A 114,344-nucleotide genomic window follows, 5' to 3' on the forward strand; every position below is an offset into this window, starting at 1 on the left:
TTTGAAAAAGAAAAATGCATCAACAAATTTCTTCTGCAATTTTCAAATTTCAGTCTTTAATCTTCACACCTTTGATTAACAAAAAAGTTTACCTTTTCGAAAAATATTTAAAAATTTGCTCAACTTAGGTTTTTTAAGTGTGTTTCTCGAAATTTGCTTTATGGGCAGATAATACTTTGTTTTTCATATGTAGAAAAACAGAAATCTTAGCCCTTTTTGCATATTTTAAGGCAATACTAGCAGAATTTCATTTTGATCTTCCAAAATTATCCATTCAGACAATACTTAAATCTGTACGTACAATAAGGATTGCGCACGCCACCCTTTCAAATAATCAAATTAAATAAAGAAATCAGAGACACTTATCTCTTTTCAAAAACGCTTAAATCCATCCACATCGGCTAACCAAGCACAAATAACAACACTAGCATTAGCGCCACATTAAATGATTATGTCTATTATTACAAGTGTTTTTAAAATACAAATGACAATTTTAAACACTAAACAGCTAAAGTAAGCAGTTTAATGGCATTTTCATATTATTGAATACCGATATACCATAACATAAACCATAAAAATGATCATGAACAAAGACGCTCTACGCTTTTGAACGAAAATTGAGGTCCTGGAAATGGTTTCTGAAAGATTTCTAAAAAAGCGTGATAAAATCGAAACCATAACCGTGATAAAATCGAACGTAAATTTGGCGAGTATTGATTAAATCGAAAAGTGATAAAATCGAAAAACTACTGTAAATAGATTTTTATATTTTACGATTTTTTTTTCTAAATTTCACACTCATTTCTGCAATGTTAATTGATTATTTTTCATAAAAGTACAGAGCACAGAATCTCGTGATGTATCTCAAATGAGTTTCTCAGACATTACTCACCTATAACATTTCAGTTTTCTGTTATTCAAAGTTTAAGAAAAAAAAATCCGAAAAACATGCATCGAAAAAAGACTGTACACAGAAAAAAATAATGACTATTACGTGTCATTGAAAACGACTTCCTTTAAAATAAAACAATCTGTAATGAAAGAACCACGTAATTTTAAGTTGATTCGTCCGAAAGTAATTGAAAAACTATTTATATTTACGGCACAATAATTTTCAATTGCACATATTTAGGTGCTCCTGGCATCCCAGTCAGGCACCAAAAATGAAACGTCAAAAGGTGCGCGCACGGACGGTTTATGAGGAAAAGAAGAAGTTTTTTTTTGGTTTTGTTTTGTGCCGGCTGCCGAGCCGGAGCAACTCCGGTGGTTGCTGCAATAGAATAAATTACCGTGATCGATGGTCGGGAAGTTTGTTTGTTATCTTGTTGTATTCATTCTTGCGACCAGCTGTAGAATAGTGCTGTGCATGAAAAAACAGTTTGAACATCATCTTTGCAAACTGATCGCAACTTGCTAAAGTAGCTGAAGAACAGACCCAAAATTGACCCAAACTTTTCATGACGAAACCTTGCAAGGCCAAAGAATCAAAGCAGTAATCTTTCCGGACAGCGGAATATTATCAACGATCCAGAAATGTTAAAGTATCTAGAGGTAAGTGATTTATCCCGGCAGAAATCAAGCCAGGACTATTTTTCAACAGAATTTATTTATTGTAGATAACCGGAAAATGTTTCAAATATGGCTTGTTTCAAATGAAAGGAATAATGTGGAAAATCGGAGACGGAATTTGGAAGAAAAGGTACACAAAAGATCATGAAACAGTCCACCAAGCTACGTCATTTTGCTTCCAATGGAAGAAGGAAACAGTTTTTGGTACTCGCATAGAAAAATAAACCATGAGCCTCAATTGGAACGCATCGGGAAAGGTAAATTCAATCATTTGCATTGCATTGTATAGTTTTTCTTTAAGATGAGTAACCTAATTTAGAATGATAATTTCAGAACACAGTGAACATGATTCTGACACCGGTACAGATCAACTCGTCTGCAAACGAAATGGCCGGGAAAAGGAAACACATCAGTGAATCGCGCAGCAAGCAACTCTTGCCATTGATCTCCCGATTGTTGTGTCATGCTTCAAAATTTATGAAAACCTTCAGGCCTAAGTTGTACCGGCAAGGTAGTAATTATTAATCATCACTTTAAGCCTATTTGCAACTAACACTTCTAATCCGAGGAACTCGAACAGCTCAAGAAGAAAATCGTTCAGTACTTACGATAATTTTTTTTTCGGAACTGGAGATAATGTCCCACTTGGTGGTAGTTTTTGCAGACACTCAACTTTCGGTTGCTTCAGTCATCGTTGAGCTGAACATGATTTCTTCATATGGTCTTTGAACATTTGATTCATAAATACCTATTCTAATTAGTTCTGCTCTTAAGTTGCGCATTATGTTTCCCAAAAGTCGGCAAAAATTCTTACAACATATACTTAGGTGTCGAGCTAAGGTTATGCGCTAGTTTTGCAGCTTGTCGATAATATGATCGCCCTGTTAGTTTGTAAGATTATTGATGTTAATTAAGGCTAGGAAAACGACATGATTGCTCAGGAGAGGGATGTTTGATGCTTTGATCATTTAAATTCAGTAAGTATAGTATTATATTTACTTTGGAAAAACTTTAGAAAAGACATACATATTTTAGAATGGTTGTCGGTTTGAAATAAGTTAGCAAAAATGAGAACGGAAATAACCGAAATTACAAAAGACATCGGTTAATATTCGTATTTTGGCTTGTCTTTTAAAAACTTACTAATTTATTGCTTGGATCTTTTCGAATCAAAATGTCGCCATAAAGTTCCATTTTCTTAAAGAATGTTTGTTGTAACATTACAGTAAATAATTTTTGCTGTGAATGGTAATAACTTTTTTTACCTTTATTATAGGTAGGTTCATCTATAATAATAAATAAATTATGTATAAATAAATAAATTATGTATGTGCGAATAAAATTTTGTTTTATTCAACAATGAAATTCCACTGTATTGTAGTACATCAAAACAATTAAATTACGTGCATATTGTTTTACAGGTAGCTTGGAAATCCAGGTCACTTGCAATTACAGGTCGCTTGCGATTACAGGCCATTTCAATTTATAGGTCTGTAATTTTTTATGGTCACTGAAAAATAAATGTCCTCGACCTGTAAAATAACGGTAGATGTCCTGCTCCTTTTTGTTACAGGACATTTACTGTAATTTTACAGAAAATAATTTTTGCTGTGTAGATCAGCTACGGAATGCTAATAAAAATTTACTTAGCGTACAAGATGCTGTAGTTAGAAGCTATACGTTGCACTAAAGAATATATTTTTTTGAAATGTTTAAAGATCATGACCACAAAAAATGCAAAAAAGTGGAGTAAAAACCGTACTTTTCAATCAATAAGCGTCAAATTTGTTTTGGTCACACCATATAAAATTTGAAAAGAAGATTGGAAAGTTAACATTATTTGCACATTTTTGGAACATTGGATTTTCAAATTACGTAACACAGAATTTTTGACGATTTTTTAAAGGTAGCAGTCGATTATTTATTCATGTTACCTACCAGCTATTGTTTCGAAAAATTTCTCTTAGTCAAAAAATTGTTTCATTTTTTTATAAGTTCTTTTAACAGGGAGCACATGGCCAGTTCAAAATAGATTAATCAAATTCAACGTCGAAAGCAAAGACAGGAAAACACTACTCCCAAATTTTCCGTTAATCATCGGGGGTGACACATGTTGAATGAAGGTGTACCAACTAGCAACATGTCGAACATGTCAGTTTCTACGAGTTCAAAAGTCGCGTAGTATTAATTTCGCCGAACCATTCCGATGCAGCTATCAGAAAGATATGGAAACGGGGAAAAGGGGGTGGCGCTCGGATGCATTTATTCAAATTACCCACCAGCAGCTGCGAATCGAATTTTTCCGAACGGTTAGCCCAGACCAATTGTCGAATTGAAATCGTTGGAAAGAGGAAGCAGGAACGAAAAGAAACGAAAAATTAATCTCTGTATTTGCAGCTCGCCGAGGTGGCTTAACAAGTGTCGATATTCAAGTTCACTACTTTTGACGAATTATGGAATTGTATCGGACATTTGCCTTTCTCTTTATAAGATTTTCTTAAAGTAGTTTTAAGATAGATAATCTAAAATCTACTAACAGGTGTTTGAGTCATAATAATTTGTTCCTGAACTTTAAACCGACCTTCACTAACCTTCAAGCTAGTTCTTGTTGCGCTGTCAATGACATCCGGTGCACCGAAAAATTGCAAATAAAATTTGAATATTATTTATTTGCAGGGGAAGTCGCGCGATAAATGATTTATCGAATTTATTTTGCATGTAAAATTAATTAATTATTGTCACTTTTAGCGCTAAGAGGGAGAATTGGAGTCATTTTTGAGGTAGACTATTTGTATCAATTTAACGCCTTTTATTATTTAAATTCTATTGTCCTTTCGCAAAAAATACTTCAAATTTTATCGACTGATCGCTTATTAAGTGATTGTTTGTATGTTTGCAATACAAAACATTAGGCTGAAAGTCTCTATAATAAAGAAAAAAAATACAAAACATATCGATCGAAAACCATAACTCTATTTTGACAGAAGCTCGTCATATAGAAAAAAATGTCTCAATATTTCATGCAGCTTTTCTGAGATCGTTTCGTGCAAGAAAAATTTAGTGAACATTTGTTTCCCATCGATATCGATAAAATTTCCGAAGGCACTGCACTTGTGCTTTGTCAATCAAACGGGGGCCCTATTTACAATGGCCGAAAGTCTCGACGCTCGATTGTGTAACAGCTGGAGAATCTCAAATTTGTCACGCTCCTACACTTGAGAGGACAGACTCAGTATCTGTCGAGGGCCGAGGGTTGGGAAAAGATAACAAAACAGTTCATCAGTCCGCCATCACCGCAGCATATCGAGATCAACATCAAGGACCCCCTCCTAATCCTCGCAGAAGAAGCAGCAGCCGCAGCAGTGTTTTCGATTCGGACTAAGAAGAAGAAACCTGCACTGGGCTGGGACAAATCAGATGACACAATAACAGTCGGGGAGGAGACAAAACGTTTTCTTTTACAGCACACCGCAGGCGATTTTCCGATAACGGCAGATGAATGAGAAGATTGTTTCTGCTCAGGGCAGATTCTTGAAGGTTGGAAGGACGGCACGTTGTTTCCATTGTTTGTTAGTGACCTGAATGGCTACAAGCTACAGCTACAATGGGAGGTGAAAAATGGAGATACATTTTGCATCATGTAGGGAACAGTTTTTTTTGTGTATGCAAATACAGATTATGTGATTTTGAAATTTTGCTTACTTGATGTTTTATTTCAACATCAGTCGCTGATTTTTATGTTCAATGACTCGAAGATAAATTCTAAAACGTTATTTTTAACCTTGTAATTAATCATTACAGAAGTATCACTTTTGACGCTTCTGATTCAAAATGTGGTTGATGAATCTTGGATTTTGTCTAACTAAAGTAAAGGGTGATAAGGTCAAAATTTCTTCAAGGGTAAACGCGTGTAAATCGGTGATATCGTTTATTTAAAAAATCAAATTAAATTTCTTTTTCAAGTTTAATTAGTATAAAATTCAGGAAAAATATTCAGTTAGGCTTCCGCTTTTCTAAATCCGAATTGCCGGGCCTTACGCTTAACCCCTGCCATCAGATTTTGTACAGCCACCTTGTCCACCTTCTTCGCCGCAGAACGCCAGTTTGCCTTGAACTGCTGCTCGTCCTATTAGCAGTTTTTTGGTCTTCTTTAGTTCCGCTTGACAATAGCCCAGTATTTGTCAATTGGGTGGAGCTCCGGCGTGTTGGGAGGGTTCTTGTCCTTGGGAACCACCTGCACGTTGTTGGTGGCGTACCACTCCATGGCCTGTTTACCATAATGGCAAGATGCCAAATCCGGCCAAAACAGTACGGAACAACCGTGTTTCTTCAGGAAAGGCAGCAGACGTTTATTCAAACACTCTTTCACGTAAATTTCTTGGTTGACAGTCCCGGAAGCTATGAAAATGCTGCTTTTCAAGCCACAGGTAGAGATGGCTGGCCAAACCAGATATTCCTTCGCGAACTTTGACAGTTTCATGTGCTTGAAAATATGTCAACAGTTTTTCTTAAACTTCTTCGGTTTTTGAATAATAAAGTAAAAAAAAATATTATGGACATTAAAATTTGGTACATTTTTACGACTGAAAAACACGTGTTTTTTCGATTTCTTACATTTTTATTTTCCGACTTAGATTCGGTTAGATTTTTTTGTAAATAAAAAACTACCATGTTCCAAAGCTACATAACTCTGTTTTTAGCGCATCATTTTTATTTACATAGTATTCCATCTCATGACATAACTTGACGAACATAATTCCTAAAATTCACTCGGTCCATGGCAATCGATCTCCAATTTCCAGGACACCCCACGTTCGCCAGATCACGCTCCACTTGGTCTAACCACCTCGCTCGTTGCGCCCCCGCTCGTCTTGTTCCTACCGGATTCGTAGCGAACACCTGTTTTGCAGGACAGTCGTCCGGCATTCTCGCAACATGTCCCGCCCAGCGTATCCGGCCAGCTTTCACCACCTTCTGGATACTGCCCAACAAACATTTTTTGCTGAACAACCGCTGAAACATTGTTTAGTTCTAATTTTAAATCAGCTATCTTGCTGAAAGAAGGCAACCCAAATTCAGAGAGAAGCTGCTGTTCAGCCCTTAAACATCGAGATCTGGAGAAATTAATCAGCGAAGATGACATGAAACCACATGAAACGTCAATTGACGGAGCAACAAAAAAAAACAAAAAAAATGTTGTTTGTCCGATGTTTGCCAGCTAATTTTCCCCTCCCTTGTTATTTTTTCTTCATTTGAACTTGTCTCGAACTTTGAACCTACCACTTGTTGGTCTCATGCCGCAGAAGGCAGAACCAACCATGCATTCTGCGAAGGAACAGAAAAGTGTCGCTCTTAAGCGACCAAAATATTTCTCAACCAAGGTCAATTTCATATGAAGAAATTGAAATTGCTACGAGAATAAAATGTTAATTTCCCGGCAAGGCCATTTTATCATGCAAAATGAGAAATTTCGAATCATTAGACGATTCAAAAGATAATTATTTTGATCCGTCATTAATAACAAAAAGTTTGGTATTGCTGAAAGACGCTTTCGAAACTACCCTTGCACAGCTGACGGCTGTCAAATTTGAAGGTGTCAAAAATGGTTGGACAAAGGCTGAACGAGTTATTCTTCAGCCAATTTTCCTCTACTTTCTATTGTTTATTTATTGTACATCAACAGATCACATATTGATCCTAATGATAAAATTAAAAATTAAAATTAAAGACACTACAAATACAATGGTCTACACAAAACTTAGAGCTTTAAGGATTTTTCTTCGGAATGCATCCCTCGAAACGTCAAAATCGAAATGTTCGGAGTAGCGGTTGAATGTCTTGATTACACCTATAAGTGCTGTGTTAGCCCCATAATTATTCAAACGAAGAGGGACGTAGAGCTGGAAATCACGATTTCTCAAACCACGTGGTCGTATGTTGAGTTGAAGACCTTCCAACAGTGCGGGACAATCAGTTCTGGATGTAAGCAAATCAGCCACGACAGAGGCTCGTGCGGCGGTTCTGCGGGCTTGCAGCGTGTCAATGTCGATTAAACGACAGCGGCTCTCGTAGCTGGGAAGTCGGAACGGGTCTTGCCAGCTCAGGTGACGAAGGGCGAATCTCATAAAGCGCCGTTAGATAGCCTCAATACGCTCAGAGCCGTTTTGGTAATAAGGGCACCAGATAGCAGAGGCGTATTCGAGGATCGAACGAACCAAACTGCAATAAAGACTCTTCAAGCAGTAAATATCTTTGAAGTCTTTCGCCATGCGAAACAATAGACCTAGGCTTCTAGAAGCTTTATCGACGATGTAATTGGTGTGAATCTTGAAATCCATCCGTCTGTCAAGAATGACACCAAGATCTTTCACGTGCTCAACTCGAGCAATAGCCTCGCCGCCGAGAAAATACGCTGCATTTGATGGAAGCCGCTTACGGGAAAAAGAAATTGCTGCGCATTTACTACGATTCAAAGGCAGACAATTGACATCGCACCAGGAGGCGAAGAGGTTGAACTGGTCCTGCAGGAACTTGGCATCGTCAGGGCCGGAGATGGGATGAAACAACTTCAGGTCGTCTGCGTAAGCTAATTTTGGTCCATCGAGGAGTAACAGCACGTCGTTGAAATAAACCAAGAACAGTATTGGTCCTAAATGGCTCCCTTGAGGCACTCCAGAGGTGGCGAAAAACTGGTTGGAGAAGGATTCTCCCGTTCGGACAGTAAGTTTCCGACCTACCAGGTAGCTGCGAAACCATTTCAGTAGAGACCCACAAAAACCAATGCGATCGAGTTTGGCGATAGCAATTTCATGGTTCACTTTGTCGAAAGCGGCTGACAGGTCGGTGTAGATGACGTCTGTTTGGAATCCTGAAGCAAAACTGTCTTGCACCTTAGACGTAAACGCCAGCAAGTTTGTGGTCGTAGAGCGCTTAGGCATAAAGCCATGTTGATCATTAGAAAAATATGGTTTGCAGTACGAGAAGATAGGGTCTAAAACAACCAGCTCAAATAACTTGGCAATAGCGCATAAGGCAGAAATACCGCGGTAGTTGTTGACATTCCTCCTGTCGCCTTTCTTGTAGACCGGAAACATGTAGGCTTCTTTCCATATAGAGGGGAACGTAGACGTGTTGAGCGATGCTTGGAAGATTCGTTGGAAGATTGGCTGAAATAAAACTTCCTTATACACTGAGGTTTTTTTTACGCGTTTTTTTTTACACGGTTTTTTTACGTGGGTTTTTTTACGCGGATTTTCGAATTAACGCGATTTTTTTTGCGCGGATTTTCGAATTAACGCGGTTTTTTTTTACGCGGATTTTTGAATTAACGCGGTTTTTCAGAGAAAATATTCTAAACCTTTTTCAAAGGAAAACACTTAGAATCTTTTTGCAGTTGGGAAAATCTTAGCTCTGAGACTAAGAACGTGATACTTGAGATCTGTGACCTGAGACCTGAGACTTGAGACCTGAGACATGAGACCTGAGATTTGAGACCTGAAATATGAGACTCGAGATCTGAGACACGAGACATGAGACATGAGACCTGAGACTTGAGACCTGAGACATGAGACATGAGACATGAGACATGAGACATGAGACATGAGACATGAGACATGAGACATGAGACATGAGACATGAGACATGAGACCTGAAACCTGAGACATGGGACATCAGACTTGAGACATGATACCTAAAACATGAGTCCTGAGACATGAGACATGAGACCTAAGACCTGAGACATGGAACATGAGACCTGAGACATGAGGCGATCTGAATTCCACACTGTCAAATAAGCCTCACTATATTCTACTATTCTATTAATCTAATTGATTTTGTTTTTTATCTTAAAAATAAACTATCATTGTACGCAAATTTTCAAATAATTATGGTTCTCACGCGTTTTTTAGTAACGTGCTATTTTTTGCGCAAATTTGTTAATTAAAATGGATTTTTTACGTGGATTTTCGAATTTCGGGGTTTTTTTACGTGGATTTTCGAATTAACGAGGTTTTTTTTACGCGGATTTTCGAATTAACGCGGATTTTTTTACGCGGATTTTCGAATTAACGCGGTTTTTTTTACGCGGATTTTCGAATTAACGCGGTTTTTTTTACGCGGTTTTTTTTTACGTGGGACGAAATACCGCGTAAAAAAAAACCTCAGTGTACGCTGAAACAGCGCTGAAATATTTCTTTCTTCAGCCAGAAAACTGAAACAGCAATCAGCACCTCAAAACAGCATCCGATCAGTGAATTGGCGTTTTTAATCAGCAAAAATGTTTGTTGGGTGGGTTCGCCGTAGAGTCGCGCGAGCTCGTGGTTCATCCTTCGCCTCCACACTCCGTTCTCTTGTACGCCGCCAAAGATGGTTTTTAACACTTGTCGCTCGAATACTCCAAGTGTGCTCAGGTCCTCATCGAGCAATATACACGTCTCGTGCTCGTAGCGGACAATCGGTCTAATGAGCGTTGTGTACAGGTTACACTTTGTGCGAGGGCTAAGTCTTCTCGACTGCTGTTGCTTGTGCAGTCCATAGTAGTCCATTTCGCTGATCATTCGCCGCCGGATTGCACGGCTGGTGTCATTGTCTGCGGTCACCAGTGAGCCGAGATAAGTCTTCGACTATCTCCAGCACGTCGCCGTCGATTATGACCTTTTTATTACTGGACAAACGGGTTCGGTCGGTCTCGGATCCGCAACCCATCATGTACTTCGTCTTGGACGTATTAATCATCAACCCAATCCTTCCTGCTTCGCGTTTCAGTTTGCGGTAGGTCTCCTCCACCGCCCCAGATGATCTACTGACTATATCAATGTCATCGGCAGCAGATAAGTTGACTGGATCTGTTGAAAATCATGCCCCGCATTTGAACATCATGCAGGATGCCTTGTCGAAGCCCCCTGCGCGATTTGAATGAACTCGACAATTCACCTGAAATCCGCACACAGCACTGCGCTCTATCCATCGTCTTCTTGATCAGGCTGGTCAGCTTCTCGAAAAAGCCGTTCTCGTCCATGATTTGCCATAGTTCGTCGATCGTTTCTTATGCGGCCTTGAAGTCGATGAATAGATGGTGCGTAAAGACTTGCTGTGTACGGCATTTTTGGAGGATTTGCCGTAATGTGATGATCTGATCCGTCGTTGATCATCCCTTCATGAAGCCGGCCTAGTGACTTCCCACGAATCTGTTTGCTTGTGGCGTCAGGCGGCGAAGTAGGATTAGGAACAGCACTTTGTAGGCGGCATTGAGGTCAGTTATCGCTCGGTAGTTCTCACAGTCCAATTTGTCGCTCTTCTTGTAGATGGGGCATATTACCCCCTCCGTCCACTTCTCCGGAGCTGTTCTGTGTCCCAAATCCGGACCATCAACCAGTGTAGGAAATCGGCCAACTTGTCCGGGCCCATTTTGATAAGTTCAGCTGCGATGCCATCCTTCAATATTAATCAAAGATATGAAGTCCAGAACCATCTTTGGCGGCGTACAGGAGAACGGAGTGTGGAGGCGAAGGATGAACCACGAGCTCGCGCGCCTCTACGGCGAACCCAGTATCCAAAAGGTGGTGAAGGCTGGCCGGATACGCTGGGCGGGACATGTTGCGAGAATGCCGGACGACTGTCCTGCAAAACAGGTGTTCGCTACGAATCCGGTAGGAACAAGACGAGCGGGGGCGCAACGAGCGAGGTGGTTAGACCAAGTGGAGCGTGATCTGGCGAACGTGGGGTGCCCGAGAAATTGGAGAACGGTTGCTATGAACCGAGTGAATTTTAGGAATTATGTTCGTCAAGTTATGTCGTGAGACGGAATACTATGTAAATAAAATAATGAAGTCCAAAAAAGTACCAAGAATCGATTGCATTCCTGCTGAGATGCTCAAATAAGCAGACTCTGCCGATTGAATGCAGGGTATTCTTGTGAAAATCCTTAGGATAGGAAACCTGAGAGAATGTGATAACTGGCATGGCATAACGTTGATCTCTAAAACCCTCAGAGTACTCTGCAAAGTTATCCTAAACAGGATGCATGAGAAAGTTAACGCTTCTCTCCGACGGCAACCAACTAGAATTTCAGTGAATTCCATGACTCTCTTTTGCTGGTGTTCGTTGATTTCGAAAAATCATTCGACCGACTGAACTATGAAAACATCTGGGCTACTCTTAGATGACGAGGAGTCCCAGAAAAACAAAGCCATCTCATCGAAGCACAGTATGAGTTATTTTCGTGAAAGATCTTGTGCGACGGTATGCCTTGTCCAATCCAATCCCGATTAATGCTGGAGTAAAGCAGAGATGTATCTTATAACCACTACTTTTTTCATCGAAATGGATGAGATCTCAACGGGATCGATGGACTGTGCAACGAACCGGGGATTGCTGTGGAGTCCTTCGACAATGACGACGATTTTGACCTAGCTGACGATTTTGTAGTCAAAATCAATAAGACATGCAAAGCTAACTCGACGAACTCGCCGAATTCTTCAAGGCAGCAGGACTCAAGGTATATGATGGAAAGGTCAATTCGATAGAGGTCAACTCAGGATCCCCTTCTAGTTTCATTATAGGCACTAGGCCGAATACTCGTTAGGCCAAATAGTCATGAGGCCTACCGGACGGCATGCTGAATGGATACGATAGGGCTTCTAGACCTTATAAGTAGGTTTTCACGCCGAATAGGACACTTGGCTGAACACGTTCGCAGGCCGAAGGTTATCCAGCCGAAGACTATCTTCCATTCGACCTAATGACCACTGGCCCTTACATAATTTTGGTTTTTATATAAAATTGTCCGGATTTGTACGGCTCGGATACGTGCTGAAAAAATTCTGGAAACCTTACTTATACCCATTTTACCTGATAATCGTCCATTCGGTCAAATGACCATTAGACCTAACGACCAGTCGACCTAACATCCATTCGGCCGAATACTCTTCGGTTGAGTAACCCTTGGACAAACGACCCATTTGACCTTCTGCAAAATGTTCTTCTGCGTAATGATTCTCGGCTGAATAACCCAGCCTCTTTTTATGACAAAAAACAATTATAATGAAAACTATTGTGCTGTAAAGCTACTACTGTACGGTTGCCCAATATTAGAAGTACATAATAGAAATTGTGTCGAAACTTTTAAATTATTGATTGCAGATCCAAATAAAACTAAGTATAGGTTGTGTAAGGCTTCACATATGATTGCTTTCATCAATATTACTGAAATAAGAAGGACAGTCAATATAGGATTTTTAAATATCCTTACGCCTACGCCGAAACATCTGAGGGATTCAGTGAAAACTATTCGAAAATTAGAAAAACGACTTTAAATTGCATCTCTAGAATATGTTCACCAGACCACAAATATTCAAAGTGAAAAAAAAGTTGCAAATAGCAACTATGTTAGTTCTTTGGTGTAACCCGAATAAAGATTTCAATAAGTTTCTAATCCGAGCTTATCAACCTGACTCTGAAACCAAATATATTTTTTTGTTTATTTTTGTTTTAATTAAGTATGAGGACTCAAAATTATTTTCTGTAATTCATACTCTATTGTCTGTCATTCTTAATTTAGAGTCATTCGATCCAACCGCAGAAAATCAAACACAACGTTGCTCGAGTCTGATCAGCATCAATAAAAAAAAAGTTACTAGTTTATCAGTTTTACCACAACAATCAAATAATTTTAAAAAGCAAATTAAGAAACTTCAAGAAAAGAAATTGGCTCAAAATATATAGGTTTGAGAACATGGGGAAGACAGTTTTCTATCAAATTGAAATCAAATACTTGCTCGTAGCATCATCCGGGCAAGAAAATAAATGGAAATCCGACAAGCTTACAGCCACTGAAATTTATGTGCCAACACTGTGAAATAATTAAATTGGTTAACCAAGAAGAAATAAACATGATTCAAATTTCCTCTTTCTCAACCGAAATTATTATGCTCGAAACTAAGTATTTGTTCTCCGATCCCTCGAATGCCGGAACTTCTGCACCGGGTTAGGAAAGGCAAGGAAATTTAAACTAATTTTTGGTCAGCGCGTTTTCTAACCTCGAGGTCTACCAATGCAAAGAGCGAACGTTTGGCCAGGAATCTCGTATGGAAATAATTCGTCAGCGGTCTTACCGCACGCCTCCACTCCCTTCAAGTTTTTCGGATGCAGTAGCAGGTTGTGTCAAAAACTTATCGAAATTTTTTCTGTAATAAATATTGCAAAATATTATTTTTCTATCTAAATTATAATGAGATTACAGAAAACTGGAACACTGGAATCTAAAAAAGTTAATCAGCAAGCGTAGGAAAATCATCCACGACACATTCTAACGTCTAAAAACTTTCCTATTTCTGCAATCAAACGAACACACTCCAAGTACCTACCTATCGAGAGACCGAAAAACGAGAGATACAGAAATTGGAGAAGGAAAAAGCTAATTTCGTGTTGCCTCACCAGGCTAACGAATGTTTGTCCGCACTGATATAACCGTTGATTATCTTTACCATCCTCCCTTTCCAGCTTTCTGGAGCCACCAATTTCTACCACCACCTACGGAAGCTTTGCCTTGCGATGAACCGGAAATCGCATCTCGCAGCTGATGAATTAAAGTGATTCCCATCTTAGAATATTGCATCAAATTATAATCACCGGTGGTAGAGTCTATACGGATTTGCTTAGCTAAAAGATTGTCGATGACTTGTTTACCTTTGAAATTTTGGAATCAAACACAACCAAATAAACACAACAAGCTTCAAAGTTTTGGATTAAAACAAAAAGGCGGTTTCAGACAAAAACAACATATTTGTTACAACCACCCGAGCCTCATAGGCTCGCAAACTAAGACTAGAAAAACCAGATTGCCCGGTTTTACCCGGACTTTTCCGAATGTTTGACAAAAAATTTGGTAAAAATCCGGCCCAGCCCGGTTACCAGAATTTTGTTGAAAAAGACCGATTATTCCAGCTTCCTTCACTTTATTTGCAAAATCTAGCAAAATATTCAAATTGAGTTATTATAATTTAAAGTTTATTTTTTCGTTTTTGAATAATTCCGTACTTTTTAATAAATTTACCTGAATGTAGCTGGATTTAAGGTTAAAAATTTTCAAAACAAATGCCCGAATTTTGCCAGGTTTTGAATAAAATTGCCTAGATTTGCCCGGTTTAGATACGTACGAGAGAAATTGATAGATTCAATTGTAATGGTATAATTGATTAAACTGTAAATATGATAGATTTAACTCCATTTGTATGATTGATTTTAGGCATTCTACTATTATAGATACAGTAGATTCAACTATAAATTCCTTGTTGACCTCTCCATCATTTAACTAGAAAATATGATATATTCAACTGTAATTGTATAATTCTAGAGTTTGTTTTGATTACGTCGTATGAACCAATATAAACAAAATTGTGTTATTGGCTGCAAACGATTGATAAACCTGTATTCTATTTTAGGTAAAAACTTGGTTTTATTACATTCTACAAAATGATTTGAATTTAGGGATGATGACTTTCTTATTTTTGAGTGCAATTTGGTTTTTGCGACGTTTTGCCCTGCTCTAAATTGCTTGCAAAACAAAGGTCGCAAAATAACTGTTCGGCGTGTTTGGTTTTTGCGACCTAATGCATTTTCTTAGAAAATGCTTCGGTAAAAGCTATAAAACTCTAGAAGTTCGAAAGAAATCGTCAACAAAAGATGTTCTAGCTATCTCAATACAATAGATGGCTTCAATATTTCGCTAGGTAAGTTCGAAAACGTTACTTTAGACTTTGAAAAATATTATGTTCATTTCTTTTCCTCTACAGAGACAGTCAAAACACCTGAAAGTTTGAATAAGTTTCTTCATTTGTCGAACGGTCAACGGAGTAACTACAAGTAACCAGCAATGTCCAGTCTACTCAAAGCATTACTATGATATATTCCGTCGCAGCACCGATTCCAAACATCATTGAATGGGTTCCTCTACATATCACCCCTGCTTCCGATTGCGTTATACAAGCAATTTCAAAGGGAGTAACGGAGTTTCAGGTAAATACAATCTTATTTAATGATAAAATTTATGCGGTAGCAAAACGACGTTAGTGCCAAGTGGAAGATGCAAAAGGTCTTAAGAACATTTTCAGTCGAAATAACTAAACTGATGACTTTGTCGAATACACTAGTATATTTTAAATACATTTCTGCTTCGACTTTAAAAATTTCAAACAACCTTTGATGAAAAAACTAGAATTAAAAATGTCCCGAATACAAAAATATTGTAACACAACAGTTCCTGTTGTAGTTATAAAACGATTAGAAACAGCGTAAAAAAACGTTTAGAAAATGATATCTGAAACCATAAAAAACATTGCACTTATCTTGAATTCCAAAACGACGGTCTGTTGAATATGGCGTTAAGTTATGTTACTGTTTAAAACTGTTAAAACAATTGTATGGGGAGACTTTTCTAGAAACAGTTTAGATAAAATCTAAGAATCGCTTATGGAAGCGTATTTTTTGCATCGAACTGTTTTTGTTACAGTTGTTCTTAAAATTCCCTTGTAACTGAACTTTAACAGTTATAGTCGCAAAACGATTCGATTTGACGTTCTTCCAATGTATGCGTATACTGTATTCTGAATCGTAGGGGAATGTAGCACGCACACATACAAATGAATATTTTCTTTATGTCAAAAACAAACTCATTTCTAAATTTTATGAATATTAACTTTATTTACTCCACTTGTACCACTTACGGTTATATGATTTCATTATAAGCTCCTTCACCAGGAGGAGGCCTTATTTTACGGGAATACATGGGCGGTACGTTTATTTATTTATTGGTCTTCGAAATAAATATTGTTTCGCACAGACTTATTATTCTAAGAGATGCCTTAACCTATTTTTAAATAACTGCTTAGACATACCAAAATCAAAAATTCTAGCGCACTCATTAAAATAACGGTTACATGTGTCTATTGGATTGTAGTAGCCATACGTGGTTCGATGAGATGGAATCCAAAGAAGCGTTTGATTCCGCAGCGGGCGTGTAGGAGCATACAAATTTATGCAATCCAGGAGATCGTTGTTTTCAATATTGCCGCTCAGTAAGTCGAATGTGAATAAACACTGCAGAAACTTCCTTCTACGGGATAGCGTTTCAAGATGGATCAGGTTACATCGATGTTCATAGGGAGTCCTGACTTCGGGATTCCAGTTAAGTTTCCGAAGAGCAAAGCGAACAAACGCTCGCTGGACTCCTTCGAGAGATTGACTCAAAGTCAGTTGGAACGGGGCCCAAACTGGTGCTGCGTATTCAAGTATACTTCTGACTATCGAACAATAAAGTGTTTTAAGTGCATACACGTCGTTGAAATGGATTGTGTTGCGACGGAGGAAACTTAGCATGGCATAAGCCTTGGCGGTTATTGTAGTGATATGCGTATGAAATCTCATCCGTCTATCGAAGGTAACACCGAGGTCCTTAATTGTGTCAACAGTTTCAAGAGCGGTATCACCCATTGTGTAGTTATACTGATGCACGTTACGGGTTCTTGATAAACTCATTGTTTTGCACTTTTCAACGTTCACCAACATTCCATTCAAACTGCACCATCTCATAACAACGTCGAGATCATTCTGCAACATGACGCTGTCCAGCGGTGATATAATTTGTCGGAAAAGCTTTAGGTCGTCTGCATAAAATAGTTTATGCGACGTCAGCATGTCACACAAATCGTTAACGAACAGTATGAATATTGACGGCCCAAGATGACTGCCTTGGGGAACACCGGATGGTATCAAAAACTTCGAAGAGCAGAAAGAGTTGACTCTAACATAGGCCAAGCGGGACGTCAAATACGAGGCGAGCCACTTTGTTATCCACTCAGGAAGTCCAAGGTGTCTAAGTTTGTCTATTACCAGTATGTGAGGAACGCGGTCAAAAGCTTTAGAGAAATCGATGTATACAGTTTGCACTTGCTGACGTTTTTCGAGTTTTGGTATCACAAAATTTGTAAATGCCATAAGGTTTGAGGTTGTTGAGCGTTTTTTCATGAATCCATGTTGAGCGCCATCAATTAACTGAGCTATGGACGGATATATAGCATCGTACACTAGAGATTCAAGTACTTTCGCAAAACAGTTAAGGATTGAAATCGGACGGTAGTTTTCGACGGAATGTGCGCTGCCGCTTTTATGCACAGGTGTGATCGATGCTATTTTCCACGCCTGCGGGAAAATTCCAGATGACAGGGACATATTAAAAATCCTTGTTAGAGGTATCGCTATTGCGGAGGCACAGTTTTTTACGAACACCGGTGGCAAATTGTCAGGTCAGGTCCGTTAGCGTAGCTGCTGGTCGCTGCTTGTCACTGCTGGACATTGGTCCTCCCAGCGTGTCGCCATTGCTCCTCCAGCTCCCGTCGCTGAAATTTAAGAAAAAAACCTATTTCATATATTGAATCGACACAAAATGCTAATTAAACTTACCAGTTGCGAACATCGCAGGTGTCCTTCTTCCGGTGGGTCTTAAAAATCTCAATTCGACGAACGGAGAGGACTTTTGTTGCTGGTTTGTTTCCGTTGGTATGGAAGAACTTATGAGATGGGGAATGCGAAAAATAAAGAGTTGTTGTTTTTTTTTGTGTTCTTCTCTTCCGTTGTCGGCAGTGGTGCCGACTAGACCGATTTTTCGAAATTGTACCGGTATGAAACTAAGATGTGAAAACAAAAAATATATTTAACTTTGATGTTTCTATGTCGTCTTTTTGCATACATGCTAGTCTACACGCCAAATTTGTAATTGCTGGTTGTTTCTTAACATGAATTTTTTAAATGACAAATAAACCAAAATTGTAATTATGTATGTTATGTATGTAAATCGCTTAAACCTGACATACTCAACGGTTCGAAGCAGATGTCAATTTTCCGTTGCCGTCAATAGCCGTTCGAGTTCGCATAGGCCGCGTTCGCAAATTCGCATCGCATCGCTCTCACTATGTCATCGGCCTGAGAGCGAATTAGTGAACGCGACCAATGCAAACTAGAGCAGCGGAACAAATTGGCATCAGCTTCGCCGCATTTAGTATGTCAGGTTTTTAGGCGATTCACATACATTTCCATCAAATGTGGTTCACCGCATTCATTCCCATTCGCCGGTTTGCATCGCATCGCGTGCACTATGTCAGCCTAAATCAATATCTGATCAGGTGCAAACTTTGTTTAGTATATTGATAGTTAAAAAATAAAACAATTTTCATAAATGGGCACCAATTTTTATACAAAACCATCTGGCATCTCTGACCGTGCGTTTCGTACATTTTGACGCGAGTATATGTCATATATGACAGATTGGATGAACGGTATGTGTAACGGTTCGAGTTCAGTTTTACGATTAATTAAAATTGAAAGAAATCGTTTTATCACCTTTCCGGATAACATCACGTTTTCACATGAACGTTCATATTTCGTTCTTATTGTTGGTGAGGTACAGTTTAGAAGAACAGCTACGTTTACCGATACAATCACTATTCCTGAAGCCGTAGATGTATCGTATAGACTGTTTGAGATATGGTATTTTAGCATGCGGGGTGCTTCAAAACTTCATCATCGAATTTCTCGAAACACATCGGTGGCTCATTCGACCAAATCAAAACAAACTCTAGAATTGATTAAACTGTAAATATGATAGAATCAACTACAAATGTATGTATGATTGATTTTAGACATTGAACTATACTTATAGTAACTTCAATTATATTTTTATGATTGATTGTGTGATACTTGAATAATTACAACACATCCAAACACTACATGTACATATGATTAGCTAGTGTGCCCTCAACAGCAGGCAGCTTTTGTTTACCAATGGCTAAACAGGAGATTATTAGCTAAGGAGGTATGATGGATAGCACTTTTGGTTTTTAAATAAAATTGTGACAAAATTATCCTCCCTTCAGATTAACTCTAGCCAGATGTCAGGTGCGAGCAACTAAATTTTAAGAGAAGGAAAATATGCCACTATAGGAATCGATATTGACATCCCGGTTGCGTGGCACTGATTAAGCAGAAATGGCTCGACAATTCCAAAGTAAGAGCACCTGTATCCGTGGTTCAAACAGCCGGTTTAGACCCAAATTCCGACCCGAGCAACCGCACTGGTGATCTATTATACCAGTTTCAACCCAACTTTTTTTAGAGCTGGTATAAGGATTGATCCAAAACTGATAAGATTTGGATCCAATTTGACACAGTTCTAAACCGTTTGACAGTTAATGGAACACGAGTGCAGTTGCCAGTATTTTCATTGGATCGGATCTTATTTCTTTGGTTCAATTCTTGTATAAATTAGACCCAATAATAGATCACGAATACAGATGCCCTAATGGAGGTGCTGGCTGTTAATCCGAACGAAGCATTATCATATAATTCTAAGCATAATCTTGTTTGTGCTTTCAAATAAACATAAAATGTATAAAACCAAAATGAAAATTAAAGTGAATGAAAAAAATAATAAAAACAACTATGAAATATACGTTTCAAATAAAGGATTAATAAAAAAAACTATAAAATATTTAGTTGAACGCTTTAAATCAATAATAGAGGTATAATTGATTCAATCATATTTATAGTTAAATCAACCATTGCTGTATAGTTGAATCTACAACTTATTTGGTTGACTGCCCAACATCAATCAGTATATATAGTTGAATTAAGATATTCATGGTTGAATCAATCATAAAATTGTAGTTGAAGCTATCATACTCATAGCTGAATTCATAAAACCAATAATACAAATATAGTTGAATACTTAAAAAATATAGTTGGTCGAGAGTCAATCATCAATATGATTGAATATAGGCGAAATATTGTTGATAAAACTATACTTTCCACTCCGCGGACGCTTACTTCACTTGGCAGTAAACAACTGTACGCAGCCAAAATTTGGTTGAACACTACTCGATTTTCGAAATGACAGGTATTTTAGAGTGTATTTATAATTTTCGAAGCGGAGTCTTTAATACAACGTTTAAATAGTGGTTAAACAGCCCGATGTCCTTTCTTTTCGGCGATCATAAGTTTAAGCACCACTTTTCTGACGGCACCAAAACAGATGAGATAATGCTGCTCGCTAGATCGCACAGATGAGCTTTTTCACCGACTGTGGGTTCTGAGTATTCCGACCGAAGGAAGTAGATACCGGTAAGCAAATATCAATCTGCTGGAGAACTGCAAGCCCTGCGAAGCGAACATGCCGAGGTGCAGAAGCACTCAGACGATGGCACACCACACAAGACCAAAAACCGAGAAATCCAATAAAATAATAAAATAAAATCTCCTCTGTTCAAATGTTGATTCAAAATTTCAATATTTTGAATTTCAATCGCGCTGTTCTCGCCTTTGGCAAGTCGTCGAAAATCACTCAAAAATCCTGGTACCAGGTACATACCCATAAAACAACTTTCAGAGACAACTGACACAGTTTTGCTAGACTGACATTTAGGAATTGCAAAATTCTTCACTTGGAGCTGTAATCTTTCTATGGTTTTTATTATTCAGTTATCTTTTAAACTTGATAACTCTGAATGATAAAGAAATTTTGAAGTTCAGTTATCAGATTTATTTAACTGTTACGAGTTTTGATTAGGTATTATGAACCTAAGTTTTTTTAATTTGTAATCGAGTTGAATATAAGAGTTGATGAACTCTCGTACTGTCACATTTTGAATTTTGTAAACAACTTTTCCAAACCAGAATGATTAAATCGAACTCTCAGTTCTAAGTTCAGGATTCAGGAGCATCAGGATTCAAATTAGTTTCATCTATATTCAAAACTTCCCATTCAACTGAATGAGTACGCCAAATGAAAAAACTTGAACGGATTAAGCTCAGCTCACAATTGATAGAAAATACTCTCAAAGTAGATCAACTGAAAAGATTTGCAAACAGGTAGGTAATTGGACGGATACCAAAAACTCTTTCATAGCAGCATTAACTTATCAATCTCTTTCATCTCGTTAATGTGATTACTTTCTTCTTGTAGAAAAAAAAACACGTTGTTATCACTCTATCATCGGGCAAATATTCAGTTGGGAAAGAAGCCACCCCCTCAAAGAGGACCAAATCCCGGCATTAGGCAAGTAAGCTGTAAAGTTCAACACGTGCTTCCAGAAGGGCTTTTTGTCCCACTTCAAAAGGAAAAGATTTTTTACTCGGTGGGAAAACCGAGCTATCCGACATAAATATTTTATTCATGATGACGTCTTTTTTTGTTGGTGCTTCCCAAACACTCTCAAATTCCTGCGGAAAAGTCGCGTGGAAATGGAAAGAAAGCGTGATATGATAAATAGACAACCTGCTGCTGGGGAAGTCTATCTGCGTTTTTTTTGGCCTTGATTTTCCTTTCAATTCTCGGGCGTGAATTTATTCAAAATACCTCCGAACGTCAGATAGGTTTATCATCATTTGTAAGCTAGCGTCAATAGAAATGCGTTTGCTCCCTTTTGGTTCGAGTCCTTTTGCGAGCTGTTGGGTTGAAAATGTTAACATTCATTGCTTAAATTATCCAACTCTGTTAGGTCAAACATATTCAAAACGGTTCCCACGGGCCATTCGAATGATTTGCAATCAAATGCTTGGTTTCTAACTTTTCCCGAATAACGTTATAATAATCAAAGTTGTGCTTCAATGCGCGACCATTAGGTCTCGCGCTGTATCAGTTTTACAAAACATAGTTTTTTATCTTCCATAGAAGTGAAAAATATCGAAAAATTGTTTTTAAATAGAAGATTGAAGCTACGAAACTGCTTTTTAAACAATAATTACGCAAAAATTATTGATTTTTGGATTTTAGTGTAAATAAAACTTTGAAATTATGGAAAAACATCATATTTTTTATTGATTTGCTGTTCTAGCATCATCAGGTTTTTAATTTATTTTGTGTTAAAGAATAATTTTATAGCATTTTTTGAAAACTTTAAAAAGTCACTTTTCAGAAAAACTCAGTTTGACAGTTTATTAGAAAACCAACAGTGAGATATGGGAATGAACACGTTTTGAATCTCCATTTTAAATTAAGATTTTAAATCCATTTTAAATTAAGACATTTAAATTTTCTTAAATACAAGTAGAAAAACATTTTTGAATATTTTAGATCAGATTTTTTTAAGAAATAAATAGAACTGTTTTTTATGCAACAGTTTGCAAAAAGTGTGATTTCTAGCACGAGTCGTTAATTTACCCTATGGGCCTTGTCAAGTTGGATTATTACGACGGGTTTTTCGGGGTTCGTAAAAAATGCCAAGGTTTTTTAACATAATGACATTATTAGATGCTTGAAACATTTTTACATAATTTATTTTTAAATTCAATCGATTTTTTGACACTTTTTTGACACTTACAGTTTTTCATTTAAATGGATTGCCATTGAAAAAAATTATCGAACTCAAAATTTCAATAAGGTAAACTGACTATAGATTCTTGTGAAATTTAATTCTATCTTTTTGAAATACGAATCAAAATGTCCCATCTACATGGGTCTTGACACATGTTGAAGATAAACTATTCCACATATTTATGCAAATTATCATTTGTTTATAGCCAAGCATATGCTCCGCACCAACAGAAAAACCACATCACAGCTCAACATATTTGGGCATCCAAAAACCATCCCCAATAGAGAAAGACCACACATTAAGTTTCCGGAGGCTGATTCCAAGACAAATAAAAACTTTCTCGTTCTTGAGCCAAATCTTGTTCCTAACGACGACGAAGGAACCCTAAGAAGAAGCGAACTATTCAGTTCCCTCTCAGCTGCTTCTCTGAGGCAAAATCCTAAACATTTAAACATTACCCCCAAATGTCTTTTCTCACCAAACAACAGAGCCTAAGCAAACAGGATTTGCTTCCATCTACTTGAGAAGAGGAGCTGCATAGGGTGGATTGATGGGTGGTTTGACTTTTCGACCATTTTGCTATTAAAATCTCAAATTGGTTCGACGAAATTTATGATTATCAAAAACTGTTGAATTGCAACGCTAACGCATTGTTTCAGGGTGGTTTTCGATAGTAATTCCGCCATTAGATTAAAGCCACCCTAGTAGAAACTTTGAGAAGGATTATGGGGGCACTAACCAACTTCTTATGTTGGTCATATGTAGTTTGAATCTTGAGCCCGATGAAACCTTTTCTCGTAAACCACAACTAAGGACTAAGACGAGTGTCAGAATCTGTTAAATTCAATTTGATTTAAAAAAAAAAGGAATTCAGGAATCACTTGTCTTTCAAATAATTTTCGTCTTAAAATTTTTGTTAAAGTAGGTTTTTTTTATTAAATTTATTCAAAATACACGAAATTTGAAACGCACGAACCTTAGCAACACACACAAGGCAAATAGGATGTGATAGCTACTTTCAGGTTTATTTCACTAACCGCAAAGCTTAAGAAAATCAGGACACGAAAGGTGTTGTTATCACATGTCAGCTCGTGAACTCTTTCGCCGGGGAGCAGCGATATTATGTTTAAATTTAATTAAGAACATCAAACGAGCTTTAACTGGTTTAGCGGAGGAGCTTCCTGTCATACACGCACTGCTCCTAAATACATACTAACAGCTGGCTAATAGACATCATCAGAAGTGTTGTTAATGAAATTTGAAACGGAATGAACACGTGCTCGGTCGGAAAGTTGCGTTCCATAGTTTGCATATTTATAGGGGTATTTATTTAACGATTTCGGGATAGGTACCGTAAAACGTGGTGAATTACGACAGCTATCGGAAACTTTTCGTAATATTTCTGTCTCAGCTCTGTCAACCAGCGGAGTCATATCCACAGATTTTTGGTACTATCTATCTATATATATATATATAAAAATGAATTTCTGTCTGTCTGTCTGTCTGTCTGTCTGTCTGTCTGTCTGTCTGTCTGTCTGTCTGTCTGTCTGTCTGTCTTTCTGTCTGTTCCCTATAGACTCAGAAACTACTGAACCGATTTACTTGAAACTTGGCAGGTGGGGGTATTGAAGGCCGGCGAAGGTTCCTATTATAGTTTGGGACCCCTCCCTCTAACAGGAAGGGAAGGAGGGGCCTCCCAAACAAAAGACAATTTTTTGCATAACTCGAGAACCAATCAAGCAAATGGTATCAAATTTGGCATGGGGTGGTATTTGGGAACGGAGAATATTTCAATGAATATAAGGTACCCCTCCCTCCTCTCAATGGGGTGATAGAAAGGGTGGAGGGGGGCTACCTTACAATAGAACTAAAACAGCAAATGGAACCAAATTTGGCATGTAACGATATTTGGGTACGAGAAATGCTTCTATGAATATTTGGTATCCCTTACTCTTTCGAAGAGGTGGATGAAAAGGGGGAGGCGAGGTCTCCCTTACAACTTTCAGTATAACTGGAGAGCTGATCAAGCAAATTGAGCCATATTTGACATGTGAGTGTATTTGGATACGAGAAATGTTTCTATTATAAATTGAAGCCGTACCTTTTAAGCGGTAAGATATAAAGGAAGAAGGGGGGGTTTCCCTTTTTTTCCATAACTCGAGAATTAATCGAGCAAATGAAACCAAATTTGGCATCAAAAAGTATTTGAGTACGAAAAATACTTTTATGAATATTAAGTTATCACCCCTCTATTGAAAGAAGAGAACGGAAAGGGGGATGGTACTCCCTTTCAAGTTTATACAAAACTCAAAAATTTACTACGTAAATAAAACCAAATTTGGCATGGCATGGAATATAGGAAGGGAAGAGGGAAGCTTACATTTAACTTTTATTTTACAAAATCCGAGAAATGGACAATACTTAACATGGAAAATAATTTTGGTATGACTTTATGATTATTTGACACATCATCCTCCTTTCAGTGAGAAGGTACATGGGAGGAGGGAGGTGAGTCCAATACAATTTTGTTAGCATATGTTCTCAATTTATGCTTACGAAGCCAACCAATGGAAACAAATATGGCATGGAAAGGTACTTGGTTACGAGATATGTTTCTACGATTGTTATAGACTCTTATGCTTTACAGTGTAGAGAGGGAAAGAAAGAAAGGGGCGCCATACAATTTTTGTTGTAAAGCTTAAATACTTATCAACCAATGGAACTATATTTGATATAAGAGGATTTTTGGGAACGAAAAAAATATTTATTAAAGATTACAATTCAGCAGGGGGTGAAGGGAAGGACAGGGGGGGCTTTAATCAGTTTTTTAGCATAAATCCAGAACATATCAAACAAAAACAACCATACTTTATAAGTTAGATTATTTACGAACGATTAATTTGGGACCCTTCTTTTTTAGGGCGAAACTTAAGGAAACAGATGAAAATTATCAGATCTTTCAAACAAATTTATAAATCAAGATTCAGAATATAAGTTATGGTTTGTGTTGCAATTTAAAACTCCAGCTGAAGCTCTCATTTTATAGTGGTTGCTTATTAATTTCGTCATAATTTGATTTAAAATAATACCAAAAACAATAAAAATTTGAATGATTTCTGAAAATATCATTTGATTCTGAAAGGTGTAGCAAAGCACACCGGGTCAGCTAGTACCTTCATAAATGTTTGCCCAGCCAACAATTTGGTAGGTATATCAAAAGATATACGTCCTACGTCTATGTCGACATTAATCATCGTATATGACGTTAGAAAAAAGCATATACCTACCAAAAGTGGAGGCAATATACGTACATCTTTTCGTTATTTTCTGGCTTACGACATCGACAACATCATTTGTGATGTCATTCACGATCTTAGAAATACTTTGGTACTTTTATGTCGCATTGGCGTCATTTTATACGTTACATTAAAGGATTCGATTCATGCGCATTTACGATGATGGGACGATTGACAGTTTCAACCACACTTTATGCGAAGTGTATTTTATCCTTTTACGACTTGAAGCGATATGATGATAAATTGGCGATTTAAGTCATCCTTAATGCGAGGTGTGTTGAACTCTTGTATGACTTGAAGCAATCTATCGATGGATTGGCGTTTTAAGTCACCCTTTATGCGAGATATTTTGTACTCTTGTATGACTCGAAGAAATCTGACGATGCAGTTTCGGAAAGAGCGGTTCGATAAGTGGCGGTTGCGTCTTGAGAGAGTAAGCTTTTACGAAAATTCTAGAGTACTTCCATCTCTATTTGAGTATCGAGATTAGGTTAGCTACAATAAAAGTTCAGTCACATTTTTAGACTTAGATGAACAAGACGTGTTATGTATGTGTCATCCGAAAATCCTCTTCTTGGCTAACCATCCAAATGTGCTAAGCGTTATAGAACAAATTCCGGTTGTGACATATTGGCGACGAGCATAAAGTGGCAGTTTATAAAGTGCGAATAAATATAAATGCTTAATGTTCGATTGCGAAGAAAAAAAAAACCTAGTTGCTCTGTTGTAAAAATGGCAATGGCAACCGAAAGAAGAATAAAAGGCAAATTCCCAGTTTACGTTGCTGGACTTAACGTGAACTCATATCTTCAAACAGTGGATATCTACTTTCATTTGAACAAAACTCCACAAGGAGAAAAAGCATTTGAATTTATAACCAGCGTTGGTCAAGAAACTGCCAATCGCATTATTGGAAGTTTCAAACCAGACCGAATTGTTGGAAAAACTTATGAAGAAATCATACAAAAGTTCAAAAATTTACACGAAGTTAATAAAAATGTATTTGGTGAAAGACATTCCTTGATAACGCGCCGTCAAGGTGAAATGGAGTCGTTGGACGATTTTGCGATAGAACTCCAGAATATTGTTGAGCATTGTTTCGTTAGTACCGAAACAGAAGCTACATTAGTGCAATCCGTGTTTGTGGCAGGACTTAGAAACGCCAAAACGCGGGAAACAATGATACGAGACGCTGATCACACCATGAATTTGGCGCAATTGTTGGAAAAAGCCAAGAATATAGAGGTAGCCGCAGCAGAAGCAAAGAAGATGACATCTAAGATCACGACCGATAGCATGAACTACGTCGGTACTCAGCGTCACTACTCAGGCAGACCCGAAAGCTTCCTGAGACCTACTAAGCTTTTTGGGTCTCGGCGGGAGGATACTACTCAACACAGGGGCCACGGAAGAGTAGATAGGGAGACAGTGTGCTATAACTGCTATGGTAGAGGTCATCTTTCGTATACGTGCACACAGCCGAAAGCAACGTAGGGAATACCAGTACCTACCAAAGTTGGAACGGGAGCGAGTCAACCATAGATGTCACCTTCGGTAGCCCGGGGTTGGTAAGCGATTGGATGGTGAGCGGGGCCTACACGAATAGCGATCACTTCGCAATTCGCTATCGGCTAGGCTCAAGTACGCGGACAGGTAGACGCGAGTCTCGTACAGGAGAACGCCTCTGGAAGACAACGCAGTTCGACCAGAACGTCTTTGTCGAAGCGTTGCACTGGGAGAGGAACCTGGACAACCTGTCCGCGGAAGAACTGACGAGGGTTCTAGCTCGCGCTTGCGATGCTGCGATGCCGATAAGGGCCAAGCATAAAAGCACTAGGCCACCCGTCTATTGGTGGAAGGAGGAAATTGCGGGTCTGCGTGCCGACTGCCATAGGGCAAGGCGCAGGATGCAGAACGCAAGGACCCAAGAAGAGCGAACGGAGCGTAGGCCACTCTTCACAAGCGCGAGATCGGCCCTCCGCAGGGCCATCAACGCAAGCAAGAGGGCACGTTTCAAACAGTTATGCCGTGACGCCAACGACTGTCCATGGGGTGATGCCTATCGGATAGTCATGGGCAGAACTAAAAGTGGGGGTGCACCACCTGAAACGTGCCCCGATAAACTGAGAGTCATCATCAATGAGCTGTTCCCACAGCACGATGTTACCCGCTGGCCAACAGTCCCGTATGACTGGGACACCAGCGCCGAAGAGAGGATAACGGTGGAAGAACTTCGCGAGATCGCCAAGTCTCTCCAACCGAGGAAGGCCCCCGGACCGGACGGCATTCCGAACGTCGCGGTGAAGGCCGCGATCAGGGAATTCCCCGATATGTTCCGAACATCGTTGCAACGATACGTGACGGAACGGGTGTTTCCTGACACGTGGAAACGGCAGAAACTTGTTCTTCTGCCAAAGCCGGGTAAGCGTCCAGGAGACCCATCGGCATATCGGCCGATCTGTCTACTGGATACAGCGGGTAAGGTCCTGGAGAAGGTGATTCAGAACCGACTTCAGAGATACACGGAAAGTGAGGGCGGACTCTCGGGGAAACAGTTTGGTTTCCGTCGAGGTCGCAGCACCGTAGATGCCATCCGCTCGGTCATCGAGGTAGCGGACAGAGCCAGGCTGACCAAGAGGAGAGGGCTCCGCTTTTGCGCGGTTGTCACTCTGGATGTGAAGAACGCCTTCAACAGTGTCAGTTGGACAGCGATTGCGTCGTCGCTCATCCAAATGAGGATCCCGGCATATCTGTATAGGCTTGTGGAAAGTTACTTCCACAATCGCCAACTGCAGTATATGACCGGCGAGGGTTTGCGAACACAAGAGGTTTCGGCGGGTGTTCCACAGGGGTCAATACTCGGCCCGGTTCTGTGGAACATCACTTACGACGAACTCCTACGAACGAGCCTCCCATCGGGAGCCGAACTCGTAGGATTTGCAGATGATGTAGTCCTCTTGGCGAGGGGCTCCTCAACAGCGGAGGTTGAGCTACTGGCCACGGTAGCTATCCAGGAAGTGGAACGCTGGATGCACTCCAAGTGCCTGCGTCTAGCCCACCACAAAACCGAGATGGTGCTTATCACCAACCTGAAATCACCCCAAACAGGTACCATTGCCGTTGGACCGTGCAACATCGTGTCCAAACGCGCAATCAAGTACCTAGGGGTGATGATCGACGACAGGCTCAGCTTCACGAACCATGTCGAACACGTGTGCAAGAGAGCGGCAATGGTCACGGCCGCACTCACACGAATGATGCCAAACTCCTCGGCTATCCTAAGCAGCAAAAGGCGGATCATTGCAAGTGTGACCACTTCGATCTTGCGGTACGGAGCAGCGGCCTGGAGGCAGGCCCTGGGAGGAAGCTGTAACCTGCAGCGACTTAGCAGCGTTCAGCGGCTGATGAACCTGCGGGTTATCAGCGGATACCGGACCATGTCGTCCGAAGCCGCCTGTGTAGTAGCGGGTGTTATGCCCATCTCGGTTTTGCTAGAGGAGGATGTCTATTGCTACGACAACAGAGACACGCCCAACGTTCGAGATCTCGCCAATGAGGACTCGATGTCCAACTGGCAGCAGCTGTGGGACAGCTCAACGAGAGGAAGGTGGACCCATCGTCTGATCCCGCACATCGGGAGCTGGATCGGAAGAAGGCACGGTGAAGTGGACTTCTATATGACGCAATTCCTGACTGGTCATGGATGCTTCATGAAGTACCACTACTGGTTTGGACATGTGGCTTCGCCATATTGCCCAGATTGTGGTGACGTAGAGGAAACACCCGAACATGTGGTGTTTGTCTGTCCGAGGTTTGCGGCGGTACGTACTTCCATATTTGCCGCCTGTGGGCCTGACACGACAGCAGATAACGTTGTACAGAGGATGTGTGCGGATTCCAACACTTGGCATGCGGTCAGCGATGGGTTCACCCGGATCATGACTGCCCTGCAGAGGAGCTGGAACCAACGGCAGTCCGCGAACGGTGTAGGATGACTCCATCGGCGGGGAGCATCTGAGTAGTGTGCGTCCGATCCCTTGATCGAAGCTACAAAGATAAGGCAACATCTTCTGCGTAGCGGAGGTCAGGGGTGCGCCGCGAACGTGTGTAGGATACCCCAATGTCGGGGGGTATCCGAGTAGTTCCGCTTCCTAAGAGGGAAACTGCGGGGATAAGACTTTACCTTCCTCGTAGCGGATCTCGAGGGAAGAGGGTTAACCACTGTCGGGGGATACCCACGGGTAGAGAGGCTCTCGACGCCGGGTGAGCCTCTCGAGTCGGTGTAGGATGTCGTCACCGTCGGGAAACATCCGAGTCGTAGCGTTCCAAGTCCCGAATGTGTGCCGTGACAGGCGCGAGTCTAGGATAAGCTGCTCTCGATTTGGCACACAACGGGCAGGAAAATCCGCGGGCCAAAAATCCTAGGGTTGCCAACCAAGGGGGATAAAGAAGACCGGACAACGGTCGGAGTAGACTGACCCCATCGACGGGGGGCTGTCGAGTAGAGTGCGTCCGACCCCACGGTTTGAAGTTACAAAGATAAGACAATACCTTCTGCGTAGTGGATGCCGTGGGTGCGCCGCGTTCGTGTGTAGGATGCTCCACCTTCGGGGAGTATCCGAGTAGAGCGGTTCTCAACGACAGATGCTGCGGGGATAAGACTAGACCTTCTTCGCAGTGGAAATCGTTGGGGAAAGGGTTATTCCACGTTCGGGGAATACCCACGGGTAGAGTGGCTCTCGACGCCGGGCGAGCCATTCGAGTCGGTGTAGGATGACGTCTTCGTCGGGAATCATCCGAGTCGTTGCGTTAAGTCCCGCGCGTGTGCCGTGACAGGCGCGAGTCCAGGATAAGCTGCTCTCGATCTGGCACACGACGGGCAAGGTGGCAAACTTCGAACCCTGAAGATAAGAGGTCGGGCTTCGAGTCGTTAGAGGAGAGGTCTGGCCTCAAACCTTCAGGCGAAGAGGTTTGTGTGGTCAACCCCGAGTCTTTATGATAGGAGGTCGGGTCCCGAGTCGTAAGAGGAGGGATCAGGCCCCTTACCAACAAGAGGAGGGGTACAAGTGGTCACCTCGAGTCATTACGAGGAGAGGTCAGATTTCAAGTCGTTAGAGGAGAGATCGGGCCTTGAATCGTGCAGAGGAGAGGTAAACCTCGAGTCGATGCGAGGAGGGGTCGGATCTCAAGTCGTTAGAGGAGAGATCAGGCCTCAAGTCGCGAAGAGGAGAGGTTTGTGTGGGAATCTCGAGTCATTGCGAGGAGATGTCGGTTCTCAAGTCGCTAGAGGAGAGTTCAGGCATCGAGTCGTAAGGATGAGAGGTTTTGCTGAAAGTGGTCTCGTTAATGAGTATTGCCTTTGAGCGCATTAGCGCGGATAGACCTCCCACTATTGAAGCATAGTGTACTAAACAGTTCGAGGTGGGAACCAGGTCTGCGGCCCCAGGTGGAGTTTAGGGAGTAGGGGGTATACACGGAGTATATCATGAGTCTGCCCATTGTACCCATGGACCCAGAGTAGCAAACTGGGGGGACGCGGTGGCTCGCCGTGCCTTGGAATACAATCCGTAAACCGGGATTTACCACCTGTGGTTACCAACTAAAAAAAAAAAACACAGCCGAAAGCAAAAAAGCTGCGACCGAACTCTTTGCCGAGTTCGAGCGCGATGAGAAGAAAAAGAGTGTTCGCGGATAAAATTAACCAGTTAACAGCAGCTATGTCGGAGCTAAAAACCAGTTTAGGGGATGAAGGGGTAGAGTCGGAGGAGGAATATTATGAAGCTGATCAGGAAAATGAAATGTCGGAAAATTGGGTAAATAATGTTATCATTGGTAAGTCGAATGATACTACTCCGGCTTTTGTGGAGTTGAAAATAGACGGTAAGAGCATAGTGATGGAATGTGATACGGGTGCTTGTGTTACAATTTGTCCTGATCAATTATACAGAGAGAAATTTTCACATCACAGGCTCACCCCTGTTAATCAGAATTTCTCGGTAATATCGGGGGATAAAATTTGTGTCTTAGGTCAAATAGAAGTCGAAGTTCTAGTGAGAAAACAAAAATTACGCATGTTCATGATAGTCGTCAAATCTCCGAAAAGCTTTGCTCCTCTCATCGGCCGGAATTGGTTAAACCGATTGTGGCCAAACTGGAGAGAGATTTTTAAAATAAATTCAATTCAGAACAATTACCTTCATGCACTTCAGGATCAGTGGGTTCAGAAATCCGTTAAACACCTTTTAGAAAAGTTTGCCAAAGTATTTGATGATGATTTAAGCGAACCAGTTAAAGAAGTCGTGGTAGACATAAAGATGTGTGAAAATTCTAAGCCATTTGTGCACAAACCATACACCGTTGCACTCAAGTATCGCGAGAAGGTCTCTGAGCATATTGACTTATTAGAATCTAAAGGAATTTTGGAAAAGGTAACTCATGCAGAGTGGGCTTCACCAATTGTAGTCGTAGTGAAACCAAACAAGCGAGATATTCGGGTTTGCATGGATGGGTCGAAGACAGTAAACCCCTTTATTGTTACGCACCATTACCCCTTACCTTTGATAGACGAACTCATCACAAGTAAGAGCGAGGCTAAAGTGTTTGCAGTAATAGATCTCAGAGGTGCATATCAACAGCTAGTTGTCTCGGAAAATACTAAACAAATATTAGTAATCAATACACACAAGGGGCTGTATGCATACAAACGCCTCCCGTTTGGTGTAAAACCAGCAGCCCAAATATTCCAATCCGTAAGAGCAAGTTCACTGGTTGAGATGGAGTTGGAAATTTCGAAGGTTTACATCACATCACAACACATTTGCCGTCCACCGGTGTTGGGAAAATCTGATATTCGAACAGTTTCGCGCTGCAAAATTTGTATCGTATAACACTTTTTGGCGGAGGGTGATAGAAAAACACGATATTTTGCAACACCGAACCAAGTGATAGAGTCGGCGTTGCAATACAGTATTCGTGCATGAAACGCTTCGGTGCTGCCATCTAACTTATGCTCAAAACCTCAGTTGAGGGGAAAATAAAGGAAATTGAGCAATTTCAGGATGTAAACATAAAGTGATATTTTCTTTTTTTATTTAATCTTTTATCACTTAAATTGATACGAATTGCAATGAAGTTAATCAACTCTTTCAAACTCACAGCCAATTTTTTTCATGCCCTTGCCAATCGAATACATTTTGAGGCGCAGAGATGCCAGATAGCTGGGTGAATAAATAAATTCTGTTTGTTTGTTTTGTTTGAGCGGTTTTTGGGAGTAGGAAATTGTTTCGTTTTTTATACGCTTCTCCCTCCGCAATCTACCATGGAACGATCCTGTCAATCTTCCTGCATACGAAAACAGATGCAATCTTATTGGTCTACAAACACTGTCTTCCCGTCGAGCTTTGTCTGATGCATCTTTTATATCTGACATAATACTGGGTCATATCGACTGTTCCCAAATTTTAGAACTTGTGAATTTTAACAGTAGGCCCAGAAACCTTCGCTCTCAATCTTTCCTAGTTGTTCCGCATGCTTCTACTAATTATGGTCAAAATGCACCTCTCATAAGAACAATCCGAACATTCAACCGCGTTTCATCAGAATTTGATTTTCATATCTCCCGAAACACACTCAAATGTAAATTCCGTAGAGCTCTTTCATAATTATAGTTTTAAGAGATAATTGTATTGTGTGATAAATTTAAGTACTCGGTGTATCATTTAGATTTAAATTGTAATCTGTTGATGCAAAAGATGAGGGTTTTTACGCGCATATGAGACGGATTCAATCTTTTTCATATGGGCTTTTTACCCTCCAATACAGATAAAGATAAAGATATTCCGTCGGAATGTCCGATAACAAGTTCGGAACGCCGCCTTTAATGGATCCATCATCTTTAGAAAACGGAACCCTCGCTGTTAATTCGACAAGTGTCAATCAGATCAAACGTAGGCGTCGAATCGGGAGTAAAATTCAGCTTGTGTTCTGAATTACCTATACTTTTTATACGTCACTTGCTTAATTATCACTTTGAAAGTGATTTAGGAAGAGTTCAAAAACTTTATCAACTCGTGTAATCAAATGCACTCCAATACAAAACTCCTAATTCTGCAGAATACAGTTTAATATTGGAATGCATTATAACTTAAACAATACTTGTTCATACATATAAATAATAAAATTTTCATATTGACACTAGGTACTATTTCAAGATAATGATCAAGTAAAATGAATTTGATTTCAATTTTCGAACGGTGAATTCAAAATAAAAAAGTCAGTAAAATTACTGAAAAGCAAATTCACTTGGCATCGCTGGTTGCTTTCGATTTTATACCTTCGTATTCTATCACACCGGTGGACGGCCAACATTTTTGGTCTATATTTCACGATAGAAAAATTCCCATCTGTGCTACAGCTGTCAAAATTCCTACCACTTTTTCCCAACACCATTGGACTTGCTCTAATTGATCGTATATTGCAAGGTTTGTCTAATGCACAAGCCTATGTCGATGATATTCTCATTTGGGCTAGAACTAACGAAGAGCTTTTAGTAAACATTGAAATGGTGCTAACACGATTGTTGGAATATAATGTGAAGGTGAACACCGAGAAATGCCAATGGTTTGTACCCCAAGTGAAATATTTGGGCCACATTCTGTCGGAGGCGGGAGTTTCGCCAAACCCGGAGAAAGTGGAAGCGATTAAGGCCGTGCTAGAACCCAAATCAACCACACAACTAAAGGCATTTCTCGGTATGATAAATTTTTATTCCAAGTTCGTTCCTAAATTAAGTATCCTGCTAGCACCACTTCACGATTTACTTTCTAAAAACAAAGGCTGGAACTGGACTCCCCAGTGCCAAAATTCATTCGAAAAAAGCAAGCAAGCCATTTGCAGTTCACTGGTTCTAGCACATTACGATCCTTCGAAACCCATCACAGTAACTTGTGATGCTAGTGATGAGGGAATTTCTGGTGTTCTCAGCCACACGTTAGGGAATGAAGACAGACCCGTGTTTTTCGCCTCGCGCCGCTTAACTAAAACTGAAAAGAACTATCCTATTCTTCATCGCGAGGCTCTCGCAATCGTGTTTGCTTTAGAAAAATTCTACAAATACATTTTAGGGCAACATATCAATGTAATAACCGACCATAAACCACTTATTGGTGTATTTAAAGGGAAAAGAGGGGGCCCCGCTGTTGTCGCAAATCGCATGCAACGATATTTCGTTCGACTCTCAATTTTTGATTTCACTATCACTTATAAACCTGGTAAAGATAACTTTGTCGCGGATTGTTTATCTAGACTTCCTTTAGATCAAAAGCCAAGTGTGTTAGACCTAGAGGAAAGTGAGCGAAGTTCGTTAACAAGTATAAATTTTTTAGTTGACAATGAAACTATCAATTTAAATTCAAAAATCATTAGTGATCGGTCAAAATTGGATAACGTAATCGCCAAAGTAATGAATTATGTTTCAAATGGATGGCCACAGAAAATAACAGAGAAAACTTTAAAGCCCTTATACGCTAAACGATTTAAGTTGAACGTAGAACAAAATTGTTTAATGTTTGGAGAACGAGTAATCATTCCGACTTCTTTAAAAATTCCCGCTTTGCAGTTGTTGCATTTAAATCACAGAGGCATTCAAAAAATGAAACAAGTAGCTCGTAGATACTTTTTCTGGGAAGGGTTAAATACTGACATAGAAAATTATGCGAAATCATTCAAAAAATGTCAGCTTTTGGGTGTGAATCGTGCTCCTAAAATTTATGGGAATTGGCCTAAAACATCAAAACCCTTCGAAAGAGTGCATATTGACTTCTTTCAAAAATTTGGAAAATCTTTTTTTATTCTAGTTGACGCTTATTCACGCTGGATAGAAGTGCACAGGATGAGCAAAACTTCAGCTCAAGATGTTGCACAAACTTTGGATAACATTTTTTCTACATTTGGATTTGCTGGAACTATTATCAGTGATAACGGGCCGCCGTTTACCAGCAAAGAATTTGAACATTATTGTAACACAAGAAACATAACACACATCACATCACCTCCTTACCACCCCGCTAGCAACGGTCTAGCCGAGCGAGCGGTGCAAACCGTCAAAACAGTTTTAAATAAATTCATTACCGAAAACGAAAATACTTCATCTCTTTTACAGATCGACAATAATATAAAAAAGTTTTTACATCATCACCATCAAACACCGACTACCGATGATGGCATTATTCCTAATAATAAAGTTTTTTCATTTGCACCGCGAACTCAATTATCCATTATGAAACCAATCAAAAACGTAGCTTCCAACGAAAAAGAACGAAACCTACCCCGACAAATATTCCATAAGAATGAAAAAGTGATTCATACACAAAAAGTCAATGGCAGAGCCTATAACAACGAAGCAGCGATAGTGAAAAAGATATCTGAAATGGTTTATCTTATTCAAATAGATGGAGTGTTACGAAAAGCTCACGTTAATCAGCTAAAAAAAATTTCACAACAGAATTTTGTATTAAAAAATAATATTGTATACTCTAATAATGATAGAAACCATATAGATGATAAGGATTCGAACTATGAAATATCAGAAAAGCACAGTGAATATTTGAAAAATTATGAAATCCCTTTAGCATTAAGACGCCCTCAAAGAAACAAGGGCAAACATACAAGTCTAAACGTCGAATCATTATCTAAGCCAAACTAATGTTTTAAGCTGCAACGAATTTGATTATTACTTAGATTTAAGACGGATTTCAAAATTTATTGGGGGAGATGAGAGAGTAAGCTTTTACGAAAATTCTAGAGTACTTCCATCTCTATTTGAGTATCGAGATTAGGTTAGCTACAATAAAAGTTCAGTCACATTTTTAGACTTAGATGAACAAGACGTGTTATGTATGTGTCATCCGAAAATCCTCTTCTTGGCTAACCATCCAAATGTGCTAAGCGTTATAGAACAAATTCCGGTTGTGACACGTCTGAGCGTGTTCGATTAAAATGCTTGGTCGGTTTCGACACGGCTTTTTCTGAGTGTCGCAGTTATCGAATGATCAGGACTTTGGAGAAGTCGAGCGAACACGACAGAAATATCACTTTTTCATTCAAAAACTTTTAAAATACTTAGGTGTGTTTTCAATCGCAAGAAAAACACCAGTTTTTGAAACTCAATTTATCGCTTAGTAGCTATCAATATTTTTTCAAAAAATATTTAAAACACTAGAAGAAGACCTAAAAGTTGATTCTACTTACTTTTTAAGAGATCTCTGAAGTAAAAATCCGTAGTACAATGAGTTTTAAATTCATCGAAAATTTACACCCTTTTGTTTACCTTTTTTCCTAACTACAAAACGTCAAACATTTACCTGGCATCGCGGATTGGATTGACGATTTTATCTCAACACGCATCCGCGATTACAAAGGTGGCTCGCGTTTCCCCACTCTCCCCTATACATATTTAGTATGATTTCGTACTGAATTTCACAGGAGTTATTTTGAAAATATGATCTGACCGTCTCCATGAGACCTTTAAAATCCTTCCAAAATTGAACTAGTGACTCGCGCTCACCTAGAAGCTCTTAACCTCAACGCTCCAGAAAGGGTGAGATCATTTTCAAAAAGTGTTTCTCAGGATATTTTTCTTCAATGCAGTTGATACAGATTTGAAGCTAGGTACCTGTACCTACACAATTCTCAATAGTAGGCTTCGCAGGACTCGGTTTGGCCACACTTGGTTTAGAGGATAGAGCGCTCACAAAATGTATCTTTAGTGCAATAGTGGCGAATAGAATAGAAAACTCAGGTAAAGGGTGTGCCTTTACTATACAATCTTAAACGCCTGCAGTTAGGCAATAAATATGGAAACGCCTATACACTTGCGGTAACGACGCGAAAACTGCAAGTATTTGTAAACCGCTGCCTGCGGAATATCATCCGCGCTTGGTGGCCTGGTAACTGGATCTCAAATGAGGAACTACATCGCCGGTGTCATCAAAAGGCGCTAGAAATCGAGATTCGGGAACGTAAGTGGAGATGGATTGGGCACACGCTGCGAAGAGATGAAAACGAGATTTGCAGAGAGGCGCTAGGTTGGAATCCAGAAGGTCATCGAAGTAGAGGCAGACCCAGAAATTCGTGGCGGCGAAGCCTAGCCGCTGAAATCCGAACTGTCGACGAGAATCTTGACTGGGACCAGGTGAAGACGCTGGCTCCGGATCGTCAACAATGGAGGTCTTTTACCACGGCCCTATGCACCGGAGGATCGGCGCGGGATCATTAAATAAGTAAGTAAGTAAGTATACACTTGATTTATCAAGACAATGTTCTGTAAACTTTTTAAAGTAACGTTGTAATGTGTCTTAAGGTGATACCCAAATAGAACGAGACAATAGGAACATGGTAAAATACAAGAAATTTTACAATGGCAAATATACTATATTATATTGGAAACTGTGCCCACGATACAAACTAAGATTAAAAATACTGGATAGATTCAAGCCTTAACCGTTGATAAAAAGATCTTGTAACACGGAAATGGATAATCAAACACAAAAATGTAGAAAAAAAAACAGGTTGTTCAGTGTGCTTCGTTCGATGGCCGATTGGTCCTCCGTTCTCTAGTCAATCCTAGGGGAATGACCCTAGGGGCAGGATTGACGTCCGCGGATGTGGACCTTTCAAAGAAATCGACCGCTTTGGATAGTCCGAAATACCCAGCCAAGAAAACCAGAGCCACGAATCCTAGCAGGGCAAAAATGCATGCCAGCACTCCAACCAGCAGCATCGAAGCGACCGTTATAAGCGTTCCCTCGATAAGGACAAACCCGGTGAAAGTCATCACGGCCGTTGCCAGCGTGAAGAAAATGAATATCACGAATGGCAACATCAGAATGAACAAAATTCCAGCGATCGACAATGCCAGCAGTGGGTGCTTTTTGAGTCCATCGAAAACGACCATGACCTTGTCCTTTACCCTGTATCGGGTGACGATGTGATTGAGGAGGACCATGAATTGGTTGACTGAAAAATATTTGCATAAATTAAGATTTTTAAGCTCGAAAACAAAAATATGCACATTTACAATAGAGTGTACCACGTTCCATCAAGTAGTTGACAAAGTCCGAAAATTCTTCGCTTGTTCGCTGCCGATTTCGGTGACCGGAACCGGACGGTCCAGCATCATCGGATGACATAGCGCCTTCCTAAAGAAAAATGTACTTATTTTAAATAAATAGGAAAACATTATTACATTTTAGATTACTTACGTTGTCGCTACTTTCACGCATAACCATTATTAAGAATTAAACTGCGCTGGTGTTTATTTTTTTTTTTTTTGACGTAGAATTACGTCTTACGGCAACACTATAGGGGGGCAAATTGAAATTCGCGAACGGATCTCGCGTCACGAAAAACTCCTCTTTGACAGACATCTTTTCCGTACATCATTTTGGGTCGGCTATGTGTTGGTACACCAATACTAATAAAGCGCATATACAAATTGGTGCGCAAAACACCCGAGCGAAAAAAAACCACGAGAGTCGACCCAAACTGCACTAGATCCGAAGTTATAAAAGAGCTATGGATGCGCCGTCCCGGTTTCATTAAGTTATTTGCCATTCTCCCCGGTGGTCGGATGGAGCGACCAAAAATTATGTGTGCGCTGCTGTTTGCTTCCCTAGAGTAGTTGGTGTACCTACACTGTCTGCCAAAAGTTTGGAAACAATTTTTGGTGGCCATATTTCACCAAATTTATGACACATTGCATATCTTTTCTTCGTATGTAATTGGCAATATACATATAGATATTACGCCTAGCAGATTCGCAAGAACTCGTAAGATGACGGCGCTTAAGGCGAAAAAAAATCCAGATTTTTTAAAATCTTGTTAAAAATGATCGGGAAATAATCAATCTTTACTTGAAATTTTCATGAAGCAGATGGACATTAGACTGGCCCAAATTTGTATGGGATGATTTTTTCAACATTCTTTTCAACGCGGCACCCCCTAGGTTGGTGCATTTAGGTGAAAAAATGACTTTCTGAAAGTTTCAGGTCATTTGGAAGAAACACGAGCTGGCGCAAAGGACTTGAACTTTGTATGGAGATTTTCGGCAAAATGTATGAAAAATCGACATACTTTCACTCGTTGTGTTCTAAAGTATTTCTCCAGTTTGCTAGAAAGCTCAGAATTTCAGGAGTTGTAATTCAAACAATGACAAACAAGTTTGTAGAAGATTGTGACGCGATACGGGTTGACTGTGATGAGTTATCCGCAATTGAATGTGTGATTTTTTTTCGCATTTCATTGATATATCGTGAACGGTGTATGGGCTAATAATCGCACTAACTTGAACGCGTCGTCACACAATGCAGCAGTTTATAGTTTTTCAAACCTTCCTTTCATTTTTTGCAAAGATATTTATTATAAAATAAGCTACAACTTTGCCGAAGACACAAACTTTCTATCTGTAATTCTCATTGTGTGACAATGCGATCAAGTTAGTACTATTATTCCACCTATGCACCGTTCACGATATATCGATAAAATGAGAAAAAAATCACACATTCAATTGCGTATAACTCATCACAGTCAACCCGTATCGCGTAACAATCTTCTACAAACTTGTTTGTCATTGTTTGAACTACAATTCTTGAAATTCTGAGCTTTCTAGCATACTGGAAACATATTTTAGAACACAAAGAGTGAAAGTATGTCGATTTTTCATACATTTTGCCGAAAATCTCCATACAAAGTTCAAGTCCTTTACGCCAGCTCGTGTTTCTTCCAAATGATCTGAATCTTTCAGAAAGTCATTTTTTCACCTTAATGCACCAACCTAGGGGGTGCCGCGTGGAATATGAGGATTTTTTTGTTATGGGCCAGTCTAATGGACATAAGCAAGGCCGTGCGAACGGGGGGGGGGGGGGGGGGTTTAGGGGTTAAACCCCCCCCATGAAGATTTTTTTTCAAGTAAAATTTCCACCGTAGTAACGGATGATTACTTGATTTTAAAATGTATTTGAAAATAAGTATTAACAAGCAAGTCAGACATTTTTTTTTCGCCTCCGGCGGAATTTCGGCATAAATCATCCTTGGCTTGAGGCATTTCGATCGACACTATTTGCCGTTCATGAATTGAAACTAACTTTGATTGTAGATTTAAATTTTCAGTTCAATCAACCTTTTGTATTGAAACTCAAAACTTGATATGAACAAACCCTACCTTGTCTTTTCAATGGGTTTTAATTAAGAAGTGTAACTAAATAAGAACAGAGTTTGAAACGAACCATTTTTTTATAAAAAAAAACTTTTATGTAATTATAAATGTTATGTTGGTTTAAAATATTCATAAAAAACCAATTTCAGACTCAATTTTATTTCGTGGTTTTTGTTCTTCTAAATGATTACCAAAAAGGGTTTAAATAATTGACACAAAGCCAAAAAATTTACATTTTTCTGAGGTGCAATGAATTTAAACAATTATTTAAACTAATTTGGGTGCCCCGAATCTAAATATGCAATTATTTCTATCAGATTTTGTTATTGAAATGACTTTTGAAAATAATTAAAAATCATAAGACAAATTTTTATACTTTTTTTTACAAACACTCAAATCAAAAACATATTATTTAAAAATAAAAGGTTTATATGAATTATAAACTTTCAACAGAATCAGGTTTTTTTTTTAAACTTTCTGCTGTAAAGTCAAAGATACTTGTAATGTTATGTTTTAATTTTTTAGAACTGATAAATTTTTCTTATTAGATCATGCATCATTATCATCAAAATATTTTTCCTTAATTGGATGGAGTATAATAAACTAAATCAGAATCAGATTTTTAGAATTTTTAGAAATATTTTTAACAAATTTGTCTTTGTGTTAAATTCTGAATTTTCGTTTTCTTGAAACATAAGCCTTTAACTACAAATTTTAAATATGAAAACATAGTTCTACCTTCTGTTCTTTCTAAGAGCCAATATTTCAATCGAAAGTGACAAAATACTCAGAGCTTGTAATTTAAAGCCTGAAAACCCGGGATTAAAAATTTTAAAAACTTTTTATTAATATTTTTTATATGAAATCTTGTTTTTTGGATCGTTCATTACTTTTAAATTAATCTAAAAAGTTTGAAAAATTGTTCGAAGTAGCAACCTTAAAACTTTAAAAAAAATACGCAGTGTTAACTAACTTTGATTTGTGCTTTCAATATGAATAACAAAACTTTGAACTCCTTATTTTGAATTTTATATCAGTTTTTATTCATCATTCACGTTATTACCCATCCCAACATTTCATTTTCAGATTGATTGAACATGAAGTTTTTATTCAAGCTTCAAAAATTAACTTTTTTTTTGATAACTGAGGGATTTTACGTTATAAAAGGTTTTATTTGTGGCTTCTATAACTGGTACTTTTAAAATAAATCTAAATATATTCATCTTTTTATCAAATTAAATTGAACCATCAAACTTTGAATAAATTTTGTTTAAAATTCATTTCTTCTTCAGTAAATAGTAATTTATATTTCAAATCGCGATTTGATATTTTTTGTTCAAATTTAAAAAAAAATCAGCGGAATTTTTTATTAAATTTTCAGTTGAAGATGAGGAAAAGAATTTTAAGTTAAGATGAATAAAATCTAACAACTGTTATCATTTTCCTGACAACTAATAATGGTAAATTTTGCACCAGATTGGACATTTATTTAGGAACTCAGATTTGTTTTTAACTCTGTATTTTGAAAATGTTTATTTTAAATTTGCTAAGACATTCTTTTGAAACAAATTTCTTTCTTACTTTCATGACTTATCGAAAATTTGAAACTTTCATTGTAATATGTTTCGAAAATTTTGTTTTATCATCAGTCCTTTTTTTTAGTTTGTGTGTTAATCATGAGTGAGAAACGGTGTAAGAAATCCCTTTCCTTTTTTATTGTTTATTTTTGGTTTTGTTTTTATTTTTATCTAAATTTGAATTTCGAAAACCCCCCCCATGGACGGGTCCTTCGCACGGGCCTGGACATAAGTATCCGACACATGCTAACTCATCGCATTTACATAAACTCCAAAAAAATTGTTATTTTTGCATATTCTTTATGTGTATAGATTCTAGGAAATGTTGTCTATCAAAGGGCATAAAATTTCCATAAGAGGAGAGATTACGTTAAAACAACAAAAATTTAAACAGAACATTCAAAGTTTCGGATGTTTATGTCCATCAGTGTAAGTAGCTATTTTCAAAATAGCACAATGCAATCTATTGCTCAAAATTTTACAAATGTGTATTGATAAGTATGTTTTCATGTTTTAATAAGAGGTAATCCCAAACTTTTGGCCGGCAGTGTACTTTAAATTGATCCGGAAAAACCAATGGATCAAAGCAAGCTTTTGTTCGTCGATACTCGCACGTGTGCTCCACCTTTTTTCGTTATTATGCTTTGAACTTTTCCTTCATTTTGCGTGCGCTAAGATATTTTCGGCATATAAAATCAAAATTTGAGCGAATTCGATTAATTGCTCAGCAACTTTTCAACTAAACACATGAAAGTTATACTAGGGCTTGGCTTGCTTAGAGAGTCGGCGCTGGAGTTGGTGCTTACATGTTGCAGTGTTAAGGGGTTAGGGCTGACTAGAAATGATCTAGCTATAACAAGAAAAAAATATAAAAGTCAAAATTGAACAAATTCAACAAATTCGTATTAAATAACTTATTAAGTTTTTGTGAAATTGAAAAAAGATGCCGTAATTCTACGTAAACCTTGTGGTTGTGTCTGATATACAACCTCTCAAACTTTTTCCTTTGCTTTTTGGACTGGGACCAAGGTTGGTCCATCTCGTCTGTATTTTTGTGTATTCATGATCATGTTGTTTCCGACGTCTTGTCGGTTTCTAGATTTGAATGTTCACTTCTTTTAAGAAATTTGTTATTTCTTTCATATCCATTTCACATTCGTCTCTGAATATATTTTCCAGGGGTTTAACATATTCTAGGCAATTGTATTTATTGCGTATTTGGTTGTATTTCGTGCAGTAGTATAAAATGTGTCTTATATCCTCTGTTTCATCACAGTGTTCACATCGATCGTGTTCCTCGATGCCCCAGCGCGCTAGTCTTTCTTTCGTACTCGTGTGTTCGCTTCTGATTCTGCTTAGCATTTTGACTTCTCTTGCAATTAGGTTCAAGGTTTCTGACCAAATATTTTTGTTTGGTTGTTTGTTTATCTTGTGATGTAGTTTTCCTCGTTTTTCGGATTGTATCGTGTAAAAGTTTTTCCAATCTGTCCAAACTTCTTTTTGACTGACTATGATAGCATCATCTCTCGTGATTCCATGGAATTCTGACTGTCTCTCATGCGTTGTGTTGACTGCTGCTTCATCGGCTTTTTCATTTCCTAGTATACCCTGATGGCTTGGTATCCACTGGATTCGTATCTCTGCGTTACTTTCTAGTAGTTCCTTATATATTTCCCAAACAATATAGTTCTCTTTTTGAATTTTTTCGTTGAGGATGCTGTCACAGGCACTTTTTGAATCAGTGAGGATTACCGCTTTGTCATATTTGTTCCTTTTGATTAATTCTAATGCTTGCATAATCGCAAAAAGTTCTGCGTTAGTGATGGTAAAGTTATCGTTCAGCTTTTTCGCAATTGTTTCGGTTCTGTCCTCATCATATATTGCATAGGCTGTTCCTGCTGCCGTTTTTGATGCGTCAGTGTAAACTTTTTTGAAGAATTTATACTTTGCTTCCATTTTTTCCCGAAATATTGTTTGCCAGACCTTAGCAGGGATCGATTGTTTTTTAACTTGGTTCTCTTCTTCCAGTGTATGTTTCACAATTCTTCTAAGATTCAGTCCTCCATAAAATTGCAGTCTTCTTTTTTTGTCTATGTCTTTATCCGAAGGGTGTACTTGGAATATTAGGTCCCTATGCTTGTCGGCCACTTCAGTTAAAAATGATCCGTTTGGGATTTCTCGTGCCAGCGTGTCACTTACAAACTTGAGCAATGGATTTCGACTGTATACAATTTTTATAACATCCTTTTTAGCCAATCCTTCCCTTCTGAAACTTAACGGCATCTGTCCAGTATCGGCTAACATTACATTTATAGGAGTACTTTTAAGATATCCCATAGAGATTCTGATGTAGGCGTTCTGTATAACCTGTAGCTTATTGAGATTCGACCTAGCCGCGTTTCCATATATCACAGCTCCGTATTCCATTCTACTTCTTAACACTGCATTGCTGACCTTTATTAATGTTTTAGGGTTTGCTCCTACATTTTTCCTAGCTAACAACTTAAGTAGCCCTATTTTTTGTGCTGCCTTGTCCCGCATTGTTTCTATGTGTTTTCGGTGTAGCAGTGCTCTGTCCAAAGTATAACCCAAGTATACGTGTGTGTTAACTATCTTTATGTTCGTTCCTCGAATTTTTAGTTTAATGTGATCTATTTTTTTCTTCGTAAAAGGGATCATTGCTGACTTCTGCGGACTTATACTTAAGTTCAGGTCTTCCAGTGACCGTAATAATTTCTCTACAAAGATGTTCAGATTCTCCACCGCTTCTTGGATGTTGTTCCCTTTCCCGACTACCGCAAAGTCGTCTGCGTACTGAATCAGCTTGCACTGCTCGTCTTGTATTTCATGTAGTGACGCTGTGTAAAGGTTGAACAGCACCGGGGATAAGGGACAACCCTGCGGTAGCCCTTCGCTGATCTCCATTTCTACTTTCCCTGTTATGGTTTCCAGTGTCATAACTCTGCTTCTAAGGTATTGGTATAACCAATTGAGTATCCTTCGTGGCATCTGCATTTCTGTTAATTTTCCCAATAATATGTTTGTGCTAACTGAATCATAAGCTCCTTTGACATCGATAAAAACTACGGCACTTTCTTTCATTTGTTCTTTGGCTTCTAATACTTCATTAATCACGTAATTAATACATGAGATTGCTGACCTGTTTTCTCGGAATCCGAAGGACAATTTTGGGATCAATTCTTTCATATTAGCTAATTCTACCACTCTATTCTTGACAACTGCATTGATTAGTTTAATCTCTACGTTCATAAGAGCAATTGGTCGCTTTGAATTAGGCAGAGCTGGGTCTATTCCTGGTTTTGGTAACAGCCTAATATCAGATGTCCTCCATCTTTCAGGGATCTTGCCTTCAACGAAAACTCTATTCAGCATTTCAAAGACTTTCAGAACTATTCCTCTATCTAATTTTTTTAACATGCCATAAGATATCCCGTTTTCCCCAGGTGCCGAGAAATTTTTTCTACTTCTGAGTGCCTCGCTTAGTTCATCGTACTGTATCGCCATCTCATGTTCTTCGTGTTGGTTATTATTAGTCTCCAAAGGTTCAGCTATTCTATTCAGTTTGTTGCCAAAGTAATGATTCATAATTACCTGCCCTTCGTCGAATTCCATTTCCGAGATTTTTCTATTTTTTCCCATCAGCGCTGAGTCTATTCCTTTAATAATGTTCCATAACTGTCGGCTGGGTGTTGTTTCATCTACTAGTTCCATCAATTCCTGAACGTACTTCCTTTTGGTTCTTCTGACAATTTTTTTAAACTCTGCTCTTATCTTTTGGAGCCTGATGTAGTTTGTTTGAGACCTGCTTTTGTTGTATTCTTTTAGGACTTCTCTTTTTTGTTTGTAGCTCTCCTCTATTTCCTCCGACCACCACCGTTTTAAGTAGTTCGCTTTCTTATTGTCTACCACGTAGCTTGCTTTTTCGACAGCTTCTTCGAAAATTCCAACCATTTCGTCTGGGTTGTAGATATATTGTGGTCTAATACTATTAATGGAATCCACTACTTTTTGCTGGTTGATTTTCTTTCTTTTCCCACTTGCTATGGGGAATGCTCCTCCTATTTCCATAGCGATGACGAAGTGAGGGCTTTCAAAGCTCTCTTCTTTTACGGCCCAATTACACTGCTGAGCAATACCTGCTGTGGCCAGGCTTAGATCGATCGCTGAGTCTCGACCTCCAATGGGAGTCAATTTAGTTGCAGCCCCGTCATTCATCATAATCAATTTTGATTCAATTACTAGCTGGTAGATAAGGTTCCCTCTTGCACAGTTGTCGAACATTGGACTCCAAGATACGTGGTGTGCATTCAAGTCCGCTCCTACAACAATCTCTCCAGTCAAATTTTCTAAAAAACTAAAAAGTCTCTCAAACTTTGATTTAAGCTCAGTGTTAAGGCTCCCTCCAGGGGGTAAATATATGGATATAACATTCATTATTTTTAGATTTCCTTTGTTTAGTTTGATCGTTATTCCTACCATTTCTATTGGGAATATTTCAGGAGTTTTTAGTACTTGATAGTTGAGGCCCTGCCTCACCAGTACTCCGACACCGCCATACCCTTCTTCACGGCATTTGGATATTAATTCGAAGTCTTTCATTTGGAAGTTTTCAGATCGTTTCAACCAAATTTCCTGCAAAATCGCTATATCGACGTCATTCTTCTTCATACACGCGTAAAGTTCTTCTCTCTTTTCTAGGGGTCTAATGCTCTGAATATTATTCTGGATTATATTTAATCTTTTAGATTCCATTTTGATTTTCTTGGTCTATTCTTTCGGAAATATCCGTTTCTAATATTTTGTTTAATTCTTCGTATATCTCTAGGATCAATTGGTCCGTTTCTATTTCAGTGCGCTCCCCTTTTAATTTGTGTATAATTCGGTCTCTTAGTTCTTTCAGGGTTGTCAACCAAGGGTTTGGTCTCAAAAGTTTCATCATCTCCTTTCGCAGTTGTTCAATGAACCGCTCTACTTCCGTTGCCTTCTGTATGTTTCCTGACCATTCTCTCCCTGGGCTTTTTTGGCTTCTTTCAATTGAGGTGTTTTTGACAACGTCTGTCCAAAGCTTTTGCGCTCTATCTCGGTGTTTTTGACGCTTTACTCTACCCCTATTGGGTACGTAGGATGGGCCGACTTCATCCTGCGTAATTATTGGAGAGTCCTCTTCTTCCAGAATTGCGAATCGGTTTTTTGCTAGTACATTTGTTTTGGCTTCTGTATATGTAATATTCTTACTCATCATTTCTTTCATTATAGTTTTCCTCTTCGATCTTTCGGGGCATGTCTTTTCCGATGCCAGGTGTCCTCCTTTGCAGTTTATGCACACAGTATCCTGGTCACAATCTGCTGTTTTGTGTGCTTTTCCGCAATTTTCGCATCTTCCTTTTGCATCTCTGCATAACGCTGTTTTGTGGCCAAACCTCCAACAGTTTCCACACTGTTTAACCGGAAAAATGTAGAGCTCCACAAAAAAATTGCATCCGAAAATTTTTACTGAGTTTAATTTTTCTTTGCCTTGGACAGTAACTTTCAGATTGGTTGTGTTTACTAGCTGTTTTTTTTCGTTTAACCTTTTGGTCCTCTCAATCTTCAGAATTCTCTGTTCCGTTTCGATATCCTTGGGTTCTACATCGAAGTCCAATGGAACCCCTTTGATGAACCATATCGTTTCCTTATTTGCTCCGGGAATAAAAATTTTTGCGTTATTAGAATCTAATTTCATTTTGATCATACCTGAGTAGTCCTTCTTATCCTGTAGAATGATCTTGTATCTAAATTTTCCGATTTTAAATATCTCATTTGTTTTGAATCCCTTTCCGTAGAGTAACTTTCCTAGTTCGACCGGGTGTTTGGGATATTTATCCAATGCTTCTTGTGTAAAGTGTATCGGTTCGACGTATACCGTGTCCGACACCTCACCTTCTTTCTCATTTATTTCTTTCCTTTGTGTATTCGATATCATTCCAGCCTTCAACTTTCCTTGGGATGATGTTGCTTCATTTGTCTGCGAAACTCTTCTTTTCATTTGTGTTGTTGTTGTTCTTTGTGGCATGTTGTCCGCTTGACTACGTGTCAGCCTGCCTTGATTTCTTGTCGTCATTTCTTTTTGATCTCCTTTATTCTATTTTTTCTCACTTTTCTTGTTAATTTCTTCTTTTCCACTCTTCACTCGATTATCACTGCACTTTTATTTCGTGATAAATTTTTGTCCACTACTGTACTTCTTCACTTCTCGCTTTTAACACGCGGCTAATTAATGGCCGCCATTTTTCCACTTTCACTTGAACTTTTAAAACCATAATCTCGCTCAACACTCGCGTCGAGAGGCACCGAAATTCTCTAATCGTTATTAAAAGACCTTCTTCCGATAAGATTTTAATATTTCCAGCGCACAACTCAAGTTTTCACTCGCGTAAAATTGATTTAAATTGGAGCACTATATTCAACGCGACCGATCCACGCAAGCACTCTTCTTCTTCCGCGCTGGTGTTTAGTATTCAAGGTGTTCAACAGTTTAAAAGCGTGATATGTTTTGCTTTCCACTCAAAACGATTCAAACAACTTCTGTAAAGATAGTCGAAGACGCAAAGACAGGAATTTTCTCGGACAACTGAAAAAAAAAATATATATTTAACTTCAACGTTTTTTTGTCAAACTAAAAAAAATCTTGTGGTTTAAAAAAACTTAAAATTTTATCAATCCAATTCAATTATTGTACAAAAAGTCAATTTTAATTGAAAGTTGAAACTTACTTCCGATCTTTACTATGTGTATAGCACCAAACCAACCTTGTAAATGCCCTGTCAGGAACGTTTGCTCAATCGGGCCGATTGCAAAACAGACATGGCGGCACTCGAATTCTAGCGGTTAGAATTCGATCCGTTTTCGGTTCGATTTCCATCAGCCTGCTCGATTGCTCGAAAACAGACGATATTTTTTGCAGTGCTGCAATGAACAAAACAAAACACGAGCAGTTTTCGATGGCAGCAATCCAAGTGCGTGTTTCGATTTGGCGCGTGTTTGTTGTGAATTGTGTTGTAAAATTTGGTCTGTTTCTGCCGTTTCCGCTGTTTCTGTTTAGAAATGCTTTGAGCGTTTTACAGAAGAAGCCATTGTCGGGCGATAATTGAATAAAAAGCAAGGTATGTTTGAATGATTGAATTCTAAATAATCAAGTTTTATTTATATAATTTCCTAACCCATTATCGTCCCCATAGAAAACATCAGCCCATGCAAACAAAGCTTCCAAGGAAATGTCCCGTGTGTACGGGCTATGGTGGAATGTCATCCCGGACATCGGATCCGGATCCGAATCCCGAACCCACTCAGAGGTGGTGGCTTCACTTGGATGACTTTTAATTAGTTTTTGTCGTGATACTTCAAAGTGGAAAGCAAGGTAAGTACCGTTGTCACAATTATTAACTATTTGCTTATTAAACTGATCTTCTTTAAGGTTTAAATTTTTATTCTTGTAGACCTCATCTAGATCCAAATTTCGATAATGTTTGAGGGATTGATTTGTAAATAATCAAGTTTTATTTATATTATTTTCTAACCCGTTATCGTCGCTATAGAAAACATCGACCAATGCAAATAAAGCTTCAAAGGAAATGTCCACACGGTACGGGCTCTGGTGGAATGTCATTCCGGACATCGTATCCGGATCCAGATCCCGGACACGCTTAGAGGTGGTGGCTTCACTTGGATTACTTTGAATCAGTTTTCGGTGTGATAGTGGAAAGCAAGGTGAGTACCGTTGTCACAATTATTTACTATTTGCTTGTTAAACTGATCTTTTGCAAGATTTAAATTTTAATTCTTGTGGATCCAATCTACACACTATTAATTTTTTTGTTAAAAAAAAAATTGAAGCATCACATTTGACTTAAAATTACACTGAAGATAAACAGAAACGCTTGAAGCCATAAGTTCTCTGACATAATTGATGGACACATTCGACATAAAATTATATCATCAATGATGTAAATTTATGCCAAATCAGACGCACAAAAGTAAAGCATCTTATATGACATAAATTTAGATTGTAACAGAATTAACATCGTGTTGTGTTGAATTTTGATGACCTAAACTTTCGGAGGCATAAATCTTTAGAGGAATAAATTTTCATGAACATACATTCTGATAAAATTTCACTGTTTTCAAAAATGCTTAAATAGAATTACATTAAGTTTTGGAGCGATTTCCATTATTTAAAACTAAAATGACGTTTCAAGATTTTTTTTTACAAAATATGAAATTTTACTTGAAATATCATTTCTCTTAAAATCGGTACCTCTGAAAGCTTTAAGTATGAACATATATCATGTAAAATAAATAACATTTTGCAATCGTCAGCTGTTAGGTTTTGATAAAAGGATAAACTTTAGATAATTCAACGAGTAATGAAGATTTTTGATTATTTTTTTGTTCATTACAACAATAATACATGATAAAATTTAAAGAACCTCACTAAAAGATGAGCATAATTTCGTTGAATCCATTGTTGAGACGTGTTTCCTCGTTTGCTCAGTAACAAACAAAACATAGCGCAATTTCCAATCACATCTGTAGAAAAAAGGAATTCGAAAAGACATATTCACATATGTAATCAGCTAATCTAATTTTAATAAATAATAAACTTTGTCCGTATGAATTTATTTGAAATTATCGGAACCTGGTACTTACAATATTTAACAGCAAGTTTCATAAGAATATTTTGCACAGTTTACTACCAAATTCAAACTACAAACTACAAGACCTAAACCAGAAATATTTTTGAAAAAAACAAGACCAAAACAGTCACTCGCTGAGAGTTCTAAATTTCCAAAAAGGCTTATTCATATATTAGAACCGATAAATGGGATAAAAGAGTTTCGTTTGGTTAAAATACATATTCAATAAACTTTACCCGAAAATACTTTTATCGGTGTTTTAATCAGTAAATATGAAAGAAGATTCGTTATTTAAATCAATCGATCATTGAGATAAATTCGTTAACTTGCATCATCTAGAATTATCAAAAAAAAAAAAAAAATTATACTGGACGTTCAGTTGCGACCATTTGAAATGTTTACCATGGGGTTGATTCCCAGGGGTGTCAGGTGTCCTGATTTTTCAGGATTTGTCCTGATTTTCGAGAGGCCGTCCTGATTTTTAAAAAAATGCTTGAATTGTCCTGATTTTTCAAAAATGGACCTTAAAATGTCCTGATTTGTCCTGATTTTCGAAAAATATCTTTTTTATAACTAAATTTATTGTTAAACGATGAGAACATCAAACAAATCTTCAATAAAATAGTTTAACCAGTGAAAGCAATGAAAATCTTCGGCTCAAATGATATTTTAATGGTGTTTTTCGATATAAACTGAAGGCCAGCCTAGGTTATTCTCGCTTCAGTAGCATAATTCTAGGCGTCTTCAGCACCTATATTCGTCTTTAGTTTTGCAATTTAAGTAGAACTGCATGTTATTTTCGTCAACTGACTGGTGTCCTGAAAAATCCTGATTTTTTTGTCGCGGTGTCCTGATTTTTGACAAAATGACCTGGCACCTCTGTTGATTCCGTCAAAATTTGACAGTATCGGATGAACCCGCGGGCGGGATTCAACCCGATGAACCTCCTGGGATGCCAGGTGCTGCCAGGTGTTCTGATTGTTTGTAGAAGACAGATTTTCCAGACTTCACAATCTTGAGTTTTAAAATCAGTTTTGAATATAATCGAAAACGATTAACAAGTGCCAGGGAATGCTAAAACTTTGCTTGTGTACATTGGTGTTTTATCGATAATTATGTTTTAGAATCGGCATGGTATCTTGCAGCATTAGTGATTTTTATGTGAAAATATGATTCTTAACTCGCAAACATAATGTCTACACAGTAAATGAAAATTACCGAGTTCGGTAATTTTTTTTACCGAAATCCTAACATGTGGAGTTCGTTAAACCGTTCGGTAATTTTTCTCATGGCAGAGAAGTGACAGCTGTCAAATATTACAGACCTTTTTCGGTAAAACATTACCGAACCTCGGCTGATCATATCTAATTTCATCTGTCAAATTATGACAGTTGTCAACGTGACAGTTCGCTATATTGACGAACAACCGGTATTGTTGAACCAAAATGCCTGTAATTATTACCGAAAGGTCGGTAATGTTTAACCGGAAAACTATAAAGCTCGGTAGTATATACCGAACAACCGGTAGAATTTGCTGTAACACCTTTATAAATTACCGAAAACCTGAAATTATTACCGAAATACCTGTAATTATTACCCAATTATCTAAAACTATTACCGAAATACCGTTATTTTTTTACCGAAAAGCTGTAAAAGTTCGGTATTATTTGCCGAACGACCGGTATAAGTTACCGAAATACTTGTAACTATTACCGAAATGCCGGTTAATATTTTCTAAATGCCGGTAAATCTTACCGGAATTTCGGTAATAGTTACAGAAAAATCGGTAACTTTTACCGGAAAACCGGTAATTTTTACCGAAATTTCTGTAATTATTACCGAAAACTGTAAAATTTTCGGTAATTTTTAACGAAATCCGTAATACGTTCGGTAATTTCAGCATATGATGAAAGCGCATAACGCGAGAAGATTCGAGTTTCCAGAAGATACTTCAAGTAGGATTGGTCGATCTTGGATCGATCCTTGGAAGATCGATCTTTTCAACTCCGATTTTCGTTTTTTTGGATCGATTCTTTGGCCAGGAAAAAATCGATTAGATCGGTTTATTTTCGATCCGATCTTTCGATCTTTTTTTTTCATTTAGGGAAAATAAGGTTATAATGGCCACATTAATGAGGACGCTTATTTAACCATAGGAAACAGCAATAATATGTGAGTTACATAATGGTTATAAACGTTTGAAAATGCAATTTAAATTTTTGTGCCGAAATCTGAAAACCAGTCACTGTAGGGGCAGTATAAGCACCATAAATCGCGACACGATGAGCGTTTTCTGTCGTAGGATCTAGCAGCGAATATAATTTGATGAAGTCAACTGAATATAGAGCTACAGCTTGACTAGTTTACATCTGACGATTTACCTATTGGTAAGGTGCCGGAGTAAAAATCAGAAAACTAGAGTTCGATTACTGGTCAAGCCGATTTTTTTTTCATTTAGCATTCATGATCAGTTGAAAAATAATTTTAAATTTTTTTTTAATTTATTCAATTGAATTTCGAAAATTATTTCCAAACCTTGTGAATTGGGTGAAAGGTGTTTGTGATTGATTAAGAATAAAAAATTTGCTAGAATTTGCTAATCTTAAGAAATAATAGCAATTTTCCAAAAATTCCTTTGTTAAAAAAAAATGATTTTTTTTATTTTTTCCGCATATTTTTTTCGAAATCTCTCATTTATTCAAAAATCTAAATAAAAATACCTTGAAATAATTTCTTTTAAATTCTAAAATATTTCTTGTCAGTACATGACATAATGTATCAAAGCGTTTCCGAGATATTTAAATTTTGATTATTTAGTGTTGTTTTAAAGCACCAACTTTGGTTCACCTTACAAAATAGCGCTTTTTTTTCTCTCCATATGTAGAAGGGCTATACAAATTTGAAATTTTGTGTCTTTTTTGCAAATTTTTGAAAAAATGCAGTTCCTTCTTGTAATAAATAGAAAAGATCGATTAATCGGAGATCGATCTTTAAGCTCCGATTTTTTAGATGGATCGATCCCAGAACCGTTCATCTGAATCGATCTTGGAGATCGATCTTTTCACGAAGATCGAACAATCCTAACTTCAAGCAAGAAATTTCAATTCTAAGGAATACATATGAATATTAGAGACTCATTCAAATCGATATTTTTGTCTAAAGTGGAAGTTTGTTCGGGAAAGAAATTTTTGGTGTGCCCTCACGTTGAACGCCGTGCGATATTAATACACCGCTTTAGACAAAAACATCGATTCGACTGAGCCTCTTATATCCATCTGCGTTCCTTTGAATTGAGATTTCTTGCTTGATGTGTCTTCAGGATACTCGAATCATCTTGCATCTATGCGCTGTGCATCATAAGTTGAAATAATCGAACGTTTTACTCGTTTCGGTTAAAATTACCGAAAATTTTGCAGTTTTCAGTTAACCTCATATAAGTTTTTTGCTGATCCATATTCAACATTATGTTAACTAACAGTCGTGAGAATTTTCAGAAGACTAAAAATTACAAATACATACATGAAGAATTTCTTGATTGTGGAAATGAAAATCTCGGAAAGGAATCTGTTTCAGGCGTTTCCGTTCTGATGGTGATTTTTTTTTATCAAATTCAATAGATACACGCAGCGAAAAGATTTTTTATTTCAAAGGAAAGTGCCGCAAAAACAAAGGATTTTTTCCTTTGATTTTGGGATAAATAAAAATTCCTTTGATTCAAAGGCATTTTCCTTTGTTTCAAAGAATTTTTCTTTTGAAAAATCTTTGAATCAAAATATTAATGCTTTGGAACAAAAAACAGTTCCATTTGATGCAAAGTTGTTCTCGTTTGCTACAATGTAATTTAGATTTAGATTTAAAAGGATTGATTCATTGAACCATTTTTCTTTTATTCCAATTGGACGAAATATTTTCTGTTGTCCCGAAGTTCCTATTAGGAATGTTGAATAATAAAAAGAAAGAATTTACATTTTAAATTCATTTTTATTCACAAAATTAACACTAACACTGGTTCACTATAATTTTGGTCCTAATTTTGGCCTAAGGGCATTCTTCTTGGGCCGCTCAATAGACTTCCGGAAGCAGCTCCGGTTGCTATCTTTGGTGCATGGCGCATGGTCATCCAACTGGTGATTACCGCTGAAGATCGGGCCGAAGATAATCAGACCGCTGGATTTGGGGCGGAATCTGCCGTGGTCCTGTAATGCAAGAGCTTATATAAAATCTGAAACATTCACTTTTTGATTAATGGATTAACACAAACTTACCATTCTTCATCCTGAATCCTCCTAAAGCTATCTCTGAATCACTAGTTTTGATTTTCAACACAACCGGACAAACTTTATTCGAAATTCGGTTCTTGCTCAATCCAAAATATCTTCTAAGTTTAAAATTTTAATTTAAACAAATTATTCCTTTCTGTTGAAAACAATTTTCTTTGGTTGAAAGAAAATTTACTTTGATTTTAACGAAATGTGCAATTGAACAAATTTCTTTTGAATCAAAGAATTTGTTTAAAATCAAAGTCCAAAATTATTCAGTTCAAAAAATTAATTCTTTCTTTCAAAAATTATTCATTTGAATCAGAACGATAATTCATTGATTCAAAGAAAATAGGAGTTTGATTCAAAAAACTGAATGTTTTGAATCAAAGTCAGTTTTGTTTTGTATCAAAATCCAAGTTTTCTCTGCGTGTAGATAATAAGATAATTTTTCATTATAGGGCCTTTGAGTAGGCTCACTCAATCGTTAATCCAAGATAAAGTTTTGCAACGATTTAATGTCATCGAGATACTCCTGACTTCGATGAATAACGGTGACCTCTGCCAAAGGATACTTACCGGGTACAGAGTGGATAGAGTCATTATCTTCGCCTTGGGCAGCAGCACATCGTACAAAGTGTCCAATACATCATAGAAACCCTGAACCCACCCGTGATGCACTTACGATTCAATTGAAAAAAAGAATTAATGTTTTAAGTTGAAATCATGTTTAATTTGGAATATATTCTTCTCCGGTCATAGACAGCAATATGGTGTCCGGTCATAGAAAAATTGCATTTTTTAAATTTCCTTACTATTTGGAACGAACTCCGTTTTGTTATCTTATATCTACTACCAACCATATCAACCATACTGGTTTAATGGAATTAATCCAAAATTGGTGATTCTTTTCTGTTATGGAAATTCATATTATATTTTAAAACGGATCTGTTTCCATACATGTTAAATTTGATCAATAAGAAAACTACTACTACGCAGGCCGCGAAAGCAAATCCGGGAACAACCTCAACAGCTGGCATGAGTAATTTTGTGTTGCCGTTTTTTCATACTTACTAAGTTTTGTTTGCTTCTATCAGCTCAATATCAGCTGCTGATAATGTGCCGGCACCTGATTCTTTAAACACTTCCGGTCGGCTGTTCCCAACAGGATTTACCGGGCTGTCCCTGGCGTTGCGTTGTTTCTTCATCTCGCCAGAGCACTTAATTTCCGTATTCTTAATTTCGTATTCTTTGCACCATTTTTAGTGGCAAATTGCACAGCACAGCAGCTTATGACCGGTTATCCATGGTCTATGAAATCACCTCGTTGCAGGAGCAATCAGGTTACGTTTCAAGTGTGGAAGGTGATCGAAAAACTAGAGAATATCTTCAGATTACCCGTGCTGCAAACTCCTGGCAGTTCGAGCAGATTATCTTTTTGGCCTTTTACTCACTAGTATGCTGAAGAAGTGAACCTAGAAATTTGAAAGAAGCACTTAAATGAAATGATTCTTAATTAGACAAAAATTGATACTCACGACAAGTTCACCCGGTTCGGGTGGACCTTTTCGCACTAGGTACACATGAAGGGTCGCTGGCCCGTGTGATTTCGAATGTGTATCATCAAGTCACCATTCTGGTTGAACGGTTCTGACAGAAGAGACATTCGCAAGATTTTTCGTTCGTGTGCACCCGTCACCTTCAGCTGCCACGAAAGCGTAACTTTTATGCCACAGAAGATACACATGTGCGACTGTTCCGCCGCCGCCAAAGATCATCTGCAGACTAAAGCTCGAAGTACGAGTTGCTAGAGAAATTATAGCAAATAAAATAGAATATCTCAATGAAAGAGATAATAAATAAAAATAATTCGTCGGTCGTTAACAAGATAGCAACCCACCACTATGTAAGTTCTAACTTTAAAATCTGAAAATCCAATAATAGTTGACAATGTAGAAATTGTATACAAGCATAGAAATCAATCAGTTCCAGGACAACCTCAATTTTGTATTCCGTGGTTAGAATTAATACTGGCGGTGGTAAGAATGGAATCATTGAACGACAAATTTACGGCATTGAGCTATTGGAATCGCTATAATGGTAATGATAATCCATGATATTCAGTTTATCAGTTCACTTCTATGAAATATGTCAATGAAAATTTATAATATTCCTCGGTTTACTTACCTAACAACAAAGGTTTCTTTATTCCTCAGCAAAATTTGGCTGGCGTTCAGATCACTTGCTACCGTCATCATCAGACCACGAAGGAGCACCTGTAACTAATGCGAGCAACCGGATGCATCAAACTCCTACCAAATCTAGATTTCACAAGTATGGCACATGACCAGCAGGTATGACAAACTATCGGGTAGTTCCAGCTGTTGCAAAATAGGCAACACAAACACAGCTGTCTTTCCCACACCGGAATTGGGTTGGCACTGAAATGTTAAACGAGAACCGCCCGTGTTGATCTGCAAATGAAATATTGTTAAGAAACATTAATAACCCATTAGCAAAATAAATTCTAAGAAGCGTTCACTCACCCGAGTCTGAGATCATTCGCCACTTTCTCTTCCTGATTTTCCGGTATCGGTCCGTTAGTACTGTTCCTGAGAAGGCGGAAATGCAGCTGGATCAAGCTCGACTCAGTGGAGCAATTCTGCTGCTATATGTCACTTTTGTTGCAAGTGCGACTGTTGCAGATTAATAATGGTGCGACGATTTTATTACTTCTGGGTCCAGCTACCATTCAGCGACGCAATCGCGTTTTCCGAAACTTTAGGTACTATTTATAATTTTACAAAAAAACTTTTTCACATCGCGAAACAAAATGTTTTTAAATGGCTCGTGCACACGAAAAAATGAAACGTTTCTATTTCGTTTTTTTTTCTACTGCGCAAACGGGATGCCACAAATACATTGCGGTTAGCAGAGCGAGACAGTTGCGCTTACAGCTGCCAGAAAAGGACACATCAAAATTTGACGTTTGTGCTGACTTCGACACTGATTTACAATTTTCGGTGTTTTTTTACCGAACATTTTCTGAAAAGAGATTTGTTTACATAAAAATAGACGAACATCGGTAAGTGAAGAATCGATGAACGGAACTCGGCAAAAACAAGACGTCAGATTGATGAATTACCGAAAACTTTCGAATTACAGAACGAGTTCTGTAAAATAAATTACCGAACTCGGTAATTTTCGTTTACTGTGTACCGAAAACTTTTTTCTTAGTTGCCAAGATTTTTTCTCTCCAACACCTGGCGCCTGGCATCCTTATGAGCTTTTAAAAGATGAACAGCAACATGCAGAGTAAACAAAAATAATCGGTATGCCATTCCGCTCCAATAAAATGTTTCGTAATTGAGAAGATTAAAATAGATTGCTATGAAGTAGTGGTAAAAACATTAATTGATTGTATAAGAAAATTTTTATTTTAATTTGTAATAAAATCTATCTTTTATAAAAATTTTAATCAATCTAAAAAAATTAATTTTTCAAAAATTTTAATTCATTATACGAGCTGATCTAAAAAGTGATTTCAATATAAACGTAGCCTTAAAGCTTACCTGTTATTTATAGATACTCTGTTGATAGTTTGTGAACATTGTTATGCTAATTATGTTTTGAAAAAATACCTATTCAAATTAGTCAAATTGAGATTAGAGTAAAGGAAAGAAATTGAATCTAGTGGTCATGTTTCAGGTAATTTTATATAAGTTTTCTTCCCAATAACTTAACTAAATAATTATTGCACACATTAGTTGGACCACAGAGAACAGACATACAAGCTAGCCAACGAAAGTTGTGTAAAAATCCCAACACCCTTTTTGAACCAATTTTTGTCTTTTGACTGGGCCACCAGATGTCTCCAAACACACCAAAAAGAACTGTCAAAACAAAGCTGACTAAGTTTCAGTCAGTTTTCTATAGGTCGTATGTGCTGCTTAGCATGCTACAAGAAAATCGCTGTTGAAATTTCGTTCGAAACTTGATGAACGAAAGTTCATCATGTTGCATGAAAAAAATAATCAAAAAAGTTAGATATTATCTTTTTCCTTCAAATTTGTTAGAAATACATAGTTTTAAACAGCTGGATGCTAAAGTGATATGTGAAAGTCACCCGCTTTGAGATGCCTAGAATCAATACTGCTGGGTAAGACTGATCGTCAAGAATGTTCTTGTATTTGACTGGACATAGGTGATGCATTTTCTTACATAAATTACTGTTCAAGAAGTGCGAAAACTCAAACCGAAGCTGTTAGTTATATTAACTGTCAAAGTAGAGCAAAAAAAAAGAAAGTGAAATTTCGCCCAGTTAAAAGTAACTCTGATTTCATTTATTTAGCAATAAATTAAAGCCGTCCAATTTACTGAGACATTGGATTCATTTATTGTGAGTTCATATACGATTACGCCTTTTTGAAAACTGGGCACTTTAAAGTTGATTTGTAACTTTTGAACGGCGCAATAGATGGCACTGTTTGTAGTCAATTTCTAACGTATTTTTTGGGTGATAGCATTTGAAATTTTACACACTTTTTTGACGATTTTTTGTTCGAGCTTGTACGTCTGTTCTCTGTGGTTGGACTTAAAGATCAGCTTCCTGCTTATGATCCGAATTCAACAGGGAACACGAGGATTGCTATTTGAGGTCATTAAACACCTAGGCAGAAGTAATGTACCCTTCGATGCTTTACAGAGAATTATGAAAAACGTATGTAAGTAACTATAAACTAAATTTGAAATCTTTTGCACTCCATTGTAAATGGATTAGAACAAATTTATGGGGAAAAACATGTACCAACCGCCACGAACTTCATACTTGTTCAAAAATTGATTGGTTTAGCTGAAGTTTATATAGGTATAATGATATTGTTTATGATTAAAATGAATTTTTCAAGAATTACTCACAACGTATAAAAAAAGTAAATTTACGTGTAATGTACTATTGCCTTTTTTAAACTTTGCATCAATTTAAAAATGTAACGAACTACTAGTAGCTTTCAATTGAAACTAGTATTTTTCCATGAATGAATAGCCTGTCCTGCTGATCAAACTATGATAGAACTAGAGAAAACTTACGGCTCAGCACCTCAATAGTTTTCAGATATCTACGAACGTTTTGTAGCGATTCTGGTTTTCGACTTCTTCACTCTTATGGTGATCGACACTATTTCAGGCGGCTAAGGCGTCCGGCTGTTTCTACGAAACCTATCTTCCTGCAAATTCTCGAAAGATACGTTAAGTACAAGCCGTTTTATTTGAACTTATGACATACATTCGTTGGCTAGGTGAGTAACAGGAATTTATCCGTTATCATTTGACTCTAGGTCTTAAAGTTGATCTGTCCTCCGAAGCCTTATCGGACGAAAACGGAAGGTGAGGTGAGTTTCAATTCCAGTCTATGAGGATATTACAGTTATTTCAGTTCGCTGCTATCGGAAACGGCTTCCTCCTCTTCGGCGCCCTAGTCGACGGTCAGCTGGGAGGGCATCCTAGAACTCATCAACATACTCGAGGGCAGTCTTAAAATCCCAGTCAATTCCATCTCGCCCTCCCAGCTGAGCGAGGGCTTAAATTCACTCCTGTGCTGCTGTGTTACATTTGCCGACAACGAAACGCTTCCACCGCACACTAAGTTTCACTTCCGGGAGTTGATCAACCGGGTGGAGAATCAGTTGCTCTCGCTACGTTCTGGGGCAGGAAGAATGTGCATGACAATGAGAAACTCCTGCTGAAAGTCGATCTGTCACTGAAGCAAATCTCGAACAGGTAATTTTAAGTCAAGTTGGTCGATTTTAAGGAGCTGTGTCAGAAGTTTTTGGCATGCTGTTTCTTCTTTCTTTCCTTCCTTCCTAACTTTACAAATCCTCTTGTATGAGGGGGTACTTTTTCGTTTGATACTCAATTTTCCTCTCGTAAGAAGCGATTGCTTCCAGGGATGATTTTAATACCTTTAACTGAACTGATTCATTCTAAAGTGGAAAAAGCACCACACCCCAATATCGTCACATTTATAACTTTTTTCCTGTGTGTGATACCTGACCTTTTTTGATAATAAATGTAAAATTAATGATGATAAATTTTTTTCTTTTAGGTCTGCTTTTGACTTGTACAACAAAGTCGGTCACTGGTAGTAAATGTCATCGCAATTTTTATCACGCCTGAGTAGCCATTATTAAGCAATCTGGTTTCGACTGACCAGCGTTATTTTAAACAACTGTTCGTTATTCTGAGATGGCCCCACGAGCTGCCCTCCGACTCTGTTTGAATCGCAACTTGTCCGTGTTCGTGTAAGTATAATGGAGATTTACTTAGTTTTTAATATCGTTAAAAATAATTTTGAAAATTTGATCATAAAATATTTTTATTTTTACATTTTAAATTACTTATTAATTAATTTTTAATAAAATTAGGATAGCTAACGAGTTCAGTGTACAATACTATTTAAATAAGTAATAAATTTGGTGCACTTTTGTTTACAGTACATTGTAAAGTAGAATTTGGAAAAAGATTTCAAAAATTTCAATTTTCCTAAATATATTTCAATTTGTCTTTTTAGGTTGACAAAAGGAGTTTTTTACCGAACGATAATAAGTGCAACATGGAGAACAGTAGCCTCAATGAATCCATGAGTTGCGTGGGCAAATCTCAGTTCGATAGTAGCGGCCAGTGGCTAGGTTCGAAAAATTATTTTTATTCACCGGTTGGTTACGAGTCGATCTGAGGCCTGGTTTCGGAATCTTCAGCTGAACCAATGCTGCAACAGTCCTATAGGAGCAACAACGGTTCGGAGAGGTAAAAGAACAAGCCAAGAAGGAGTAGAAGGCTAAGAAATTAATGAAGGAGTTTTCCCCGTGTTGGAGGAGATGGAGGTATTTGCTGCTACTCCATTTTATCGATTTTGAATGATTTGAATTTTTTTTTCCTTTTGTATCCGTAGGTGCATTTTATCCTTCAATATCTACACATCACAGGAGGACTTCTTTAATGAACGTCCTGCTAACCTTTGACAACTTTGAAATGTTCAACGATGACGATTTGCCGGTGGGCACAGCTGTTCATAGAATTTGGGAAGGCGTTGGGCTGAACTGACCGAGAAGCCGGCCACGCAACAACCACAACGACAGCAATCATCTTGGCAGCAGGATCAACAACACTCCGGATACTCATCTTGATGAAAGCAGTTAGCGTCAACCGTTTCAATTAGTTTATTAGAAGTTAGTTTAAACAGTTTGACGTTAACAATAAATTGTTAAATTGAAACTCGGTAAAATAGTAGGAAACCAAGGCCTAAAATGACCTCCTAGTGGAAATAACAGGTTTATTTAATAGAATATGTAAAAAACTGTAGGCAAATAGGATTGTAGCATGACTGCGTTAGAAAATTTCCAAAATGAACGTTCACTCGGTCTTAAAAGGTTCAATTTTGTTTAAATATTTCAAACGTTAAACCAGGAAAAATTGTTATTACTTTCTATTATTTTATTATAATGAAACAGTCATGTTTAATACTAGTTATGATTTAAAGCAAATTAGGAGAAAAATAAAAAAAAAACAAATAAATTAATATATCTTACTTTTTGAAGAAAAACCGAAAAATCTGAATGAATGGCAACAATGCTAATCGGCCCAGAAACGGTTTGAAAAACCGTTCGGTTTCGGTCCGAAATCGGTCCTTTTTTTCGGATGGACGCTATGGCAATCGGCCCAGAAACGGTTCGAAAAACCGTTCGGATTCGGTCCGAAATCGGTCCTTTTTCCGGATGGATGCTATGGCAATCGACCCAGAATCGGTTCGAAAATTTGTTCGGTTTCGGTCCGAAATCGGTCCTTTTTTCGGAAGGACGCTATGGCAATCGGTCCAGAAACGGTTCAAAAATCGTTCGGTTTCGGTCCGGAAACGGTTCGCTTGTTTTGACATTTGATCTGCTCGAACTGGTTGAAAAAACTTATCGTCGTCCGAAAAAGTGTTTCATTTTCGCGCGATTTTGTACTAAACTCGGCCCGATATCTTATAAGATTTCGGACCGATCGAGCAGATGTACGGACAAAAATCGGGCCGATTTCGGGCGATTTTTCCTGTCTGGGTGATCATCATTCATGATTTCAAAAATATCGATCATTGAACTTAACGACACTGAAAAAAGTTGCATCTCAAAGCATTATTCGATATTCATTATCAGAATTTATAACTTAAAATTATTTTTCATAGCCTTAAAAAGGAATAGAACTCTTTTGAAAAATTGTATACGAAAAATTTTATAAGGCTTAAAAAAATGTAATACATACTAAAAATTGGGATTGGGAATAGTCATTCATAATTTACCCGATGTTTTGTGTCAGTGCAAAACTAATCGACACTTTTGACAGCGCTATCAAATCTCGTCTCCGCCATATTGGAAAAAGTATTTTGTGAAGTCATTCTCATTGCGAAGCAGTTGAGCTATTATTCGTGGAATTACGAATTAAAGGTTTTCGTAAGTAATTTTACGAAATTATTTATTTTAATCAAAACCCATTATAATCAATGTGTGCAATCAATTCAGATTAAATTTTTGCTGCAGAAACTAAACGTTAAGCCGTGTACGATGGTGGTGAAAAAGCTGAACATCACTTCCGCCGCCGGCATCATCTGCCTGCTGGATGAGCCAATCCAGGAGCTGAAGGTTTTCGCCCTCAAGAAGCTTGACACCATTGTGGACGAGTTCTGGCCTGAAATTTCCGAAGCAGTGGAAAAAATAGAAATCCTCCACGAAGACAAAGCATTCGGGCAGCATGACTTGGCAGCATTAGTGGCGTCCAAGGTGTACTATCATTTGGGGTCGTTCGAGGATTCGCTAACTTACGCTCTGGGAGCGGGAGATCTGTTCGATGTGAATGCCCGCAACGAGTATGTGGACACAATCATCGCCAAGTGCATTGACCACTATACGCAACTTCGGGTGCAGATGGCCGAAAATCCTGGCAAGGCCAAGCCCATCGATGCCCGACTGGAGGCCATTGTAAATCGGATGATTCAACGGTGCCTGGACGACGGACAGTACCGGCAGGCCTTGGGAATTGCGCTGGAAACGCGCCGAATGGATGTGGTTGAATCTTCCATCATGAAGGCCGACGATATTCCCGGGATGCTGGCCTATGCTTTCCAGGTAAGATACAACCTGTAATAACAGTATTTTAAATTACATATTTTATCCATTCAAATTGTTTTAAAATATCAATTTTCTAAGAGTAGACATAAGTTCGTAAAATAAATTAACTTGTGTAGCGTCAAAACTAATACACACAAGATTCTACACTCAGACCTGACCTAAGAAAGTAAGTCCTTAAACATTTATCCAAGTTCCATATCTTCCATTTGCACAGGTCACCATGAGCCTGATCCAGAACCGCGCCTTCCGAAATACCGTGCTCAGATGTCTGGTTGGACTGTACCGCAACTTGGGCGTCCCGGATTACGTCAACATGTGCCAGTGCTTGATTTTCCTCGAAGATCCGCTAGCCGTTGCCGAATTGCTCGACGGCCTCACTAAGGGTGACGAACATTCCGTCCTGATGGCCTACCAGATTGCTTTCGATCTGTACGAATCGGCAACGCAACAGTTCCTAGGGCAAGTGCTGCAGGCCCTCAAAGCTACGGCTCCGATTCCTTCGGCGCTGATTTCCAATTTGAAACCGCAAGGCACTAGTGCAGCCACGCCTAGTGTTCCGGAAATCAAACAAGAACCGAAAGAAGGAGAGGACGGCGATATCAAGGTTGAACGTACGGTCGAGAGTCTAAACGAGACGGAAAAGTCGCACCAAGCTAACATCGAAAAGCTGGCAGGAATTCTGTCCGGGGAGGTTACCATTGATTTGCAACTGCAATTTTTGATCCGTTCGAATCATGCAGATTTGCAAATTTTGAGAGCTACAAAGGAGGCAGTTCGAGTTTCGATTTGCCACACGGCGACCGTTATTGCCAATGCTTTTATGCATAGCGGAACAACAAGCGACCAGTTTCTGAGAGATAATCTGGAATGGCTTGCTAGGGCCACGAACTGGGCTAAGATGACTGCGACCGCTTCGCTGGGAGTAATTCATCGTGGCCATGAGACGGAATCTTTGGCTCTGATGCAAAGTTATCTTCCAAAGGAAAGCGGACCAAGCTCCGGTTACTCCGAGGGCGGTGGCCTTTATGCTTTGGGTTTGATCCATGCCAATCATGGGGCGAATATCATTGATTATTTGCTGCAGCAGCTGAAGGATGCTCAGAATGAAAATGTACGCCATGGTGGCTGTTTGGGATTGGGTTTGGCTGCAATGGGCACTCACAGGCAGGATGTTTACGAACAGCTGAAGTTCAATTTGTATCAGGACGATGCAGTTACAGGCGAAGCCGCTGGAATTGCCATGGGTATGGTGATGCTTGGATCTAAGCATGCTCCGGCCATCGAAGATATGGTGGCCTATGCTCAGGAAACTCAGCATGAAAAAATCCTTCGTGGATTGGCTGTTGGTATTTCGCTGACCATGTACGCTCGTCTGGAGGAGGCTGACTCTCTGGTAACCAGCTTGTCCAACGATAAAGATCCGGTTTTACGTCGCAGTGGAATGTACACCATTGCTATGGCTTATTGTGGAACTGGCAATAACCAAGCGATCCGTAAGCTGCTTCATGTGGCAGTTAGCGATGTTAATGATGACGTTCGTCGTGCAGCTGTTACTGCTATCGGTTTTATTCTGTTCCGTAACTCGGAGCAATGTCCTTCAGTCGTGTCCCTCTTGGCGGAATCCTACAATCCGCATGTTCGTTACGGAGCCGCGATGGCCTTAGGCATAGCATGTGCTGGAACCGGACTTCGTGAAGCTATTGCCCTGCTGGAGCCGATGGCTAAATTCGATCCTGTTAACTTTGTCCGTCAAGGAGCTCTGATTGCCTCCGCCATGATCCTGATCCAACAAACCGATCAAACTTGCCCCAAGGTCACATTCTTCCGTCAGCTGTACACCCAAGTTATTACAAACAAACACGAAGATGTCATGGCCAAGTACGGAGCTATTTTGGCCCAAGGAATAATCGACGCCGGCGGACGAAACGTAACTGTCAGCCTGCAATCAAGAACTGGTCACACCAATCTGCAAGCAGTCGTCGGAATGTTGGTCTTCACGCAATACTGGTACTGGTTCCCATTGGCCCATTGCTTATCCCTTGCATTTACACCAACTTCTTTGATTGCTCTCAACTCGGACCTCAAAATCCCGAAGATCGATCTGAAATCTGCAGCACGTCCTTCACTATATGCTTACCCTGCTCCATTAGAAGAGAAAAAGCGCGAAGAGCGCGACAAGGTTGCTACTGCTGTTTTGTCCCTGGCCGCTCGTGCCAAACGTCGTACCGGAGATAAGAAAAAAGACACCAAAACCTCTGGCGATTCCGATTCCAAGATGGAAGTTGACGAGGAAACATCTCCGACCACTAAACCGAAAGAAGAATCAAAAACTACTACCCCGGTCAAAGACGAAGCTAAAAAGGACGACAAAAAAGACTCAAAAAAGGATGAGAAAAAGGACAGCAAGAAAGATGCAGCTGGTCCAGCTTCACCGGCAACCGGCGGAGAAGAATCCACCTCTGCAGCAGCCGGGACGAGTGGCTCAACTGACGCCACCAAGAAACCCAAGGAACCGGAACCAAGCTTCGAAATCCTGCACAACCCGGCCCGGGTCATGCGTCAACAGCTTAAGGTGGTTAGCATTGCCGAGGGATCGCCGTACACTCCGCTGAAGGACGTCACCATCGGTGGCATCATCATGATGCAGCATAATGCCAGTGCCGGGGAACAGGTGCTGGTCGAGCGGGTCGTTGCCTGCGGTCCCAAGAACGATGACCTCAAGGAACCGGAAGCACCGGAACCGTTCGAGTATATTGAAGATTAAACAGGATTGTGGTTTTGAAATTTGATGAACTCGTATTGTACCACTGTTTACATTTCGTTTGCAAATAGAAAATAGATGCCGCTGTATGTACGGTTTTCTTTTTTTTTTTTAAATGATGACACTGACACCACTAGTTGAGAGAATTGGAAAAAAAAGTTATTTTGAGCTGAATATCAAACTGAAGAGATAAAAAACAATAGAGGTCAATAGTGGGAAAGATCACATGCGGGATATACATGGTGTTCCGATAGAAAATCCAGCTGTTAATCGGCGGAGCTCGATGTGTACGCTCGTGTCGGTCGATTTCATCATGTTTACCGTGGTGAAATTGGCTAATGCGCCGTTGTACTGAAGCGGAGAAAGTTGGTTCAAGTCCTGACGGTGAGCCAAATGTATCTTTTTGAAAAATTCATGATATTTACGGCCTATGTTCTTTCTTTCTTTGATGATAGCTCATGCACTTTCCATCACCTTCGAAAATTTGATTATTTTCAGGTACAAAGATGTAAGACGAATTCATTGATATCTGATATGAACAGTGTCGAAAAGAAAGTTTGGTTAATACATATCGCTAGTCGAATAAATCCGTTACCGTAAGCTGGGATGAAAAACGACAAAACGTCCCCATGCTGGTTTAATTATATATGCATATTAAAGTTTATCCTTTCAGATACGTATCCTTTTAAAACAAAACATTATTTATAACTATTTTTATCATTCATACATATAATCGTTTTATTCAGATCATTTGAGTAATTTTCCTTACGGCCATATACTTTCGTTTGGGGTAGGGATATTTTAGAGGGAATGCATCTGGGGATAACCTGAAGAAACTATTGCAAGCGGAGTGGGTTGCCAACCATTGTATGTTTCTGTGGGTTGGATGCCTTCCTTCGACGAACCATCGGCCGTGGAAGCCCTAGAATTTAATTCGAAGGCCAAGCCACACAGACATAGGCAGGACCTTGCTACCGATGGGGGAACCATACATACATACATACAAAGATGTAAGACGAATTCATATCGAATTTTTTGGAGGATTTTAAGTTTTTTCCTCACGCAGGATTATCGGTATGTTCCAGAATAAGAAAAAACCTTACACTACGCAATGGCACGTTTCTTTTTCAATGCATGGTGGTAATACTTGTTTGTTTCGCAATTTATTTTCATTTTTTTTTTGTTGCTTCAAATCGAATACAATGTAAGGATGCCAAAATGATAGACAAAATCGATTAGTTTGTGTTACATTTTAATGTGTTTTGGTTGCAATAAACTGGATTCTATACTTGGGTATAGTTTTGTTTGACGTATGATTGTATGTTTTATTTTAATATAATTTTTGATATTACCTTCAATAATTTAATAATACCATCATACCAAAAAGGTTTTATGATTTTTTTTTTGTATTTCCATGAATTGCCCAAGATGAAAAACCCGTTTAAATCAGCCGATGAAAGTATCACCTAAGGTGACGAAAAGGGGACAAGGTTACATAGTAACAGTTCAAGTTCGATGTTCGGATGAAAGGGTGGTTTTTGTTGTTGTTGAAAAAGTTAAAAATTATAGAATGCCGTTGTTCTCTTATGTGCTATTGGCTGAGTGGGGTTTGTATTTGTCCTACAGATTCGGTAAATTCATCCCTGTTACTTGGCTGACCGCTTCACCATTTAGTAAAGAGTGATTGATTAAGATCTGTGCTGTAGCTTCAAATTCGAGTTACAAAATGTTTTGTGAGATTCTTGTTCCTGTCTTTTAAGTAGTCCCAAGTTTTACAGATCCAATGAAAGTTTAATGTTTCGTTGATAGAGTTACAAATTGTGTGCTGGTTTGGCGCCTATTTTGCTTCAGTTACTATTTGTGTGTTTTTCAGAACTTTGATCCACATTCTTCTACTGAAGGAAAAAAATGTTTAGGTCTAGAGAAAAACATCTAAAATACCAATAATTGAAGTATGTACCATCAACGATCTTTCTGTTCATGTTTGTTTCCTAACTTGTAGTTTACTTTTATGTGAGCATTACTGTTTAGATTTCTGTCTCATAAAACCAGCTTCGCTTTTCTCTATGTTTGGCAAATTCAAAGGGAGTTTAACGTTATTTGTTTGTATACATTTGGCATGATTTGTTTTGTTTTCCTTCAAGTAAAACCCGATCCAAAATCAGTTCATTTTTTCCGAAATTAAACCTGATCAAATATGTCTAAATATGAAACGCCCAAACACCTTTGTGCTAGCGATGAAACGAAAAGCAAAATTTAACTGACCACTTATTTTTAACCGATCACGCGGACACACGCACATTGACTGTTGGTTGATTCTTCGACCATTTATGGGAGTAAAAGACGATATTAGTAAAAATAGTTCGGAAAGATCGAAAACGAAAAGCTCTTTACATTTACATTGCACCAAACTTCCGTTTCGACTATCTATTCAAGACAAAGTTCGTCAGGGTTTACGTTTTTCTTTGTGTGGATGGACGTTTTGTAGAAAAAAGAGTACGGCCAGGATTGTTTCAGTTTAATTTTACAAGTGTATAGTTTAGTACGTATTATAGTTAAGTTTGTTTAGTTAGTTTAAGCATTGAGAGCGATCTTGATCTTTGTTTCTAGTTAGTGGTTTGTTTTAGTTCACGGGACATCGAATTGACAGACATCCCGTTTGATGTTTGAGGCACTTTGAAGTTTTAGTAAAATTCAGCAATACATGTTTATTAGAATAAATGTTTTTTGAAACTTAGTTTCACATAAATTTACGTAAGTTGCGATGGAAATAAACGAAGGTTTTTTATACACACTACAGAATAATTCCTACAATAATGCTAAGAATGCTAAGTGAGCTTCTAGTAAATTTTAGTTTTACGGCGAAATACAAAAGGAATGTTATGTTTATTTGAAACTTGATTGGAATATTGAATTTTAGTTAATAAATAAGGTACATACCTACTTCTGCTATTTTGAAAATTGCAAAAGGCTTCAAAAAAGTTTGAGAATGTTAACAAAGGGTAAGGTGGTTAACAGAACACCATCAATGTCAAAAAAAAAAATGGAGAATCCATTATGAAAGTCTACAATTCGACTTGAATGTAGTTCGTCAAAAAAAATTAGAAGACAATCTCTAATGCATTCCACACTTTAATTATGAAAGCAAATATTGGTTCGAATACAGATAATTTTTTTATAACTGTTCAACTGAAAGTTGGTTTATTTTCTTCATAATTATCCAAAGAAATGAGTATTTAATTCATAAACATTTTCAACTTCAGATTCAATCGATTTTATGTAGGTTAAAAAAAAACTTAAGTTTTACAATCCGAAATTATATGTTGATCGCCAGTATTAGAATAATTTTTATTTTAAAATGGAACAAAATATTTGAAACAAATTTAATAACATGATACAGCTAAATATGCCAAATATTTACATCAATGATGTAACTGAAAAAAAACAAAATTCAAATTATTCTTTCGTCCTAAAAAAAACCTATTCATGTCATTCAATGATCAGATCCATAAAAGCGGTTCGTTTAGTCTAAAAAGCGATAACAATTAGATTGTTTAGTCAGTTTAGATTCTTAAAAAGAGATAATAAAAACAAATTATAAACATAACATAGATTTAAAACAACTAAAGACTGCTCCTCGGTTCTTCCCTAACATTGGGAAGGGACTTTGTTAAAGCGAAAGTGGAATGAGTCACTGGTAAAATATGCCCCTAATATTACGACAAAAAGCATTTTATCCATCAATGTCCACCGAGTAAGAAACGATACAGATCTAATAAGTTTGGCTCCGATCCGAAAGAGATTCCGTTTAGTTAAGACGGGTGAAAGTAGGAGTGCTGATTGGCAATTAAGTAATTTTATCATTAGAGCGCGCATTTGTACACCTATCTTCGTCCTATCAATTCCTTCGATTAGTGTCTTGGATTGTGTCGTGCACTCACTCTGGTGGGTGCACCAATTGTGTTGTTCCACAACCAACAATTTGACCTTTTCTACTGTACAAAGACTGTTATGCTAACAACTGAGCCGAATTGCTACCCAAAATGGAAAGATTAGCTTTGCTACTGCGTAACTTTTGAGCTATTATAATCATACCTTTACAGTTTGAATGAATAATTTTCGAAAACCGTCAACGATACAATTTATCATCCAGTTTCGCTGTTATCAGAGTAGATACGTGCTAATAACCGTAATTCGAATGTGTATGTTTTTTGTGGATGGTTCTGAAGGACAATATTTCCTTTGGATTCTCACTCTGTGGTTTGTCATTCAGCACATTTCTTACCTATATAGATATTCTATTGTATGTCCTAGCAAAACGGTTGTCCCTAGGCCTTGATCAGTCGACAAAGCCGCCCGCGAACCCACTTGACGGCTTTGCCACGAAAATCGTTCATTTTAGGCGAAAGCTGATTGCTGTTGTTACTGTTGTTGCTGCCACTGCCGGTGAGTCCGACAGCATCTCCTGTTGCTGCTGCTGCGGTGCTACTACTATAACTATTGGCACCGGTTACGACTACGGATGGCGTTTCAGGTCATGGCATCCCGCCTCCCATCAGCGTAGAGGAACCCCAACGTGCGTCATCGGATTCGTGCGTCAGATATCGCAAACCAACCTGAGCTTCCAGTATACGCAGATCGTTCCAGGTTTGCAAATCTTGCAGCCAACAGTGTAGCAAACTCTTATCAACCGTAAAACGCTTCCGCTGCTTGACCTGCAGCAAATTGTTGATGAGATCGATCGCTGTTCGAAATTAAACTAATGAGTTTCTGTTTTGTTCTTAAAAAGATTTTTAAATTACCATCGGAGGAAATTTCTTTCCACGGGTTCGGGGGGTACATGAAGGCAGCATTCTGAATCTGATCGTTGATATCTTCGTCCTCGTTGAAGGGAAACGTTCCACTTAAACTGACGTAGATGATAACTCCCACGCTCCACATATCCAGCGAGCGATTGTATCCTTTGTTCCGTAGAACTTCAGGAGCTGTGGAGTAAATGATAAAATTATAAAAAAAAGTGTAAACGACGTAACCAATTACACTGAGACTCACCCAGATAGGCCGGCGTTCCTACCACAGATCTGCGGAATGACTTTTCCCCAATGATCCGGGCGAATCCAAAATCGCACAGCTTCACTTGCGGAAATTCGTTGTCCGACGATAGCAGCACGTTTTCTGGTTTCAGATCACAGTGAACGATATTGCGGCTATGCAGATACTTCAAAGCTACCAGAATCTGTAATCAGAAGTAAAAATATGTGTTTCGGTAAATATACCTTATGCTGCTGAAAATTTGCTAACCTGAGTAATCAGGAACTTCGTAACTCTTTCGTTTAGTCGCCCGTTTTGATGTGACAAAATCATTTCCAGCATGTCCCCCTTCAACTTTTCCATTACCACAAAAATACGCTCCGGCGTTTCGAACATGCGCTCCAAATTGACGACCCCGGCGTGACACAAATTTTGCAGAATAGCAACTTCGTTCTTCAGCTGTGCCTCCTGTTTGGTGGGAAAGCGCAGCTTATCGATTACCTTAATGGCCACCGCCCGGTGTGTCTTCCGATGAATGCCACCGTAAACGATTCCAAACTGTCCGGAGCCAAGCACTTCATCGGGGAAAATTTGGTAGAGTTGACTCATGTCGGTGACCTTTTCCTCCGGCTCACTGCTAACAGACTCGGTGCGACTACTGGTGACCGGCATCAGCGCTTGTTTGATGGCAGTTTCCCAGCTTTTGGCCAGGTATGCGCCTATTCCACTGTCCGGCGGCGGAAGCGCGAGCATAGGATCGCCTAAGGAATGTAGAAAAGGTGAATAAAATAAGTCAATTGAAAACGAGAGTAAAAAATTACCTTCTTTGAGATTATACAACGGGTCCTGCCCGACAAAGTAATCCACGTTGGCTGTCCGTATCTCGAAGCAATGCAGCACTTCATTTTGCAAATTTCTAGCGGGGTCTACAGTGAGAATTTCGTTCAAAGGTATCTCTCGATAATACTTGCTTCCCTGATCCGAAACAAACAACGTGATGGCTTTGGAATCCAGCCGCCAGTAATGTCGTTTGACTGATTTGTCCTTGTTGGTAAAATGTACCAACCAACCTTCCTTGACGGCTCGGCCATCGCGTCTCTTAGTGTGTTTTACAGATTGCACAATTCTCATGAGCGGAATATTTGCACTAGGTGACGATGAAGAATCACTCGATTGTCGAGACTGTTCGCAGATCACAGCTAAACGATCACTGCACTCTGCTACATCTTCTTCGTGTAGCGGCGTGATCATTCCGTTAATTTTAACCGGAGGTCCAGCATCCATCAACAGATTCATATTCCGATTCTGACTACTGCTGCTATTGTTATTACTCGAACTTCCAGCTCCGCATACGTTATCGTCCACATCACTTTCGTCCCCACCATCCTCTTTGTAGGTCATTTCTCGATCATTCCCACCAGTTCGGTCATCGTGCGGATCTACCGGCTGAGTGTTTTCTCCCGTACAATCTTTCGGTACTAGCTCCACACATTTTTTGTGCGCATTGTAATGACAATCCCGACACTGGACACCCTGTTTAAACAGTCCTTTGAGCAGCTTCTTACAGTACTGGCAAACCGTCGGACGAGTGTAGGTATGGATAGAGAAGCTGTGAGGTATTTTGATGCTGCCAACGGTACTGCAGCCTCGACTGCCCAGCGATGGGGATCGGTTCTGGCGGATGCTCCCGGGCGCCGTTTGTTGAGCAGTAAGCTTGATTGGTTAAGGTTTGAAATATTTCAGTTGAACTCTACATAAGTGAATGAACTAAAGAAAATGAAACTTCACAAAACTAACGCTTCAAATCAAGTTACCAAATGTACCATTATACCAAAGTAAGAAGTATTCAATGGGTCTTATTATACAAGTCACATAACGCGACTCGCTATATTTTACTTCAAGGTTGCTGAATCAAGGAAACCCTCCAGGAAAGACTAGTTAGTTCAAATAAGCTATGAAAATTGACAAATTACGTCACGTGACTCGCAGATTAAACCAATATCGAACAACTGTTTTTCCTTGGATGGAGAAGATGTGCAGATGTTTTCCGTTCGACCTATCGACTTTTGGAATCAACCTGGGAATGTTTTAGAATCAAGCTTTATTGAGTTTACAATGCTTTGAAAACACAAAAAAATACGTAAATAAAACTGTCCCAATCTAATAAATAAGCGAGTAGAGCGCTTTAATTCACGTTATGATTTTTCAAAAAATAATTGCTAAGGGGGTTGAAAATAACTAAGAGTCAACTAGATATTATCCCGAAAATAATAGCAATAAAAATGGGGCACACACTTCCAAACGAAATTCCGATAAAGGACTTTACGGTACAAATAAAATAAACAAAAAACAATTAAAATAATAAGGAATCTTTTATTTCAGCAAATTAAATACAATTTCAACGATAACTAAAAATACTGTTAAAATAATAAAGGTAATTCAGTAAATGTTACCACATTTTGTCTTTTATCAGAATTCCATTAATCCGGAAATAAATGCCCCATCACCAAAATGAAATCTTAAATATTCCCTAAATGTGTAAGTACTGATAAAATAAGTAAAAGTTTATACTATAATACTAAAAGTTACGTTTCACTGGACGGAATGTGTTCTGAATACCCTAGCGGTTAAAAGGTAAAGCATCTCGCGCTAAATTACCCCATTAATTCTTGATCTCGTTCATCAATTGCTGCATCTTTCTTACCAGCAGTGAACCGGATCCAGTTGTGCTGCTTTGATCGTCTGAGATGAGGGATGTGTTGGAACCACCGGATGGGCTTCGCGGTGGGGGCGGATGCAGGGACGAAGATGTCCGCCTTTTGCCGTTGTTGCTGTTCAGTACACCGGTGTGCTCCACCCGGCTGCAATTATTTGGCACTTTAACGACACAGCGTTTGTGATAGTTTTGACCACATCCGTCACACTTCAGTCCCTGGCGAACCAGACCGAACAGCATCTCCCCACAGAAGTCACAAAATGTGGGTGCCTTGTAGGAATGCACGGCCAGGGCATGCGGCCGCACTAATGGTATATCTTCTGAACCCGGGGCGTTAATTGCTGGAAGAAGCAGAGTGTCTTTATATGTTAGTGTGTTGCGAGAGCTCAATGACAACTTTAAATTGATACTTACGGTTGGCTGTGAGAACGATTTCCACCAATGTTTCATCATTAATTTCGGAGGCTGAATTGACCATTTGTAGGACGTTGGGTGAGGTGTAGTCATGGCGGAATAAAAGTAGGCGATCTGATAGACGGTTTAGGCCGTTTTCTGGTATCTGTTGAGCGAAACATAAAAAAGCATTAGATAGAATAATTTCAAGATTTAACCCTACTTACCTTAGAGTTGATAAAATCACAGGCTAAATCCTTGAGCGTTTTCAGGGTCAGTGACTGGCTAGACACAGTTACGATATCCCGCAGGTTTCCGAACTGGAAGATAAACGTGATTTCTGGTCCGGCCATGTTTTGTGCTTCTGTGTGAGAATTCAAAACTCACGATTAATAGCCACCGCCAGCTGGTGACCGACTGGTTGTTGGCTGATATTGCGTGGGATGTTCAGATTAGTCTTGTACTGGAAAGATTCAAGAGAAAAAGAAAGAAATTATTTTAAAAAAATAATCAATCTGAATTGCGAAGCGAAATTTATATTGATAACGTATGTATACACTAGCTACAGCTATACGGCAGGATTCACACCAAGCTTGCGTGTTAGCAGTTTTTACCATGAATCATTAAAAAAAAACTGTACCCATGGAACAGCATCCCTGCCATGTGATAAGAGCAATGGACTGACGAGTAACTTGTAAAGAACTTTGTACCCTGTTGCATGTTTGCGTCTGGTGGTCATGCTAGTATGGCACTGCCAAATGTTCCTTAACATTACCGATGTTATCATCACGTGGTGATTTGAACCCTACACACCTTCACGTTGTTTTTTGTTTTCTTCGTTCAGCAACTACCCAACTGGCCGACTCATAATAAAACATCTACAGGCTACCGTCGCATTGAGTTATCAACGGCCTCATTGTTTTACGAATTTTCTTTATTTTTTAAAATGTCTAAGAGCGAGGCTTTTCTTTGTATTTATACAGCTGACCCGATGTACTTTGCTACACCTACTAAAAATAAATAAAATTTGCAAAAACTATTTTTATTTTTTTTGTAAGTAAATAAACATCTATTTTAAAATAAGAACTGCAGCTGGAGATTATTATTATTATAATTTATTAGAGACCTTTTAACCACCCGGGTCATTCGGGTCTGTTTCTTATTGCGCAGCTGGAGATGATTTCATCTTATTTAGTATAACTTGATCTTTTAATTCGTTTTTCAAGAGTGGCTCACAAACTTTCATTAAAACATTGTTGTTATCTAAAAAACGTAACATGCCACTTGGCAAGATTTATTTGATATGTTTTCGAGTTATGCCAAATTGTTCGTACCTAAAAACCCTCTATTTTGTAGATAAGCTCTTTAGTTGGGCAAAAAAAATTGTAAAGGAGCTTCCTTTTATGTTCCTTCCAATCTTCCCAAGGAAGAAGGGAGCGTTCTAGTTGTGAAAAATTTAACAGAAGTCCCTCTCCCTCTCTCTATCTCCACGAAAGGGATACCGAAGATTCGGGGAAACATTTATCATACCCTCATACATGCGAAATTTGTATTCATTTGCTCGATTTGTTCTCCAGTTATACAACAATTTGTATGGAAGCCTTCCTCCGCCTCTTCTATTTCCCCATTGGAAGGGAGAAGGGGTTCCAAATAATCATGAAAACATGTATCATTCCCAAATATCCTCCCATGCCAAATTTGGTTCCATTTGTTCGATTTGTTCTCCAATTATGCACAAAATTGTAAGGAAAACCCCCTCCCCTCTTTCTATCTTCCTATCAGAGGAGGGATGGGTGCCAAATACTCATTTAACTATTTCTCGTACCCTAATACCATCGCATACAAAATATGGTTCCATTTGCTTGATTAGTTTTTGAGTTATGTAAAAAATTGTAAGAGAGATCCCCTTTCCCCTTCCTATCTCCTTACTGGAAAAAGGAAGGGATCTCAAGTAATTATAGAAATATTTCTCGTACCCAAATACCCTCCAACACCAAATTTGGTACCATTTGTTGAACTGGCATCCCTTTCTTGTCAACAACTACCAACTTAACAACAACGAAACTCCATCATTAAAGTTTTTCCGCTCACGTGAACAATACTCGTGTTTTTATCGTTCAATAAAATAACGCAAAACTTCCGGGTTTAAGTTATTTTATTCTTAAATCAGCCCAAGACCATTTGCTTGATCGGTTCTTGAGTTATGAAAACATTTGTCTTTTGTTTGGGAGGCCCCCTCCCCCTTCCTGTGAGAAAGAGAGGGATCTCAAACCATAATAGAATGTTTATTTTTTTCAAGGAATTTACCACATCGTGGCATTCTTCCCTAAATCCATAATAGAAACCTTTCCCGGTTTCCAATATCCCCACCTATACCTTCCCGGTATAGACAGACAGATAGACAGACAGACGGACAGACAAACAGAAATCCATTTTTATATTTTACATAGATGGATTGCGTCTTAGTACTCAATAAGGATACATTTTCGTTCACACTTGGTCGCAATTCGACCAGACCGAACTGAACGCCAATTTGAAAAAAAATGAGTTATCTATTGCAACGGATGCGAAACATGATAAACTACCTATCCAATGAAAATCAGAACATTTTTACTATTTTTACTGATTTTATTAGAAAATTTCAATGTTGCAGACAGTGGAAATGGCAAAAATGCGTTGCGCCAAAGTGAACTGAGAGCCAGCTTTGAGGTGAAGATGAAAAGCATGTTTTGGTCATGAAACTGATTTTGTGCGAAATAAGCTTATGTGTGTTGGTTTTTTTCTTTTCAAAACGGTTCTTCGGTTTATCAGGAACTAATATCTAATAAATTAAATGGTAAGAAACGTTCCCGTAGCTAAAAACTGCATGTTGCGGATTGTTAACATTTATAAAAATCTCGTTCAGCCAGACTGAACCGAATCCCTTGAATTTTGTTTTCCAATTTACTTAAGGGAATGTTAGGATTTTTGACATTTAACGATAAAAGATGCTTTATTTTATTGCTTACTGTCGTTCAGAACGCAACCGGTAAGTTAAAATCACACATATTCCGCTTTTCAAAAGTGCGAAATTTGTATGGCTCGGTTCACTCTGGCTCAACGAAAAAATACATTTTTCAAGCATCAGCCATACTCGTTGGGTGCTGCTTGTAAACCGCCTATAAGTAGGCTCCTACGTTTAGAACAAATTGCCCAGTCAAATGATAGTGCATGACAATTTTTCAAACATTTTTGTTCGACCAGAGTGAACTGGGTGCAAACATAATGCTATTAAAGTTCAGTTTTCTGCTTGATGTGTAATCAGAAATCGACCGGTATAACCTCGATGGCTTTATAAGAGTCTAAATGTGATGGTAAAATGATTAAATAAGATATCTGATGAAATGGTATCAATTGGTAGGGCTGTGAACTTCGAACTCGTTTTTCTCGAAATCAAATTTATGGCGTTCAGTTCGGTCTGGTCGAATCGCGACCACTTATTATTCGCCTGTTAAAAATTGCTTCACTCTTGTTGACCAAAACCAAAGACGAAATTGTTTTACTCTTGTTGAGCCAAAGACGAAATGGTCGAAAAAAGATGACGTTTTTGAACTAAGAGATCGTCAGTATCCCGGTTCAAATAGTGAAATTTCACAATTTTTTTTTCGTTTTTTTGCACATTTTGTGAAAAGTGTTTGTTCTTCTAAGTTGATGCTTCTTGATGAAGAGATATAATAATCAAGTTTGCAGCATAAACATTGAAATTAGAAATTTGAATGTTATTCACAAATCACTAATATGTACTTCCACAGCCAGAACTTATGACTGAGTCCCAAAGAACAATAAAATTTCACTCTCCCAGCGGGAACTGGTGAGACGGTTACATAGAAGCGGTTCGATACCAACCTGTATAGTGTATACATATCTCAGGTGGCGATGGAAATCCCGTTCTTAGTGTTAGTAAAAGTTTTTTTTGTAAACATTGTAATCATGAAAACTCGTGACGTCAGTTGCATTTTCAAACAAACAACCATCATCGAAAACTAAAGAAAAAATTATTGCCAACTGCTATTTACGATTCTCGCCTAGGATACATAAACATCCTGGCAAATGACGTAGGCTTTGTTTACCTTTTTACTTTTTGAATAACGAGTTCGAAGAATAGTGTGCGTGTTTGTTCTTCACCTTTCTTCGTACCTCGTTGGTTCGATACAACTTTCGGAAAATACTTTTTTATTTTTTAAATCAAACTACTGCAAAACAACGAACAATCACGAAGCTCTCTTTTAAACGCTGAGAAGCAAATCAACACACTTGCTCACAGCTAATTTCACGCAGCAATTGATCACAATCACAAGGTCTTTAATCCACTTCCGATTATCACATCTGGCTACTCGTCAGTTAAATTTTAAAACATTTCTCTTAAAACTACAAGTTGAAACCAGTGTTCCGAAAATCACTCATTTTCAGTGAATGTTTCTGATTGCACTTCGCAACTGAACGTACAGCGGACGGGTTTTGTAATTGATTGCTACTCTACCTATCCAATCATCGATCGTTCAATTCATCGCTAAAATACAGATCACCTCGCACGATGCTTGCTGTCAAAGCAGTGCAGCACCATCATCAAATTGGAATCTCACCAATGAGCGATGCATACGGCGAATCATGTTGGTCTTCGATCAGGAATGAATGGTTCAGGCAGTGAGTGAGTGATACATTATTCGCGAATGTTGAATTAATTATTTTTTAATTTTTATAACGTTTTTTAACATCAGTATGACCAAAATCAAATTGTAGTTGTGTTTGTGAGGGAAAGATGTTCACTTCCGCCGTGTTTTAAATTTTAACAAGTTCTCTTATTAAATTATCGCCCGATACGTTGAAATTAGTAAGAATCTATGGTGTCCCGCACAACTGTTTGATTTTTCTCGTCCTGCCAAAAAAAAATTTGAATTACAAATAAGTAACGCACATACTGAGTGAGCGACATTCAGAATGGATCAGTTTGTATCTCACTCATCTCCGATAGGCGATGTTTGCAAAACCGATGCTCCTGAATGATGCGACTCGGTTTACATTCTGAGTGGAGCGCTGATCGAGATTGCATACCAGCTAGGCGAAGCAGTTGCGAGAGGCGCTATCCCATTATACAATCAGAATGTTTTCAACAAGAAACGCATCCTGAGTGTTTGTTTTGATTGATTTTCGGAACACTGGTTGAAACAATCAAATTATTTAAAAAAACGGATTGAAAAAAACACGTGCGGTGCCATTGAGTCGACGTCTACCCAAATTTGCAATTTGAAAATTATTTTCTAAAAACGGACGGTCATATCCTGCTGGTGTGGAAGAATAAGTTTTTTAGGTGAATCACTAAAGCAATTCTAGCATACTGCGACCGAATAAATTATAAGCACTTATTTGTGGGCTGTTAAAAATTTTCCGTAGCCTTTTATAGTATAACGATAAGCTTTCTTTTTAAATGGTAAATAGGTAAAGTCCGGGAATTGGAATAAAAACAGCTCTGAGGGAGCTAAGGGCATAATGGTCACCTTAATGAGGACGCTTGTTCAATCATAGAAAACAGCTGTATTATGTGATTTACATCACTGTTTCGTGTTCAGATACTAAAGGAGTCTATTTGGTATCTGGGTGAAACTTGAAAAAGTATATAATAACGTTTAAAAATGCATTTTATTTTTTTTTGTCGAAAACTGGAAATCGGTTACTATAGGACCAGTATAAGCACTATTAATCGGGGCACGATTAGCGTTTTCTGCCGTAGAATCTAGAAGCGAATTCAACTCGATGATGTCACCTGAATTATAGAGCTACAGCTTGACTAGTTTCATCTGACGGACTAGAGGACTAAAGTTCGATTCCTGGTCGTGGCGATTTGTTTTTTCATTTACCTACAAGGTTCAAGGGAACGAGTCCGGCTGGAATTTCATCTTTCAACCATTTTCTTTCGATTCCTGTTACACACCTTGTTTCTTCGCGTTGTTGAGTTCCCAAGTAACAATAAGCACTAAAGCTTTGCATTTTCTTAGCTTTATACCAGCATACAAGTGCTAAATTACACTATATCAACACATCAAGTGCAATTCTCCATTATAACAGCCCTTCGAGTGCTATGCTACATCATATGAGAATTAAACCACTCTTTTAAAGTGCAACTAGCATTTTATCAGCTTTTCACAAAGGTTTTGAAATGCAGAATAACAAATGCTATTTTTTCTTAGCCTTCAATTGGCATCACACAAGCTTGCTTTAATGCTTTTTAACACTATGTAAGCACTACGGTGGCATTAGTCCAAAGCACATTAGCATTGATTGTTGCTGAATTAATGCAAATTGAGAGCACCGGTTGCTAGAAATTTGATTGGGTTATTTACGAGACAAGATTTTTCAGATTCATTTTAACGTGGAATGTAAATGGGCCTTAAGTTGTTAAACATGGGTAATTTTGTTTCAAATTGTATTCATATATTCATAATACCTGAACTCTATTATTGGGAATTCGTGGGGGTATTGGACAGGTCATCAAACGATCGGAAAACTAATATACAATGGATTGTAGGTTCAAGCCAGCCGGAAAATCTTGTCAAATTTGGAATCATGGTATTTAGGTACCTTTGCAGGACTCTTTAGGCGGCATCCATAAATTACGTAACGCAAAAAATGCACTTTTTTGACCCCCTCCCCCCCGTATGTCACAAACCGTAACGCTTCGACATACCCCCTATGAAAATTACGTAACGCTGATAATCACCCCCCTCCCCTCTTCTTCTCATATTTTAAAATACTGATTTTCGAAGATAAAAAAAAATTTAACAGAAACGTTCTTCAAAACGGTATAAATATCTATCCAAATCGCTTCAAAGTACTCATTGACGATAACTCTCTGATAAAATAAATTGATTGTCTTATAATAAGACTCTCATTACGAGTTGCTCTATGCTTGTTCACTGGTGATCTACCTTGTTTACTTTATTCTGTTTAAGGAGCATAACTTGTTATGCAAAATATACTACCCTTTGTAATATTAGTCGTAATAATCAAAATTGCTTTTTACGAATCGTTTGAGAAAAAATAATAAATCCGTCCTATGGAGAATTGAGTTCTTGTGGATAAATATACCTAACATTCGATTTTCCAACGGTTATTTTACGGATATTCAATACACATTTTAAGGAGTCTATGTCAGAATCATTAAAAAGGAAAGGTTACAAACCGGTTTGAATCATGATGAATCTTACAAATTTTTAGCTGATTTGGTATGTTTATAATTCTGCAAAAATTGCATGACATCAAAATAGCTGCGATACGGTAAACTGAAGTTTTTAAGGAAAAAACTCGTTACGTAACGATGAGCATACCTCCCCCCCCGCCCCTATGTCACAATTCGTAACGCTCGAGCTTACTCCCTCCCCCCCTAGGAGCGTTACGTTATTTATGGATGCCCCCTTATTTGTTTCGAACAGTTGGAAAGAAGTTAGATAAATCAAACCTGTCCCAAGCCAGTGGTAACGGCCCCTTGATAGTGCTGCAATTATTGTTGACGAGTTGAGCATGAACAATATTTGAATGAGCGATCGAGACTTGCCGATTTTTTCACCATTTGAAAAGGATTCTTGAATTTCTGTAATGACAGAATACTTATCTTAATGTCATCAAAGGCTTAGGGGATTTTTAAAAGGCCCACAAATCAACGCTAAGAATTTCTCTGGTCATACCGAGATTGCTATATACCCTAATCTCGTGCAGCAATGCCAATCCCCTTCAGATAGTGGAATGGATTGGAAATGATTTGGATGCCCTCCAGGAATACTTCAACTGCAATCTCCTCTCGTTGAACTTATCGAAAACCTCGTACATGCTATTCCATTCCGAACGTCGCTGCATACCACAGCTGCCGTCGATAAGTACAGGCAACACGATAATTGAACGCGTACGCGAGTTCAAATATTTAGGACTACATTTGGACGATACTTTAAGTTGGGCAGCCCACATCGGGCATCACAAAAGAACATTGGCTCCAGTCTGTGCGGCCATTTGGAAAATCTCTGCGTTTATTCCCACCCACTGGCTGAAAAAAGTGTACTTTGGATTGTTTCATTCGAGGTTGCAATATCTTGTATCACTATGGGGAAAAGCCTGCAAAAGTCGTCTAAGAGAGCTGCAGACTATGCAAAATAGAGCCCTTAAGGCTGTATTTAGATTGCCGTATTTATACCCGTCAGAACAGTTATATGATATGGTCAATTCAGTCCTTCCCATACGAGGTGCTCAGGAATTCCAAACCCTCGTGTTCACCCACAAACTTCTGACAAGCAGAGATACTCACCACAACATGCGCTTCGAAAGAATGACGTCACACCGCATGTCTAGAAATGCGAATCACCTCCGCCTATTCAGAGTGAAATCTGAGTTTGGGAAGAAGAAACCTAGCTACTTTGCAAGTAAACTGTACAATGATCTACTAGACATCCTAAAACAGTGTTCATCGCCCTCCCGCTTCAAATCTCAACTGTTATCAATCTGCAAACAAAACATCAATCGCTTTCTCCATTAGCATCCCTGCACCACATTGCTAAAAAAAATTTATATTTTACTTTCGCCCCTCCACCTAGCCACCACCGCCCAAACCCACCTCAACTAGCCGCAACCACCAACCACCAAAACGCCCCGCCACTCGCCACCCACCACCCGCCATCTGCCACCGCCAGAATGCTGCCAAATCTAAGCTAAACACAAGTGCAAACATGTTCAATATATAATTACAAAATTGTGAAATAGTGAACTAACAACCCTTCAGCATTCCTTCAAAGAGCGATAATTCGCTCACTGGAATGCTCTTACGTTCTGTGGAAACAATATTGTAAACGAATTGTTAAATTGTTTTGATAGGGTTTTGTGCCTGTTGGAGAAGAGGCTTGGAAAAGTTTAACTCCAGCGGGCTTTCCCTGTCCGAGGAAAAAATAAATAAATAAAAAAAAATAAAATAAATATAGCGATCGTTTTTTTTTCCTTTTTTTTTTTATTTGGATGGATTTTAACTTCTTAAAGTCATTCACCCCATAGCGATCGCTCGAATCCAAAAAAAAATTATTGTTCCACACCAGCATGACATAACCATCACTTATTTATTCAAAAATCACATTCAAAATACTAGCTTCAATGTTTATGATTTGAACTTGATTGTTATAATTCTTCATTAAGAAGTATCCGAAGAATTAGACCAACGACCACTTTTCACTAAATGTGCAGAAACTGCAGTCCCAACCCTCTTCTTACACCAAAAAGTTTTTGATCAGACGAATCATTTTTTGTACACATAACCTAAGTTTTTGATCAGACGATTAATTTTTGGTACACATAACCTACGCACTCACGTCAGGACTTGTGAGATCTATAAGTGGTTACATCTCAGCGACATTATGCGACAACTTGTTCGCAAACTTCGTTTAGTTTTTGGGTGGAACAATTTTTAATTCACGATATCCACGAACCTAACTTCAATTGTACAGGAGACACTATTCACAACACTTGCTGCACTAGCAATCAACCCACAAGCCCGTTCCAAACTCTTCCGGTGATCATTTTTTCAGTAAACATCCGGTCACTCGTACAATGGAAGAAATTTGCGAACAAATAATCAAAAAAAATTAATACACATAAAAACCCATTAAAAGTTATTTCCGTTATAAGTATTGTGCAATTGAAATGGAATGGAATGAAATAAATATGAATATGTTCAAAATGTTCTATGGATTGAGTACGTAAACAGAATTTGACAAGAAGTTTGAGATTCAAAAACAATTTCGGCAATCTTTTTTCCGGTAACCTTTACCGAAGAATTTTAAGAAGAAGAGTTGAAAAAAAGCTTCCAATATGTCCAGAGCAGCCTTAATCGTGTGAAATTGTTGGCTCGCTTTAACCTACACAGCGCTCAACACACAATACATCTGTTCGAATCTCAAATCTCAGGCCCTGGTCACACCGCGATTTATTAATTAGAATGCTTGCCATTTCCGTGGAAATCTCCCACGAGTTAAAACTTCTCGACGTTTTATTTATCCAAACACTGCACTGACCGGGAGAGGAAGGGCGATCAATATGAACAGAAATCATGAACAAGAAAACGAAGATGGATAATTCACCCCTTTACACCTGTCTCGGTGGCCTGTCTTGCTCACAGTTTAGCTTTAAACGAGATTTGGTTTTGCTTATTCCACGGCAATGTAGGCAATCAAAACAAATAATCAGTCGTCATGTTCAATGAAGTCAGTCTCAACAGAACCCTTTTCGCAAGTCGATTCGCCGTGTACGCGTAAATTTCAAGAAAGATTTGCTGTGTGTGGGGGTATCGTCATAATTGGGGAACACAAAAAAAAGATTATTGTAAGGAGGTAGTGCATTTATCATCTAATATGTGGTTACCATATATTGTAATTCTAGTTTTGATGATTCTCAACCGTCGCATTACAATGTTGGGCTAATTTTTTTTATTGGAACACTACATAGTATTCAACAGTTTTGTCAATATTTTTTCAATCGAGTTTCATAGTGTTATCAGTCTTCTAAAACTTACTCAGCCTAAATAAAGCTTGCACCACTCAAAATCAGGTCGCATACGATTTCCTGGTTAAAATATGTTTCTGATGGGTTTTTATTAAACTTTGAAAAAAAAAATGGTGATGATGATGACGATGATTTGATTGATTTTTCACCCTTTTCCAATTTACCATTGATTATTGTCCGATATTTTTGAAATGATGAAACTGTGGGTAGTTTGGTGGATCAAAACTTTATTCCAAAACATCAAAATTATTCTTTATGTATGTACCATTATTTACAATTTATCTCAGTTGTAGTGTCAGCTAGCTAGATTGGGCTAGAACCTCACGGGACCTTCGAATGACTGGATAAACGACAAAACTATGTCCTGAAGACATTTCTACTTGTAAACTTGTCCAAACATAGTTGCTGCAGGGCTGAAAACGTTAGTCATGGTAGGTCTGTTCGTATATTTTTGGTTGATACACTGGGTATAAAAGTGCGGTGCTTTTATACTAGAATATAAAATTTTACAAATCGACAACGGAGGCATAGCTCAGTTGGTAGAATACCTGCATTCCGACTCAACGTCCATGATTTTAAACCCAAGAGTAACCATCGAAGAAAGTGAAAGGTTTTCCATGCTTATATGCCAACTGCATCGTTGCATAAAAATAGTACGACTGACTTAGAGCATCCGCAGCAATCGCGAGCAAAGTGAAAATGCTCACGAGTTTAATCACTTTTATACCGCACCGGGGGTTAGTATATGGGTGAGCAAAATAGGGCCGTTGCCGTCGGGACCGACAAAGTCACCAAATTTGCTCACAAGAAAGGGGCGAGAGCAAACATGCACTGAAAAATTATAGACTACTAAATGCTTATTGATGATATTCTTTATTTTACAAAATGTTGAATAAAATGCATGATAAATTCAATTTAAAATAACAAAATAGTAATGATCGCATGGTAACTTAACTGGAAATGTGCTTTGGGATTTTTGATGACTGTCTGGGTGGCACCATATGCGAATTATTTTTTAAAAGATCTCTTAACAGTTAAGAACAGTTAAGATTTCCTAAACAGTTTATAAAATACTATAACCATTTGTGAACGTATATCGATATAAGGTTTTTTGGAACTTCTTTATTCATCACTTTTTTTAGAAGAGGAAAAGGTATATTTCGAAAATGGGGCCCAAGTCACGGCCAGCACATCTCTCACTGAAACATAGGGTGGTTTTTTCTAGGGCCCGAAGGGAGTATCGATATAAGGTTGAATTTCATGATTATTCCACGTACGATATTGTACAATTTCTTAAAAATAAACAGAACGAGTTCGTAAGAATCTAATTTAAAAATTTATCAGGCAACTGTTTAATTTTTTTTTTAAACTATGAAAAAAATTCAATGCATAGCATTCAATGTATCTTTTAACCATAACACAGTGCAATATTTGAATACAATTGAAAAAAATAATTTATTTTCGAATGAATAAATAACTGCCGCTTTGAATTTATTAATATGAATGATTTTTTAATTCCCTTTTTCAGTGTAACAGTTAAGACTGGCCCGCGATGCTCACCCAACTGGTGCGCGAAAGAGTGTGTATCCTAAAACCGGGCCGCTGAAATGAGCAAAACCGGGCCGCGTATACTCACTCATTGGTGCGTTTGCTCTTATAGTAGTTATAGCAACTTTGATTGAAACAAAAATAAGTAAATCTTTAATGTTTTCATTAAAATCACGAAATGTAAAAAAGAACTTTCAAAGAGTGATACATTTAAAGCAACGTTGAATTTTAAATTTCTACTTGAGTTTGATGTTCAGGGCTGGTAGCGGTTTGACAATGAAATAGTAGGGACTTTAGTGACCAACATTTGAAAAAAAGTGACCAAATAGTGACTTTGAGGACCGAAAAAAGTGACCAAATAGTGACTATGTAGAACGAAAAAATAACTTTGAAGTACAAAAAATGTGACCAGTAAGGCCCGTGCGATGGACCCTTCCGGGGGGGTTTTCAAAGTTCAAATTTAGATAAAATTAATAACAATACCAAAAATAAACAATTGAAAAGGAAAGGGTTTTTTTTACACCATTTGTCACTCATGTTCAATACAAAAACTAAAAAAATGACTGATAAACAAAATTTTGGAAACATATTACAATGAATGTTTAAAATTTTCGATAAGTCAAATAAATTAGTTTCAAAAGAATTTCTTAGCAAATTTAAAATTAAAAAATATCTGAATTCTAAAATAAATGTCAAATCTTGTACAAAACTTAGCATGAATAGATGTTAGGAAAATGATAATAATTGTTAATTTTTATTCATCTAAATTTGGAATTCTTTTCCTCATTTTTAACTGGAAGTTTAGTGAGAAATTCCGCTGTAATTTTTTAATTTGAACAAAAAACATTTAATCACGATTTAAAATGTAAATTACCGATTACTGAATAAGAAATGAATTTTGAAACAGAATTTATTCAATGTTTGATGTTTTAATTTAATTTTATAAAAAGAAGAATATATTTATAATTATTTTAAAAGTGCCAGTTATAGAAGCCAGACATAAAACCTTTAACAAAGTAACATCCTCCATGTTCAACTACACTGACAAAGAAATGTTATATGAATGAAGAAAAATAATGAGTTCAAAACTTTTGTTATTAACACTGCGTATTAAAATTTATTTTGAAAGTTGCTACTTAGAACAATTTTTCAAACTTTTTAGATTAATTTAAAAATCATGATCGATCCAAAAATATGATTTCATATAAAAAATATTAATAAAAAGTTTTTAAAGTTTCAATCGCAGGTTTTTAAGCTTTGAATTACAAGCTCTGAGTATTTTGTCTCTTTTGATTAAAATATTGGGTCCTGAAAGAACAGAAGGTTGAAATTATGTTTTTTTCATTTAAAATTTGGAGTGTAATGCTTATGGTTGAAGAACACGAAAATTTAGAATTTAAAAACAAGGAAACAATTGTTAAAAATATGTCTTAAAAATTTAAAAAGTTTGATTAAAAAAATCCGGCAGGTTGATTATAAAATTGAAAAAAAAAACTGTACAATAAAATTTGGTAGATTTATTTAAAAAATTGAAAAAACAGTATGGAAATAAAAAATTTTAGTTTTTAAAAACATTTCAGGAAGAGTTTTTTCAATAAACATGTTTCATCATAACCATTCTGGTGCTTATTTTTTAAATTATTGATTTGGTAAACCACCCTATTGACAAGTGTTGTGAACTGTGAAGTGTATAATTTATTTAATTTTAATATGTGCAAACGTCGTTTTAAAATAGGCTTAAGAAGAATTTCCTAGTTTTTAAGTCATCAGTCTGAACGGTAATTAAACCAAAGACGAAATAAATAATAATAAATATAAAAGCTGATAGAAATATTGCATACATATTTAGATTCGGGGAACCCAAATTAGTTGAAATTACCGTTTAAATTCATAGCACCTAAAAAAAATGTAATTTTTGTGGCCTTGTGTAAATTTTTACAACCCTTTTTTTAAGTATTTAGAAGAACAAAAAACACGAAATAAAATTGAGTCTGAAATTGTTTTCTAAAGAATATTTCATATCATCATAACATTTGTTATGACATAAAAGATTTTTTTTCATAAAAAAATGGTTCGTTTCAATCTCAATCTTAGTTAGACTTCTTAATAAAAACTCATTCTAACTAAAAACGAGATAGGGTTTTTGTATATCAAGTTTTGAGTTCCAATACAAAAGATTGATTGAACTAAAAACTAGAATCTACAATCAAAGTTAGTTTCAATTCACGAACGTCAAATAATGTCGTAGATCTAAATGTCTCAAGCCAAGGGTGATTCATGCCGAAATTCCGCCGGAGGTGAAAAAAATTGCTGACTGACTGATCAAGTAATTTACCGTTACTACCCTCAATATTAACACGAGCAATTCAAATTACTCTTTCATTGGTTTATTATCGGTGAAAAAAGTGACTTTTGGTGATAAAAGTGACCATTTTTCGGAAAATAGTGACTTTAGTGACCAAATGATGAAAAAAGTGACTTTTTAGTGACTGACCCAAAAAAAGTGACCAAGTCACTAAAAAGTGACTCGCTACCAGCCCTGGGATTAACCTGTATGTTTTCAAAATTCCACAGGCTGTCAGCTAGTTTCGGGGCACTGATTTTAAGATTCTAATTTCCCTGACAATGATGCGATGGTGACGATCCGTAAGCTCCAGTTTGCGGCCTCTTCCTGGAGTAGTCTCCAGGGAGTTAGTCTTCTTAAAGTTCTGAAGGACATACTGAACCGACGATCGTGGCCCTTTTACTATACTCGCAATTTCGGACAAGCTTTTACCGTCATTCTTCAGGTCAACAATCAGTTTCCGGATGTCAACGGGTATTTTTTTGTGAAGAGCAGACAATTTCCTGTCAATTTAATCCACATATTGTTGAAATCTATTGATTTACGCTAAATACCGTTCATTTTACCGGATTTATCGCTCAGTCCACTGGAAATCGTCTTTGCTGAGATTCAACTCACGTTTCTGCGTTTGACAAACTGACACATAACTGTTTACTTGACTAATATTTGACAAAGGCCTCAGTGTACGAACAATTTTTTGACGTCGTTTTTGGGACTTTCTATACAAAATGATTTTTATTATTTTGAAGGTTTAATTCATAATAATTTTTAATACTGATCTACAAAAAGGACTAGTTTCTGCAGCAAATGATGTAATTGTAGTATTTTTATTGACTTAAAAAGTGCACTTTTTCATTGTTTGGATTTCAAGGTACGTGCTGTACCGACAATTTTTTGATACAGTGTATGGGATAGCGTTGCGAGTGCACGCAACAGGATTTTTTCTGTTCTTGAAATTTCGAATCTCTGGTCACTCGTCGCTCTCTGAGATCTCTCCATGCAACATAAGCAGAACACAGGGACAGCCTTGCCAGATCTACGGATTTCTCTGTAGTTCTACGGATTTTAAGCATTTTTACGGAGCTACGGATCGATGCTCGAAATCTACGGATTTTCAGCATTTCCTACGGATTTTCTACGGAACATCGAATAAATTCAAGGGATTCTGCGGATAAATGAAAATTCTACCTGACGACCAAAAAAAAAGGTCGTCATGTTTTATTTTGGCGAAATCAGTACATTTTTTCGATTTTCCTCAAACCTACGGACTTGAGCGGTTTTCAATCTGGCACGCTGCACAGGGCGTCGTCTGCCAGTAGCAATTGGAAAGAGTCCGATTGTTGGTCGTTCGCTGCACAAAAACGTTTGAAGCGATTTTTTTCCATCGCTGCCGGTCACTCGTACCATGGAAGAAATTTTCGAACAATTATTTAAAAAAATTAATACACATAAAAACCCATTAAAAGTTATTTCCGTTATAAGTGTTGTGCAATTGAAATGGAATGGAATGAAATAGAAATAAATATGAATATGTTCAAAATGTTCTATGGATTGAGTACGTAAACAGAATTTGACAAGAAGTTTGAGATTAAAAAACAATTTCGGCAATCTTTTTTCCGGTAACCTTTACCGAAAAATTTTAAGAAGAAGAATTGAAAAAAGCTTCCAATATGTCCAGAGCAGCCTTAATCGTGTGAAATTGTTGGCTCGCTTTAACCTACACAGCGTTCAACACACAATACATCTGTTCGAATCTCAAATCTCAGGCCCTGGTCACACCGCGATTTATTAATTAGAATGCTTGCCATTTCCGTGGAAATCTCCCACGAGTCAAAACTTCTCGACGTTTTATTTATCCAAACACTGCACTGACCGGGAGAGGAAGGGCGATCAATATGAACAGAAATCATGAACAAGAAAACGAAGATGGATAATTCACCCCTTTACACCTGTCTCGGTGGCCTGTCTTGCTCACAGTTTCAGTTTAGCTTTAAACGAGATTTGGTTTTGCTTATTCCACGGCAAGGTAGGCAATCAAAACAAATAATCAGTCGTCATGTTCAATGAAGTCAGTCTCAACTGAACCCTATTCGCAAGGCGATTCGTCGTGTACGCGTAAATTTAAAGAAAGATTTGCTGTGTGTGGGTATCGTCAAAATTGGGGAACACAAAAATAATGATTATTGTAAGGAGGTAATGCATTTATCATCTAATATGTGGTTACCATATATTGTAATTCTAGTTTTAATGTATCTCAATCGTCGCATTACAATGTCGGACTAATTTTTTATTGGAACACTACATAGTATTCAACAGTTTTGCCCATCTTTTTTCAATCGAGTTTCATCGTGTTATCAGTCTTCTAAAACTTACTCAGCCTAAATAAGGCTTGCACCACTCAAAATCAGGTCGCATACGATTTCCTGGTTAAAATATGTTTCTGTTCGGTTTTATAAAACTTTGAGAAAAAATTTGATGATGATGATGACGATGATTTGATTGATTTTTCACCCTTTTCCAATTTACCATTGACTATTGTCCAATATTTTCGAAAAGATTAAACTGTCGGTAGTTTGATGGATCAAAACTTTATTCTAAAACATCAAAATTATTCTTTATGTATGTACCATTATTTACAATTTATCTCAGTTGTAGTGTCAGCTAGCTAGATTGGGCTAGAACCTCACGGGACCTTCGAATGACTGGATAAACGACAAAACTATGTCCTGAAGACATTTCTACTTGTAAACTTGTCCAAACATAGTTGCTGCAGGGCTGAAAACGTTAGTCATGGTAGGTCTGTTCGTATATTTTTGGTTGATAAAAGTGCGGTGCTTTTATACTTGAATATAAAATTTTACAAATCGACAACGGAGTTGGTAGAATACCTGCTTTCCGATTCAACGTCCATGATTTTAAACCCAAGAGTAACCATCGAAGAAAGTGAAAGGTTTTCCATGCTTATAATTGCCAACTGCATTGTAGTATAAAAATAGTACGACTGACTTAAAGTAGTTATAGCAACTTTGATTGAAACAAAAATAAGTAAATTTCTACTTGGTCGGGCTTCAATTAAGGCGGAACAAATATTAATTAATTTCTTCTTTTGTCACCCCCTCCTTCGAAATTTAAAAAAAACTCCGAAGGGGGGAATAAATGAAGTTTGAACTGTTTTATGGAAATTCCAGAAATTTTTTCCAAAAATCCGGAAGATTACAAGAGCAAAATTCAAATTGTGGAAGATGGGAGTTTTATCACCTTTGGTATGCTTGATTTTATTGAATTTTTCTATAAAAAGTTTTCGAACATAGATTTCGTCTTTCTGGCGGAAATAACCATGAAAAACGGATTTTTATGCAGCGTGACCATGAAAAAAAAAAAAAACAATTATCCAATAATTTTTTTTTTCGTAACGTTTTTTTTTCTACAAAACTGTTTATTTCTTATGTTATTTCATTAAAAGCAAAAGGTTTTTTTTACATTTTCAAAGATAAGTGCCAACTTCACATGTTTGTTCCAAAATTTAAAACTAAAACACTCAGATCAATGTCAGTTCTATCCGTGTAGAGTATAAAATGTAAGTATTGTGTCAATAAATATATTGTTTGATTTTTTTGTAGTCTGGTGAGTGTACGCAATTTAGAAAATTTCAAATCTAAATATCCAAAATTTCTAAACTTTAATCTATTTAACAACTTGATCCTACCAATCGTATACACCAGCAATTTCTACTATTCTGTGCTTAATGTCCTCAACCTGTTGAGGGCAAGAACCACAAATAGTGATGTTCAACACCTCTAGTTTTTCATAATGAAAACATTAAAATCTGTTAATCTCCATTGTTTTAACGGAGATGGAAATCAAGGTTTATTGACGGTTTAAACTTTTTTTACCATAAAATTTCATGGTTTCATTCCGAAACACGAGAAGCAGAGAGGCTAGAGATTCCTGCTCATTTCCAAGCACCAGAACCCGAAATTTGCGGGTCGAAAATACCGGTTATACTTGAGCATAATTTTGTCCACTAGATCTATTGATTGAGCACTCACAAGCAAGTGATAAATATAAATTCTTAATTCGAATGTTTTTAAATTATTTTATGTCAAGAAATTCTCATTCGTTTTTCAAAATTTGCCTTCTGAATAACAAAAAGTATAAAAGAAGTAGAAATGTTTTCGATTTGTAATATTGAATTAGAAAAACAAGATTTCGAATCTGTCCCCGTGGATATCTGTGGGGGTAGTTGTTTGCTAAATGTCCACGCTTGTCCACGGAGTGGAGGGGGGAGAAGAAAAAAAATTTCAAAGAAGAAGCAGCCATCCTATTTGTATGCTGTGAATTTTTGATATAGCACTTAAAAAAGATGAAATCAGGAAAACTATTTTTTTTTTTTGAAAAAAAGCGGAACATCTCGGATAAAAAGCGGGACCACGAGACATTTTAGAAAAAAACGGGACATATCGGGACGGATGGCAGCCCTAGTAAAAAGCTAATTCGAGAAAACACGCTTATCAGTTGATGAGTTTCACCTTTTTAAATAAAGGGTGTCCCACATCAATTTTTTTTTTCAAACGCTGTAAAAAATATCCTATTTGGGTATTGTTGCTTAAAAATTAGCATACAGACTTCTGGACTAGAAGTGTAAAGTTTACAATGTATTTATTATTATTATTATTTTTTTAGGAGTTGAAAAAAATAGATTCCCTTAAAGAGAAATGGTGCAAATTTATTTTGCGCAAACTCTACAAAAAACTCAACTTCTTCGACGGGACATTCGAAAACAACTTGTAGTTGTGCTTTAAACCTTATCCGCATTAGAGTGTAATTTTGACACTATTGCAAGTTTGAAATGGTTACAAAAAGGTCAAAAAAGTGGTCTGAAAAACCTACTTTTCATTAGATTGCTAGTAAAAACTGTTTGAGCGGTGGTAGAGCTTTTGTAAAAACATCATTACTAATTTATTCTAATTCTGACATTTTATTGTCTTTAGATTTTTGATGCAACAAAAATTGAATTTACTGGAATTTTGCAAAGTTGACTACTTTGCGCGATTTTTTCACAAGTTGAAATTTCATCTGTTTTTGTGGTCCACCGTCAGGTTGTACCCGGATTTTCAGTGCTTTTACTGTTCCTTTACCAATAAAAAATATATTCATTGGAAAGCACGCTTCACAATTCACGCTGTGAGATTTCACAAAAATATAAAAATTATAAACGTAAAATCATTCCTGAATTTCTAGAACCACAAGCAGCGTGTCCAGCAAAACGTGTTTGTTTGCTCTCCGAGTAGGTACGGTGGGTGGTGATTTGGGCAGAGAGCCAAGCCGAGAGCCGAAATAATGATGCGTGTCGTACGTTTCTTGGTTGGAAATTTTCTATTGATAGTAGTTCGCGTTTGCTAGTCACGACACGCATCATTATTTCGTCTGTCGGCTTGGCTCTCTGCCCAAATCACCACCCACCGTACCTACTCGGAGAGCAAACAAACACGTTTTGCTGGACGCGCTGCTTGCGGTTCTAGAAATTCAGGAATGATTTTACGTTTCTAATTTTCATATTTTTGTGAAATCTCACAGCGTGAATTGTTGCACCTCACTAGAATGTAGATTAAATTTGCTTCCCTATGAATATACTTTTGATTGGTCCAAACAAAGTAAAAGCACTGAAAATCCGAGTGTAACCTGACGGTGGACCACAAAATCAGATGAAATTTCAATTTGTAAAAAAATCGCGCAAAGTAGTGAACTTTGAAAAATTCCAGTAAATTCAATTTTTGTTGCATCGAAAATCTAAAAACAGCAAAATGTTAGAATTTCAATAAATTTTGTAGTCATATTTTTTTTTAAACTGTACCATCGCTTAAACAGTATTTACTAGCAATCGAATGAAAAGTAGGTTTTTCAGACCACTTTTTTGAACTTTTTGTGACCCTTGCATTGAAAAAAAATTAAAAAAAAATATTTCTTGGCTTCGTGATGTAGGCATTAACTTCAGCTTTCATATGCATAAGGCAAATATTTTTTTGGACGTGTAATATATGAATTGCAACAGTTTTCCTGAGGCATGTTCTATCTGATTTTTTTTTCATTCATGCTGAATAACGAGAAAACTAGTAGCTTTAGCTATATGTAATGTTCTAAACATATTTTACTGACATTATAAGGTTTCTATTGATATAAGTTTTATATGAAGTTAATAATAAATCAAACGACTTATATAGATTTTACTTTTGGAGTGTCAAATTGACACTCTAAGTCGGAAAAAGGAGTTTTTTTTGTCCAGTCTCCCAGGGTTCGTCCATAAAAAAAAGTAAAGATACAGTATTCAAGAACTTTTGAAATCATTTGGGGTCCCCGAAGAAATTTTTGTATTTTGAAGCTTCTGAAAAAAGTTACAAGCCTTCAAACTTGTAATGGTGTCAAAATGACACTCTAATGCGGATGAGGGTTAAAAAAGGAAAACGGATACATGAATGACAAAACATAATTGTGTAAGATAATTATAAGCAGCATAATAGAAAAAGGTTTGAAATTTATTCAGAAAAAAATAGATAGAATCCTTACAAAAGATGCACGAGAAAAACAGTGCGCAGTTTGTAGTTAAAATATAAAAAAAGGCATTTCAAAGAGGTTCCTTTTCTTTCCGTCTTGTATCAATCATAAAAATGTGCCCATCGGTAAAGATTACTTCATTGACTATGCATTTTTTTCGAAATTTAAAGAACTAAGAGACAATTCTTATTAAAATCTGTGCTTAAATCACTCTAACTTTCTCGGAAACACTTTTAAACATTTCAAAATATCCCATTTTCAAGATTTTAAGTTCTGGCGAAAGTTTTTTCGATTAAACGAGAAAAGTTACAGGCACTTCTGTTTTATTTTTTATTTCTCATATATCCCCACACAAAATTTATAGGAAAATATAAACTTTATTAGATCAGTCAAAAACTAACTGTTGTCTTCTAAAAAGTTGTTCCGGGGCTTAAAATCTTCATTAAAATTAAGTTTGTAAATTTTTACAGTGATGCCAGAACAAATTATCATTTTTTCAATGAATATTTTCACTATTTTTTTTCATAAATTTTTCAACTTCAAGGCGTTTGAGGATCGCCTCAGAGTAGCAAAGTGAAATTTTGCACTGTTTGTTATCTTGATAAACGGAGGGGGTGGGAGCAGTAAAATTTTGTCTTTTAAAAGCATCCATATAGCTTAGGGCCACCCTAATAGACAACGGAAAAGCTTATTTAGAACCCACTTTTTTTAAACCACTTCTCCTGATTAACAGAGGCACCCACACTGAACGCTAAAAGTCTTATATATTGAAATGACCACTTTTTAATTGAAAAGAAATATCAACCGAACAAAGAATAACAACTGAGGACCATCTTACCCCGTGCGTAGTAAAACCTTCAGTTTTGTATGTGATCACTAAATTTCAAATCATCAATAAGGTTCGAAATCTGGAATTTCCAACCTTTTTCTAAGTTTGAAGTCTTGAGATGTATTTAAACAGGGGTTAGACCTGATCTCTGTTTAATCAGTTTAAAATCAATAATTGATCGTCTCCTCGTAAAACATAATTCTTAAGACTATTGAAAATCACTTAAGCTTTCGAGCAATTGAATAATAACGTCATCACATACAAATGGGGAAAAGGTCTGTCCGAAAAGTACGTAAAGCAAAAGCGCACTTTTCGAGTATTTTTTACATTCAACGCATTAGTGCCCATGGATTGCCCTTACTTATAACGATCGTCATTTTTAACGTAATTTGCGAACCTACCCATGTGCTGGGCAGCCTGCCCGCATAATCAAATACCATATATCGAATCGTCAATATCATTCAGTACTGATTACCATAATAGTGACTATACGTTTTATCGTCCTTAAATAATCTACTCTTTCACCAAATTTCGATTCTTGGTGCGTCACCGCTAGAAATGATAATATAACTTTTGCTGGACGATACAGTTTGTGATCTAAAACGAATTCGTGCGGAATCAGTTTGTGTCTTTACTGGGATTGCATCATTCGAAAACAAAAGTAAAAAATGGCTGACTCCACATCGGTGAGAATTGCGATCGCGATAGTTTTCTGGCTGGGAAATTATATAAAGCCAAGAATTAACGGGAAACGATGACGCTGCTTCTGGTGGTGAGTGTTTTATTATTTATTGCTTTCAGCTTAAATTGAGCTCAATCAAAACTAATTCTATTTTTCAGGAAGTGGCGAAAGGCGGGGCAGGTAGGAGCACAAATAGCGGAAAGGCGACAGAAAAAATTCATCCGGATCTTCAGCCTCCGTTTTAGAAGAAGGAGAACATCGCTTAACCCTCATCAGTTGGAATCATGAAAGCTGAAATACGCTTAAGCCGATTGAAAAGCTTGGAGAGTAACAGCACTGCAGAAGTAACGTGGAACAATCGTCCACACATCGAGCTGAAATTCCAAACCTTCCAGCGAGCACTTCCCCAATTACAACATGTACCGTTCTTACCAGATACGACGTTGCAAGAGCAGTTCATCTTACAAGGAACCTGGTGCTGCATGTTGTCTCCTGGTTTCACCCTTAGCGGATGTTGTAAACACCAAAAAAATCGGTATTCGAACACCCAAAAAGGTAAAAATTATCTTTATTGTTTTATATGAAGTTGTGAATCGGAATTCTAATCAAATTCGAAATGAAATTTTCAATTTTTAACGTGAATATCAAATCTAAATTTTAAAATGAAATAGGAAATTTAATTCGGAAATCGGAGAATCGATTATAAATCATTTAAATTCAATTGAATCGCAGACTGAAATTGGAAAAAAAATGTAAAATCACTTCAATACCGGAATCTAGAGTTTTTCGTTAATCTTTGTCGATAATTTTTTAGATCGTGTGCTACACTGTGTCTGCAAACTTTTGAAGCCTCTAACTTCGAAGAAAGGAAACTAGGACCAGCCACCAGCATAATGTTCATCGTGAGCGTGGTAAGCGATCTTTTTTAATCTCTAGAAGCCCGTATATAAGGTTCATCGAAATAATTAATCTTATTAATTTTTAATGTATTTCTGTTTAATTCAATTCTTCCTGAACTGACTGATGGAAAAAGTCTTTGAATTACACAAATGATGGAATCATCATTAAAAGCTGTAGAATAGTTAAAATTAGTTTTGATTTGAACAAAAACAATTATGTGAATTTTACTTGACCAAAATAACTCATAAAGCTCATTAGTAGTAATGAGGACGAATCTAATTGGTACAAAATACCATGGCAATATGTTTATTCTAATTAATAGTTTTTATCAATTATGTTTCACAACTGGTCCTAAACATACGATGCTCATAGTGACATAAGGTTTATGTAACAACGATAGATATTTTAGTTGAAATTCGATTGGCAATATCGATAATAAATATTTTATTCGTGCTTTTCTTTCTTCCAGATTCCGAACGCACGGATTCCGAAAACTGATGCTGTTTTCACACCTTCCAGAGCAATTGACAAAAAAATACATCCAGCAATAAATTAAGGATAAAAGTGTCTGGAGAGAAAAAGCCCCAAATAAGGATAAGAAGAGATGCAAGTGCCAATTTCAACAATTAAGCTAGATAAGCATTTTTAAAAGATTCTCCATTTCTTAAAAATGTAGTAAAAATTCCTTTTTTAATACTTTTTGAACTGATTTTTAACTTGCTTGGATTTAAATTGTTTAATCGAGCACTCCTTCAACTTTGAGGCGCGTTTTTTTTTAACTCTTGGGTACTTTTACAAATTTATACAGAATCAATAAGAACTTTGTAAGTAAGAATAATCTAAATTTAAGGACAAGGGAAATGAAAAGAAGAAATGCAAAAAGCTCGCTTTCGAACGTTTGGAAAGACATTGTAAAAATTGTAAGAGTGAATAAAAACTTTGAATAAATAAAATATCACATGAATCGGAAACAGCAATACATGTTTTTATTTCAATTATTTTTATTTTAATAGTTTTATCAAAACTACACCATATGTTGTATCGTTCTTTTTTTTATACGAAAATCATAGAGGGAAGATTCCACGTATGATACAACTCGCTCAGAGCGAGTAGAAAAAAGCAAAAAAAAATGAATGGTTACTCTACTTAACGACCCGTTCACTGTATCGTACAGTGCGTCCAAACGATTCCATTTCATAGAAAAATGATAAGCCTTATCCTACATTAATAATCCAAAACTATAGAAGAAATCTTTTGGGTGTCATGGGAAGAAGATAATGGGAATAGTCACTGTATAATACTGATTTATGCGGGTGCATTCTCTTTCCCCATGGGTAGGTACTGCTTGTGTATATTTAATACTAGCTGATCCCGTACGAACTTCGTTTCGCTTTAAATCATTGGTACGTCAAAATGAGTTTAGAAAATGAATTCTAAACATTCTTTCGACAATTTTGGGGAAAAAATTCAACAGTGTTTAAAGTCGCTACTGTTACTATTACTTGAAATTCAAATTAAACGGTTGATTGGCTTTTTATTAAAATTTATGTGAGAGTGTTTTCTTCTCGATCGGTTGCAAAATCTAGACATTATGGCAGAAACATGTACTATTTGTTTATGTGCACGACTCTTTTGCTTGACCTTCACACATAAATTGGTATCAATTAACTGCCTCCAACAAAATTATTGCACAAAACACTGAACTTTCAATGAAACCCTCTTTTTCTGTCCCATGGCCCGAAATTCGATAATTGAAACCAATTTTACGTTCCTCAAAACTCCCTTTTGCCATGGACGGCCTTTTTTTGTTCACGATTCAAAACTTGACACCTGAAATCAATAATCTTTTCTGTTAACCTCCCATGTGTCAATTTTCATTACAATTCTATGCTCAATCAAGAGAATATCGTAAAATCAGTGAACAGATAATAACCCCTTTTGCCGACCCCTGAGTCAAGATTTGAAACCTGAAAGCAAAAGAACGTCCCTCAAAACTCCTATGCGGAAATTTTCATCTCAATCCAATGTAGAATAACGTCAAAATCGCAAAAACATTAAAGTTGGGTATGGACGACTCCTTCAGCCAACTTCTGATTCGCAATTCGAAACTTGAAATCGATTGCTGGTCCCTCAAAACACTCATGTGCAAATTTTCATCACAATACGATCTATAATAACGCCAATATTGTAAAAACATTAATCAGTGGATATGGACGACCCCTTTGGCCGACCCCTGACGCTAAATTTGATAACTGTAACTGATTGTTCGTCTCTCAAAACACTCATGTGCAAATTTTCATCACACTCCGCTGTATAAAAACGCCAATATCGCAAAAACATTAATCAGTGGATATGGACGACCCCTTTGGCCGACCCCTAACCCTAAATTTGATAACTGTAACTGATTGTTCGTCTCTCAAAACACTCATGTGCAAATTTTCATCACAATCCGGTGTATAATAACGCCAATATCGCAAAAACATTAATCAGTGGATATGGACGACCCCTTTGGCCGACCCCTAACCCTAAATTTGATAACTGTAATCGATTGCTCGTCTCTCAAAACACTCATGTGCAAATTTTCATCACAATGCAATCTATATATATAAAAAGCAATTATCTGTATGTTTGTTTGTTTGTTTGTTTGTTTGTTTGTCCTCTATAGACTCAGCCGTCTTAAGAGCTAGAGATCTGAAATTTGGCATGGATGCTCATTAGGACCAGGAATGATGAAAAATGTTTTTATATTTTTGGACGACCCCTTCTGAAGGGGGTCGTCCATACAAGACAAATATTGTTTTCACGTTATTGACGTTATTTTCCGTCGGATTGTGATGAAAATTTGCACATGAGTGTTTTGAGAGACGAGCAATCGATTACAGTTATCAAATTTAGGGTCAGGGGTCGGCCAAAGGGGTCGTCCATATCCATTGATTAATGTTTTTGCGATATTGGCGTTATTATACACCGGATTATGATGAAAATTTGCACATGAGTGTTTTGAGGGACGAGCAATCGATTACAGTTATCAAATTTAGAGTCAGGGGTCGGCCAAAGGGGTCGTCCATATCCACTGATTAATGTTTTTGCGATATTGGCGTTATTATACATCGCATTGTGATGAAAATTTGCACATGAGTGTTTTGAGAGACGAGCAATCGATTACAGTTATCAAATTTAGGGTTAGGGGTCGGCCAAAGGGGTCGTCCATATCCACTGATTAATGTTTTTGCGATATTGGCTTTATTTTACATTGCATTGTGATGAAAATTTGCACATGAGTGTTTTGAGAGACGAGCAATCGATTACAGTTATCAAATTTAGGGTTAGGGGTCGGCCAAAGGGGTCGTCCATATCCACTGATTAATGTTTTTGCGATATTGGCGTTATTATACACCGGATTGTGATGAAAATTTGCACATGAGTGTTTTGAGAGACGAACAATCAGTTACAGTTATCAAATTTAGGGTTAGGGGTCGGCCAAAGGGGTCGTCCATATCCACTGATTAATGTTTTTGCGATATTGGCGTTTTTATACAGCGGAGTGTGATGAAAATTTGCACATGAGTGTTTTGAGAGACGAACAATCAGTTACAGTTATCAAATTTAGCGTCAGGGGTCGGCCAAAGGGGTCGTCCATATCCACTGATTAATGTTTTTACAATATTGGCGTTATTATAGATCGTATTGTGATGAAAATTTGCACATGAGTGTTTTGAGGGACCAGCAATCGATTTCAAGTTTCGAATTGCGAATCAGAAGTTGGCTGAAGGAGTCGTCCATACCCAACTTTAATGTTTTTGCGATTTTGACGTTATTCTACATTGGATTGAGATGAAAATTTCCGCATAGGAGTTTTGAGGGACGTTCTTTTGCTTTCAGGTTTCAAGTCTTGACTCAGGGGTCGGCAAAAGGGGTTATTATCTGTTCACTGATTTTACGATATTCTCTTGATTGAGCATAGAATTGTAATGAAAATTGACACATGGGAGGTTAACAGAAAAGATTATTGATTTCAGGTGTCAAGTTTTGAATCGTGAACAAAAAAAGGCCGTCCATGGCAAAAGGGAGTTTTGAGGAACGTAAAATTGGTTTCAATTATCGAATTTCGGGCCATGGGACAGAAAAAGAGGGTTTCATTGAAAGTTCAGTGTTTTGTGCAATAATTTTGTTGGAGGCAGTTAATTGATACCAATTTATGTGTGAAGGTCAAGCAAAAGAGTCGTGCACATAAACAAATAGTACATGTTTCTGCCATAATGTCTAGATTTTGCAACCGATCGAGAAGAAAACACTCTCACATAAATTTTAATAAAAAGCCAATCAACCGTTTAATTTGAATTTCAAGTAATAGTAACAGTAGCGACTTTAAACACTGTTGAATTTTTTCCCCAAAATTGTCGAAAGAATGTTTAGAATTCATTTTCTAAACTCATTTTGACGTACCAATGATTTAAAGCGAAACGAAGTTCGTACGGGATCAGCTAGTGTAAAATAAAGCCAATATCGCAAAAACATTAATCAGTGGATATGGACGACCCCTTTGGCCGACCCCTAACCCTAAATTTGATAACTGTAATCGATTGCTCGTCTCTCAAAACACTCATGTGCAAATTTTCATCACAATGCGATGTATAATAACGCCAATATCGCAAAAACATTAATCAGTGGATATGGACGACCCCTTTGGCCGACCCCTGACTCTAAATTTGATAACTGTAATCGATTGCTCGTCCCTCAAAACACTCATGTGCAAATTTTCATCATAATCCGGTGTATAATAACGCCAATATCGCAAAAACATTAATCAATGGATATGGACGACCCCTTTGGCCGACCCCTGACCCTAAATTTGATAACTGTAATCGATTGCTCGTCTCTCAAAACACTCATGTGCAAATTTTCATCACAATCCGACGGAAAATAACGTCAATAACGTGAAAACAATATTTGTCTTGTATGGACGACCCCCTTCAGAAGGGGTCGTCCAAAAATCTAAAAACATTTTTCATCATTCCTGGTCCTAATGAGCATCCATGCCAAATTTCAGATCTCTAGCTCTTAAGACGGCTGAGTCTATAGAGGACAAACAAACAAACAAACAAACATACAGATAATTGCTTTTTATATATATAGATTCAACACTACAACCAGACAACAACCTACCGAGCAACCAACAAACAACAACAATGAAACCTCTTACTCACCTGTAGATGAACTGGCTAACGGCAAGCGGCTAGCTACTTTCTGCTTCTCTCCGGTTTGGAGTGCTCCCGGATAGTTGTTGGTGTGCGGGCCCGCGCGGTTTAGGGATACAGGTAAACCTTTCACGATTTTGCCGCAACAAAATAAAAAAATAGAACACCCGCGAACCAACGTATAAGTCGAGACCCGCCGAATACCGAATGGACTTTCTTCTTTCCAGTTGAGGGAGCTGTTTGCCTTGCCCTCGTTTTTTTTCTTCTTTCTTTTCACGCTCTTACCGGGCTATTTACACTGGATTCCTTCACTTTCTTTTCTCTTCAAGCCAGAGCCAGTTGTTGCTGGCTTTCTTCTTCCATACATTCAAAGTGAAGTCCAAGGTGGTTATTTGGGGGGCAAGGGTTACACTCACTCACTAAATGGGGGAAAGGTACTGTCGTAGACCTCAACGAAAGGGATCCGATTATCACATGTAATGGTTCATACCAGGATAATCAAATGAGATTCATCTGTTTGGGGAATAGGAAAATCATTTACTTTTAATATTTTAACCCATGTGATCCTGTAGACTTCTGTATTCAACACGACACTATTTTCTCACTGAGGGGAATGATTTGGAGACACCTAAGGAGCGGAGGTAACTTCTTATTTGCTCTTTTATAGAGGGCATCCACAAGTGGATGGCCTTTCTTCGAATCAATCCACACTAGGGAGGGGTGCTAATCAAAAATTTTCACCATTATGGAAAGTTTGTCCTGGTTGTGCGAAAGACTGTATTCTACTCGTCACACTCTGTGGAATCTTTTCCTTCTACAATAACACAAACTGGCCACTGCTGCAGGGTTGTTCCGAAGCACCGAGTCAACGCCATCGCTTTCTTTCAATGACAATCGTGGTAGAAGACTCATGCAGCAGCACCTTGGTTGGTTTTGACTGTGTCTGTGACAAAAGAAATTTCACTCCCCCATTTACTACCCAAGTAAGTTGGCACTAGCTAACAGCATCCAGCAAATTTTGGGAGCGGTCCCCAACAATCTCAGCTAGTGCGCAAGGTCTGGAGGGCCGATTTCTGATGCGATAAGAGCACGGTCTTGTTAGAATCCAATATAAGTTAATCGTCGAAAAGATTTTTAGACGAAGGAGGCCTCCCTACGCGTTTCTTAGATTAATGCACAAAATGTTTAAGGTACACCGGGGTTAGTGGGGACGGTTTTTCATATAGTTCAACTTTAAAAAATCATTAAAAAATCAGCAGTGGATCAATTTTGATAAAATCGCATTCAATGTGATGCAGAACATGTTGTTTACAAATTCTGAAGAGATGAGCTTGATAGACGAAAAGCGAAAAAAGTTATCACGTGAATTGTTATGGAATGCTGGTGTCTTCACTTACCCCGCTTTATGGGGTAAGTGGGGACGGTAGATTTTCCCTTTGATTTTTCAGGAAATTTTCAACAAATTTGTGTTTTCTTGGTTGAATACGTTACTTTATTGCTCGAACCATCCAAAGTTTTGAAAAAAGTTCATGGTAGGGATAATTGTGTTGTGTGTAATTTATCTTGCAACACACGAGATCCGACTTTATCAAAAATATATGCTTATTCCAGAAAACACAAGTACTTTTCCCAAGTTTTCATGATCCAAATGCTAAATAAAGCTAAAATGTATTGAATGAAGGAGAGAAAATTGAAAAAATATCTAAACATCAAGTATTTATAAAGCCGTCCCCACTTACCCCAGGTAGGGTTTGGAGACAACATTTTAGAATTTTGAAAATAAACTCTTTTTTCTTAATTTTTAATCGTCGTTTCTTTTCCTAACTGGTTGTTTCTAATGTAAGGATTGTTTCAATGTAGAGTTTTTCATCAAGAGCCAGCTAGTTTACGAGAATTTTTGATTGAAAAAGATGCACATCAACTCCACATTGTAGTTAAAAATAGAAAATTAACGAAAAGTCACCGTAAACATCCGTTATAGTCGGAACCGTACCTCTTTTACAGTTATTGGATAGATTACAAGTAAATTTAACATTCTGCATTAAAAGTTTTAAAAAATAGTTGACAGTATTGTTTTAATAGCCACCGTCCCCACTTACCCCGCGTCCCCACTTACCCCGGTGTACCTTAATTCAATTTAAAACTTATATGGGTATATTATATGAGCTACCTTTCAATTTGTCAAGCAAATGGTTTTGGGCTGACCTGCTCTTAGAAATAGAATCATTACAAAACTGTCATTCATTCTTACAATAACATATATTATTTTTTTAGATAGATTCACTTTATTTGGGAAGAAATTCGGAAAGTTTTTTTTTAAATTTTACTGATTCAAACTCCTTGACCTGAAAATAGGATTGTGCTCAAAGGTCTTCATACGTAAATTAATAAAACAAAATTTGCAATCATTTTGAAAAAGTAACAGTATTTTCAAAATAAGTTTTATAAAATTCATATAGGTAAACGATCTAAGTTTGTTTTTTTTACAAGTAGCTTTATTAAGGCATTTAACTCATAAAGTTTTTTTTTGCCGAGTATTCACTTTCACTTTTATGTGGTGTTAGTAAGAGGGGGGCCGTAATCGTCGCGGCGATCTAAGTTTGTATTATCACACCTTTTAATAAGTCGGCATCCATCCATTAACATTTTTTTGCATACTTGCATTTGCATATTTTTGCAAATTTTCTATCAAATTTATGTACACATGTTTTAAATTGGTTAGTTTTGTCATGAAAACGTCAAACGTTATTGAATGAAGAGTTAAGCACCGTAAAATGGGGTGAATCGAGACAGACTGCTATAATATTTTTGTCAATTTTTTTCCAGCCCACGATTTGTTCCGCCGGTGTTTAAGGTGTTTTCAGGAAATTTCTATAGCATGGCCATAGTTTCCAAAATTTTCTTAGACAATGATCTCATCCATCTCTGAAATTTTTAACCGTTACAGTCCCTGGAGTAACAATTTGACACTCCAAATATATCTCTTTCCAATATATCTCTCTTGTTTCCCAACAGATTTTTACAAAATTTGTAGTTTTGGAAACCTCGTAATGTAAATATGTTTCTCACACATTATTCACCTACAACATTTCAACTTTTTGTTATTAAAAAAAAAATGTTAAAAATCCAAAAAACATGCTTCGGAAAAAGACTGTAGATCAGCCATAGAATGCTTAAAAAATTCACTTAGTTTCTAAAAAGCTGAAGTTAGAAGCTATACGAGGACATTTTTTTTTTAAATTTTTTGGAACGATGACCACAAAAAATGTTAAAAAGTGGTGTAAAAACCGTACTTTTCAGTCAATGAACCGTCAAAATAGTTTAAGTCACACCAGTTAAATTTTTAAAAGAGGATTTAAAAGTTAACGTAATTTGGTACATTGTTACATCTTTAGATTAACAAAATACGAAACACAGAATATTTGACGATTCAGATGTAGCTGTTTGCGTGCATGAAAAAAGTAATGTAGTAAAATTAAAAATTTCAAAAATTCATTGAAGGTCCCCGAAGAAATTGTGTTCTTTTGGATGCACTCGAATAAAGTTACCAGCCGCAAACTTCCAATTGTTTATTGACACCCAAGGCGAATTAGGGTTAGGGAACATCCATAAATGACGTAGCTTTTTTTCGAATTTTTATACCACCCCCCTCCCCCCTCGTAGCATTTCGTCACAAAGTCATAGACCCCCCCTAGATAATAACGTAGGTTTAATAACCCCCCCCCCCCCCACTTTTAAAAATCGACATTTAATTTAGAATAATACAAAAAATAACAAAAAAAGGGAAAGAAGTTATAAATGGAAGTTTAAAAAAGCATATCAGTCAAAAAAAAATCAAGCTACCTTTCAACAAACAGGATAGCTAGTAAGTCCTATTCAATCAGTTGCATCGGTCCAAATTATCTCTATTCGGGATTCCAATGAAATCGTTGGGCAGCTTTCCTCCATCGTCTGTTCGGCTGGAATAATTGCATCTGCGATGTCAGCTGCCTCCACCCACTCTCTATCGTCCTCCGGAGTGATGACCAGCACTTCTTGTCCTCTTTTGCCTACAATTCGCTTTGGACGAATCTTTCTATCTGAGGCTGGGGCCTTGTGGATTTTGCTATGCTCCTTTTGGAGAACATTTGAAGCAAAATATAAATTGCATTTCTTGCATGTACGCTCCTTGATACGCTTGAAAACATTAATTTTAATTTAATTTATTTTATTAGAGAGGCTTGCTTGGTAGATTCGCCTATAGCTTGAAAAACAGTCGGGCAGTAGAAGTCAAAAGCTACATGTTCAGACTGGATTGAATTAGGCATAATTTTGCTCAATTTTGATTTTTTTTTTCGATATTTAATCAAAGCTACGTAGCTTTACTTGAACCCCTACCCCCCCCCCTCTCGTCACACATCGTCACACAAAGTTAAACTCCCCCCCTCCCCCTCAAATGCTACGTCATTTATGGATGTTCCCTTAATAGAGAATTCATTGAACACCGAAAAGTGTACATTTAAGTTTCCACCATTTGCAGCGAAAGTATTACGTACTTGCTTGAAATGAAGTTTGTCTTTAATTACTGGTTTTGCCTATTCTTAAGCTCCATTTTTGCTAATATCACATTAACAATTGCTGGTCGGTTTTTAATTGAATTCGACTGTTGAAAGCTGCTTTGTGTACAAACTTTCATGTACGCACCTGAGTACAAATGATCCGTGCATTTTATACGCTCGGGTTGTTGTTTAAAATACATTTGGTAGGTACCTATGTGTAGGATCAACTTGTACTTGGAATTTGGCACTTAAGTTGAACTTGATGCATGTTTTCATGAAGACTGCATTTGAGAAAAAGTCAAGTACTTAGAGCAGAGTTATAACCATTTCAAAATAAAAATCTGAATCCAATGAAAAGTATTAAAAATGGCAGAGCTTTCAATAATTTCATGAAATATTTTTGCCAAGGTTATAGAAATCAACAAACTCATGGGCTATACAAATCAATTTGCCATTATTTATTTTCACCCTACGGTTAAACAGCTTTCAAATTAGCAGTCAACAATGCATGAATTGAAAAAAAAAATAGCAAAAAACGGTTTTTGTTAATCATCGAATATCATCTGAGGTACAAGCAAGTTTTTTTTGTTTGTTTACATGAAATGTAGAAAGCATGTTAAAAATCGAAATTTATCATTTTTGATGGAACTTTCAGTACATCTCTGGAGATTTTTGAATGAAAATTTTTTTTTGTCATACAAATTTCCAAGCAAAATAAAAACTCGTTGCGCTAATCCCGGAATGAATGAAACAAATTTCAAAATTTGTATTGCTTTCTTCGGCAGTCAAAATTTGTTGGGAGGTTTTAAAAATGTATACGTAAAAAACTTGCTAGGTCTAGTATACGTATTTATAAAGCAAAGGATGTTGTACAATCAGGCGAGTAGGTATAATGTTTACCTTCTTGTTCGATTCTGGTAATATTGATTTAAAGTTTTTCTTTTATAATTTTCATTCCCAAATCCATGATTTTAAAAGAAGTTTTTATATATGAGATATCTTCAACGTAGTCAATTTACTTACATATTTGCCAAGAAAAATTTGTTTTACTTATCATTTTATGCTAGAAAAATGTAATAAATTGATTTTTTTTAAGAAGTATCTAACTTTCTGTATTGGTTGTTAATGTTTATTTTTAAATATTGCATGTTCGATAACTCCTAATTTGTAATACAGAACATTTTCCAGCCAATTCTATCCTTGACCTTGTACAACAGTGACATATAACTTAAGGCTACCATAGTTTCTGTTAATAGAAGTTATACGAAATCCGTTCGATGTTGAAAGAATTTTTTCAATTTTTAAACCAATATTCAATCTAGATTGGCGGAATCTATGGCCATTTTCAAGAGAAGGCTTCGGCAGTGACTTTACTTTAAGAGCGAAATTTCAAGAAACCGTATAAATTTTTTTGTAATCTAACTTAACCTTTTCTATCCTTTACCTTACACAACAGTTTTATATAACTTTGAGGCTACCGTAATTTCGAATAATGTACTAAAACTAAATATCGTGTAATCTATTGTACTTGAAAATAAACGTGCCTTCAAGAATATCGTTGTAACTATCGTTCATTGAATGACTTTCATTCAGATTAAATAAATTTAACAAAAAAAAAAACCTATTTACCTACGAGATTTTAATCATCAATTCGCAACGACGACGCTCCAGACCAAGCGCTACATGATTTTTCACCTGGGATTGCGAATTCCAACACACGGCTTTCAGATCCGTGAAGAAAATTTTAACCAACTTTACATATCAATAAAACAGAAGCTGTCAATCGTGGTAGTTACCGATTATCACATTTTGAAACGGGATTTACACACTATCGCGCCACTAATGATCAATAAACTGAACACTTTACGGACGTGCGAGAAAAACACCACCCGAACTAATGTGAAAGGAAACCGAAGAATGATTTTTGTTGTGCTGCAAATCCATTCACCGTTCGCTTCCGTTTTGCGTGTTTCTGCTTTGCTGGAAAAAATCCGTCTGTCGTGGAGTTCCAGTTTTCGCGATCTCTTGCTTGGCGATTTACTGCTACGTGGGTAAAAGAGATAGGCAGCCATGTCGTCAAAACAATTCTCAAGCTGTCTCTTTCGTTGATTTGACATTTCAAAATTAAGCAGTGGTTGGTCCATACAAATCAAGTAGTCTTGTTGAACTGAATGTCGATAATCCTTCAAAAAATTTCAAATTATTCGATTATTTTTAGGTATAAATTTGCAAATAACCAGAAGCAGGAACGGATGTAACCCAATGGATGTAAATTGAATTATAAATTTGTTTTCAGTGGTTTGAACACATACATTTTTTCTTCGAAAAAAGTTATTTCAGCACCAACACGAGAAAAGGGTCTATGTTCATTTATGACGTTTCGAGAAAAACGCGTTTGAAAATTTTTCAATCTTTTTTTAATCGCTAATTAAAATTCACGAGGAATCTTTCAAGTCTATATAGTCAAAACGATGCGTAGGATCATTCTAAATATGTTTTTATCGATGCGACGGTATTATCATGGAAAAATAGCTCGCAATTGTTTATAGACCCTAGCTGGAGTATGAAATTCGTCTAATTGTTTTTTACACCCTTTGCTTTGTACTGTATGTCTCATATGTGTGAGTGGGATGGAGATAAAATTTCTCCTTTTTTTTGACAAAGGCTTATGGTTCTCGCTACAGGAGTGAGTGAATAGCTTTCCGCATATTTCCCCTTTTAATGTTTTGCATCTAGACCGTTTGCTTTGTTGTGGAGTAAAGGGTGTAAAAGACAATCTGTGTGAGGATAATGTCATTTTATGGCTCTAAATTTTTTAGATCCTTTGCTCAAACTGCATTATAAATCTTACGAAAACTGAAAAGCTAAAAACGGTTTTTGTGTTAAGTAGAGCTCCTATTGGGCTATTTGAATCCACTGAAAACGGGTTTTGTTTATTTTGTCTTTTATACCCTTTTCTCATGTTGGTGCTGATTTGAAACTTCGAAAAGTGGTTTGTAACTTCGTGGAACTTTCAGTGTAACACACTGAACAAAATCGAAAATAAACAATCGTAGGTCGGAAACACTAAGATAAATAGTGGTTCCTTTGAAATGTAAATTTAAATTAAAAAAAAAATACAGCGAAAATTAATTTGATGGGATGGGAATGTAAAGTTGTTTTTTAGTCAAAACTAGTCTTTATTTAAAAAAGGTTTTCCTGATGCAAGTGGTGGCAGGTATCCTGACTTTTCAGGATTTATAGTTCACGCTTGAATTGTATTGATTTTTATAAAAATTTAATGTTCTTTAAAATCTACTGAATTGCCCTGATGTAAGATAAATCGTATTTATTATTGAACTTATACCACAGACTAATACAGCTCCAGGGACCTCAAATGATAAATTATGTTCGCGTTTAGTGTTCTTCCTTTTTCAGGCGCCTTTATGTAGGCTCTCACTCCACATGAAATCTGTGGAACACGTGCATGCGCCGAACGCCTAAATGTTCCAGATGCATTGAGTGCTGCGCTCTCTTCGTTTGACCACGTGCTTGTTGAGGTTGGGGTTGGGAGCACTATAGTTTCGAATATTACTTTTCATTCAATGATTTGTACACAAAAATTAACAATTTTTAACGTTAAAAAAATATAACTATTTTGAGAAACGGCTACACACGCTGAGCATGAAGGAGCAGAGCGACTCAAAGCTGCAGAGGCGACTTTCAATTATTACGAGTAAAGTTGATACCCGGCTATCGTCTTCTGTCAGAAAATTCCTGGACTTTACAATTGCATTATAGTTACACCAATTCAGAAATTTTACGACACCGACCATTGTAGATTTCTTAAAGGTAGGATATTGTGATCTTATATATATTTACAAAAAGTTTTTTTTTTTGCCGAAAATCTACCTTTAGGGATAGAGCCGTTTTCTTTAGAAAACTGGAGGCTTGCAAATATTGTATTTGAAAAGCTTCGTAAAATAATCATAGCAAGATCCAAACTACACAAAACTTGAATTTTCACTTCACAATTTTCACAATACTAAAGTAAACGAAAACAAAAACATATGAAAGAAAAACACATGCCGTGGAATCTAGCAGCAAATTTCACTCGATTAAGTAAACTGAATATAGCTACAGCTTGACTTACTCCATCTGACGATTTGGCCTATTGATTAGATATCGGAGAAGTAATCAGTAGGCTCGAGTTCGATTCCTAGTCGAGGTGTTTTTTTTTATCCTTTACTAAAGGAGACTGATCCTTAATTCAGAGTGACCTGACCCTAGGAAAAAATCTAGTAAAATCCGAAGATAAAAGGTCCGTTGACTATTTTTTGCCATATTAGTTATCATTTCACAGTTTGTAACTACCAGACAAAGAGAATTCTAAAAGTTTGACACTAACCTAGAGTCATTGCATACTTTAAGGCGCGATTTTCAAGTTTTTTGATTAGTACAGTACCGTCAAACGGGGCATTATGCAAAAGCAGGGTTAGATGCAACATTTGTATACCACAACACTCAATCAATTTTTATTTCAATATACTGTTATAAAGTTATCATTGAATGATAACAAATTGATGATGATATAGTTTTTAACATCCTGAAAGAGTTTTTTAAAGTTTTTGATCCTCATAAAAAATTAAAAAAATCGAGTAATAGATGTGTAAATTTTAACATTTTTCGATTCCGTAAAAAACTTTACCCAGTATGACGGATTGGCTTAATGGTATCACCTACAAACTTTATATTGCTTTCATTATCCTATACCAGTAGGGGAGAATGAGGATACTTTATCCCTGGGGATAAATACTTGATTCCTTAGCTATATCTCGAAACTGGAATGTCTTACAAAGATCAAATGTTCTAGAAAAATGTGCCAAAATGAGCAAAATAACAATGCTTGTAGTTTAAAAATTTTAACAAAATAATTGTTTGAGTAATTGAACTTTGTTTGAAAAATTTCACTAAATGTAACTTGAAGATCTTTTTTCATCACTTTAAAATGTTCCTTACATGGGAAAATTATGAAAAAAATATTTGTTCCAATGCATCAATCGTTCGAGTGTAAAATGAACTTCAAAATGCAATATTTTCAAAGCAATGGAAAACTCTCAACTTTTTTCAGAGAAAGTTTTCTAAAATGTTGATTATGGGTACAATTGATCCCCTTGAGTTG

General features: G+C 37.4%; 3 protein-coding genes and 3 long non-coding RNA genes across 9 annotated transcripts; 4 read left to right on the forward strand and 2 right to left on the reverse strand.

Moving 5' to 3' along the window:
* The first annotated feature begins 1,267 nt into the window (after positions 1-1,267).
* On the forward strand, positions 1,268-2,217 carry LOC129755743 (uncharacterized). Its single transcript, XR_008739319.1, has 3 exons — positions 1,268-1,551; positions 1,617-1,826; positions 1,903-2,217. It is a non-coding gene; the product is annotated as an uncharacterized LOC129755743 (long non-coding RNA).
* A 36,415-nt stretch (positions 2,218-38,632) lies between these two features.
* On the reverse strand, positions 38,633-49,619 carry LOC129755723 (uncharacterized). 2 transcript variants are annotated; one of them, XM_055752355.1, is made up of 4 exons: positions 49,514-49,619; positions 39,484-39,526; positions 39,300-39,420; positions 38,633-39,238 (listed from the first exon to the last, which is right to left on the reverse strand). In XM_055752355.1, exons 2-4 carry the CDS (start codon positions 39,508-39,510, stop codon positions 38,796-38,798), a joined length of 591 nt encoding a protein of 196 aa, XP_055608330.1. In that variant the 5' UTR covers positions 39,511-39,526; positions 49,514-49,619; the 3' UTR covers positions 38,633-38,795. The 2 variants fall into 2 exon arrangements, with proteins under 2 accessions (XP_055608330.1, XP_055608323.1); XM_055752348.1 differs by lacking the exon at positions 49,514-49,619 and having other exon boundaries at positions 39,484-39,562.
* A 266-nt stretch (positions 49,620-49,885) lies between these two features.
* On the forward strand, positions 49,886-63,498 carry LOC129755738 (uncharacterized). Its single transcript, XR_008739317.1, has 6 exons — positions 49,886-50,175; positions 50,251-50,429; positions 50,608-50,779; positions 62,068-62,263; positions 62,533-62,845; positions 62,914-63,498. It is a non-coding gene; the product is annotated as an uncharacterized LOC129755738 (long non-coding RNA).
* Positions 63,499-64,335: 837 nt separating this feature from the next.
* Positions 64,336-67,975, forward strand: LOC129744340 (26S proteasome non-ATPase regulatory subunit 1). Of its 2 annotated transcripts, none has more exons than XM_055736851.1 (3): positions 64,336-64,450; positions 64,520-65,122; positions 65,340-67,975. In XM_055736851.1, exons 2-3 carry the CDS (start codon positions 64,562-64,564, stop codon positions 67,887-67,889), a joined length of 3,111 nt encoding a protein of 1,036 aa, XP_055592826.1. In that variant the 5' UTR covers positions 64,336-64,450; positions 64,520-64,561; the 3' UTR covers positions 67,890-67,975. The 2 variants fall into 2 exon arrangements, with proteins under 2 accessions (XP_055592826.1, XP_055592905.1); XM_055736930.1 differs by having other exon boundaries at positions 64,368-64,450; positions 64,538-65,122.
* A 1,052-nt stretch (positions 67,976-69,027) lies between these two features.
* Positions 69,028-111,189, reverse strand: LOC129744476 (serine/threonine-protein kinase D1). 2 transcript variants are annotated; one of them, XM_055737121.1, is made up of 10 exons: positions 110,980-111,189; positions 104,655-105,158; positions 76,254-76,489; positions 76,048-76,192; positions 75,622-75,974; positions 73,739-74,630; positions 73,188-73,678; positions 72,939-73,122; positions 72,689-72,871; positions 69,028-72,630 (listed from the first exon to the last, which is right to left on the reverse strand). In XM_055737121.1, the coding sequence occupies exons 3-10, from the start codon at positions 76,377-76,379 to the stop codon at positions 72,422-72,424; spliced, it is 2,583 nt and encodes an 860-aa protein (XP_055593096.1). In that variant the 5' UTR covers positions 76,380-76,489; positions 104,655-105,158; positions 110,980-111,189; the 3' UTR covers positions 69,028-72,421. The 2 variants fall into 2 exon arrangements, with proteins under 2 accessions (XP_055593096.1, XP_055593016.1); XM_055737041.1 differs by having other exon boundaries at positions 75,622-75,992.
* On the forward strand, positions 98,378-100,331 carry LOC129744589 (uncharacterized). The gene is made up of 4 exons (XR_008736959.1): positions 98,378-98,637; positions 98,706-99,102; positions 99,362-99,458; positions 99,917-100,331. It is a non-coding gene; the product is annotated as an uncharacterized LOC129744589 (long non-coding RNA).
* Positions 111,190-114,344: the final 3,155 nt, after the last annotated feature.

Source organism: Uranotaenia lowii, chromosome 1 (assembly GCF_029784155.1).
Source record: "Uranotaenia lowii strain MFRU-FL chromosome 1, ASM2978415v1, whole genome shotgun sequence".
Lineage (NCBI taxonomy): Eukaryota > Metazoa > Arthropoda > Insecta > Diptera > Culicidae > Uranotaenia > Uranotaenia lowii.

Coding starts and splice junctions, on each gene's coding strand:
- LOC129755723 (XM_055752355.1), bottom strand. CDS start 39,510: ATGGTTATGCGTGAAAGTAGCGACAAC. Junction 39,421..39,483: donor TGCGTGAAAGTAGCGACAAC/GTAAGTAATCTA, acceptor ATTTTTCTTTAG/GAAGGCGCTATGTCATCCGA. Junction 39,239..39,299: donor GGAACGTGGTACACTCTATT/GTAAATGTGCAT, acceptor AATATTTTTCAG/TCAACCAATTCATGGTCCTC.
- LOC129744340 (XM_055736851.1), top strand. CDS start 64,562: ATGGTGGTGAAAAAGCTGAACATCACTTCCGCCGCCGGCATCATCTGC. Junction 65,123..65,339: donor TGCTGGCCTATGCTTTCCAG/GTAAGATACAAC, acceptor CCATTTGCACAG/GTCACCATGAGCCTGATCCA.
- LOC129744476 (XM_055737041.1), bottom strand. CDS start 76,379: ATGGCCGGACCAGAAATCACGTTTATCTTCCAGTTCGGAAACCTGCGG. Junction 76,193..76,253: donor GTGATTTTATCAACTCTAAG/GTAAGTAGGGTT, acceptor TTCGCTCAACAG/ATACCAGAAAACGGCCTAAA. Junction 72,872..72,938: donor AGGAACGCCGGCCTATCTGG/GTGAGTCTCAGT, acceptor TTTACTCCACAG/CTCCTGAAGTTCTACGGAAC.